The sequence below is a fragment of the Saccoglossus kowalevskii genome, chromosome 2, assembly GCF_978046115.1.
Source record: "Saccoglossus kowalevskii chromosome 2, keSacKowa6.1, whole genome shotgun sequence".
Taxonomy (NCBI): Eukaryota; Metazoa; Hemichordata; class Enteropneusta; family Harrimaniidae; genus Saccoglossus; species Saccoglossus kowalevskii.
This window is the reverse complement of record NC_140642.1, coordinates 23,229,335-23,351,293: the sequence shown is the minus strand read 5'-3', so window position 1 is coordinate 23,351,293 and position 121,959 is coordinate 23,229,335. Positions and strand designations below refer to the sequence as shown.

Below are 121,959 nucleotides of genomic sequence, written 5' to 3'. Positions count from 1 at the left end.
AAAAAAGTACAAACAAGCATTTATTGGGCTGATGGTCGCGTTTTAAAACGAGACTATGACAAATGAGGATATATCGCGAAAGGCTTATAGATGATGTGCTTATAGTACAGTGTTATGCCAAGGTCGTCACATTAGCAGTCTGCATCGTACCACCATAGCATTCTTCAAGTGCTAAGGATTCGACATTATCATCACCACGGTGTCGTTAGTCTGTACACCATGGCCACTATTCGTTGAAAAACAAAAGTTTTTTTTCTGCGTTTCGAGAATGAGATGGCGTACTTCCATGCAAACCAAATGTGTCCGGCTGGGTGAGTGTTAGCTTGCGTTGAACGCTGATAAAAAAAACATTGTTGAGAGGTCAATGGTTATTTCAATAATTGGTTTGGTTTGAAAAACAATAAGACTACTAATGATTTCTTGACTTCGATGGCAACATGAATAGATGTATTGTGAATCCAACATAACGTCAATCCGTGATATGATATTGCTTATTTGAACCACACACAGCTTTCAGTAAAAACGAGATAAATTACGTAGCCGACTGTCACCCAAAACTGTTTACATCTAAGCGTGCTTGTGCTTGTGCTTGTGGATGCAATAGGGTGATGAGCATTGACTCGATTGTGTTCAACAAGGACACGTGACTTAAATATATGTTACGTTCTTTCGGCAATTAGGTTCTTTCCAACATTACTGTGTCATTGGTTACGTGACTTTTTGTCATTGGGTACGTTTTTGTAGTCGCTGGGTATGTTATTAGTTGTCATTGGATCCGTGATTTTCTGCATTCGTTAAATGCTTTTATAACATTGACCAAAATGGTCTTGTTGGTATTGTTTATATATTGCTTGCACTATGATTGGTTCGTATTGGTTCAGTGATATCGTTTATTTAAATAATTACCATTCTTGTTGTCATTGGTTATATATATTGTTCAACAGATCTGAAAAAATAAACAACCTAGTTTGTAAATTGTAACTAAAATGTGACATATAGTCCAATTCTCCCTAAGAAGCAATTCTTTAAGATTACGTGAAATGAAAAAAGGTAATTGATCAATGAGAAGATCAATGAGATCATCGACTCCCAGTGAGCGGCTTTACATATATTCTGTATTGATGAATCCTGGCAATGATCTGATGAGTGTCCTTGCTCTGTGTCGTGTGTTGTTAAGAACAATTGAAAGAATAAAGGCATTGTCTTTTTTATTTGAAATCGACAAGTCCACGTTCAAATGCGGGAATTCAATTAGACCTTTGCTAATTGTTTGATCGTAGTGATTGGAGATACATCCTGAACGATTTGTAGATGATTTGTTTATAAGTACAGTCACATAATGGTAAATGTCGTCACAATGACATCATGGACATCATAGCTTTATCAAGGTACGGACCCGACGTAATCAACGCCACCTTTGGATTAGTCATGTACATCACCGGCCTACCAAGGCTACAATAACGCAGCATACCATCGCTGCTGAGATACATTTTGTATAAACCTGTATGATTACGAGTTTTGTTACGCGGGAAAATAAATCCACACATACAACAAAACCCAAACAAAAACAAAATCATTTGACAAATGTACAATATATTCAGTTCTGTGTGATTGGTCAAGTCAGTATTGTTGCGTAGTTCGCTCACATCTGCAAAGAAACATGTGCATTTGTGCGCATATCTAGCATTGCCAAGGCGACATCGTCGACGGTGGCATTGAAACGCACTTCACTTCAATTTAGCGTCCATTGCGGTAGATCGATTCTGTATTTGTCGCCTGGCTGACCCACGCCATATAGCATGGTGTGTATATATATCGATACACAATTCTTTGGCACACCTCATCAAATTTATAATACTAATAGTTCGGCTCAGCATGCCTGGGTGCATTTCTTCACTTTTCAAACACTTTATTGTAATCTCATCTAAACACTAACGCATTATTTCGAACAACAACAATGACAGGGAACGCATTGTGAAAAACGTGCCACTGAGACCAATGCGTATACGCCGCGGAATAAGATTAACATTTTTAGTCCATTGCGAGGGAAAATAATTCTTCTCATGCCCTGGACATTGTTATATGTATCCCAAATAGTTGTACTATGTTGTGAGAAAACCTCGGGTCTGAACCGTCAAGATAAGTTTCTCAATACAGTTTACAGTAATGATCCGAATCACAGTTGCGGGACCGTGTCCAAATCTTTGAAGCGTTTCACCGAGGATGACGTGCTGGGAGGTTTCGCTGCCCGTGGCTGTCCACGTATCATAGAGGGTAACACGACGCAAAACTTTTACAGCAATTAACCGGTATCACTAGCGGCCACTGTTTAATGGGCACCTCGAAAACATATCACACGCCATGGTGTTGAACAATAACGCTGTCCTGTTCTGTCAACCAAATCAATAACACCAGTATGGCAATTATCCGAATATCAATTGAAATTGATTTGTGATTTTAAGAATACTAATGAATGAAATAACAAGAACTTTCTTTAGCTTGTACTCGCGAATGACATATAATACCAACCGACCAACAATGTGTGAATTGGCAATGAACTAAGGAAACCTATTGTAAACCCCTTGCTCTCATTTGTCGTGTTCATAAACGCTAGAATATCGTTACCAGTCGGGGTTAATGGGCGCCCAGAGGAATAGCTTATATCCACTGATATGTTATAGTTATAATTGTTTCTCACGTAACCTAGGTGACCCAACATACCGGAAGACAACTTAGTCAAATATGGGGAACCTCGCGTAGACCTGTTGTGTAGATTCCTCCTCAGGGCCACATTGGGATTATACAGCACAACGAAATTCCACAGCGGTGAAACGGTGGTTGTGGCGCACTGGACTGATTTATGCGTAAAACCGGCGTGGACTATTACTGGTGGAATCGATTGGGCAATTCGCGTCACTGTACAGTATTCACACACTAGGAAGAGAACATATAAATCAACGAAGCCATCACGGGTTGGTGTGAAATTCAAATACGGGAGGATTTACAAATTAACTATTACATGACAGTCAAGGTGGTGTCGTAAATCTGTCAAAAAAATCGACGTCGCCACGACCGCCGCAATGGGACCCCCAAAAGACGACACCGGGAAAGAGGCGACGACGTACGAGAGAGTGAAAGACAATCCTAATTTTCTCCTCGGTAAACCTGACGTAAGAGGGTTCTTTGCGATCAGTGAGATGCTGCGAATTTACGGTGAGTATACCAAAGACTGTGGTGTCAACTTTAAAACGATGAACCAGTGCGGGTAGATTTAATTTCTATCGTTCATTTAATTGGAGATGAACGAACTCTTTTAATTAATACTTTTATTAATGTTAATATCATAAAGTGTAATTGCTCGTTGAGACATACAACTGGTTTAGCACTTTAACTCAAGGCCAGGTAACGACATATTTGTGAGCAAGAATCCTTGGTATCATTCAGGTAAACGTGTTGACAATTAGTATTGTTAGGCCAACCGTACCAAGTTCTTCACAAAATAAATAAAACAAAAACACATTGGAATCCACTCGCCCGATGTGCCAAAGAAATGTGTGCGAAATCCCTAAACCAAACATGTGCTCGAGAAAACCACGGTAGCCACTCCACAAGGCGTTTCTATGATTCCTTCACCTGCTGTCTAGCAAAGCAAATTTGTCGTCCAATGATTACTGACTCTGAAAACAAGCAGTAAATCCTACCCTATTGACCCATTACCTCCTTCTCAGTAAAAACAAACAAATGCGAGCTCGGACTTTTCGAGTATCTTTGTGTTGCATTCATTTACAATTGTTGACACAGAGATATGACGGTCACAACTGAAATATCTAGGTGGGGAAGAATGTACCTGCGTTTCCACGAGATAACCAATATACATAACGTGATGTGCGACGTAGACGTTTGTCATGCCCACCGATGACCCGCCTTATGCTGGACGAGTCACCGGTCACACGTACAACGCCCGGTGCCAGTAGTTCAATAGTCAATTAATACCTACCAATCTAATGATACAATGACGGTTTACAATTCATCGTTTCCGTGGTAACAGTTTATCATTTTCGCATCGTGTAAAAACTCCTTGAATATATGGCACAATACACAATATGCATTGCTATTTCGCTGACAACACGTCATTATAAGAACACTAAACGTAGCCAGTCTCGTTTCCACCTGTTCTCATCCTTTGGGAAATCACACGACCCAAATACTAACGTACACCGAAGTAATTTGCAAAGAGACAAGTCAGCCGTGTGTAGATGCTACGTATACCAGGTATTACATTACTTAGTAGTACCGAGAAGGGAGTCTTACACACTGTAGGCGGGATTTAAACATATAACACCGCTATGCCCCGCTGTATTTCAAAGTACGTCTAACAAGTGGTTGTTTAAACGACATTGTGTTTTACAAGAACTCATAACTTGTTATTTTTAAATTTAAACAACCTCTCTTCAAATTTAAAACACTGGTTGCTTTCAATAAGAGTGGGGGTACGGTATTTATTTGCGGTATGTTTGAGTGGGCGAATTATTTGAAACATGAAACATCACCTACACACTTTATTATTGTTTGTTTACAAGATCGAGCGTGTGGGAATGTAGAGAAAACTTAACTTAATGCACATAGCGATGTTTTAAAGGCAATGTCCAGCATTATAATAGCACGAACGAGCAAGTCATTCATTCATTCATTCATTCATTCATTACTGAACCTTAGATCAGTGCACCCCCGCCCCGATTCTCATCAACTGACTTTCCATCAAAGAACTATCATGATTTATATTTCAGTCAGTTTGACAGTGGTTGCCATGACATATACTGATAAAGGTTAATGACAAGACCAGATGGCGAGCTGGTCGAAATCAACCAAAAACATCTTATGACTCTGCAGTTTTTAAGATGATACAATACAGTAGCTGTAATCCTAAACCAATTTTGTTTGCGATTCTAACTAAGGCGGTATCTTTGTGGAATGTTAGTGCAAGACTATTACCCCATCAATATTAGTTAGTGTTGACAATATATAGTAGTGTTTTTTCTAGACAGCTTGACGAGTAATTAATTGATTATGATGTGTAAAACTTTCATGTGATTGGTTGTTTGTTTGAAGGCAAGGCCTTGGAGTCTCTTATACTGATTGTAATTGGTTAAGGAGTGACAAGAAATAAAGAGTGATTTAATGCTGTCTCGGGTGAAAACCAGGTACAAGGCAGAGAATCGTTTGGGAACATGAACGAAGCTTGTGTGTGTTTTTGTCAGCCTAGCGTGGAAACGACCGAATCCCGGTTACCTAAGTGAAAGGTTTTTAACCATCAAATATACCTATCACAGAACACAAAACATTGTTTTTCTGCCTGTCCCCGTTCATGACGTTAAACTCAAACATAAGCAAAATTCTCAATTTAATGGTGACAGAAAAACTAAAATTCCGTCTTCAATTACATCCAAACTATAAGTACTCTGCATTATGTGTGTTATAAATTGTAGAAGTCAAAGTCGATTTTAAAGTGGCATAGCAACTCGTAATTTCAGAGTTTGTGCACAATTAACGAGGGAATACCTATCATAGAATACCTGTAAACATATTCCCTCACAGCTGTGTTTATACAGAATGGTGTTGTTTGGTTTTGTAGGTTATTTTGGGGGTTGTGTGCACCTGACTTGGCAGAGAATTGCTTGTTCATAGTATTATAATGCTGGACATTGTCTTTAATTAAAGCGTCTTTTTATTAGCTTTCTTGGCAAAATGGGAGAAGTCGGAGTGAGCATGCGGCATCATAGCGAAGCCAACTGTAAAATTACGTACCATTCAATAGGATCTAAGATTTTTTAAAGTATATGGTTAAACCAACTGCACATGCCACCATTTACCAGTTACTCAGACAATTAAACGGGCGTTAGTATTTTCAAACGCAATTGGCGCAAAAATGAACTAATCATACATGTACTTAAAATATCGACGGTGCCACGATTACTGTGAGTAACTCTTGTATGTCGATACGTTGGTGTACACAGTTCATATTGTTATCAGCGTATTCAGCGCATCCAGCACGAATTGTGTTGTAGGGTGTAAACGTTTAAAACCAATAGTCCAGATACGTTCTATGGAATGACCCTTGACCCCTATATATAACCAAACACTACACATTGGGACGGCGCTTGTAGCCATCTTAGTTACTTCTGAATTATGACGCACGAATTGTGTTGTAGGGTGTAAACGTTTAAAACCAATAGTCCAGATACGTTCTATGGAATGACCCTTGACCCCTATATATAACCAAACACTACACATTGGGACGGCGCTTGTAGCCATCTTAGTTACTTCTGAATTATGACGCACGAATTGTGTTGTAGGGTGTAAACGTTTAAAACCAATAGTCCAGATACGTTCTATGGAATGACCCTTGACCCCTATATATAACCAAACACTACACATTGGGACGGCGCTTGTAGCCATCTTAGTTACTTCTGAATTATGACGTGATAATCAAGCAACTTGTAAACCTCGGAATCTAATATGACTACATATGTCGTTATTGTCGTACGGAACAGGTTTAACTTGAAAAACATGCACGGAGCTACTGTTGGTGTATTCGTTATAAAACCATTCCTTAACGTTTTCATCAGTACGTATAATACGTAGTCGTACACGTAATAGGCAACAGTACATGTACTATGCGGATGTAATAATGCGGACGTAGATGTAATTAATTATTCGGTTAAGTAGCTTGTATATTTTGTTTTATTTACACACATTGATGACGCATAACAACATCCGGGAGGGCTATTTTTTTTTAAAGATAATAACAAATATAACAGTTCTAAGATTGAAGAAAAAACATTTTTCAAACAATTTCGGATTAAGAAACATTATATTGTGTACTTTCTTTATCTCTGGTCCAAATTTACTGTGCGCGATGCATTCGGTGCGTAACAGTGAAAAGATCAGAAACATAGAAAAAAGGAACCCCCAAAAACGGCCAATCCCGCAAAAAAATTATATTTAGGAGGTTCACGGGAACGATCGTAACTTAATCCCTTGAACAAATATTAAGACAAAACATATATGATCGTATTCTGTTATATCCCAGCTTTCTGAAAACATATACATTGCCATAACTACATGCTTAGTAACTGGCGAGGAAAATCCTAATCTCAATTAAACTATAACTTGTGTTTCCCCTCTCGCTACCTTAAATGTCAAAACAAGGCCCAATCGCGCTGTCAATAAATTGTGTATATACCATTACCATCATCAGGGGTAGGCCTGAAATTCGGCGTAGCAGTACATCTTTATTTATAGTTGGTTCGTCAGGCTGTTCCGTCTAATCATCGTCAGACAATGTGTTATTGAGTAACTACTGTTTGTTTGTAGTGTACACACTAGGTGGCGCTGTTTGGAAACATGTTCATTTCAACTCGTTGAACCACAGTCCCTATTGAGGGACTGTGGTTGAACGAAGGTCTCATAAGGACGGTTTTCATCATGGACAGGCGACACAGAAGATTTAAAACAATGACCATTTTCAAATTGTTTAAAGGGCGGTGGTCTTGGCACAGCGCGTGTTCGAATTTCATGTAAACAAATAATGTATTTTACACGCGCTGTGTACGTCGCTATGAGTCCCATATCGAACAGGACGCGGCACGACAACCGCCGCCCTTTAACAAATTCATGGAACAATGAATCACTTGTGTTTCTGTTTGTTTTAGCTTTTTATTTTATTCACTAGCTGATAGTAAGTCAATGTTTGACCCCGGATGTGTGTCCTCAACAAGTCATCGCCTTCATTTTAATATTAGATTAGATTAGGTGTTTATTTTTTATCTTTGATATATAATGATAATTTCTACTGGTGGTATTTGTTGCATGACGTCATATATATTCGTTTAGCGTCACGTACAATTTTCTTAACATAATAACAACATTTTACAGTTGTTAGCCTATGTTGTGGTTTAAGGTGCCGGAAGAAGTATAAAAGTTAAAACATGTCTCTAACCATATAAATACTCACTAGTACTAAGTATTGTTATGGTGCTTCCACGCATACGGTGTGAGATATATAGGTTTCGACTAAATTATATCTCATCGGTCTCACAAAAAGGATACGCATACTGAATAGGTCTCTACGCATGCGTACATCGTTAACCTTTCTCAAAACTCTGGCTATGGCAAATAATAAAACCCATAATGAACTGTGTTAAAACTAACCGTACAGTGGTCATTTTTCTCTCGTTGTTTCATGATCTATGGTGGCTATATACAAATATTTATTTACCGGAACTAGAAGACATGCTAGAAAGTGTTAACCTGTATTTTTTTTCAAGTTATTCACACGTTTTTTAGTGGATAATAAAATAAATTTGGACGAGTTGGTCTTTCCATAAAACTCCGCATTTATCGTATATAACACGCCGATCTTAGTACTTTATTGCCATGGTAACATGATTATTTACCAAATCTCAATTATAGATATCCATGTTCAACTGGCGATGGCGTTCAGGTACGAACAAAATGCATTTTGCACAGAAATTTTAAAATAGCATTTGATCTAATTGTTGCCATGGTAACGATATTGCTATAACTCTTGTGAACAATATTGTTACAGTGTCATGTGGCAATATTATTGTGGATATGGTGTTTTAACCCGACAGCGCCCTCAAACATTTATTCTATAAACACTTTTGTTTTCCATTCTGAGATCACAAAAACATGGAGAGACTGCACAAAGTATGTTGCAACTCCTATATAACTGAACATGTTAAAATGGTTACCAAATTATTTTTAGTAATCGTGCCATCAGATCAGCATTAATAGTAATATCGCGTTGATATAGCTATATCAAATCCATGTTGCAGGTTCTTAAAGATAGCATTACATTCACTCCAATAAAAATGAATGCCACAAAGTAGTCGTTGGTCAGTTGGTGTTTTGTAAGGTTTTATAATGATTATATCTTTATATTCCTAGTAAAATACTTAAGGTAGAAGCCTACTCTTGATTTAAAATACCCATAATTTATTCATTTTCCATATTGATTTAAAAAAAGTTGGGGTCACCAGCTTAACTTTCGCGATACTTGCATTTTATAGTGTATAGTGGTCATTTCGTCAGTATTATAACGCTTTTACCACAAGTTACTATGGTTCCTATGTGACATAGGCTGATATATTATATATTGTGAATAATGGGGTACTTTTTATTGTTCCCAAAATCTGGGTCGCAAAAAATGAAATTTTTCTTTAACATTTCGCTCTATGGAATTGTTCTAAAAATAGCATTTTTTGAAAAATATTAGGACGAATTTCTCGAAATACTGTAACACACGAAAGATGCTATTCCATGGTTCCGTGAGATATTAGCTTCACGATTTTACACAATAAACCAATGAATATTGTCATGCGATTTATGACTAACTTTCTCAAAAATTATGAGTATGCTACTAGCCTAATTCAATTAAGCATAAACTAGTTCGGTGATTTGTGAGCAATGACATAAAGAAATCTGCTAGTGTTTTATTTCTGCATTCACTTGTTTATTTTTTCCGAATTTGAATTCGACGCGCGCCAACACCGGCATAGTCCGGATGGATGTGTGTATATTCGTTTATACACAGTCCCCCGGACAATCCTCCAAACATCGGGGACATACAATCAAAGTAGTGGTGGTCAGTATTTTGTTTTCGCTATCAAATGACTAATTTTCAACAAATTGCTAGTAAACATATGATAAGTAAATACATATGTTCATAGCATATCTGAGCTCAATGTAACAGCTAAGTTTCCTACAAGTCAAATCAAACGCTGACAAGACTGATGATATCTGCACGTCGTGCGTCAAGCATATGTCCTGTTACCATTGGCAACAGAACAGAAGCTATTCTTCGATAGGCCAACTAATCTCAGTGACATATTTACTATCCCTCCGCATGCAGGAAATAGATCCCGAGCACACACATGCACGTCATTTATTGATGATACATTATGTAAATTATTAGACTTAACATTTTTGTATGATTATAGTTATGTTTACATTTGTTGTAAAGGAGTTTAAATATGTCGTCTATGAAGCTTTGAAACGAGACTAGTGTATGAATACACTAATGTAAATAGAGTGATTTTCCCAAATGTAGTCCCACACAAAATAGGAAGTTATCAAACATGGCCGCCTAGGGAGACAGACAAGTTTACAAGTCGTGGTTCATTTCTGATATATGCTGTGTTCCGATATGTGGAGACTGTCTTTCCGAGATTCAATAGGATTTTATTTCACAATGGTCTAGTAGCAACAGGATCAGCCATGCAAAGTAATGATTTAGTTTTGATTTTATTTATGATGTTGCGTTTGCGGAATCCCCGAAATCAAATCAAGGCTTCGCATTTCATCGAGCGTAACTGCGAACAACAAACTAAGTAATTTGATTTAGACACGTCGAAAAACAGTCTTGGTCACCAATGGATGTTATTTTTATTTCAACAGAATATCGAATCCTGGGGAAGAAGGGCGAAGGCACGTTTTCTGAGGTATTGAAGTGTCAAAACATAAAAGACGGTCAGTACTATGCATGCAAGAAAATGAAACAGCATTACGACAGGTGAGAAAAATTCCCTCATAATTTACGATATATGTTCATGTGAGTTTGTATTTTTACTTTGCATGTTTCTAATATACGCTTTCATTTGTTATTTTAGCCTTGAGCATGTCAACAATTTACGGGAAATACAGGCTATGAGAAGACTAAGTCCCCATCAAAATATTCTTGAACTCCGAGAAGTAATTTTGTAAGTACAAAATCCAAGGTTACCTTTCGTGTTGTTTCTTTGCTATCAGCGAACCACCACCGCCAATTTGTCGTGCAACAGTCTCTCCAAAATGGACTGTGGTTGTGCCTATTTGTTTTTCCGTTTGTAACACGTCTTTTACGTCTCTCGATTTACAGTGACAAGAAGTCAGGTACACTGGCACTAATATGTGAATTGATGGATATGAATATATATGAACTAATTAGAGGTATGTAACTACGTTTAATTATCACATTATCAGATTTTTTATCACCCCCTACTAAACAGTATTTTATATTTTCCGTCTTTTTTTAGTAGAGAAATGTATATATGTGAAATATCTATTACCTGCACCAAATTAGTCTATTTAATTATTAAAAACACTATATTATTAAAGAGGAAAATAACTTTATGGATAATTATTTGAAAAATCTAAAAATGTATACAACCTGCACACTGACTAGCTTGATACTATCACCTGTTTTCTGCCCAGTTACTTCTTGACCTCCCAAATTCTTTAATTAATTTAAGGAAAATTTGTACCAACATTTGTTATTGGTTAGTGTTGGCAAGGTTGAAATAGAAATCTAAACACACGGCTGGTTAAACAGTACCGGGGAGCTGTCAATGGTCTCCATTGGTTTCATCAATAAAATTCTTTTACACACATGAGGCTATGTAGAATTGAAAATATGCAGTGAATAAAAAACAACACAATAACTGTCTTTTAGAAACATCACTTATTCAGTTAATCAATGAGTTCTGTACATAAACATACAAGTCACCATTAGCATAAATTGATTATCACTGTGAACGAGCATCGCGTTTTATTCTGTGTTATTTTTTAGTTTTGCTGACTAATCACATTTGTTTTCATGAAAAAATATTGTGATTCAAAAACATCAATAAATCGAAAGGTGGAATCTGTCCGTACGCTACATACATGACATTAAATACATTCGTGTAGTGTCGGCTTGTAAAACAAATTATTTTTGGCAGAAAATAAACCCTGCTATGGGTAGGTAGACTTTATTCCTAACGTTAAAACATTACATGATCATCTACAAAATTTCTATCTGATTTTTTTCACTCTGAAAGCGTGTTTACAATTACTGTTATATATTTATGACTGTCAAAATCTAGACAAACTAAATATGTAGTTTTTGAATGGTCGGTTCATGACCTAAATTTACATACCGGTTTGTGTGCAGTCTGTCTCTTGCTTTTATTATCATTTGTACCTGTTACGAGGATGCCCTTTCTTGAATTCTCAGATCAACAACAATGCCGCCAGTTTAAAACGCATCGTTTTTATATATTGGCTACCTTACTAGTATTAGATCGGTTTGTTTTTTATTACATTATTTATGTGAAGACCTTGATCAGTATGAGGCAGATGGCCATAAAGTGTTTATGGTTGATAGATATTTAAATTAAATCCTGGGTTCATTTAACTTTATAGCATTGATCCATACAACACATAACCACCATACACTCTGACTCACACAGTGTCCCAGTGTTCCCTTAAATTGGCAAATTGGCGCTGAGAAATGTTATGATTTGATCTTAAAAACCTCCTTGAATCAGATGAATTGAACACAATGTTTTTTTTTGCAATGTTTAAAATTAATAAGAATATTTCTCACGTCATCTTCATCTATCTTCACTTGAGCTCTTCATTGAGAGAATGCCCCAAAATAAAGCTTTGAAATGAACACAGTGTGACAGTATCTTCTTGTCCTTGTTTCATATTCAATCAAATCTTCAGTTTAAAAAGTTTTCCAACTGTGAAATTATTAATTAAATCATTAATAATTAAATCATCAATCCTTGCCTGTATTTGAATCTTGAATGGCTTATTATATGGGTTTTCTTTTGTATGAAATTTTATATGAAATACAAATTTCCTATTTTATACTAATAATATACCTGTCCTAGTTAAAAATAATTATCCCATGATGTAGCAGAAGGTAATTTTTATTGTCCAACGTATGTTGAATTTACAGATAATTTTGTTATGAAAGCATTATGAATATATTTTTCAACAAATAATTGCTCTTAACATGTTTCTGCATGATTAATTTGTAGTAGGTATTAATATAGATATCTAGTATTAAAATTTTGTTTTAAATTGGATCTGCCATAGTTTTATCTAGTGTAACTGCTTTTTAATATAATATCAATCTTGTACATAATTGTAAAATAATTTAATTGTATTTTTAGAAATCATTCCTTGATTAAACTCTTTGCTGCTTCACTCTCTTCACTGTACATGTAAATTAGAATAGTGAAAATTAAATATAAAAATGTAATAAAATATGTTCTCTTTATATTTAGCTCCGCTGTCGACTTTGTCGAGCGGAGCTTATCATATGAGTGATTGTCCGTCGTCGTCCGTCTCCGTCGTCCGTCGTCCGTGTCAATGTTTTACTTTTTCGACTTCTTCTTGAAAACTACAAGCCTGAATGCTTTGATACTTGGTGTATATGTACCTTGGGTAGACCTCTCTTAGATTTGTTCATTTCATGTTGATATCTTCAATTCTCTAATTTTGGTGAATATTTTTGTCATTTTTAGTAAAAAGTGATATTTTCGACTTCTTGTTGAAAACCGCAAGTGCAATTGCTTTGATATTACATATATAGGTACTACATGTGGACCTCTCTCAGATTTGTTCATTTCATGATGATATCTTCAATTCTCTAATTTTGGTGAATATTTTTGTCATTTTTAGTAAAAAGTGATATTTTCGACTTCTTGTTGAAAACCGCAAGTGCAATTGCTTTGATATTACATATATAGGTACTACATGTGGACCTCTCTCAGATTTGTTCATTTTGTAATGATATCTTTAATTCTCTAATTTTGGTGAATATTTTTGTCATTTTTGGTAAAAAGTGATATTTTCGACTTCTTGTTGAAAACCGCAAGTCCAATTGCTTTGATATTACATATATAAGTACTACATGTCGACCTCTCTCAGATTTGTTCATTTTGTAATGATATCTTCAATTCTCTAATTTTGGTGAATATTTTTGTAATTTTTGGTAAAAAGTGATATTTTCGACTTCTTGTTGAAAACCGCAAGTCCAATTGCTTTGATATTACATATATAGGTACTACATGTGACCCTCTCTCAGATTTGTTCATTTTGTAATGATATCTTTAATTCTCTAATTTTGGTGAATATTTTTGTAATTTTTGGTAAAAAGTGATATTTTTGACTTCTTGTTGAAAACCGCAAGTCCAATTGCTTTGATATTACATATATAGGTACTACATGTGACCCTCTCTCAGATTTGTTCATTTTGTAATGATATCTTTAATTCTCTAATTTCGGTGAATATTTTTGTAATTTTTGGTAAAAAGTGATATTTTCGACTTCTTGTTGAAAACCGCAAGTCCAATTGCTTTGATATTACATATATAGGTACTACATGTGGACCTCTCTCAGATTTGTTCATTTCATAATGATATCTTTAATTCTCTAATTTTGATGAATATTTTTGTAATTTTTGGTAAAAAGTGATATTTTCGACTTCTTGTTGAAAACCGCAAGTCCGATTGCTTTGATATATTATACATATAGGTACTACATGTGGACCTCTCTCAGATTTGTTCATTTTCTAATGATATCTTCTGTTCTTTAATTGCCATGTGCATTGCTAACAGCGGAGCTATCTCAGCCAAACAGGCTGCTTGTTTAAATAACTCTTTCTATGGTGAGTTGCGTATTTTGACTGTAATAACAAGATGAAAGAGTCAGAGCTATTTAAGCTTTTCGTACAGCCGCAATTTAATTAATAAATTAATTAACGTTGAAAATTTGTCAGTGACAGGAATTAATTGAATTAATTAATTACTGTCAGTGTAACTATTATATTTCAATGATATTTCAGTTCCATAGGGAGTAATAAATAAAGACACTGGCCATTACATTACATTTTTTATTAATAATGTTAGTCATTTCATTATTGTAACACATGATTGCGTATGAGGTAGCACCTATGCTAGCAACATGTTTTTTTTATAACACAAATCAAGTGAAGCAAGCACTACTGATGAAACAACACAAGCAATTTTAGACAAACAAATCAAATGGATAAAATTGAAATGTATGATGAGAAAATATTACTTATGTTTCAATTCAAATAATTAAATTGTCTTGCATTCCCAAAAGAAATTACAATGTAGGTAGGTAGCCATATACTTTCAACAGACTAACATACTAGTATTTAGCTGGCAGTAAATAGTCGAGTTGCTTTGTTGTAATGGATACACCTGGTGGAACAATAAGTACAGCAAACTCGTTTATTTTTATTTTAATAGGTTATTTACATATACCGCTTAAGCACATGTACTTCTAATGGACCAATTATGGTGTTTATACTATAGGTATACCGATTCCTTGTTGCATTGTAGTCACCCAAAAAACCCATACACAAAGGAACGGGCATGGGTGTGGAACTAAAAAAAATAGGTCACCTGTACATGTACATGAATGTGATTGGTTTTTTATAATGAAAATTTACTTGTTTTGAAAAATTAAATCATAATTTCCTTCTGGACAAATTTTCTGTTAGTCCTTTTGATGATTATTTTGTGAACAAAACTAAAATGATTTATTGTGCCACTCCATCATTATTACTTTGTATAACGAATGTTAATAATGACAGCTAGGTGTATAGAAAAAATACAGTATTGCACCCATTGCTCATTTGTGTCTGTAAATTGAATCAGGAAAGTCTTTATCGTTTGAACACAAGTGGTGAATATGTACTGTATGAATAAAAATCTACGTCAACTTATTGAAACTTGTGATAATCGGTATAATTTCCTTCATTGCGTTATTCAATCATGCACTGTTTTGTTTGTGCTAGACTCCATGATGCAAAGAGCATTATTTGATTTCATTGTTTACTTGTAATAAGACTGTCGGTAAAGACCTGTGACATTCTATAGATTCTCTATTATATGATTTTCGCAGGTCAAGAGCTCTGCCACCAGGGTCTACTTATAGGTCACTTCAATGTTCCTCGGGGGAGGGGGGGGGCTTGACATACAGAGGTGCTTATCTGGCACCATTGTGAAATTCAATTCTATTGATTTGAATTGCTAAGTCCTAAAGTGAGTAATATGCTGAGCTGGTGCAAGCTAACCTGTCAAAGATCATCTACCGCCTTTGTTGCCATGTGGGAAAGAGCATTATAAACATGGCTCATGTTGTCTTGGCAACTGGCAGGTGTCATGGTTGGTGCATTCAGCGAGATGTGATTTGTAGAAAAAAACACATATTGTGTCAACAAAGCAGTCTACATTTCTAGCTTTTACTTGTTTCTACTTCAGAGAGTCTATTCAAACTGAGCCTGTTCAGTTACATGGCGAGCATATCAAAAATGTTTGGTTTTTGGGGGGTTAAATTGTCTTCAGGAAAACATGACAAAATTGTAACATCTTTAATTTTACCTGATTTTGAATTCAATGTTCTCTTGTGGGAAATAAACGGTGTGTCATCACTTGAACAATACATGTAGGTATAAATTAGTGGAACGTGTCAAATGTACAATTTATAACAAAAGCTTATCAGTAAGTGGCTCCCTGCAACGTAATGGTTATCAGCTCTGTGAAGCTAATGAACAAAGTGTCTACCTTCTGAGTACTTTGGTCATCTAAAGAATGACGGACAAATGCTGTATGTAGCAGCCAGCCAGGTTTTCACCTCCTTTGCTTTTTGCGCTAATATACGAAGGAGTGTCTGTTTCATTTATTTGTTTGTGTCGGTATAATTATGTGTTAAATACAGGTGACTTATTTTGACAGATGGTTTGAACTTTCAAATGTTGCGTGCCGTTTAAGGTATAGTCTAAGTAGGAATTGAGATGTGTTAAATTTACCATGATCATGCTGACTTCACTATGCTAGGAGATTCTTTTCACAATGCGATTTTTAATTGGGTCAATATGCACTGTAACCATAACAACCACCTGTAGATTCTGCAGGGATTGACAATTGTTCATTTGTTCTTTTCCTGAGGAAAGGTCAGAAATGATTGTTGTTAAATATGTACTGATAATGCACGGCTTACCTATGTTATTCCTTAGTTCTTATATCATAGTGTTCAGAATCCATGGTAGGGGTATATTGGTGAAACTACAAAATCAATTGCATTTCATTATGATAAAATCTTTGATATAAGAGTAAATCAATATTTTATATTAGCAAAATTTGAACGGTGTGCTACATATGAATAAATTTATAGATTATCGAAGTGTACTATATTTACTTTCTAATTTAACTCAGAATTATCATAAGGTGTACTATTATATATATATTTTTTGTGTTTTAAAACATATATACAAAAAAAAAAAAAATAACTAGTGACTTTTAATGAGTTCTGTCATTAATGCATGTAATTGGTTCTGCCCACTCCTTTAAACAAGAGTCAACGTAGATTTCCTAATAGCATCTTGTTTTAGATGTATTCCCCCAGCGTTGTGCATTGCTATGTAGGTGTGTACCTTTCTGCTTGTAAAACTATTTATAAATATAGCCCAAGCAAATTAAAATTCAATGAAACTCATAACTAGTTATGGCAGCAGGTTTATTTTTATTTAATGCACCTTAGGCCGAAAGGAAATTTGTTAATGATGCAGATTTTTGTTTTAACAAGATCAACCACAAGAACCATGTAAACAGTTTTCTTCAACTCTGTCTAAAGTGCTGCCATCAAATTGTCATTATACGAGTTTAGAAAAAACAAAGGAACTTCTGTTTGTGGCATAGTAAAAAAGCTGTGACTCCCTGTTTACTAGGCTATGTACACGTTGACAGGAAACAAACCTATTTGCCTGGCAAAGCATTAGATGCCTTCAAGTTGTAATCCCACCGTGATTATGGTTAAGCCTTGTTTAATTTATGATGTGAATTTGAACTATCTTGCTCCATTGGCAAGTGAACTATATTGCCTTGGGGGGGGGGGGGGGAGCATGAAAACCACACCCATTAGATTCAATTGGATCTGATATATAGCTGCAGGTCATTGTGTATTTGACAGCTCACCTATGTTGATAACCGGGGGTGTTGTTTTTAGCTCGTCATATCTATCATCCACACCTATATATTTCTGTCTGTATGCACTATTCTTGTTCTATGTTACTCTGATAAAGTCAACTGTTATCATGAAGATAGATCACCCATGCTTCGACTTGACCTTAGATATGTGCATAATTGCTGCCTAAGTCTTAATTTTTCTTTGAAAATTCAGAATATTCAACCTCATGGGAAGGGGGAAATTTTAATATTAAAAAACATTAGTGGCAGCTTTCAACTTGGCGGTTATAGTGCATCAAAGAGAGACAGGCAACTGTTATCATTAAAATACTCCATGTTTCCCAGCACCGGACACAGGTGTATTACTAATACAATGCTTGAGTGTGAAGATTGGCAGCAATCTTAATCTGCGCTGAAAACTAGCAAACATATTAGTAGTTGACATACTTGCCTATATTGTAGCTAACAATTGTGATAGAAGACGGAATGTTTTGTCGATGTGCGTCGGCAAACTACATAGAGTATGTTTGTTTCTGAAATTCAATGCGTATACAAGTTATACACATAGACAATGTTTTCTTCTTCGTGTTCTCATGTAGTATACATATGATGAACAAATATAATAGGGAAACCTGAACAATAATGTGATGTATCTCAGCAAGATTTGGATGTTTGTATCTTGGTTTTGAACTCTCGGTCCAACTGGCGTATGACAATTGTGTTATCGGTATTTGCATCAAGGAGTATTTGTTTATTAAAGGTCGCCTTACCGTTCTATATATTACAGTAACCGGCCATCAATATTGGGATATCCAATATACCTGGCGATAAAACAACATCAAGGCTTGCATAACAAATGCCATATCTTGTTACACATTCAGGAGTCAAACAGTAAATAATGCCCATACCAATCAATTTGTGGTCAACACATCAATGCAAACTTATTTTTCTCCCCAGTTTTCATATTTCTCAAATTGTTTGATAATATAAAATAGAATATGGTGCATAATTTTTCCAATCCATATAGGTTAATTAAAAATAAATAGAATGCATAGAGGAATTTTCTACGAAAATGGCTCTTTGGTTTGGTTGATCAATTATTTATGTACGTTTCAAATAATATTATGTGGTTTGTTTCCATATGTTCCATTATGTTTTTTGCTTCAGTAGTATTTAAACAAATTTTTTTCTTCACAAAATCCTAATTGCAGCTTTCAAACCATTTGTTGCAGTTGGTGTCGTCTTGATGAGATAAAATGTGAACAGATTTTGAGAAAGACAACACCATGTTAATATTCTCTTTTATGTCATATCATATCATGACAATAATAAAGTATCATTGGTTATGTCATTTATTTGTTTCACGGTTAGTCACAAGATTAGATGTTGATTAACATCTAAGTAAATATAGCTCTGAACACTTTTATCGTTTATTAAATTTGTCTTCGGATAATTTTAAATTGGTATTTGACTTGATAAAAATTGTCGTTATTGTTACCTGCCTCACTGAATTTATGTTTTTTTAGTGTAAATTGTGAAATGCCTCCAAAATAAAGTAGGACATTGATAATCATGTTGAACCCAAAATGTCACAATGTCCTTGCATATAAATGTATGTATTCATAATCTCTAGCACCCTAACAATGGAAAGTTACTAGGGGATAGCAGTCCACCAAGGAAAGAATGAAGCAAACACAAAAGGCAGACGCAGAAATTCAATCTTCATAGTGAGTCGAGGCTCTTCAAGCTGGAGCATTGTTGTCCCCCATTTCCTTACAAATTGCCACAGCCTTACAGTGAATGCATTCATGTATTATTCTGACATATATGGCTGCTCACAGACTGCCATAAATGTCAACATGCTTCTTATCTATTTGGAGGATATATGAAAGTGATTAATGCGTGTATCTCAAGCTTAGTCGTTACTTATGTTCAGGTCTCGCGTACGTAACTCGTACATCACTACATGTATGTATGTATGCACTATTACAGGTAGATTACATGTAAGAATACAACCGGGGTAGATCACCGTTATTGGTTTTCAATCTTAATTTGTCAGTAGATGTGGACTTTGTCGAGCTGAGCTTATCATATGAGTGATTGTCAGTCATCTGTAGTCCGTCGTCCGTGTCAATGTTTTACTTTTTCGACCTCTTCTTGAAAACTACAAGCCTGAATGCTTTGATACTTAGTGTATATGTACCTTGGGTAGACCTCTCTCAGATTTGTTCATTTCATGATGATATCTTCAATTCATTTTTGGTAAAAAGTGATATTTTTTGACTTCTTGTTAAAAACCGCAAGTCCAATTGTTTTGATATTACATATATAGGTACTACATGTAGACCACTCTCAAATTTGCTCATTTTGTAATAATATCTTTAATTCTCTAATTTGGGTGAATATTTTTGTCATTTTTGGTAAAAAATGATATTTTCAACTTCTTGTTAAAAACCACAAGTCCAATTGCTTTGATATTACATATATAGATACTACATGTAGACCTTTCTCAGATTTGTTCATTTTGTGATGATATCGTCAGTTCTCTAAGTTTGGTGAATATTTTTGTCATTTTTGGTAAAAAGTGATATTTTCGACTTCTTGTTGAAAACTGTAAGTTCGATTGCTTTGATATTACATATATAGGTACTACATGTGGACCACTTTCAAATTTGTTCATTTCATGGTGATATCTTCAATTATTTAATTTTGATGATTATTTTTGTCTTTTTTGGAGAAAAGTGATATTTTTGAAGTCCCATTGCATTGGTACTATACATATTGTTCATTTTCTAATGATATCTTCTGTTCTTTAATTGAAATGTGCTTTACTAACAGTGGAGCTATTTCAGCCGACAGGCTGCTTGTTAAATTTTGCAAAATAAAATATGCATTTTTTTTAATGTGTACATGATGTATATTGGTAATATTACAAATAAAACCTGCATGGACTTTGAATATCGGCATGTACCGCTAAAACCTGTTACTATTTGCACTTGTCTCATATGGTGTATTTCAATTTGAAATTCATATAATAAAAGGAGAGTATCTAAAACATGTATTTTTTACATTCCCAATACAAGAACTGAATTGACCTTATTTGAATGTGAATGCGTTATTGTTGTTTCCATAGATTGATTTGTTCATTATTGAATGATTTGAATTAAATTAAAATGACTGCCTTCATGTGTAGAGCTCAAAACGCTATCTGCTAAAGTGCTATCTTGTTCCACTGATAACTCAAGAAGTATTTATTTTGATGAGATTCAGACAAGTCAAGTCAAGTCGAGATTACATGATTAAGCTCTTTGTAAAATGCGCTACTTGTAATGGTCATGAGAATCTTTAAACTTTAAAGCTTGTTGTATTTTTTTCTGTCAAAATAGACTAAATTTATTTAATATTTGTTCAATCAATTTTAGTTTTGGTCCAGGCAAGCAAAATGAGGAATTGGTTTTAGTTTTGAGAAAAAAAAATTAAATTTTTCGTCAACATTTTCTGTGGATAATAACAGACTATAAATAAAACTATTTTGTGGAAGTTGACTTTGGGGCTTAAATGAGTTTAACTAACGAAATGCTCTAAATTTGATTTGATTCTTTCGACTGAAAATTGTTTCATATTATTTTAAAAAAACAAATCTGAATTAAAAATTAGAGAATACATTGGACTAATCTAAAATTTCTTTATTTGCAAAATTTTATTTTTTTCCCAGCAATCCATGCAAATCAATAGCATCATTTGCATAATTAACATTATTACTGTCCTGCACTATATCCTCACAACAATCTATTCAGGTTTTTATTTATTTAAAACTCAATTGTAATGAAAGGCAAAGAACAAGTTTTAATTAGCAGGAGTGAGATCATTATTTCACTTATCGTTAATTGTGGGTATTAATTTCTGGTCTTTATATCGGTGACTGTTTTTACATTAAAGTGACTGTCATGGCATTGTGTGCCGTTCTTTTTGACCAGGTTCCATGTAACATATACAATGCATTTAAAATACATTGTCTGTTTAAACAAAAATCTGCATAACTACTGTGGTGATCTTACAATTGATATATGTTAATGAGTGATTTGAATAAAAGTTCACCAGTTTTAAAACTGTAGATACATCAATTTACGTCATCGGTATCAGTTAATCCCAGTTTCCCCAACAGCACCACTGCAGTGTATGTTTCTTTGTTATTTTTTTTATTATCAAAGACAACACACTTGCACCTTACAAATTGTGGCTGTTTTATAATCACGCTACAGGCGATTTTTTTTATCTATGCCATTTTCCATTTGTTGTTCTTCAGCAAACATTCATTCAGCCAATGGCTATATTTATTTCTGTGTCCAGGTCACTGGATTGTTCTTGATTGTAAAGTTTCAGTGAATGGTCAGTTGCTACAGTAGATCCCTTGCTATGTGTGTATGCATTGTTATCTGATTAATTTATGGTATATAGAAAATGCCAAAAATTGCAATTTAAAAGTGAACCGTTATTACCTAATTGTAATACTTGATTGTTATCATTTCCAAAAACAGTTTGATGCATAACATATGCATATTAATTTTTATTGTGTTCCTGATATGGTACTACATGTATATCTTAAATGACTTAGGGTATTTTCAGCGATTCCAAAAATACCTGTATGGCCTCAATGTACCTTTTTGCTTTAATTTTTTTTTTATAAATGTTTTTTTTTTCTTTTTTTTATTTTAAATGGACATAGCACAAAGCACCCAGAAATCACAGCAAGGTACAATTGACTTGTGTGTCATATACAGGATTTTTATAATTATTCTTATCTTATTAATTAATAATAATTTAAATTAACAGAAATCTGAAGTTTGACAAACTAACTATTTTACAGTTGTGTATTAACGTAACTCACAAATAGAATTTACCCCCGGTACTGTAATGTTATCAGGGCATAATTTTTCGTATTTTACAGGTACATAGTTTGGTCAAAAATTGATAATTATGATCAGTGTTCCCTATAAAGGTGTTTTTTCCACATCATTTGAGAAGTTTTACTGGACATTTTGTAATCAAATACTCCTGATTTATGGTGTATCTCAAGATAAAAATAAAATTGCAATATTGCTTACTGCCAAATTTACCTAGGGGGAACACTGGTTTGGATTTTCTATCATTTTGGTTTACAGTATAATGTGTTGAACCATTTGTGATTCAATGGTTGACAGACTGCCATTTAACTTTGGAACTGAACATCACTTTGATGTACAAATGTATGTGTTTGTATGATTTTTTTTTTCAAACTTCTTGTATCTTGTATGTATATAGTTGTATGGACATGTGGGACCTGTATGTAATCTCGGGGAAAATGTGTAACAGGGACATATGGCTTTTCTTTTGTTCAATGTCATGCTTGGAAAAACAATGTTATGATAGTACAGAGTACTTCACAAGTTCTGAATGTGAATTGTTATTCTTATTTACTTTCCTGCAAAAACACTTCTTTCCCTGCGATGAACCTTCTAAAACAAGTAGAAATGACACGTATAGTCATTATATTTATTTATCTTTCCTCAAGCTATATATAAAAAAATATTTATCCTAATATTATTTTATTTTTTCATTGCCAGGAAGAAGACATTACTTGCCAGAACAGAAAATAAAAAATTATATGTATCAATTATTGAAATCAGTTGATCACATGCATCGGTAAGTTTTTATTAGTGTTAGATCAAACCTAGATGCGCTGTGAATGTGAGTGTGTACAGATGATGTCAAAAGGTGACATAAATTCCCGCTTCACTGTGTTCGACAAGTTCCTTAGTTAGCATAAGTGCTGTTCCTCTGTACATTGTTTAATTGAATACTTGCCTATACCATGCCAATATGCTTCTTTTTTTAGTTTCCCCTTCCTGAGTTATTAATTTCCTGTGAATGTCCCTGGAAGCTTTATTTTCATACATACTTACTGTGTGGGGAAATTTTTAATATCTTCATTTTTTTATTTCAGGAATGGTATTTTTCATCGAGATGTTAAACCTGAGAATATTTTAATTAAAGTGAGTTGATGTGTTTGTTAGTCTGAGCATTGATTGTCAGTGACTCTTCAAGTAGTGTCTGGCTATACATAGGGGCGTTGAACGATTGATAGCAAATGTTGTATTGTGTAAATAACCTTTACATGCAGGAAAAAAAAGTATAGCTACTTGAATTCACACGGTTCTTACAATTGAGGAAACCTGTGTCATCTCTTGTAATTCTGATGGCAGAATATGAATAGTGTTGTACGGTACATGTATATTGATTTGTTCAATGTTAAATTACATTTTATTATATTTATTAATTTTTATTACCTTTACCCCTTTTTTTTTTTTTTTTTGCCACAAATAGGATGAAGTATTAAAGTTAGCTGATTTTGGTTCCTGTAGAAGTGTTTATTCGAAACCTCCTTACACAGAGTACATATCAACTAGGTGGTACCGTGCACCAGAGTGTCTACTTACAGATGGCTATTATTCTTATAAGATGGACCTTTGGAGCGTCGGCTGTGTTATATTTGAAGTAATGAGGTAAGACACTATTATGTGAATTGATAAGTTATACAAAATGTTTTAGGAAGAGATGTATACTGACCACATGTAGCGTGTAAGAATCTAGGTACTATCATTAATCATCTATCATCATTTGTCAGAGACTTGTTCGGAGAATCAGCTATGACCTCTTCTTATATATGTCTTATGTCATCTATACTTACTCATTACATGGTAATTGAACTCAATATTTAAAAGGCTCCCAATTTCAAGGCCAAAATTTCTAAAAAGTATATAAAGGAAATTTATCTAGGCAGTCATGATTTTTGAGTGCTGTTAATTTAATTTATTCTTCTTTAGAGTGAAAAAAAGTGTTGAAATTAAAAATTTAATTAAAATTATCAACCCTTTTACTATACTCAGTACATCAATACACATTCCTCCTTTCAGTTCTACAGTGATCATTGAGAAAATATGAATTTATTGAATATTTCATTTTTTTCTTATTTCAGTTTACATCCCTTGTTTCCGGGTTCTAATGAAGTAGATCAAATTGCCAAAATCCATGACATTATGGGCACACCTGACAACACTGTACTTAATAAACTTAGGAAGTAAGTCACTATACTTGTTTTCAGAGAAATTGGCAGTATTTCCTGTATTTATTTTTTCTTCTTAGCTTTTGGATGTCATCTTCGCTATGTTAATAATCGTGAATAAAGCAATGTGGACTAGGAGTGAATGGACAAAGCCCATATATCTTCTCCACACAGCATTACTAGTCTGCTGAGACTGTGTGGTAATTTCAACTTGAATTCATAATCTCTTCATGATGAAGAGCTCCATTTATAATTTTAAATCCCAACATGATCCATAGCATCTCTAAACTCCAGCACCTCTGAACATACTATCAATCAGTATCGCCATTCAAAAATGCTGTGTAAATCAAACCAGCACACATTATCTGACTAACAACTATGACCAAACTGAGAAGATTCTTGATTGTGGAAATATGAACTGCCCTGAATATTGATAATAAATTTAAATTTTAGATGAACAGTCTTATTTATTTTTTATAATCTATTTTTACTTTCTCATTTGCAGTAAAAACCGAGGAATGAATTTTAATTTTCCTCAGAAGAGTGGGTCTGGTATAGAAAGACTACTACCTCATGCGTCTAAGGAGTGTATGGATCTTATATATCAGCTTTGTACATATGATCCTGATGAGAGAATATCAGCTAAGCAAGCTATAAGGCATCCTTATTTTAAAGATTTAAGGTAAAACTTGCTGTATATCATTTATACATAAACATTTTCGCTTCTATGAATTTTTGCGATTTGATGATTTTCTGGCAAATCATAAAGACAGAAATTTGCCCAGAAAATATTCACAGTTACAAAATTCCTCATGAAATTCATGAAAATTCGTCTTAATTAAATCGGTATGCTACATGATATGTTCAACTCTGAGGCTACTGTGGAATACTTTATTTTCGCTGGAATTAATTTTTGCTGAAAAGGCTTTTTGGGCGTTTTGTGTGAAATTTATTTTCACTGATTTTTGATGAGTTTAATGTGAAATATGGGGAAAAAAGTATATTCGCTGGATTTTATTTTCACAGAATCATCCCTTCAGCGAAAAATAGCGAAAATAAATTCCAAGCGAAAATAAAGTATTCTTCAGTATTTACTGACTAATTTATCGATGTATATATCTTTCTTTTTTTTCGTTTTTGTTTTTATATACTTTTAAAATTTATGGCTAATGGAATTATTTTATAGTAGTGACTGATCGTTCCTGCTTGACAACTACCATTGCTGTTAAATATTTGTAAAATGTCTTGGTTAGGTCACCACTTCAAATGTCTAAAGGTTAAAGTGTTGTTCATATTTCGTCATTCTGAGCTTTGTTGAAATGTATTGTAGAAAAAAAAACCTAATGAGTGAATTCAAGCTGTAATCAGTCTAGGTTGACTTCACGTTCACTCAACCAATGTCACAAAATTCTCATTTTTACAGTACAAGGAACAATAAATCACTCGTACTGGTGTTAGTCTACTGCTATATGTTTGTGAGCTGAACAGGGTAGTGGGCGTGTTGCACCGTGTCTTGTTCGATGCAAGACCTATAGTGACGTTTACAGCGTTTAAGATCATTTGTATACACATAATTTACAACACACGCTGCACCATGACCATCGCCAGTTATGGCCAGGTGTTGTCGAGGGTCACATCGCAGAGTATTGACGTTAACGTCACGTTATTTATATAACACATATTGTCACCAATAACTTTAATACATTGTACAGATTCCTCTCATTCTTAGCAACCCAACAATTGCACTGAAGATGAAGTTCTGCAAGTTTTAACTCAAGTCTTTCATTGTAGGCAATATACATGTATACATAAACATTGTACCCAACCAACTTGTCAGTGATTTATCACCTGACCTTGCTTTACTACTCTCTTCAGCTAATTACTCTGTTTTTACTCTGTTGATTTACTCAAATCAAGATTAAATTGTCCTAAGTTGTATTAAAAGTGGTTTAAAAATATTAGTATTAAACCATTAACTTTTAAATTATCAATAAACTGTCAGAATTTGGCTTTTTGACCATGTGAGGGCGCTATGCACTCTAGAAAACTAATTGCAGTAGTTTTCTAATGTTTGACAGAGATTTGATAAAGTTGACATATCTGTATGTCCTATATTATGTTATTTTAATGTTATGTTGTATTATTATCTTTCAGAGATGCTGAAAAACGTGTTCAAGCTATGGCTAAACTGCCGTCCAAAGTAGATGAGTCAAACAAAGATAGGCCTAATTCCGCTAATACAGACATTCCCAAGTCACATATGTCAAAGGATTTACCATTAAATGCTAGGCATAGGAGACGGGTAAGTTTTTAGAATTATATTACCTGACTTGTTAAGTGATTCATTAAAGAACTTTTCATACTAAAAGTTGACACATTCTTTTGAACATTTAGTCTCAAAATTGAATAAAATTTGTTATTTAGGCAGTAGGTGATGTTAAAAAAAATGGTTTTCATGAAAAAGATAATAAAAAATTTGGTGGCTTTTAGAGTATACAGGCTTGTATAAAAAAAAGTGACCAGGTGTTGTATGACTTGGATTTCTTTCAAATTGGTTTGTAAATGGTGCTTGATGAATTTGTGTGATTGAACAGACAGACTGACAGACAGTTTTTCGACTGAAATAGATTTGTTGGTGACATTTACCACTTCAGTCAGCATAAGTTTGTCAGTTTTTTTAGAGGATATCTACACAATTACTTACATATAAATGTAATACTGTTTCATTTTTTCAGAGGAGACAAAAGAAATTATCTGACGTAGACAATGTCCAACACAGTAGTCTATTTCCTAAAGTGTCTCAGGCAGCAACTCTACACAGTACAACGTTTCCCATAGCGTCATTTCCTGCAACGTTTCCAAAATTACATCATCATCACATGTTACCTAGTATTGCAAATTCTCACTACAACAAGCATCATCACCATCATCATCACCATCATAAGAAGGTATGCATGTCCTTTTTTAGCCACGATTTTTCTGTGTAACTTGCAATTTCTTTTCCTATTTACACATTTCTGATGTTTTACCAGTAAAAAGTACAATGGAATTAGAAAATGGAAGCATTGTTTTTTTTAATGCCATATATAACATATAATATAATTTTGGAATGTGTTTATTTATTGTCTTTTATAATGGATAATTATGAAGTCAATAAAATTTATGAGTTACAAACAAAAGTAGTGGTGGTTTAGTTGAGAAACTGGAAAATTCAGTAAATTTTTGACAAATTTTCATCTTGTACAGGATTCATGCTAGATATATACTGTTGATGTTAAGTAGGCTCGTAGGATTATGGTTTAGTCATATCATATTTATATTTTATGTATCCCTCGGTATTTGAATTTTATTGGAAAAGAAATTTATTGCTGTGGGAGAAACACAACAATGCAGTCAAAAATTTTCATTTCAAGCTCATGAGTTTTTTTTTTTGCTTTCTTTCAGTCCACTTATGACAGTCATACTAAAAACATGTACGGACACTATCAACTGCCGTCCATTGATAGAAGTGGTAAAGGCGGATTCTAATAACCAAATCATACTTGGTGTTTTACAAGATTTATTTGTATTGAGTACAGCCACCTTAGTGTGGAGGTTAGACTGTGGCCACTTATCGTTACATGAATGCAGTGAAGCTTTATAAACAAACACATCTACTGTAGAAGCATATCGAGGGCAACCCCAGTATATGGTTTTGATGAATTTTCCATGGTTTTTACATTTACAATCATGTACCGTTCAAATTGTAGAATCTAGAGTTATCTATTTTTGTAATAGAATTGTTTTAAAAAAAAAATTGTTGGTATTGTAAATATTTTTAATAAAATTGACTATCGCATACATATATGTGCTATTACCTCTGTTGATAAATATAATATAGATACTGTATAATGATGTTTTGATTTTTTTTTTATAATTGGTATTGTCATTGCTGGCAAGGACTGCTTAATTTGTTTTTGTTTAAATTTTTTAGCATGACAGTGTCTCTTTCTCGTTATTGTAAACAAAATAGTCTGATTTAGTGATATCTAAGTAACAACTATCATCACAAATAATATATTCAAACAGTATTTCTCACTTTTTCCGTCCTTTCAATGAATTATGTCTGTGTTTTACAGGTTTCTATTAATTTGTTATTTACATATAAACCACTATATTTGCCAGTCTTTTGAGAATTTCTATCTTACTCAATGTATCTCAAGCAGAGCTCATCAGACTTGTCTTCAAGGTCAGTTATTGGGCAGAGTTTTTAAACTTGTCCTTCATTAGAAACACTAATTTCTGAGTTTGTAATGCGACGGTACTGAGAGTCAAATGTTTGATTCAGTGAATTGAGCTTGTGTACTTGCATTTGATTAAGTGTTTTGTTTTGTTTGCCAAGATGGCTGCTGATAATTCACATCATTTTCATGGTATTATATAAGCAAGCAAATACCGCAAAAGATCACAAACTATAAATAGGTTGCACTTTTATGGGAAGACCCTGAAGTCTTCCTTGTATCTTGAATTGCACTGTTTCTTCAGTTTCAAGAATTCAGTTATATATATTCAGTTAAGAACACAAATCATGGCTGAAGGTAAAAACGGTTGTATATAGAAGGTAAGCCAAAGATCAGAAAATGAAGTTCTGCTAAATATGTGCAGACCAGTAGTCTGGTATTGGAAAATATTTTTGTACAGATACAATAGCTGAAATATGGAAAATCTTGATCCGTCCTTAAAGTTTTAATCGTTTTTGTCAAAGAAAAAAACATTTACTAAACAATTAAAAGTTAACAATATTTTAGCTTCTGTGTACTGAAAGTGCAAAATTATGTTTCGGGCAATTCTATCTGTTCCATTGAGATCCAGAATTATTTATTGCATTTATTGTCACATTGAACAAATAAAATAAAAAAACTAGCATTTTTACAAAGTGTACAGGAGCTCTTCTGAGTTTTACTTTGGTATGGGTTTCAAGTTGACTGGTCCCAGAGATGAAGCGCCCTCTATCTGAGGTTGGAGGTGTACTTTTTCGCTCTGTGCCTTGCTACACTTTATTCATTATGTACATTTTGTTTTTAAAGTATACCATGACTATGCAACCATTGTATGGAATGTTGAAGTCATTAAATACATTTTTATTTGGAAACGTATGCGGTGTATAATGTTAGTTTTTTTTATTCTCTCACATTATTCCACAGTAATTGTCTAAACAGTTTGAAAATCATGGGCGTTATAGTGATCGCTTTGGTGATGTGATGTGATGTGGTGGTGGTGGCGGTGGCGGTGAACTTGCCTTTAATTTGATTTAGATTTTCTATATTGATCATCGTGCACACAAACATGTTACCGGTATGAATTGTTGAAAGTTAAATTGTCGCCTGTGGGAAATCAGTTAGCGGTCATACACAGTCACTAGTGTAGCTCGATTGTCTCACTTGTATGTTCATTTCAGAAATAAACACACTATTAGAAAACGTGTATATTTCTGAAAAGAACATATAACTGATGCAAATATTTTGCACAGTGCTACATGTGAGGAACTATCAAATTTCGCAGTCAAGGTTAATAATTTTCATTCACCTTTAGTGAAGTTCTTATCACTATTCAATTACTAAAACTGTGTTTGACAAATCTAGACTTGTATCACCGAGACTAGTCCTCAACAGAAAATGTTCCCATTAGCGCAACCCTTGATTTCCTAGAAACTCTTGCATTCTGCAACAAACATTTTGAACTAGTGAAGTAATATAGTTACCCTTTTCTAGGTACCATCTTCGGAGAAATCAAAGATACTGCCAACCCCGATTCTTGGATCAAGTTATCTGGGCAGGAAATCGGTAAATTGATTCACACCCAATGTCTGACTGATCCAGGTATGAAAATGGATATGCAGAATACAGTGTTTTGTCCATCTGACAAACACTGCGAAAGATTCGGACAGTGTACATCTGAATTGATGACGTAGACTACCACTCTACACTCTATCATGAGCATGGTTGGACATGATGTCATCGGTAATAGCTCTGAATCTACCTCATGCAACACTGCGCGTACACCATAACATTTCAATGCTTTCGAGACGTGAGAGGCATCCCTGAAATAACTATTTCTAGAAATGGATTATCCATCTTGGTTGTTGGAGTGCTCTTCAACCTCCGCCCTTGATACCAACCGCCAACATCTTATCAGGCGTTTAGAGACAGCCAGGTTGGGGAGCTCACATGGAGGACCAACAGACAGTTTGTGTAGGAATATCTCAAAATATAATTTCATTTAATAGACAGCTGATTAGAACACTTATCAAGGAGCTAACCCAATCACGATTAGTCATCCTTGTTCCCCTTATTGTCATTAGTGCTGGTGTTCCGATTACGCACTGCCACTACCTGAAATACCTTTCCCGTCAGTCCCACTATAGAGAGACTGTGCTCAGTGGAGGCTGCAATAGACTAAATTTCATTGTTGTGGGACAAACTTACACAAGCATTAGTGGGCCATTAGTTTGATTTACCTGGGCATCATGTAGGTTGGGACAATCCTACAGTATATTGTAAAACTATGTTAAGTAATCAGAAGTTTTTTATATTTTACTATATGCACTGTCGTCAATTAGATATGTCTAATGAGATATGATTTACACCGCACTGTGATAAGTTTGTTATGCACAAATTATTTTGAGAACCCCAAAAATACACCTTGTCTATAATTCGCGCCCTCTAGCGTCAGGTTCACTTAAATGTTTTCTAAGCAGGTTCACCACCGTACATGTATCACAATTTATAGTCAACTTAAAGCGCGGTGGTCGTCGCTTAGCGCGTGTTCGAATTTCATGTAAATAAACAATGTATTTTACACGCGTTGAGTCCCATATCGAACAGGACGCGGCACGACGACTGCCGCCCTTTAAGGTCCAACCAGTTGGAACTTATATCGTCGGTATATCATGGAGATATCATACAAATAGCTTTATGTACCATAACCTATATCATCTGAAACTACAATTAAAATAGTTCCTTATCGCAAATGACAAGACAGTCTGCGAAGTGTGTAAGCAGAAATGGAATCGGAATCTGGTGGTGTTCTGATCCCGGGGGTGGTGTTCTGATTCTGCTGTTACATTTTTTTTGTTATCTGCTTCACTGTGAATCCCGAATGTTTGACTTATAACTGTACGTTCTTTGATGGTGTCAGGAGTTATGACACTAACAAGTTATATGTCAACTTTCTGCCTCCGGGTTGATAGCAGAATCTCTTGTAAGTTAAATTCTGCTTTTTAAAGTGATTGTTATTTTATATACGTCATATACTAACGTATATGACAAGTAATAAGCCTATCACTATTGGCAACCAGTGTTTGTATGTGAACACTGACGTGCATATATACTAAATGTTTGACAATAAATGTGTTTGCGCGCTGAAATATTAAAATAACAATTAAAGGGCGGCAGTCGTCGCGCCGCGTCCTGTTCGATATGGAACTCATAGCGACGTATACAACGCGTGTAAAATACATTGTTTATTTACATGAACTTCGAACACGCGCTGCGCGACGACCACCGCGCTTTAAAGTAAGGTATAATTGTTCGTCGTCCGAATCACGCAATTTGGGATAGATGAGAAAATGTGTCCGAATAGACGTACTCTGGTCATTCGCGGAGATTATTTCTACTTATTTTTGTATTTGCTTAATTTATTGAGTACGGGGTCTTGAAGAAATCAGAGTGTTATTTTCACCATATTATGCATATCAGCGCGTGGATAATCGTAAATACCAACCCTCATCGGCATACGCTCATCACACTGACCGAGGTGGCGCTATTCTGTAATTACTGTACTTGTATTTCATTCTAGATATTAAAATGAGATTGCCACTCACTTCAGCTCATCTGATTGATCTAATTACGCAACATAAGAGATAATAACAAGCACGTATTGTTTAAATAATTAATGGGCAAAATAAATCAATAATTGTTGATGTCTTCGAAGAATTGTCATGGATTGTAAAGGTTACGACTTAAAAAAAAATACTAGTATATATACCCGTCCATTGTGAAAAATCTTATATAGATAAGAAGTATAATAGCATACATTCATTATTTATGATATTCGCATTTGATAGTATTATCATGTGAAACCTGACTGTAATACGAACAGATTGACTATATATGTCACTCGTCTTGCACTGGTGTGTGTGTGTCACGTGACACTGGTACATGCAAACCTATAAATTATGCTTCAAAATACACCTACTATATGTGCGTAAATTGAAAAGGATAAGTCATTGTCAAAGGACAGTCTCCGTTTGTACTATAAGCGAGAGATTTTAAACTTTTTTAGTCCAACCATGTATGAGATATAACTCCCATTGTCAGCAAGTGCATTCGTTTATTAAACAATAATAAACACGATTTTGGATTTGATTGTGACAAAAAAAATCATGTGTTTATCCGATATGATGTCCGATGCATATATGTGAATTTGATCACACCGTGCATGTCAGATGTGAATATTGAAAAACTCGATGCACGAACCCAATCAATTCAGTATCCGTATATGTACGATTTGAATAATATTGCTCTATGTGTGATGTTGAAAGATGATTTTGAAGAATGATGTACAGAAATATTTGTGTTTTTTTCCGATTTTTGTCAAAAACGCTCGTGGATAGACATTGAATTCCATCCACAATTTATTTGCGCTATTACATTCACATTCAAGTTGACCACAGTCCCTCCACCGAGGGACTGTGCATTGACTGAGCAACTGGCAATTGTATTTGAAAACTCTAATTAATTATTATATTAATTAATAATCTATTATTACTAGTCATAAGTTCAAAATAAGAGCCCTTATATAATTTTTCATTTTCTATTATACTTTTTTAATTGATGAACAATATTTTGATGGCCTAAAATCAATCAATAAACCACATCCATTCATTTGGACGATCGACCAATAATTCATGAGTTGCTGCATCGAATCATTATTTTTTATAACGTCTTTTACTATTCCAACATAATATTGAAGACTGAGTCGTAATTGTTATTACTTTTTCATATGTTATTGGGGGCGTTACTTGAATCCATGATTCTCAGAAACAGGATCACATATAATGTTCACTGAACAATAACGGTAGTGCCTAGAGCTCGTTAAACTGCCACAAATACATGACATATCTACCGATAACACAAAGTAAAATCGACTAGATGTATATATATATCTTTATTTCGTACTGGGGCCATTGGCCTTATGTACAGATACAAATAAATACATAATAAATTAGATTGGAATGGTCGCAGAAACAAGTAAAGAAAAACAAATATAAAATCATAATACATAACATTTGCATAATTAAGTGTTCTCTTCAAGCATAAGCTGACGTACTTGAAAACTATAAAATATAAATTTACCAAGGTTTAATTGTATATATGGGGTTTGATTCTGAAATAATGAAATAAACTTTATCTCTGTAGGTGGGGAGTAGTAATACTGTGCAATAAACTTCAACCTTAGGGAGTTATATTTGGGACAAACTAATGTAAAGTGGTATTCGTCCTCAATTACATTACAGCCAAAAGGACACAACCTCTGGTTACGTGGAGTACCACTGGCCCTACCCTTTTCAATTTGTAGTACATGGGACGAGATAAAGCATTTCTGTATATTGCATAAGACTGACCAATATTTGTAAGATATTTATCACATGTTAATTCATGTTTCACCTTACAATAAGTTACTAGTTTGAGACTTCTATTAATTTCAGAGCTCAAATCTTGTCTGGAAATATCAAAGCACCTCTGTTTAAATAGTTCCAGGAATGCAATATAATTACTTACATATTGGTCAATCCAAATATGTCCAAAACCATATTTATAGAGAAGATTTTTAACTGTCAAAGCCCAGCAGATAGTACCTGCTCCTGCCATATTAAGTTGAAATTGATACGATTCTTTTAAAATATGTGGAGAAACATCACGTATTAGTTTTAACCAAAAACGAATAATTTCAACATTTACATACACTCTAAGATAATGCCGTCCCAACCCTAACAGCGGAATTAGTGGCAACCAAACTAACACTTAGTAAAAATTTGCAAAATTTATTGTGTACTCTCTCCACATCATTAATATCAGAATGTGTGCCCCAAATAGCACTACCGTAGAGGAGAATTGGGAGGATTTTACAATCAAATATACGAAAAGCAACATCAGGCGGCACACCACCCAGATTCTGTATCTTTTTTTCCAAACAAAAAAGTGCTTTACTGGCCTGTTGAGAAACATATTTTTGTGCCTGGTACCACTTTCCAGAACTGGAAAGTATAACCCCCAAATAATTATATTTTGAAACAGTTTCAATGCTTTTACCCTTCCAAAACCATTTTTCACTGTTTTTTAAACGACCCCCTTTCCGAAAAACAATAATTTTAGTTTTCTTAAGGTTCACTGTAAGTCTCCACTTTGAACAATAGTCTGCCAAATTATTCAATAATCGTTGTAAACGAATAGGTGTACTACTAAACAGAGCCAGGTCATCTGCATACAATAGGTAACACAATTTCAAAGCACACAGGTAAACTACAGTTTCATGACCTCGTTGAAAAGCCCCATGAAGATCATTAATGTAGAAACAAAATAAAAGAGGTGAAATCACAGAGCCCTGTTGTAAACCCATACTAATATTAAAGTAGTTAGTTACCCCCAGGGAGTTTCACTGCTGCCTTTACATGCTGGTACATTGAATATAAGGAATTAAATAATTTGCCTTTGAGACCGGTCTTCGATAATTTGTAAAACAATGAGCAATGATGTACCCTATCGAAGGCCTTCTCATAGTCCACAAATGCACAATAGAAACGACCTTTTAACTGAAAGACATATTTTTCCACAAGAGTACGTAAAATGAAAACATTATCCAATGTGCTTCTATGTTTCTGGAAACCACTTTGTTCTTCTACAATTTCATTATAATGTTTTAACCAGGTATTTAATCTATTACTTAATATACTTGTATAAATTTTACTTATGACGTTTAATAACATAATACTCCTATAATTACCGGGGTCATCCTTATTTCCCTTCTTGTATACAGGCGATATTAATCCCCTACCCCATTCATCAGTAAAATCGACTAATCAATGTTCCATGTATTCATAAATAAGAATATATAGCAATATTCGCACAAGACATGTTGCAAACAGATACTTGAATCTGAAAGTATAATCGCAAAACCATTATGGATCGTGTCCACGTATTGATTGCAGCAGCCTCCCGAGCATCCTCAATAGTAGTCATGGTAACCAAGCAAAGTCGCACATAGTTGATGTTGTGTTGCATATTTCGATTCACGCCGGCATAACTATCATACAAGTATTTTATGTCACCAGTCGTATGCAGATTAGTTGGCCACGCCAGTTTTTTATGTGGTGTCTACCCGTTAAATATTCTTTTATCCTTACATTAATTTCAACAAAACCTGCCTCATTGACCACCGTCAGTGACCATTTCGTTTGTAAGATAAATTGCAATTTATTCAGTCTAGGGGTTCATAATTAAATTAGCAAATTTGTTTTCCAGAAATAAACAGAATGTGACAATGGACAAAAGCTCACACTTGTCAAATGAAATACCACCAAATATTTTATTTGCAATCATCCAGTGAAATAAACATGAATAATTCTATAGTTCCATCATCAGGCAACTAAAAGAAGAGAAAACAAGTAGGTGAAGAGATACCACCCTGTTTGACCCAATCTCGCATGAAAACGCCAAAAAACACGATAGTTATATACTTATATCAAAAAATTACCGTCACCACAAGCATGAAAAAAAGAAACGAACATCACGATTGCATTATGGGACACTGTTTTTTGCTAACAAAATAGATACATTGTACAAAGTGTTGCCATAACAAGCAATGGCTACACTATTGCTATATCATTAACAAAATAATGTCTTAAACTGCAATATTGTCGTACCATTCTTTGTTGCGGTCGCAGTAAATCTCTCATTAAAAAAGGTTTACCCCCCCCCCACAGGATTACCTTATCAACAAGAATATAACGAACATAATTCGAAGGGCCCAGAGGAATCGATAAACTTAACGAAAACATATGTGTTATTGCTCTAATAATAGATAAAAACAAAAATAGAAAAGTCAATGCCATGGTCTGGTTTGAAACTGAACTGGTTATTATCTTTAGAGAGACACTCGATACATCGAATAAGAAAAACTCTTTCTAAAATTTTGGATGAGGTAGTAGCAACAATAATTACACGATAATTATCCTTATCGCAGATATCCCCTTCCGGATCTTTAGCCGCTTTTAGTTATGGTGGGCCCGGGAACTAAAACATCCGACATAAACAGTGTGAGCACATAGATTCTACCAGGGTCTTTGGTGAGCATAAAACCGTGAATCAAAATTGATGAAAAACACACATTATTTATTCTGCTTACATTTCCCCATAAATTTTGATCAAATTAACAACTCAAAAAAACATTCACCGTTGTGCACCAACGACCAGTCACAGGTATGTTGGTTGAGTCAGTGATGCCCATAACTTTTCCATTGGATGACGCTTATTATTCAAAGGCCAATTTCAGGCTTTGGGCACACGTGACAGGCCTGTAGCCAGCACATTTGAATAGGGGGTTCGAAAACAACAATTATATATTTGATGTGAAATGTGTGAATTTTATAATATTTAAAAAGTGTGTAACAGATTACAGACATTTTTATATTATCGGTTTTAAATTCAATTGGTTTTCTTTGTGTTACGTAGGTAAGATATTTCACATAACATCTTTGAACTATTTTACCATTTTAGAGAAGGGGTCCTGAGCCATTCCTCACCTACAGACAAACACATCCACACCATTGATCCACTACGGCAAAATGTTGTACACAAAAAAGACAAGACTGTACTTATCTTAGCATTATTGTCTAAGTATTTTAAGGTAGAAGGCTACTTACGAGTTTTTTCGCTCTTCGCAGATGGTAGCGCACATAAAAGTGACACGATTTCATGTCGAAATCTGTCTACAATTATTCATTTTAGTATTAGTCAATGTTGTATTATGTAATTTTATTTCTGTACAGGGCCTCAGCCCATCGTATAAAATGTAATGGGTAGAAAAGTGCATAGCACGTTTTAAACACATTACAACATCCATGTAAACATACGGTACTAAGTTAAGCTGAATTCATATTCATCTCGTCGCTTTAAAACTTTTAAAAGATATAGAGCTATTTGAAATATGGTGTGGCAGTTTGTGTAGCGACGAAGTAAGCCCAGACTGTCAGTATTTGCATAATTGCATAGGGTTATTGACAAAAGATCAGCCCTTAGATCATTATAAAATGGACATATAAAAACAAAGTGAATTTCATTTTCTACCATGCTAAATTCGAACGTATCACTGCAAAAACTAAAAAAATATTGATCTAACTGTATTGCTACATTGTTTGTACAACTATTAATGCTAAGTACCGGGTAGATATCAGCAAAATGTTATCTGTACCCTCTCGATTTCCGAATTTCCGTACCCCCATATCGCTACCATAAGAAATAGTTGGCACAATGATTGTATCAAACAAATTAAATGCACTAACCAATGGCATACTACGTGTAAAACGTGTAAAAAAATATGTTTGCAATTCATGATTCATCGCATAGTTTCAGTGCTGAAGCAACACTGTGGGTTAAATTGTTGGCTGCAAGAAGCTCTTCGACCTATACAACTCGTGATGATAAATCGTCGGCATTTTTTTAATGATATGATCAACCCGTAGTTAACTACATTTGGCTGATACACTTGAAACAAAACCGTAGATATACCATCATTAACTTGAAGAATACAAAACTAATGAAGCAAACTAGGAAAGTACAGTGTGGTGTTGTGTAAATCCCGTTCGATCCCCACACTTTACTTTCTGAGCGAACATTAGCACAAGACAAACTGCCCTATTTAGGACCACCACATCATTCAGAGAGTGGCTACCATTACATTATTGTTTCAATGTTGTTTTAATATTTAACATCAGGTGCTTGAACGCGATCTTCATTACACCATCGCGGAAAAACCGAATAAAAGCATGCCTGTTTATAACAACCTGTTTTGGTTGGCTGCTGTTGAGCTGAGACGGCATAACTTCACGCTTGATATTTAAAGCTCGTTGCCACCTAAATGCTCATTACTATGCAATTTCGACCGAGTCTGATAGTTACCTCACTGAGTCAAGTGATTTAAACGATGATAATGATTTTAATTAATACTGTTTGTTTTATTATGTTCTAATCTACGATCATAAATATATTCACTTCCAAAATTTACGGGGTTCGAGCGACCCCCCCCCCCAAAAAAAAAAAAACTACGGGCCTGACGTGAAAGGAGAACAAACAGACGCGAGACCATACAGACATTTTAATTAAGCAGATGCTGTTTGTGACAGGTTCCCGGCGGCCATGCAATCGGCATTGAAAAGGTATGTTTTCTATTTGTTAAGGATAGAAAAGAAATAGCCTGACAAGGTCGCGCAAGTTACGCCCTCCGCGGTGTTCCAAACCCAACACATTGGGGTCTGATGCCGTTCGGGGGAGGGCGCCACTCACGCCTACATGTCAAGCTAGAAATCTCTGAAATCACTTGTCGGAATTCGCTAAGGGATTGAATGGTTGATAAACAACGATATATATCGAAGTGGGGTAATAACATGACAGTATCTTGAAAACATAATTCCGATAATCCAAATGAAGTGAAAATGCATCTAAAATAAAAAGTTTTGATATTGACTGCCACGGTCGCCATGAAGAGCGCCCCCATATTAACCTTTCAATCACAACATATGAAAATGAGGTAGGCATCGTTCAGACTGTTTTTTTAATGTCCGTGTTCGAATTTCATTTGCTAATGTGGGCCATAATGATTTTGAAACAAATGTGAATTCTCAAATATTTCCCGCAATTCACACATTTTTACCTCATCCATTATGTCACATGATAGCCGCAATACCCCCATTTAATATGTGCAAGGTTCTATACTATTTAAAAAACTAACTGTTCAAGTTACCGTCACTAAAACTTCCCGCCATACATAATGTTTTGTTTACTGGTAACTACTAGAAGACTGGTGACCCACACAATAACGATAGTTTTCAAATTTCCCATCGGTTTTGAAGAATCTGAAAGTACGTATATTATAAATTTTTAATATTATAATATAACAATATATATTGCAATACACGTGTGTCTACGGTTATTTCCAACCTACTGTCATATATGATTTCACAATGCAGTTTTCCAGTCATTTATAGCAACGATGTTTAAATCTTCGTTATATTTTGTCAGATATTTTCTCGGTATTTAAAACACACTTCACAGCGATTTTACTAATTTTTTCATCTGTGTCCTCGTTCTAAACCCATGTAATCAATCAATCACATGCAATGAACTTGTGTTTAACGCATTTAGACAAAAAAAAAAACAATGCCTTCCTATACCAGTACGGGTAATATGGGTTTATTTATCACATTGTGGTATGATTATCATATATGGTTCGTTTCAGGTTTCCCATATTTTATTAGAGTGATTTAAATTTAAAGTAGAATTTTCCCCGGATTTGCTTTAAACTTCCAACGTAATTGTTTGATTCTGAAAATAATAATAATAAAATAATACTTGTTTCATTTCAAGTTCACACATGCCGATTTGTGTCAGATCCGCTAGTATGAACTCAAACTATTTTTCTCATGTAAAATCATAGTTTTTTTATTGTGTTATGGTAAAGTTTCCATTGATGAGAATATGCATGCACCGTAACGTATTTTGTAACTGATTGGCAATCCTGAATTTGTTTCTGAAAGCACAATTTCACTTCAGGATTCATTTAGTTTATGATTTCCCCCTAACAAATTAATAAATTTTTTAATGTTTTTGGTGTTTTTGTTTTATACCGGTCAACGGTACGTCGTCTGAAACCCGCGGTTTCTGTACAGCCTCCAGCGAGTTGTGAAGTGGTGGTTAATTGAGTAAACAAACCTTGGTTGGCAACGATGCTCACAGGTATGACTCACTACAAAGATGCCCATCCTATACCTCAACGTTTCCCGCGGTTACGTAGTTGTGTGTTTGTTCGCACAGCATTCACATGTATACAACTCGTAAGCGAGTCAGTCACGAAGTCCTAGTGTCTATAAATACGTGTAAGTGTACTTGGAAACGTAACGCCACTCGCTTAGAGAGCTGACACAGAGCGAAACTTGCTGCGTGTTCAAAATAGTTATTGACGATGTGGACAGTGCCGTAACGTGGAAGAGTTTTTATTTCAGACAGACATCATGCTTATCAGTTGGATCTAACCCCCGGGGATCTGACGTTCTTGGAATCATTGTGGATACAAAGACGGAGAACGTACAATGTGGATGACAAGTGCTTTGAAGTTCATTTTCATGTTGTGGTGAATCGGCATACAATAAAGGTAATATTCGCTAAGTGTTGTTATTTGCTCTGTTTTTTTAAGATACAGCCACCCACAGTCACTTGAATATATATTTATGACTGTAAGGTGAATAAATTGAAACATTTTATTTTACACATAGACAATGTTAAACATTTTTCTATTTACTATTATTTACGTTTACAATTGTAAATATTCATTTAAGTGCCTGTGCCACCACCACGCGCTGTGATTACGTATTTATCGCTTTTGGTCTATACATCCATTTATCTAGAGTGGGGGTGGGGGTGGGGCTTCTAAAATCATATCGTGAACTTTTGATAACATTCATTAACAAAATAGATCAAACAATTAGTTGGGGGGGGGGGTCCTCAACTATATAAAATGGGTGTTATCAAAACTAAAATCATTTCTGTTTTTGGGCACATTTATATTTGTTTTAGAAGCTGATAGTTTTACCCACATTTTAGATTAGATTTGGGGAATATTTCTTGAATTCGTTTCCATGGAAACGATTCTGATGACAGCTTCATTGTTTTCCAAAACTAAAACTTAAAATATTGCTAGGTTCTTGGAAATGTTTTTAGGATTTTGTTTAATTTGTTTGCTACTGTCTCTCCTGATAACATCTCATTACACCTGAGTGCAGATACTAAAGTATTGAAATATAATATGCGTAGGTAGCTATATGATCTGAGTATATATATCACAAATGAACAGAGTGTCGTTTAAAACACAGCTCCTTAGGCAGCATGTAGGCAGCAAATAGAAACAATACCACTTCAGTCACTATGGTGTGTAACCATGGCAATAATCTTGTTTCAGGTGTTGCTCATGTAGATTTTGTCGTTTCTATGATTGCTTCCATCTTGTGGCAACAGTGCTTTCAAACGAAGGAATCAGGATTATATCGCATCCATCCAGAATGGGATGTAGTAGCAGTATAAAAAGCCGAGAGATGGCACGACAAGAAAAATATGCGAACGGTGAGACAGATGATAAAAAAGGCTGCAGTAAGATGAGGGAGGAGAATGGAAAAGACGAATTACGAGAAGATAATGTGACAGCTGATACTACTGTGGTGAAAAAGAAAGTTTCAATGACAGAAGAGGAGTTTATCAAAATATTTTCTGCTATTCGAGAGAAATTTCAAAAAGAAATCCAGATTTTAGACAAAATGAATGACTATGCCACAGAAAATGCTGTTTCTTCATTGCATAGAATATCAACATCTTTGTATGACATTCTGGAACAGAAGAGGAGACATTGCCTTGGAGATGAACTTGCAAAATTAGGATTTGATAGACTTTTTGTGAAGATTTGGAATTCCTTGCATGAGGTGGATTTGTTCTCTATTAAGGAAAGCTCCGATGCGATGAAGTGTCTGAAGAAACTGAAAGTGGTTGCATGGAACTATACTGACAAATCAGGAATGTTGGGAAAGGCTCTGGGAGAAAGCGGTGCTCTCAATTTATTGATGGGGGATTTTGTTGAACCTCATCTTGATTTGGCTCACCTTAAAAATAACGAGAGACGCTATCTAATAAAAGGAACACTAGGAATTCTTCATAACAGTATTCGAATGTGTCCGGATAACCGCAACTTGTTTCGAGAAGCAAATGCAGTTGAATTGTTACAGAAATATCTGGCATCCAGCTACCTAATAATAAAGTGCAAAGCGCTTCTATGTCTGTCGTATATTTTAGATGAAGAAGAAAACGAACATCTAAATTCCAGTTCTGGTAACATAAAATTCATCCTCGGACTCCTAGAAAGTGCTTTGAAAAGCCCCAGTCACATATCACAGAATTACCGTTTCTCTGCTTCGGAGGTCATAAATGGGTTGAATCGCATTGCTATTAACGATAACAATAAAGTGAGGATTGTGGAATGTGGAGGGTTGCCATTATATACACAGTTGTTGCAACCTGACTGCACAGATGAAGAACTCACCCTGACAGCGAAGGGAATATGGACTTTGGCATTTGCTCCTGAAAATCGTGAGCACATTCAGAATGAAGAGGGATTAGTAGAAGGTAGGTTACGTATCTTACCGCCTTTTTATTGACCTATACTGCGAGCTCTAAAAGCAATTTGTAAATTACCTCTGTATAATGGGAATATTATGTTATTGAGCATTTAGTATGACAGTGACTATTCGTACGATTTCAATTTTTGCAGTGACTGTTGAAAGTTGCCATTAATTTGAAATGTTCTAAATTTACAATTTTTATTTATTTATTTATTTATTTATTTATTTATTTATTTATTTATTTAGTTATTTATTTGTTTATTTGTTTATTTATTTATTTATTTATTTATTTATTTATTTATTTATTTATTTATTTATTTATTTATTTATTTATAAAAAAAACGCTCTCAAGAATGAGTTATAACCTCTATAGTTTGAATTGTAATCTATATATATAAAATTTTCACAAATTTACAGTTAACAACATGCTTAATTAATTTAGTAATATGTATTTATTTTCACAAATTTTTTTTAATTAAGCTTTAAGAAACTTGCAGAAAAATTCAGACAACCACGAGGTGAAGAAGGCATGTTCAGGTGCATTGTGGGTAATATTTAAGTCAGACGAACCTGTGAGTAAATTGGATGAAGAAGAGAAGAGACTGGAGGAAATAAATAACGAAAATGATGGACATATAATGATAAGTTATCAATGGGATGTACAAGATAGAATTATAAAACTAAAAGACAAATTAAAAGAAGCTGGCCATAATGTATGGATGGACATTGAAAGAATCGGTGAGAACTACATTGTATCAACAAAAAATTTGTGTTCACAGACAGTATTACGTCTTCTATCTTTGTTCCTCTTCAGGCAAGAAAACATTTACTACCAGGTAGTTATGTTTTTTTTTTAATAAAAGAAAGTAAGGATAAATTGTGCTTGTCATCTTCACGCTCTCAGGTGCACTGTGGGGTTATTGTATACAAGACAGATGTTATTGCTCTTATGTACGAGTACAGTGTCTTGCACCGACATACTTCAATAAACGCAATATGTTCAGTTCAATGCAACCTGCATTACAATTCACTCATTTCCTTTCCTTTCTGTGTAATTAATTCCTGTCAAACACTCTCTGAGAGTGACTGCTGTCTTATTAAGAGATACCGCAATTAAACGCTCTCACTAATCACTTATCAATCATTTTGATAGTGTAGGTCTTGTCAAAAAGTGTAGTGCTAAGATCAGAATCAATGCTTTGATTTTCATGGGTGTTCTCTGATATGATTGTTACAGGCAGCAAGGTCTTGAATCATGTCTCTATGTTTCCTATGGTTGCCTTTAGCTTATGATCTCAACAAAATAATCTGCCTGTATTAGAATCATGAACGAACTGCTGCTTTTACAAATCGTTTTGTTTTGGTTAGATCTAATTTCCATATATCCTTTAATCGGTTTATTGATTTGGGAATTATGTAAAGAAAAGAAGATTAAAGTATAATGTTGTATGTAACTGGGGATTGAATGATGTAGTCAGAGTGTGAATAGTCCAAATCTGAGGTCACTGTGCACCTAGCAACTAATTTGTTTGACTGAATCTACATCTAATCAAAAATGGTGTTTCACAGGGAAACCTTTTAAGACTTAATCAAATATTAGAATGTTATCCATTTATTGCCCCCCCCCTCCAAGGAGAAACTATTGGGTTGTCCCTTATCTCTTTTAAGCAATTGGTTAAGGGTTAAACCTTCAAAGCTGTTGAGTCATCCCTTAAACCTTCAAAGCTGTTGGGTCGTCCCTTAAACCTTCAAAGCTGTTGGGTAGTCCCTTAAACCTTCAAAGTTATTGGGTCGTCCCTTAAACCTTCAAAACTGTTGGGTCATCCCTTAAACCTTCAAAGCTGTTGGGTCATCCCTTAAACCTTCAAAGCTGTTGAGTCATCCCTTAAACCTTCAAAGCTGTTGGGTCGTCCCTTAAACCTTCAAAACTGTTGGGTCATCCCTTAAACCTTCAAAGCTGTTGGGTCGTCCCTTAAACCTTCAAAGCTGTTGGGTCATCCCTTAAACCTTCAAAGCTGTTGAGTCATCCCTTAAACCTTTAAAGCTGTTGGGTCTTCTCTTAACCCTTCAAAGCTATTGGGTCGTCCCTTAAACCTTCTAAGCTATTGAATCATCCCTTAAACCTTCAAAGCTATTGGATCATCCCTTAAACCTTCAAAGCTGTTTAGTCATCCCTTAAACCTTCAAAGCTGTTGGGTCGTCCCTTAAACCTTCAAAGCTGTTGGGTCGCCCCTTAAGCCTTCAAAGCTATTGGGTCATCCCTTAAACCTTCAAAGCTGTTGGATCATCCCTTAAACCTTCAAAGCTGTTGAGTCATCCCTTAAACCTTCAAAGCTGTTTGGTCGTCCCTTAAACCTTCATAGCTATTAGGTCATCCCTTAAACTTTCAAAGCTGTTGGGTCGTCCCTTAAACCTTCAAAGCTGTTGGATCATCCCTTAAACCTTCAAAGCTGTTGAGTCATCCCTTAAACCTTCAAAGCTGTTGGGTCGTCCCTTAAACCTTCAAAGCTATTAGGTCATCCCTTAAACTTTCAAAGCTGTTGGGTCGTCCCTTAAACCTTCAAAGCTGTTGGATCATCCCTTAAACCTTCAAAGCTGTTGAGTCATCCCTTAAACCTTGAAAGCTGTTGGGTCGTCCCTTAAACCTTCAAAGCTATTAGGTCATCCCTTAAACCTTCAAAGCTGTTGAGTCATCCCTTAAACCTTCAAAGCTGTTGGGTCGTCCCTTAAGCCTTCAAAGCTGTTTAGTCATCCCTTAAACCTTCAAAGCTGTTGGATCATCCCTTAAACTTTCAAAGCTGTTGGGTCGTCCCTTAAGCCTTCAAAGCTGTTGAGTCATCCCTTAAACCTTCAAAGCTGTTGGGTCGTCCCTTAAACCTTCAAAGCTGTTGGGTCGCCCCTTAAACCTTCAAAGCTGTTGGGTCATCCCTTAAACCTTCAAAGCTATTGGGTCATCCCTCAACCTTTTTTGGGTCTTCTCTTATTAACACTTAACTAATTTCTTCCATGTTTTTTTAACAATTTGTTTGAAAGGGAAATTGTGATGAATAGTGTAAAATGTATACGAAAAGTATGTAATATTATGTATTTATGAATGGCTTTGTGGAGTCCCCCCCCCAACAAATTGGAAAATTGTAGATTTTATCATTTTAAAAGTAGAATTCGTCATAATTGTTATGCTATTTGTTGCTTCAGATGGTGACATTCTTAGTGCGATGGCAGATGCAGTGGAGAAAGCAACGGTTGTCATTGTCTGCATGTCTCAGAAATATAAAGACAGTTCTATGTGCAGAACAGGTAATTCCATTTTCTAATTTTAATTTTTTTAAAAATCTATAATAATCAATATTATTCATATGACAATAATACTAAATATACCAAGTGCTAGTGTGAATATATATTCCATTCATCAGCTGCGTTTTCGTGTAAAACTAAAATCATTATTTAAATTAGTGTAAAAATAATAATGATAACAATAATCATTAAATATTGTTTCCATCAGTACTTAGATACATTTATCTGAATTTAATTTTCATGTCAGGGCACACGACAGCAATTATTTTAAGGAGTTTCGATCAAAATACACGCATGCTCACTACTTTAATCTAGTGCACATTTTACGTTGATTTCAGTTTTATATGACATATTTGTTTATTTATTAAAAGAGGAAGAGACACTTTCTTTGAGTGAAGACATCTAAGAGACTAAGTTTCTCAATTGAAATGCTGTAAATAGCAGTATGTATTTATTACAACATCCCGAGAGAGATGATAAGTTATTTTTAAGCCTCATATTAGCGCTCGTTTCGTGGAAACGGAAATGAATAAAAAGAAGTGAAATGGGCAGTACATTGAAGTATTGTTAATACATCACTATGGCAACATGCGTATGTATTTCGGGTGTGTTATTCCTTTTATTGTATACCATTTAAAGTATCCCCTTGTACGTTACTGAAACCAAGATAATTGTTTATTTATTAGACACTGCAGTAATAGTAGCCGTTAAAAGTGTCATTAATGCCACTTGTCTTGTGTCTTTGATGAATAGTTAGAGAGTCAAAATATTTTCAAAATACTAAAAGACAATGTTCATCTGAGATGTAAGTGAGATATTGTAGCATGGCTTGTATACAGGATTATGCAACATTAAGTCGCTGATGACAGAAAATGAGGTTCTCTCGTGCATACAAGGATACTCGATGACAGTGAACGGGTTTGAGTAGCCTCTGTAAAGCCTCTGTTTTTCTTCAAACGTTTGACAATGTTTTTATTTATGTCCTAAAACCTTGCAAAATTACAATAATTAAATTAAGTATATTATTTCTGACAAGTTGAAAATTCAAAAATATTTTCTGTGTATCCACAGTTTTTTGATTGTGCCAGTTTGGTGACTGTCTGATACTATTTTCAGTTTTAAAAACTGAGAGTAAAGCAAGTATATATTGATCACTGTAATTATGGTTGCACTTTCGGTTGAATGTGTGCGAATTACAAGAAATATCTACTAACTTTTATATTTTAGTGATTTTCAGTTTGTCAAAATGTTGGCTGTAATTTGAATTTTTGCTTGAATTGTATTTGCCAACTCGTTTTAAATTCACCGACATCAAAATTACTGTGGCCAAGCAGTAATCAGAAGATACTTACTGCAATTTTCACATCTTTATGCTAACAAACTCATCAACTCAATAAATTTATTTATAACCTATTTATTTTCAAAACAAAATAATCAATTACACATAGGTAAAAAGGAAACCAGAAATAGCTGTGGGCTAATCTAGTCTGAATGAGATCAATAAATTAGTAGAAATAACCTCAGAGTGTAACTTTGTGTCACTAACCCTTTGATTAATTTTGTTCATGCTTAGTGTAAATTTAATCACTTTTTCTGTAATTTTCACTGAATTCAGTCTTAAATTTCAGCCAAACAGACAAAATGTGACATTGCTTCTAGTTTTTTATCTAAAAATTTGAAAATTTTCGTCAACATGTCATGTTGTTAAGAGCAGACTACATAAATGAAGCTATTTCATAGATAGTGACTGAAGTTATTCAAAGGATTAAATTGAATGCAAATAAAAGATTGAATAAAACGTGGGTGTTACTCATCAAATTAAGAGAAAAAAAAGATTTTCAGACATCTGACATTTTATGTAATTTTGATTGAAAAATTAGGTCAAAGGTATATACATGTAATACAAAACAAAGTTTTAGATATAAAAAAAGATTAATCGAAATGTTTTTTTTGTTTTTGTTTTTTTTAAATTTTTTTTTGTGCCAGGTGACAGTTTCGGATATTAAGTGTCACTGTTGTCTCTCCTGACTTTTTTTATGTGAAAATTGCAAGTGCTAGCGACGACACATAGTGCATTTTGCCACAGAAGTCATATTCATGTTTGGGACTACATGACAGGGCTGTGTGGCCATCTCTCTGTCAAATGGCAATTTGTAATGCGCTATCCTGGCGTCAACCAGGCCCGGTCGAACACAAGCACCTGCGGACCTTAACCAAGGTTCCCCCAAAGTCGCATTCGTTAGTGAATGAATCTCGGCCAGTGGAATTGGCCTTCCCATTGAGTCTGTGGCACACTCACCCAGGGTAGGGGTCGACCATTTTGATGTTCAGCCTAAGGTAGGATTTGATCTTGAGTCTACCGATCATGAGTCTGGTGCGACAACCACTATGCTACCAGTGACCGGTCAAAATCAAAATGTTTATATAATTGCAAAACAAATAATTTGAAAGTTTTTCAAACTTCAGCACCAAAGTCATCTTTTGTTAGTATCACAAATTTTAAACCGAATAATTTTTTATGCAACCTTGCAGGTATATTCTCGCTACTTTATCGGGCCGAGTTTCTATTCTACATGTTGACTAACGTCAATGCATGTTCAATGTGACAGTATCCCTGCAAGCAGCGATGTTTAAACTCAAAATACAAGATGAATAGCTTACAGTACCCTAGTACAAATATTTTCGAATAAATGTTATCAGACACGTTCTTTTTTGCCAAAAAGATCTCATGTACTTACTGTATATACTGATGAATGGAGAGAATATCAAGACATATTGATATTTAAATAATGCTTCAGTGCTTTCTCATCTTTAGTCAATTTAGCCCCCAGTCATTTAATATGTTTCCCTTCGCTATGCTCTAAATCCTATTCTGATACTTTGTTGAATGTCATCATTGGTTACGGGTAATATATCGTCATGATTATTTTATGAGAAAATTTCAACCATAATTCTCTCTAGTTCAATGATGGTCATCTGTGGGGAATGAACTGACATTTTCAGAAGTATTTGTAGGTGTTTTTTTTAAGGGGATGGGGCTGTCTCTTTAACAGCGCAATATAATCACATCTCATCTGTGAATTGAACTGAAGGGAAGGTGTCTTTGCCGAACAATTGTTGTTTTTCATTTTTGACAACTTTCAGCTATCTTGATGTACTTTTTCTCATTGATGCCTAATCCCTGGAGGCAATGTGTGGTTAAAACTACAACTATATCGTATCTGTAAATAACTTAGAAGAAATTACGTTTTTAGTCATCATGTCTATCCACTGAATTACCAATTTGTTTATGACGAATGATAAGAAGTACATTGTCATGGCAACTTGTATGATTTCGTAATTTCTTATTCTCAAATGTCAATAACTGAAGGATGCCATTGTCAGTATATCCATGAGTTTATGCATTGATTTATATCTGCACTCAAATGCCGGCTTTTCTATCATTTTCCAGAAGCCACATACAGTTTTAAATTACAAAAAACGATTATTCCATTGATGGTGGAACCCAATTACTCCCCAGATGGTTGGCTGGGAGCACTACTTGGAACAACATTGTATTTCAATTTCTGTGCCGAAGATGACTTGGAAGTCGTAATATCCAAGATTCTAGAAAAAGTACAATTTATAATGCCTTCAAGTTTTCAAGGTCAGTCTTCCGTCCCAATTACATATAGTTTTTAAAAACTGAAAATTAATCTCCTGAAAAAGAATTTTAGATTAAGGATAGTTTACTTTTTCATTGTTTTAATTTTATCACAGAATATATTTCAATGTTTTTATCAAGATATGTATTTTTTGCCAATTCAATTATAGACCTTAGAGTCTATGATTAATTCTCCTGGGTTTGAAACAAATTTTTTAATGGAACAGATGTTTTTTGAACGAATGTTTATTTTACAGTTGTTGCACTTTTTTGAAATATTTGAATAGTTTTTAGTTGCTGACTTACGATTAGGGCTTGGTGGGTCTGTGTGACTATCTATTGTCACTTCTTGGACTTTGTACAACGACGAAACATAATGGTTATACAGTTGACCAAAATAATCAACTTTCTGTTTATAAAACTTTTAAATTTCCCTAATTCAAATTCATTCAATTTTGTTAAACTCAAATGTACAACATCTCATTATTTTTTGGGGGCTTGGATCCAAAAAAAGAGTAATTCAACTTGCATATAAAGACCACCTGTCTGTAAAGACCATTTTAATGAAGTGCCTTGGGTGGTCGCTATGCACAGGTTTGACTGAAAATATGTATTGGATTTGACAAATTTACAGCCATTTTTGCCCTAAAAAAACACAAAAAAACATTTCAACGTGTCATCAACAATTTCTTAAGCATGCCAGGGCTGATTTCATTCAAACTTGGGTAGGGAAAATAATAATAATTGGTTGTATGACTTTTATTATATGTCTTAATATTATTAGTAATCTTGTTAATCTTTTGTGCTGACCTTTATCCATAATCTGCAAAGCCAAAAAATGGTTTTAAGTCGTGCATGTTTGTATTCATGTTACTGAGTATAACAAATTAAATTAGCATAAATATGCAAACTGTCATCAGTTTTGATTAGCGATAATTTTTCTTATGTTTCCTCTCAAACAGTTACAAGTTTAAGTAATCCTTCAACAACCAAGCCTGAAGACGCACCGCAAGCTTTAGTCACATCATGGTCCTCCGACAACGTTCATGAGTGGTTGTGCCAAAACGATCTTGAAGACATGTCTAATCATTTTACTGTGTATAATGGTGAAATGTTGATACAGATGAAAAAGTTATCCCACCAAGCACCAGAGTTTTTTTACAAGTCACTGAAAACAGATGTTGGGTTTCAGGACCTGTATACAATATTAAAATTTGCGAAAGCTTTGGACAAATTAGTGATTTAATATTACACAAGGCACTACAATTCCATGCCTGATCTGTGGATTACTAAATTGTTTATTTAGTGGTCATCAGACCTCTGTGCTTAATCAAAATGAAACCAAAAAAGGGCAGCTTTTTGAAACCATATCATGAACAGTATTTTCTTCCTCTGAGAAGATCTATTACTGAAAATTACTTTTTACTCTCAAGTAAGAAAAGCTAGAGAATTTTGTACATAGCTGTACATACTGTCAAGTAATTGCTGAATACTCAATTTGGCCATAATAATAATTCTTATGTTTCCCTGTCTGTGAGCACACATTTTAGACAATATTATTACATCTTACCGGTATTTTATAGATTTGTAAAGTTGGTAAATTAAAATTTAAGATTTTTCACTTTCAATTAGGCCATAATAATAATCATGTTTTGATCCCTGTGAGCACACATTTTATACATTATTACATCTTTCAAAGCTTGGTAAATTAAAATTTAATTTTCTATGAAGGAGGATTTTTTGGTTTCATTTCATAAATAGAAATGAAGCTTTTCTTGTTTTTTTTTTATCCAACCTTTATTTTCAAATTATATCAGGACATACAACATAAAATTCAATTAGTGTGTCTTCACGACTTGTTTATTGCATTTCAGCAAAGTGTTTGCCTTCCAGCGAGCTGAGACTCTGCTGTTTACCCTATTTATCATCTAGCAGTCGTCTGTTCTTAGCATTGCAAAACATGAATATACTTTGTCTTATTCCATATAACCTTAACTTCATTACCTCTGTTGTTAGGCCATATTTTCAATCAAGATTTAGTAGTAAACTGCTATGTAGTAACAATGATTTGCTTGCTTTTCAGATTTATTTATGTATCTAGTCATGTGTATTTTATATTAATAGAAAACTTTTCAATGAATGGACTGAAAAAAAAAACAGGTGGTGATTGTAGCTTATGATTGATTTACACTTAGTAAAAATTTAGGTGTCTGGCATTTATATATATATGTGGGCTTTCTCTCCTTTTACACCCACCCACTCACCCACCACAACATTTATAACATTAGTCTAGATACCATATTTTTCCTAATGGAAACACATGTATAAACAAAAACAAAACAATTCATTGTGTTCTGAATCCCTAATATGACATACTTTGAACACTGGTCAGGTTTTGAAATGTAACTTTCAATTCTGTACAGTGGCTACAGTTATTATTTTTAATTTTTTCCTATTGTAAAACATTCCACACACATCCAACTGATTTTTAACCAACTTGCATTTTTTAAACAATATTTATTCCTTTTTTTTAAAAGATTTTTCTGAAACCAGATTAATATATATTAGTATATATACAAAATTAAAGTACCGTATATCTAGTACTTTATTTATTCAAAGCAGCTCTGTGTTGCTCACTCATTTATTCGAACATCAAAGAAATGATTTTAAAGATCAATAAATACAGCATTTACAAAGTATTGTCCCTTGTCATTTTATTCATAGCAACCTGACATTGGTATCAATATAAATATATAACAATATAATACAAAGGATGCATTTATAGTTCACTTGGAGTTCAAAAACAATTTTTGCTATTGTACTTACTGTCCTAATTTCCTATTCACATGAATGAAATGTACACAAAAGAAAAAAGCGTCTGGGTATCTGCATATAGATTAAAACGCTGTGTATAAAAAAAGACTGCATTAAATAATATCACTTCCTTAATCAGAAATACTCTGCCAATCTCGAGTCTGTTCTCAACTTTTGTTCTAATGCCATGTATTTATGCGGAGCAGTTTCTTTGTGCCTGAGAGGAAGATAAAAAAAAAATAGCATAAGAAAACCATGTATTCTTTTGCGTTGATTATATCAGTAGGTGGAAAATGAGAAATGATGTATACTCCCGCTGATTCAAATGCCAGCAGAGCATGAAATGTAGCCATAATTTGTTTGTTTTTTGTAAGAGTAATTGAGAGGTTTGTTTCAAAACAAATTGCTTTAATTCCTGTTGCGCAGATGAAAAATGAAACAGTATGGCATATGCAATTGCTGGTTTTTTGAAAAGTTAAGAACCGTCCATTCTGGGTAATGGGGGTGAAAGGTATAAAATAAAGAGGGTGTATATTTTTGAAATGTTATTTTTGTCAATTTGAGATGATAGGAGGAAAGGGCACAAAGTGGGAGGGCTGGCTTTTGGAAATTGTGTCCTTGAGGGGATTTGGAGGGGGGGGGGTTAAACAAGAGAGTTTCTAACCTATTAAGTCTAAGCTCCAGAATATGTATTCTAAACATGGCTTCACTGCAGTAGTTAAGATATTCCTCCTCATCTTCCTTGTTCATAGAAACCTGGTGCTGCTGATACCATTGTTGTTTCTTCTGTAATTCTGTGGTCTCCTATGTGCATTGCATGTAAAAGATTTTCATTAAAACGTGGCAAATTAATTCTGAGCCATGGCGAAAGATTTATGTGTAATCTTGTTCTTCTGTGTTATCAACCTAATGAATTTTAGCAAAGAAATAAAATCTCCTGGGAAATGCAACATAAATTCTGATATATTTGCATCAATGATTCCATGAGTAGAATTTCCATATAACAATCAACTGAAGTAGAAGCACCGACACATAAACACAAAGCCAAAGATAAAATATTTAAACTAAATTGCGGTAACTCCGTGAAACAATCCTTAATTCATGCATGCAATGCTTGAAGCAGATGTCATTTTTGAAAAACAAACAAAAACTTATTACTGTAAAATTCTTTATTTTAGCTGGAATTAATTTTTGCTGAAAAGATTTTTTGAGTGTTTTGTATGGAATTTATTTTAACTAATTTTTGGTGAGTTGAATATAAAATATAGGAAAAAAGGTATATTCGCTGGATTTTATTTTAACTGAATCACTCCTTCAGCAAAAATAAAGTATTCTACATTACTTATGACCCTTAAAAATGGCAATATAGAACATAATTTATAAAATTTGTTTGTGTTGGGATTAATTTGTCTTTACTCAAACCCTTAGGTGATAATGCATTATTAAGTAAATTTGAGAAGCCTGAACAGTTTTAATCACAGCTTGTTGGATTAAGATCTACCTGCATACTAAGTAATATTGACAGCATTACCTTTTCAAATCTAGCTTGGATGAGATTGGCCTTATCAATCAAGCGATGCTTGAGGTCTGCTAAGCAATCCTCTTTCAGAGTGAAGGCCTGTGCTTTGACTATCTTTTCAGGGTCCCCTATCTGAGCTAAGAACGGCGCTAAGTAATCAAGTTCCATTTCTTCACGTCTCATCTTTTCCTCCATCTGCAAACGCTCTAATTCCTTCCTATGCTGTTTGGCTTTCTCGTTTCTCTCTGTGTCATACACAGATATAGAAAGCTCGGACACGCTCTCTTCATGATCTCGGTCGCTCAAGATTTCACGAACCTATGAAAGACAATTTGATAACAATCATAAAAAATTTTAGAAACCTCAAAAGAGCAAAGGTCACGGCAACAAACCATGTAATTAACTATGGAGTAATTACTGTATTACAGAATACATGCAATCAAAAATATTTCTAGAATAACATGATACAGATAATTGAAGAGGGAGAAGAAAGGAGCATTGCTCTTCTTAAAAGAAAATTAGGTTCACAAAATGAAAAGGTACAATCAATATCAAATCGCACTCATGGGAAATGTAATTGCACAAACATATGGAAACACACCAGGAGAAGAATAACAACTGGTTTACATTCAATAATATCAAACGATTTTGTGCTACTTTTTTTTTGCTTCAATCAAAAACACTCAAAATGTCAATTCCAATTGAGGTCAATTTGTCATGAAAAATAAAGAAGTAAATTTCTCATTGCAAACTGCACACAACTGTTCATTGAAGCAGAGAAGCCACCATTATCGGTAATATCAGGGTTTTCCTCTTATTTTTTTCATCAACTTTACATCTTTACTATTGATTGTGTTTTTTTATGAGGTTGTTAACGCTTACATTTAAAGTTTCAATTCATCAGACTTTTAGTAGTGCATAGTAAATCCTGTTTTTATTGAAGTTGATAACATCACCGGGGTAATTATATTCCCAAAACTCAATACTCACTGCCAGTAATGTTCATTGAGCATTTTGCAACAATTTCCCTGACTCCCTACTTAAAGGAAGTCTGGTGAATTCTCACTGCATAAACATTTAAAAATTTTCACTGCACCGCCTCATGAGAATACATAGCTCATGATATTATCATGGTTTGCAGTATATAAATATGGTGGTGTCAACAAATTTAATTTGTTCAGAAATGAAGAAATATCAAATATAACAAAAAAAAACAAATCTTTTGCTGTTGTTGAATATGAATTGAACACCAAAGGAAGAAAACTGATCAGTATAACTATTTACTACATTTCCATATGCTACAGATAAAGGACCAATACAATAGTAAATTCAGTGTCTGTGAATTCATCTGTTTTTTCCACTCCAACAGTTCAACAAAAGTACTATGAGTATATTTTTGAATTATGCAGGCAAATTTTATTGATTCCCCATATGAATTGCAATTTTAGACAAGTTTCCATAACAACCATTAATTCAAGAAAGTACCATTTAGCTGGTTACCTTGGCAACAAGACATTTAAAAATTTGAGGAAATTGATTTCTGAGTCAATGTGCTAATATAGTGGATTACTGACCTCTTCTTCCGAATCTCTGACCATGTTCACTGTGGCCTCTTCCCTTTCTAAGAGATTTACCAACATCTGATAAATGATTAAGTCTTTTGGTTGCTTACTGTTAGGATCAACCTACAACAAAATATTGATGATGATAAACTGGGACTGCAGCAATATGTAAATGGGTAAATCATTTAATACAATAACAGTCAAATCATAGTTGACCTCTGTTATTACAGACTGATGATACACATGTGGGTTCAGTACATGCCCATGCTTATCTTTCTTGATTGATTGAATGTATTGCCATTTAATGCTGAATAAACTATTAAAAAGATCATGCTTCATTGACTTACAAATTAAGCACTATTGTTATTATAGTAGTATATTATATATACCAGTATGTAGTTTTAATGCTACAAATTAATAATGCTTCATGAACCCTCATGGAATTATCACAAACAGTATCACAGAGCTATGTAATTGGTAATCTACAATTACAATGCAAGTGTCTTTTCTGCGATACTTACTTAAAACAACAAAACTATGATACGATCAGCTCAAGATATGAAACTGTTCATATGGTACTTCTGTAGTCATATGAGTTGATTTATCGATAATGACTGTTATGTCAGCTCGAGAATCTAAATCTAATTTCCATGGCAACACTATAGGGACACACATCATGAAAACAAATCTCCACAGTATTGCAGCTGTGAGAATTCAGTTAAGATGTTATCAGTATAAGTATCGTACATAGAAGCAAGAAAACCACATCAATGAGACTCGTATATCAGTACCTGGAATGTTGATGTCATATCGGGAGACATCGTTAAAACAGATCCTTTATCGTTAGCATTTGGCGGCTTCAAGAATTCTCTGGTGGATGCCGATATTTTTGTGTCTTCGTGGTGAAACATTAATTGAATACGATCCTCTGACATCATGAAAATCAGTTCTGCAACATCATCATTGGCGGGCTTTGCTTTATTGCGGTGAAACCTATCAACTATTTTCTGTAGGCAAACATTGAAGATACATACAACCATGAATTTTAGAATCACCACAATCATAGCATATGCTTGAGAATAAATCAAACTATAACATTTGAAGTTACGTTTGTACCTTCCACTAACTGTGTGATTCTAAGAAAATAAATTAACTTCAAGAAGTTCTTTTTCATTTTTTCATATCATCTACCATAGTGTTGTTTTTTCATTACCTGTAATGTTATTTTTTCATCTCCAACATACCTATATGCCAATAGCGTTGGTGTGGTGAATTGATTTTTTTTATTAGTACAATACTTAGAAATATAAGGGATACATTTTGCTTGGCTATTGTAAAAAGACAATCACAGTGCTGATATACATGGGAGACCATACCATCAATAAATATACATTGGAAAATTATTACATAAAACTGATATGTTAATTAGATGCATTTCATATAAATTATCTTACCAGTATTGGCCTGGGGTTGGAGTTTGGATTTGAACCAGCTGGTTCTAGTTTTCTTGGTCTTTTGCCAAACACTACATGGCGATAATAGAGAAAGTCATCTCTATCAACGAAATATTCTGTCATTTCTGTGGCAGTTTCGTCTCGTTTCTTCAGACCATCTACGCGGGCATGATGATAGAATATCATGGTCCTTTCACTTTCTGGTCCTGGTGTTACTGCTTTATAAATATGTTCTGTAACATAAAATACATACATATTCAAAATTTTTTTTTTTTAACTGAATTTTACAAACTATTATCACGTGGTTAAGAGATTCTATATTGTCCTCAAATAACATCGAATGGGAAACTACACTGCATATATGTAATTTAGAAATGTACACTGCATATATGTAATTTAGAAATTGAGTCATTATCATACCCTTTAGATGACGTGATCTACCACTTGCATAGTACTCAGTTACGATTCCCTTTCTATGGTTATGAACTCGTAGTTGCAATTTGTCAAGTCTGTTGGAGTACCATTCTTTAATTCGAACCAACTGCTGTACTGAAATGTGAAACAGCAAACATTGAGAACTATACCTCAATTGGAAATACTAACAAGGCAAATCAAGCTAGTAATTCATGAATTCTATAAGATTACTCTTATGTATACACTGAAAGACTGAACTAATTTTAGGAAATTTATTAGAACATTTATTTGAGCCAATACAATAAATTTAATACTCATTAGAAGTATGCACATTAAATCTGTAGGGGAGAAAATACATTTGAACAAAAAAATTGATTTTTGCGTTTTGCGTCATTTTTTATTCCAGCATTGAGTTGGAAAATGTTTTTCCGAACATCAATGTAAAAACATAATATTTTAGGATATTCAGGATACAGTAAATAAAATTGTTGCTTTATGTATGACAGCAAACAGATGTAGAAAGTTGCATTCCATTCGATAGATGGGGAAATTTAGTCAAGTTCAAAGGCCAAGGTTACATTTTAGAAATTCAAATAAAAATTGCAATACAAAATATACTGTTGTAATATTATAGCACAATTCTCATGCTGAGCCTGCTGAAAATATTATTCATGAGAAGCAACTATACAAATCACCTGTATGAATTGTAATTCTAAATTGTTACACGTATCAATTGATATTCAAAAATTACAATGCAAATTATCTAATTAATATGCATACTGAAGATCCAACAAATCAAACTAGTGGATTGACTCACATTCTTTGTCTTCATAGACAGACAGCTTTGTTACAAGCCCATTTTTATTCAGATACTCAGCAAATTTCTCAAGTTTGGCTCTTTTGTAGAGCAGGGTCTTTTTGCCTGATGGACACCGTGTTTGGAATTCTCTCAAGGTTAAACAGAGTGTTTTTACCCATGAAGGAGGCAGATCTAAATGTTTTTCTTCCTCTTTTTCTTCATCCTGTTAGGAAAATAAATAATTGTTATTGTATTATATCAGACGTCTCAACGAAAGTTCTTTATCCTGTGGCACATCTCCAGCTATTCAGATGATTGGCTTTGAAATGGAGTTCATGAATTGAAAGTATGGTACTCGAAAATGACACTAGAGGCCACCCATAAGGGCAGGCTTGTCAGAATATATTATGATGTAACGTCTGAGGTAATAATAGGCACACTGCTGTGTGTACATTGATTGCATTTTATAGAATTTAATAAGATGAAATATTCAATGTTTTTTATATTCTATGCATAGAGAACACAGCGAATATAATATATTTGTCCATTTCACTGCATCAGGCTATTAAATTGGAGGTGATGAGAATTTAAAGTCTGTCTTTTTAATTCAAGGATGAATTCAAAATGGATACATAGTGATACAATTATAACGTATGAGTGAACCATTTAGAATATGGAATATTCACTGGTTTATATTTCTAAAACCATTATTGAGCAAAAAATCTAGCCACAATGACAGAATTACATATATAACCAGTTGAAACAGCAAACATATAATTTGTCTCATATGCCATTTTTCTTTCAAGATTTCAAATGATCCATTCCTATGTTATAATTTAAAATTCAAATTAAATTTGTTTTTAAAAATTTAAAAATAAAAAAGTGTTTCAAAGTTTAATGTTAAAATTTGTTTTTAAATTTTAAAGTTTTTGCACCAAGGAGTGATGATTGATTTCCTTCATGTACAATCAATCAATAAAAATAGGTGTAAATATTACCGCATTATTCAGTTTCAAAATTGCTATGTTGAAAGTGTGATCATTTTTTTTTTTAAATTTCTTATAATAAAATATAATAAAATATTACTGGGCTATTTCCTACTAAAAAACATAGTATGATCGAATAAGATTTCTGATGTTTTACTTTAATAAATGTAGCAGCCAACCATACATTTTTAATGAAGGACAATAAGAGATATAAAGCTAAAGAATAATTATAATGCAGCATTTATTTACATATCTCATATGTATAAGAGAAAGCACCATATCATCATCAACTCCTACCTCATCATCATCAAAATCCAGAGCATCTTCCTCCACTTCGGGTATCTGTAACTGTGGCTTCTCAATGTGCGGGAACATGTACTCCCATTTCGAGCAGTCTCCTAAATCAAATATCAAGTCCTGTGAGATAAAAAGAGTCGCTGATGAACTAATGCAATTAGTCGAGATAAAACAACTCTAAAATGTCAGCTCTCTCATGACCTATTTTCATGTCATTGTGATTAATAATACTCAAAAATACAATCACGTTTTTTTCTTCTCTAATACTAGAAATGCATATAAATCTAATTTCCACCAAAACTCATCAATTACCTGGCTTATTAGTTAACTTTGTATCACCCCTATTTAACTCAGTAATTACAGAGAATATAGGCAATGCTAGCACAGTAGATCAAATAACAAATTGAACCACACAGAGGTATGGAGAATCTTCACATGTATTATTATGATACTGATTTATTATCATATTACTTTCATGACAAATTAGATAAGCTTGTCACGTCTGTCAAGCAGGCAAAAGTTTTTTCCTAACTTATAAAAACTTATCATTTGGGAAATGGTTTTACAGTATTTTAAATAGCATAAAATGATACATTTGAATGTGTAGTTTTGATTTATTCACACTCATTCATATATGATGTGCTCACCTGTAACACACCTCGACCAAACAAAATTATTTAGTGATCAAATATAAACCAGGAAACATAAACAAAATTATGCTTTACAGCTGCAACTTCATTCATTCCCTGATAATTGAATAAATTTAATTTGCTTGTGTTTTTGTTCTAGAGATTGCTGTTGTGGAGTGGAGAAGCACTAAGTCAATAAAAATAACAAATATTTCTACCAACCTTGCATCCATTAGAGCAATCCTGCATACACACCCAGTAGTTTGTGTTATTCCACAGCGATTCTATACCAAGGAAATTATCATCATCTGTTGGGAAGGAACCGCCCGACAATGGTTCAATGAAGAAGTTCTCTGGGACTTCACGTTTTCCTGAGAGAACCAACACCCAGCTGTGGATACGCAAACCAAACAGATCATCAGGTGGAGGCTTCTCTAATTCCTGCAAAGATGGATGTAATAATGATACATCACTTGTATTCTATAGAGCATAACTCATGACAATGATTCATTGCAACACCATGCAATTCAATCCCATGCTGTAGCTGGATGGAGTATTAATTTTAAATGTAAGGGAAGTAATTGGGGACACAAATCAACACTGTTGGGATCGGAAGTTGCTTATATTTATGCGTTTACAGACCTCTAATTCAGCAAGTATCCTCTGTAATGTAAGTAATGTAATAAAGTAAAAAGAAGAGCAATTTTAATAGAAAAAATTAATGCTACTTGTCTGACTTTCAAAAGTAATTATCTATTACATGTTGTAACTAATTATCTCTCACAACCCATGCTTAAAACTCACAGCTTGTTTTTCTTCTTCCTCTTTCCGGATCTTCTCCCTTTCTTTCTCCTGCTCTTCTATTTTTCTCTGTTCTTGTTTCATAATAAACTTACTCCTTAGATCTTTGGCCGGTTTCACAGTGTATTTCTTGGATTCTTTTGTTTCCTCTTCTTTTTTAACCTAAGAGCATATAAAGCAATTAAAAAAATAACAAGCGATGCATGACATAGTCCCTGTTAGTTGTCAAATTTAAGATATATAGTTTTGTTTATAGTAATATAGTTTGAACATAAACATGTCAGACATATGGATCCAGAAGATGATGCCTGATTAATACAGTGATTATGATGATTTATTGACATTAAAATGATTGACATTTAGTCTTCTTGTCCATATTGAGAGATCTTGCTCTAAAACAGCATTAATTTTAACAAAATGGCCATCAGTCAGCCATTTTGAATTGGATCGTCGAACCAATACAAGTTTGAACGTAATCCATTCATAAACGACCGAGATCCGGTTCCAGAAAGACAGAAATGCTTGATTTTTGATGATTTTTAGCACAAAAAAAGCTACCATTCGGCAGTTTGAATTGGATTATCAAACAAATACATCAGTATATCTATGACATGATGTATAATGAATATTTAAAATTTTAACATAATCAGCATTTCAGAGATATGGCACTAGAACCAGCTTCATTTAAACAAAATGACCGCCAGTCAGCCATTTTGAATCAGATCTGAAAAATAAAATGTCAAGGTCCTATAATGTCTAATGTATGTACCAAGTTTGAACAAAATCCAACTGTGAACAGCAGAGATCCAGTTCTAGAATGCCAGAAATGCTTGATTTTCATTATTTTCCAGCACAAAATGGCCGCCAACAAATTGATATGTATATAATATTATGTATAATGTATGTGTAAAGTTTGAATGTAATGGGTCCAGTTTAAGATATAGATCCGGCTGCACGCACAGACACTTTTTGCATGGACACACAGAAGCTTTAGGGAGCTGAAAGTCATTTTGCATCAGAACAAATGCATGTTAATTAATTAATATGTGTAACATAATGCACAATGTTGTTGTAATGTTTGATTGCCAGAAACAAGGTTTCGAACAGCATTCTTTAACAAGTTTTACTGATGCTGTTATGTACCATTCATATTGGCTGTCCTGTCCAACTTGGCTTTCACCAGGTGATGTGTTAATACAAATTTTTTGTCATTTGGAATCCAATCTGAAAAAAATTATGTTCAATGAACAGCTGTACATGTATGATGAAGATGATGGCAAAAATTCTTGATTTTGAGAAATTTTTTGTAAAAACAATGGCCACCACAAATGTAAATATGTGTGACATGATGTACCTATGACATATATGTACAGAATTTTAGAACAAGATTGGTCAAACCATGTCAGAGACTCTGAAACAACAAATTTTAAGCACAAAAATGACCACTATTTTGCCATCTTAAATTGGATTGTGAAACGAATTAGCGAATATATGTATCCCATGACGTATGTGTGATGTTTGAATGTCAGTCCAGGCATGTTTAGGATACACGTGAGGGATGCACTGATGCACAGACACCCACAGAGGTCAGTTCATAAGTAACAAATCATGTCATGACATGAGAGTTCACGAGGCTCAATAATAAACAACAATGAAAAGAGTCAGCCTTTGATTTCATTGAACTAATAAAAATAATTTCATTTCATCTTTCATTATGTTCATCAAGCTTTTAAAGTTCTTGAAAATATTATGGGAATGACGAGTTGAAGTTGTCTGTTGTCAAACTATGAGAAGAATGTGTGAATAATTTTTTTTCATTTACCTCTTTCTTTTTCTGCATTAGGGGGCATATTTCTCTAGTTTCATCACAAAGACACATTTCTTTAGTGGCATATCCAGATACTACATACGCATCATATCCAGCTCCCAATAAAAGCGAACACAGCAAAGTACTCATTTCTAAACAGTGGCCTTTTTGTTTGGCTAACACAGTGGCAGGGGAAAACAAAGTCTTGGGCTGAAAATAAAGTGTAAATTAACATTTTTATTTGCAAATATAGTTAGCATATCAAGGTAACAGAAATGTAGGTAATTATTTTTGACTGATGATTACAATCAGAGAATAGACGTTATTGACTTATAAGATCTGTGCATATTTGTAGCCAGACATTATACCGGCTTTTATTTATTTTCATCATTGTTGTTTTGATAAGTCAGTATTTCGCTAAGAAATGTATGAATCTGATGAGACCTCAATCAAAATATAGTTTTTGTTGAATTGAATATTGAATTCATATGAATATCCTAACAATAATAAATATACTTGAATAAGAACAATAATTTATTATTAATACACTATCCTGGTGTCAACAAGGCATCAACAGACCTAACCCAATATTGGCCAAAAAAATTACAGGAGGGGCTTTGGCATCCGTACTGAGTGCGTGGCATGCTTATAGTTTTTCAAATTTTGTTGTGGGTTTGAGGTGTTCCCACGTCCACCAAATACATACTGTGGGACTGTTTAGAAATTGACTTACCAATTCAATGGGAGGAGCAAGAGGCACAAAGGTTATGTAATCAGCAACAAATTCTGCAGCTCCATCATAATCGTACATTTCCTGGTACGGCAATAATGTTGGTCTGATTGTTGTACAGACAAATTTCTCAACTCCACACTCATTCAATGGGTTCAACAATAACGGTTTGCGATCTCTGTACAGATGAACAAACTGTCGCCTAAAGTTTTCGGCATACTGTAGTACTAATGTTTCTTTGTTGTCATTTTCCTTATATGATAGTGGATAGGCATCTAAGTTTTCAAATACGGGTCTGAGTACAAAAAATAAATATATGTTAGATGTAATGTTTCCGGAGGGATGAAGTATACTACATGAATAAAAAAATTTCACATATGTTAAAAATGTTCACATATTTTAAAGTCCCTGTGACGTCCTGTCTTACAGCAAGTCTCAGAAGTATTGGGGCAGCCAATTTGCAAACTGGCTAGCGAATTGGCTAACTGCTTGGGTTTTGACTATACAATTGGCTTTCAAACCTCGCTGGCTCCGACTCGTGGTCGCGTCCACTCACATGTGAAAGTAGTTTCCCTGGTCAGCCTGAGAATGGCCACAATCATCTGTCGTACAAGTGATAATATGATCAATGCGATTAATCTGCCAATATTTACTATATGGAGGTAATGGTAGCTATCTTGAATATTGATTGAAACTAAATAAAGAGACAAGTTGAGAAACAGTTGCCTACGAATCAGGGAGAAAATAAATTTTAACATCCAAACGATTTGTTGGGGTAACATTAAACCAACCGCTAATAAAATTCGCCTCATTCCTCGTTTTTGCGTGGTCAATCCCTTGTATACGAACATCTCATTACACAAAGAATATAGAACACTTTCCTTGGTATATTTGAAAGCGAAATAGCCATCCAACTATAGTATGACAGTCCCTAATGTTACATAGATTCACCCAGAGTGGGCGTGACCACAGGACAGCACCAGTGAGATTCGAAAGCCAACCATTCAGTCAAAACCAAAGCAGTTAGCCAATTCGCTAGCGAGTTTGCAAATTGGCTGCCCCAATACTTCTGAGACTTGCTGTAAAGGGCTGCAATCATTGCACAGTGTACATTGAAATTTCATGTCACCGAACATTGTATTTTACGTTGCATGGAACCATATCAAACATGATGTGTTGTGAGGACGACCTTTTTCAGCTACAAAATATCCTGATTTTCCCTGACTCATGCAAATTTGTCTCTACCTAAATTAAAGCAGGTACAGTACTCTTGGTACAACAAAGGCATTCCTTAGTTATAAATTTCACAATTCAAACTGGCCAATTGAATCACAGTGGAACATTTTCAAATGATGACATTGCACACTGTGCTTGTCGATTGGCTGGTTTGATTCAACTAACTTTAAAATTTATAAATATTTATAAAGATGAAGGAATGCCTTGGTAGCACCGAGAGTATGCATAGACAGCCCTTTCAGAAAAGCTGCTCAAATATTTTATTTCTCCTTTTACCAAAAGTTTCATACAAATCCTATTGAGTCAACTGTATTGGCTATAGTAATTGTGCCACAAAGCCAATCAGATGATACTTAATAAATAAACACTGCTTGGATTGATAAAAATGATATATAGTAGATAATATTTGGTAATTGTTGTCCTAAGTAACTATTAAAAATACCTAGACATTTCGAGCAATGGCTCTTTATCAATAGCATAGAAGTAAAATAGTTTACGTCTAGCTATTTTGAATATTTACTTAGGACTACCAAATATTATCTGCTATATATCAATCAGATGATACGCCTACTATGTACATGCAACCGTGTCATCTCCCTTTCAGAAGGATGCATTTATCCGCTGTGATATTGATCCTGACTGGTCAACAGCAGTTTTAAAATTTATAAATGTAATAAACTTTGGAAACAGATTTTCTGAAAGCACTGTAATACAGATTATATATTACAAACCGAAAAATATATTAAAGTAGCATATGTAGAACCAATTAAAGACATTAATTAACACTTTCTTCTATGCTATCGATAAAGAGCCATTGCTCGAAACGTCTAGCTATTTTTAATAGTTATTTAGGACTACGATTACCAAATATTATCTTCTATATATCAATTAAAGACATAATGTGCAAGCTGCCCGATCTGTGCAAATATTTTCTGAATAATTCCAACAATATTCCAACCAGTTTATAGTGACATTGTGATTCTCCCAGTGATTAACATACCCATGCGTAGCATGAGAAAACAATTGACCGACGTTGCATTTTGTACTATTTGTCACTGAATCTAATTCAGCTAACTTAAACACTCACAAATCTATCTTTGGGGGCTCTATTTTTATCTTGTCCAGCTCCTCTCTCATGGCTTGCACATCTTCTGATTCTTCCAGTTCGGCCTCTGTCTCCTCCTCAATCGTCGGTGTTTGGTCAACGTCAGCAGTTGATTTCGATTCACTCGAATCTTCTTTCGTTTCCTCAAGTAGGCCGTCTTCGACTGGTGTGTGATTTTCTTCGGACATGGTGAAAAAGAGGCAAAATAGGACAATTTATCTTCACACAAATTTCAAAACACAAACTTCTGGAGCCTTGCAACGTCTTTGGGTAACTGTGTACACCTTCACTTAGTTACTGTTCCGTTAAATAGTACCACAGTTTTTTGCGTTTTTAACGATTGTTTGAAATATTGTATATTCTACATGGTTATCTGGGTTAAAATAATTATTTTTCTAGTAACAAAATGATGATTTGATTACCGTGTGATAATTTTGATTGTTTTTGTATAACGTATGAGCTGGCGGATGGATATAAAATGTAAACACTGCACGCACTTAGCAACGGGTATATTACCTGGTTCGTCACTTCCTGTCTCGGAAACATGACGAAAAACAAAATGGCTGCGCACATGTGTTAAGCAAGTGGATTTTGCACCGCTCAAACTTGCGACTCGTAATAGCTGTAGCTGAGTGTCATTACATTCTAGTCATTTATCTACATTGGTTGAGTGTTAAATTAACTAAAAAGGCGGATTTTAACATGGCAGAATTTGCTCGATCGCTGGAGCGATCATTGTTGACACATGCACGTGTCTCTGTTGATATCGAGAAGGGAGATTCTGCACTTCGAATTGGAGGTAGTAGCCTAGTTTTGTTATTGCCTAGTGTTCTTCTCGTTATTTAAATTCAGTAGGAAAATTTGAAACTAATCGAGACATGTTGATAAAACGCTTACTATTTTATTGCTTTGCCTGTAATTATGTAGGCAAGGTGTAGTTGTGTACCCAATCACTTGAGGTTTTCCTGTCTGTCCGTCGGTGACGACTATGTCGTCGACGTTTTTGTTAGCATTTTCTCGTGTCTTTGAGGTAATCACGATTGTGAAGACAGCGTTCGGCTCGATTCGCGTTCGATTGAGGTACGTTTCGCGTTCGATTGATGTACAAATTGAAATATCTATAATTTACACAAAAGTTTATATATAGCATATTTTGTGTAGGAAAAGGGAAAGGAAAAATAATGATCAACTTATTTTTTCTGGAGAAAATCATGGTTATAAATAGTCCCACAGTCTCGCTCACATCGGCAGTCATGTGGGCTCAAACAAGTATGAAATAGCCCTAGAAACAGAAGAGAAATGTCTAAATATGTTTAAAAGAAAATGAATCTTATGTAAAAAATTATATAGTCTCGAATTATCACCACTCAATTTAAAAAACAAATAAAATCTTTGAAATAAGAACGTTGATGATGTTTTTATTTATAATTATTGTCCTTTGACCTTCCGCGCATTCGCAGACGCGTCAAGGAACTGTCATGCGCACTATAAAATTATTTATAACCTTGATTTCCACTGAAAATACTAAATTGATTATTTTTCCCCGCACAAAAATATTGTTAGATAAGCTGAAATTGCTATATATCAACATTTGAGTGAATTGTAGGTATTTCAGTGGACTTGCAATTGTATGTGAATTGAACGCAAATCTAACACGAGTCTTCACACTCATGAGGTAATCACTAATTTTTCTTTTGCCCAAACTTGGTTATATTATGATCAATTAATCTATAATCTAACAGTTTGTAAACACTGAGAAAACAAAATCATGGTTTTCAATAAAAATTGTACTGGGTTAAACAATAATACTATCTTCTTCAAGGGAAAAGACAAACAATTTTGGTGACCAAAAATTAAAATTATTTTTAACTTTTCTCACTAATAGATACATGTGTTATGCATGTGACAATGAATGATAACACTTTTATAGAAATTTAAAAGAAATTTCAACAGCATAGCACCATTATTAGTATAAAATGATAAGTGTTCATGCGTTCGATTACATTCATACTTAACAAACAGACCATGTATGATGACTTACATATGCACATCAATTTTCATTACCATTTGATGTATGGCTGTCTGGCAGCCACTTCGATCCTCAAAATTGCTAAATTCTAATACTTAAACATGTATAGATCCGTTTTACGCAGATAAACAGGGCAATTTTATTCAAATTATGTATCATGATCATGCATATTGGGTTACAGATGTATGTCATATTTTTTTCGAGATTTGAACAAAAATGGCTGACTGGTGGCCATTTTGTTTTTATTTATGTCCATGCCAATTCCTCACTAATATAATGCCTGATTCAGTTGAAAGTTTGCATACAAGTGCAATGTACTATACTCTTAGGTAATGTCGTAAGTTGTGTTGTTCTGTGATTTGATCATGCTCATTTGTTGAATTTATGGCCATTTTGCTTGAAATCGCAGTTTATAAACATGTCTAGAACCATTTGGGTTACAAGTGCATGCCATTTTAACATCTGTTTTTGTGAAATGGCTTGCATGATTTCATTCAAACTCAGTGCAAGGATTCTGCATACTGGATTTTGGTTTCATAGTACATGCCAGCAATGCCTGATAGTATGACAACAATATTTAGGGACGACGTCAAAAGATCGATGTCGGATTAATAACTTATTTGCTTTAGTTTGGGGGGGGGGGGTTTGACCTCAAAAAGTTTCCATCCTACAAAAATGATTTTATTTTTTAATAAAGTCAAAAAAATCTTGGAGTATTTGTAGTTCGTTTTATTTTTCTATCCAATCATGGACAGAAATAACAAAAATTGAAAAAAAAAAACTTGAACACATCCAAGACGAGAAAATGGTTTGGTTCGAGTGAAAATATGTGCGTCAAATGAGATGCATTTATTTGTAAAGTCTTTTTACACCCACCCGACAACCAACTGCTATGCCATACTACCGGTACTGTCCGATTATTAATTGGTATTTAATGGTGAATGTAGTCTGGCGCCATGATCAATATTTATCAATTAAGTTTCAGTGGGAATAAAGCTTTTTATCCTACTTGAACTTTTGATGTTGTCCCTTAATAGAATGTATACCCACACTACTGGATCACTGCTAGTGATGGAATTTGGCATTAAATACAGAACACCAACTGAACATTGCCAGAGAGAATATAGTGCCTTTTGTCCTTTCTGTTTTGATTTTTCACTACGGCTCAGTATTCTGAGATACAGGTTTTTATTATGTCACACACCAAAACTACTTTTATAACTCACTTTATAACAAACAACAGAATGTTATATGCTATATGGTCTTACTTAAACATTCAGTACACAACAGAGACTGTGCATTGCTAAATGCTTTTTATTCACAGGGTTTATATTTTGCTGTTCAGTGATCAGTGAAATCGGCTAAATTAAATTTACACAAACATGTAACAGAACACATTGTTGCCCTGGAAAATGCATGGTTAAAACTCAGTTCAGTGAATACGCTTCAAATATCAAAACAGTGGGTGAAAATAAATGTTTTTATAGTTTCAATCATTACATTACATATACATTCAGGGACTTTTATACAGAATTATTTATTGAGGCACTTTGATATTAATTGTGTCTAGATTTTATTTTTCCTGTTTCCAATTTTAATGCTTCTTATTTTTCTCTTCCATCATTCTGTAAAAACTATATACATGCCACATTTGATCAGAGTAGAGGAAACACTATGGGTCAAATACCTTAAAAATGAACAATGCGCCCAGATGGGTTTTGTAATTTACAGTTATGCAGCATGTGTTTGTGTGTGTTTAGTGAAATAAAGCATGTATTTCCATACATTAAGGTTCCCAATACAAGATTAACTCATAAAACTGCCTATAAAACTGGTTAAAACTGGTTAATAATAATATCTTCTTTCAGTTTGTGAAGTGACTAAACTAGTTTGTAATAAAAACACTGTACATTATCCTCCATAGCAAAAACTATTTTATCATATTAGCAGACACCCAGTTTTAATATTAACTTATATAATGCTGTTTGATATTCTTGACGGGAAACGCAAATAATGGCTAAGATTTGTTTCACACATTTAAAACATAGCTCCCATCACAAATCGAATTCAATATACATGTACAGGCAAAATAATGTTTAAATGTGTTGAGTATGGATGTGGAATGAACTAGTATTTTTTTTTTGGGTGGAGAAGATATTCTAAATTGTTTCCCATGTGTTAATGTCTCATATAACCATTTCATTTCACCTGCTGAAATCTTTTTACCATTGCCTATGAAATTGACACACCTCTTCTCCATGATGATGAGTGTGATGGTGTTGAGTGGTTATTTTTCGTAACATTGAGACTGGTGGGGTGGGGTGGGGTGGGGTTGGCGATATAGGTTTTCATATATTAATAGTCCAAGTATGATTTATCAGGGGTGGGGAGCTCCAAATTACCACTCAGTGGTCATAGACCAGTATGCTGTGTATTTTTGTATCAATAATTATAGCAATTATTTGTTTTTAATTTTCATAAATTACATACTATATTTATAGCAAATGTACCTACATGTTCTTGCAGGTGTTGCCAAGCAACTAACAGCCATTATAACTGAAGCTATCGATGGCGAGTATGGGAAAATACTTGAAAGTGAAAATACTAAACAATTATTTGGTTATGGGAGAACTGAACAACTTGACGTACCATTCCAGGATTTTTTAAAACATAATGTAAAAATATTTCTGAATGACAGTGAGTCGGATTCAGAGGCACTGAGGTGAGTTTCATATATTATACATATTTTTTTCTATTTTTACTTCAAAACTTGACCAAAACTTGTAGCCAATAGGGAATGATTATTAAAATTATGTAAAAAAAAATGTTCCTAAATATGTGCAAAATATGTCATCAATATAATAACTCCTACTCTTTGTTGGATTTGGCAAATGAAGGCGTTTAAAGAATATATCTGTCATCATGTGATATATTTGTGATTATGCAAATGAGATCATTGGTGTGATGTAGTCTGTGCGTTTATTTCCGGAGTGTTTCAGTTGCCAAGCGTCATTTACAAGATGCTGACCATAAGTATTTAGTGTTACACTGAAACATCTTGGCTACTCGTGCAAAGAACCATACATATACATGTTTCACTGTACTTGGATATACAATGAATAGTCTATGATGTCATACACTTGTGTTTTACAGACAGTTGTCTGTTCTCAGTACTGGTGTGGCATGTTTACAACTCTTCATCCAGACTAACTGGACGGGTCCTCCTCACAGTTATGATCCTACTCAACAAATTCCTCTGCACTATCAGCAACAAGTAAGTTTACAAATTTACCATCTCTCTATGCATCAAACTCCCAAACTTATTTTTACTTTTATCAATCACAACCGATTCAAATTTACATATTTTATACACAGTATATTTATTGCATGAGAATCTCATAAGATTATGGTGTTTGGTGATATAAACTATTTTTTTTCAGGGTAACGATTTTCAAGAGTATATTTTTAACAGTCTGTGTTGTGATGAAGGCTCTATTTACTCTCTGGTTGGCAAGCCATTGTATTTATTAATAGCTCAGACATTATTAATTGATTGCCGAAAACTGCTGCCATCTTGCCAGGTAAATTGTCATTTCTTATGCAATTCCATTGTAAATTAATTTATATATTTTTTGAAAGCAGAATTTGGATATGAACACAAATAAATTCTGTTTTTCCATTCTAGACTGTTGACTGGTGGGCACTGAGATGCTTATTTGTGAAGCAGAGGCTTTTAGACGAAAGATCTCCCACATGTCATGATGAAATTATGCATCTAATTCAGCAAGGTATGTGTAGAATTTTGACTTCTGGCATATTCTGTCTTAGTCATGCATGACTATATAAAAGATCTCTATCATGAAGTAAATATCAAAGAAATTTGACACACTTATTTTCATTTATTTACAATTCCCTGTCCCATGGATTGTCTTTTTATTTTTAAAATTGATTTTATCCATTGGAGAAATACAGTACAATTTGTGATCTCAATAAATCATATATTATTAAGGTATTAAATCCTTACTAGGACTGTGTCATACATTTACTCTTAGACTAATGTTTTGTAACCAAGCACATTAAAGCCATGTAGCTGTTCTCATTTGAATCTTATTTCATAATTTAAAAGTCAATTAAATGTATTTTCACACCATTTTTCAGTGCAAACCAGTGACTTGCTCAGTAGCAGTGTTCAAAGTTTTACCAAAATCCAGTTTCATCTGGAATTATGTTACATTTATGGTTACTATTATGAATATCAGAAAGCTAAAGGAGAACTTACAAATGCAACAAAAGCAGCAGAATTAGAAGTGACGCTAGCAGGTATGTATTTGAGGTCACCCAAGGTCACCCGTGGATTGAGTTGTGTGATTACAATGTTGAATTTACATTTTTCACTTGAACTCATTTTCATTTTTTCTGGTTGGAGGATTTGAATTACAATTGCATATTCAGCATGAATGAATTCACATAAAAATACATTTACACTTCTCAGAAATTGTACATTGTAACTTACTGATGGTCATGAGCATTACAAATATATTTCATGACACCACAGTGTTATTTTCAATGAAAATGATTTTTAAAATGAAGTCATCCACAACTGTAACACAAGATTTTGTTTTGTTCATCCTGCAATCTTGACTGCTAAGTAGAGTTAGATGCAAGACGGTAATTGGTTCTATTGATGCATCGCAAATTGGACAATAGTATTTTAATTTAGCATACATTCTCATTGTCATCAAATATGCTGTACAAATTAAATCTAAATGAACAATGAACACATGTAGGCATGTATAATGAGAAACTGACACGCCCCTTTTCCATTTCCCTTAATATTTCTTATTTGATCATATTGTTTTTACAGGTGCTTTAGGGAAGAGAACTAAATTCCAGCATAATGACATAGCTCAGCTGTGTTTACAAGTGATTAAACCAGAAAGCAAAGCTCCAATAGAAGATTCAATCAAATTGGATGTAGATAGGCTTCCAAAGGTGTGATTATGTTAATAGTGTATGACAGGGTTCTCCCCAGAAAAAATGCATAGCGCCGGGGCTAATTTGCATAATAATTTGCATATCATTTACATATCTTTCCTTCATTGATTAACAGAACTTATTTACAATTATGAATATTAGTGAGCTCAGTCACAGGGCAAATATTTTTTTTAATGGAATCAACACATTATGTTTCACAATTTAGAAGAGTTTGAAACATTCTCGAAATACAAATGCTACAGACTAAAAACAAACACAAAAACATTATTGTTGCAATTTAATTGTTTTGTAAAACGTTGAAGGAAACTCATTCAAAACGTTAAGCCAGATTTATGTTCACGAATCTCATAATTTTATTCACTCCAAAAACATTCTCTTTCAAAAAATCGATCACGTAATTAATTGACGTATTGTTGTAATTTATTATTCGTACCATCAACTTCTAAAACGTTTACAATTACAGTAATGAGCGAACAAATGAAGCTTCAAAACGATCATCAAAGTTACGACGTGACATAACTTACTTGGCCATGTTATACACCAGTTATAGCAATAATTCCTCAACAAATTTTACTTCTTTTTTTTTTTTGATATGAAATGTCAGTAAAATCCGACTTATTTTTATCGGGAGCGATTATTTTTGATCACTTGATCGCTTCGGTCAAAAAAAAACAGACCCGCCATGTTTGTGAAACATTAGCATGTGTCCTTTGACCCGATGGATCAAGAATTCCATTAACCAATCAAAATGCCGCATGGTAATGCCGGTAGAACCCGAAGTTTTCCGAATGGTAGTGATCATAAAAATTACATTGCGGAAGCAAAGCGATGTCGTAGCACGATGTGTTGGCATCGATTTCAATTGAAAACTGCATGACAGCTTTCGAAAGAGGTGATTTGCAATTTTTAAAAGGTAAATTAGGTCTTGAAAGAAGAGTTTTTACATGATTCGCAATGATAACAGTTCAAATGTATTTTACCAAATCACGCAATAAACACGTTGTTTTTTTCTTGAGTAGCGTGAACTGATCGTGAACTCCGATTTGACCATGTTATATCGAGGTGGAATTGATTTTGAAATAATTTTAGCTTTCAATCCACAGTCCTGTGTTCAATCTAAAGACTGTGTCTATCGCAGAAAGTATTTACTTACAAACAAAGAGGTGCTAATTCCACAAATTTGACTAGCCGCTACGTATCGTGCGACTAGGTCTATTGTTTATAAATTATAATCCACGACTGGCAGGATGCGTGTCGGTCGGTATGTAATTATACCAACAATCAGACAATAGTCCTCGTCGGAAGCATTTCCGTGGTGGTCACTAATTTTGAGTGACGGTCGGGGCCGACCGGCGTGGCGAACAAAGCTTTTTCACATCTGATATTGGCATGTCAAATATGAAATCAAGCGCCGAGGTCCCAAGTGAAGCGCCGAGATTCACAGGTATAGCGCCGCGGACCTCGGCGCTAAAAAGCCCTGGGGAGAACCCTGTATGATAACTTGGTAATAATAATGCCATAGTCAAATGTTGTTACTCCTTCACTAAATAAATCATCATAATAATTCTCATATCCGTTAAAAAATATTGAGTTGGTATGGTAAGTAATGTCCAGTATGAATGAATAAATGAAAATGTGTGAAATTTTGTGACAAATTCAAGGCAAGTACAATTATGGCATTTAAACCTATTTCAAAGCAAATTTAATTTGGAATATCCAAACTATACATTTTTTAAATTAATTAATATATTTCGATTTTTTTTTCATTTTCGGCAATTTTCAGTATCTGTTTTAAGTCAATATGTTATTTTTTTTAGGATCTTCTTTTGAATGATGAAACCTTGTTGAATAAAGTGCAATATGCTGATCCAGAGCATAATAAAATACCTAATTTGAGTGGCTTGGAACAAGCACTGCTATTGGCTATGTGGTGAGTATTCTGAGTGGCCTGAAACAAGCACTCTTATTGGCTATGTGGTGAGTATTCTGAGTGGCTTGAAACATGCACTGCTATTGGCTCAGTAGGGAGTATTCTCAGGGTGGCTTTGAACAAGCACTCTTATTGGCTAAGTTACTTAAAATTAAGTGATTTTAACTCAGTTTTACTGACAGTGCAATTTTAATGTTTGACTATTGGGAATGTCAATGTCAATTTTTTCTTTCTTCATCTTCAGCATTGAACACAAGAGAGTTCAACCCAAACAAGAATTACTAGTGGAAGAACTTCAAAGCTATATTCAGGTAATGATTTATGTGTTCTTTTGATGATTTATGTGTGTTCTGAGGATGATTTTATGCTTTATGTTTGTTTTTTTGCAGAATTTCACTGTTGTGAATCCATGTCAAGTCAAATGTTCATTCACTGCTCCAAAAATATGTGATTTTCACTGACTTGCAAAAACTTGTCTCTCATGAAGTTGAAGTGTTTTACAGAATTTCATATCTTGTACATTTCATTTGCAGGTGATTCTGGAACAGCCAAGAGTATGGTGCATTCAGACAGTAGCACTGATGATGAGGAGTCTTTTAGAAGACAATAGAAGGAAAACTGTAGAAAGATCCATGATGCAGTTGGAGGTAACTGAATTCAATCAATTGTTCTCTGATCATTATAACTAAATTAAAACAGCATTGTGCTGCGTTTTTTTGCCATTTCAATCCCCGTTCGAAGACAATCAAGAAACAGAGTGATGTCTGTGAGTGCATCTGTGTGTGCATGCATGTTTCCGTTCATAAGTATCCGGCCATATCTCATACATGCTTGAATGGATCAAGTTAAAATTTCATTCGTACATCCTACATCTGCATTTGTTTCATGATTCAATTTAAGATGGCTGAAAAGCAGCCATTTTAATGCCTAAATGCATAAAAATCATGCATTTTCACCATTCCGGAATTGAATTACAGTCATGTGTGGACGGAATACGTTTAAACTTGCTACATACAGTGAACATAATGGGACCATGATGTACTCCATTTTATTTTTCAGATTGGGTTTAAAGTGGTCGACTGGCAGTCATTTAAAAAAAAAAATACATCTTTGACATGCCAGGACCGATCGAGTTAAAACTTCATGCATACATCAGACGTCATATCGGGCAAATGCATATTTTAATTACCATCAAATCCAAAATGGCTGACTGGCAGCCATCTTGTTTAAATGATTGCAGTTCTATGGAGCCATATCTCGTACATGTTGGTCAATGTTATGAATAAAGCATCAGTAGTCATGCAATATTTCATGTTCGTAATACAAACAGGGACTATGTCATTGACAATGACTCGTTTTCATATGTTTTTACCTTGCCCGTACCATCAAAGATGGAAGGGAAAGGTATATTAAGGGAAAAATTTTGTCCGGCGTTGTCGTTGTTGTTGTTATTCTAAAATATATGTATTCTGTATTTGACAAACAGTTCATTCGACAAATGAAAACTCACAGGAATATGTTTCAGCTATTAGAACAGAATGATAGAGTTTTTATAATACTAGTTTAAAAACGCACTTCAAAGATTGCAGTGTTTGAAGATGTAGATTCTCAGGAGGCAACAGTACTGTTGACTTCTCCCTCCACTGGACATCAACTAACTATTTAAGTTGATTTGCATACAAAGCAGAGCTTGCAACATGATAGCTATTCATAAAGGTTTTTTTTTTTTACTTTTCGTATAATACAGTAGTCACACAATGAGGCAGTTCATATTTGTCTCAGTGAATCATTAATTTTTGACAGACACCTGTACAAAATACTTGGACTAAAGCCAACTAAAATTTTCTGTTATCTTGCATGTTTTATGAATCTATTCACATCTAAATGCAGCACTTTTTTTTTGCAATGAGACATTTGTTTTTATACTAAAATATCTGAATTACTTTGAATAAAGCTGGAAATTATGTCCCTTAAAATAATTAAACAAATAAGGCACCAATGTTTTTCTAACATATTTACATCTTTTAAGGACATTTGGTAGACTGATTCTCCACTGTTGGTTCAACCCCAAAACTTGTTTGTATTCAAAATTAATTATGACAATGCATATTTATATTGAAACAAACTATGGTAAAGGGAATTATATTATATAACAAAGGGCAAGGTCACCAGAGTTCAACTATGTTTAATTTCTGTAGTAGGTACTTGTGTAAGTGGTGTCTGTTGAGAGGACTCTTTTCTTCTATTATTTTGTTATTGCTATTGCTGCTTTAATAACATTTGATGAGGGTCAATTTAGATGAAGTGAGGGTATCTCAATGACATATCCCTCTCCGAAAGATCAACATTTTTCGACATAGAACTATAAAAAAAAGAAATTCATGTTTAAAATCAAATCATTCAGTTTTTGTGGCAGATGTTCAATCTACATTTTTTTTTTACGCAATATATGAGCTTAGGTGAGTTTCAGGTCAACTTGAGTCAAGGGACACTGGTACATGGGTTCTTTTCACAGATATGTTTATGTTTCATTCCAGGTTTTAGTTAATCAGTTTAATAACAATATTCCTGAAGGTCCAGATAGGTTATATTTATTTTATGCATCAAATATGCCAGCCAGATGGAAAATTGAGGTAAGAATTTATGTCTAGAGCCTGTATTCATTATACTTACACTGAACATATTCATTGTGTTATGATGTTTATAACAGTTACACCTCAGGCTCTGTAAGCAATGGCATGACTTTTATACTACAATGTAGGTGATTTGCCATGTGAATAATTAATGACAACATAAAATATATATTGGTAGTCATTTTGCCAAAAGTGCCATTAAAATTGTATGTTGAAATTCTAATGGGGTGGATACCTGGTGATTTGAGTCTATACAATGTAAATCATTACTAATCACTTCAATTTAGTGTTGTCCATCTTAATTTTAAGCATTATTTAAATGACCAGCTATTATTAACAGGAACTGTAAATATATTCATCATCTAAATAGACAAAGTCAGGTTCATTTTCACCCTATGTGATCACAGTCAACATTTTTGTATGAATGCTTAATGCTTCCTTTTATACTTTAAAATAACGACCAAAACTGATTATTTTGGCAAATTAGTTTTGTACACGTAGCTAGCAATATACTTGGCTTATTGGGTGACAGTACAGCTGTGTTGTAATCAATGTTGCTCAAACGTGTAATAATGATTTACTGGCTTCCTGATATATTGCCTTGCAACCCAGCTGTACTATCATCCAATTAGCTGACAAAATTACTGACTACGTGTACAAAACATATTCGTGGCCACAGTAATTGCATGCAGGTTTTAAGTCTCTGTATGCTTGAGGAGTTCATTCAATCTGTGGAAGGTTAATTTAATTGTTTTTTGTTTCAGCAAAATTTTGCAAAGCTTTTAATAAGCCTTGGTGCTATAAGTACTGCATTGGAAGTTTACCTGAGATTGCATCTATGGGAAGAAGCCATTGAATGTTATCAGGCGTTAGGGAGATATGAGAAGGTATGTGTAACTATTGTAATCTATGGGAAGAATCCATTGAATGTTATCAGGCGTTAGGGAGATATGAGAAGGTATGTGTAACCATTGTAATCTATGGGAAGAAGCCATTAAATGTTATCAAGTGTTTGGGAGATATGAGAAGGTATGTGTAACCATTGTAATCTATGGGAAGAAGCCATTAAATGTTATCAAGTGTTTGGGAGATATGAGAAGGTATGTGTAACCATTGTAATCTATGGGTAGAAGTCATTGAATGTTATCAGGCATTAGTGAGATATGAGAATGTATGTGTAACCATTGTAATCTATGGGTATAAGTCATTGAATGTTATCAGGCATTAGTGAGATATGAGAATGTATGTGTAACCATTGTAACCTATGGGTAGAAGTCATTGAATGTTATCAGGTGTTTGGGAGATATGAGAAGGTATGTGTAACCATTGTAATCTATGGGTAGAAGTCATTGAATGTTATCAGGCATTAGGGAGATATGAGAAGGTATGTGTAACCATTGTAACCTATGGGTAGAAGTCATTGAATGTTATCAGACATTAGGGAGATATGAGAATGTATGTGTAACCATTGTAATCTATGGGTAGAACCCATATATCCGTCACTATATATGTCAACCCTATGGTATTGGTCTCTAATCCCACATTACTACTGCACCCCACCAACTGTAAATAAATTTCTTGAATTACCCAAAACCCAAAATGATGTACTTCTCCTGCGTTTAGCTGTGTTTGTATTCAATACTATAAAACTTAGGAGGGAAGCCGCTGAAATATTGTAAATTATTTAAATGTTTTGTATTTACTGTTTTGGGCCGATGGCCATGTATCAGTTAATAAAGATCCAATACTGGTACTATAATATTACACGTGTATAACTATATCCTTATGTTTTCTACAATACAGGCTGAAAATCTTATACGAGAACAATTGCAAGTCAAAGAAACCGCCAAGCTGTGGTGCATTCTGGGAGACGTGACAAAGGTTTGTTTTTAGAGTCAACTAGTATGTTTTTCTGTAAAATTATTGCAATGACAAAAAAAAGAACTTGACAGTTAATTGTTTTTCTTCATTGGATGATAGGACAAAGAGTGTTATGATAAAGCGTGGGAATTCTCGAAGCATCGAAGTGCACGGGCGCAGCGGTCACTGGGAAACTATTATTATTTCAAAGATGACTTTGACACAGCTATTAAACATTTCCAAGTTTCTTTAACTTGTAATGCATTGCAAGTGAGTATCAGACAGTGTGCGTTGTTCGTTGTACTGTGTGCGTTGTTTGTTGTACAGTGTGCGTTGTTTGTTGTACTGTGTGCGTTGTTCGTTGTACTGTGTGCGTTGTTTGTTGTACTGTGTGTGTTGTTCGTTTTACAGTGTGCGTTGTTTGTTGTACTGTGTGCGTTGTTCGTTGTACTGTGTGCGTTGTTCGTTGTACTGTTTGCGTTGTTTGTTGTACTGTGTGCGTTGTTCGTTGTACTGTGTGCGTTGTTCGTTGTACTGTGTGCGTTGTTCGTTGTACTGTGTGCGTTGTTTGTTGTACTGTGTGCGTTGTTCATTGTACTGTGTGCGTTGTTTGTTGTACAGTTTGCGTTGTTCGTTGTACTGTGTGCATTGTTTGTTGTACTGTGTGCGTTGTTTGTTGTACTGTGTGCGTTGTTTGTTGTACTGTGTGCGTTGTTTGTTGTACTGTGTGCGTTGTTTGTTGTACAGTGTGCGTTGTTTGTTGTACAGTGTGCGTTGTTCATTGTACTGTGTGCGTTGTTCGTTGTACTGTGTGCGTTGTTTGTTGTACTGTGTGCGTTGTTCATTGTACTGTGTGCGTTGTTTGTTGTACAGTGTGCGTTGTTCGTTGTACTGTGTGCATTGTTTGTTGTACTGTGTGCGTTGTTTGTTGTACTGTGTGCGTTGTTTGTTGTACTGTGTGCGTTGTTTATTGTACTGTGTGCGTTGTTCGTTGTACTGTGTGCGTTGTTTGTTGTACTGTGTGCGTTGTTCGTTGTACTGTGGAATAATATATTTGCTGCAATCATCATTTTGGTGTAGTTAATTTTTACTGATTTTAACAATTTTTTAGCAGAATTTTACTTCAGCTGACAAATTTCACTTGTAAAGATAAATTTTAATGAAAAATAGTGAATTCTACTGTATTATGACCTACAAGCTCATGCATCAGAGAGGTAATATTACTGAAAATTGAATTGACGTATCGTAGTCGTAATTTTATTTTTCGTATGAATAGTCAGTTGATTGATCATTTAGTATATTACAATCGATTTAATTTTTCCAATAAATTCTGGACAGCTGTGTATACAGGATAATCTGATAGTTGAACTACAAGCCAATCAACTTTGCAAATGATGACTTTTTGAAATAACCGATTGTCTTGTATATTTTCTTCTCTTTGTTAGTATGACGTGTGGTTCAGGATGGGTTATGCTGCCATGCAAGCTGAAAGATACGACATAGTTGTCAAGGCCTATTATAGATGTGTAATCCTTGATAATGAAGTAGGTGTATTTTTAGTTGACAATATTTAAAGACTCATTTGTCATTCTTTGGGATTACACTATGTCTTCATGGGAGGTATTACTAGTACATTTATATCGGAATGAGCCAGTATCTTAGTTTTTGTATTACAGTATATTGTTATTCATTTGGCAAAAATTATAGTTAACTCTGCTGATCCAGACAAGAGACTTTTAGTGCCAGTTTCTCCTAAATTAAGGGATAACAGCCAATCCCTGGGATTGCACCATGGCATTCTGGGACATAATTTTTACTGGAATAATTAATCACTTGTTTCTCCAAATTTTTTTCAAAAATACATGAATATATTAAATCAAAATCTTATCGCATTAAATCATTCCCATTTTCATTTTAGTATTTAAAAACAATGATTCCATCAAAGATGTATCCATCTCCTTCCATATTCAATGCAATAAATCCTGACCTGAAAATAATGCAGTTGTAGCCGACGGCACAAAAGCATGCACTGTGTCTTGAAATTACCTGCTGCGGTACTTTCCTAGTCTACTGATTTTGCTGTACATCTCCATATGTGGTTTTGTGTATACTTTTGAAACTATTAGAGAGTAATGACGTCTAGGGTAGTGCAATTACAGCGATAAATCAAGCAGTGCATGAAATCACCTCTCTTGTTTCTGTCATGCTTTCCCTGCAAATGACGGCTCATTTCAAACAACCGACTACATTTAATTATACTGGGAGAGTATAGAATTGAATTCTGTAAAGACTGGTATTAACTTGTTTTCATCTGTGTCTGTCCCGACATCATTTCATAATTATTGTCTATTCCAATATTGCAATGGTTTTATTTGATTTAGTCACTTCGCTAAATCTCAATGGCTGTTGTATTCAATACTTCATATTACCTACTGCCTCATGCCTGCCTATACACCAGAAATCTCAATTTCTTGGTCAGTGGCTAATATTTGATTGAAATTTGAAAATGTTGCTTTTAGTTGGACCAAGTTTTGAAATTGATTATTAATTAAATATATTTACAGTTTCTTAGTAACTGTTGTATTCTGTAAATACTAAAAAATTGAAAATTGAAAAATTGTTTGTCTCAGTCTCTGCCTAGGGTATGACTATAGTCACTGTAATTAAAGTCTTATACTTTAATAGTCCACTATAGAATACATGTAATTTTGGGTTAATGTATTCTCCCATTAGAGGTCAGTTGTACTTTTAATATTGATTTTAATACATTGAAAGAATTAATATGCTAATTAGGGTAGTGTTGTGCTGTTTATTTCAAACTATAAATGATGATTTGATATTAGTGAGAAGATTCATAAATTTACAATTAAGCTCATTAATTAGTTCCTGGAGTTTATTGTATTTTTTTTCTAAATTTTATGCTGACAATAAGATGATTCATCAATAAATTAGCATTGCATCTGATAAACACTTTTACTAGATATGTATAAATACAGTTTATTTTTGCAAAATAGGAATTTGCTGGATTAAAATAAAATTACCATTGCACTTATATCACTAAGGTATAATCACTAGTACTGATGTAAATCTGATGTTGGCTACATACCCTTTTGTAATGTGTCTTACCAATCATAGTATAAGCTTATTAACAAAATACAAGAATTTCCGTCAAACAGGTTGCATTCAGATAATAACAAAGCATACACTGTACGGGGACAGATTGCATATAACATAATTTCACTGATTTGTGATTAAAACTACATTCAAAATACATATTATTACGAAATTTTAGTTTTCCATCTGGTAAATTTTCAAAAGAAACTGATGATTAAGAAATAACAATATTCCTACATTTCTTTTTAAATTTATATTTTTAATGATAAATGAACTTGAAAAATGTTTGCAGTAAATAAATGTCAAATGAATCCACAAAATTCATAAATTTCTGTTGATTATTCTTATTTGAAAATTAAAAAAATGTACATACAGGTAATAAAATTTGATCAATCAGAATAGATATTAATTTACAAAATTAATTAGCTTTATGTTAATAGTAATTGGTAAGATTGGATTTCCTACAACATACTAATAGTTTATTACCGTTGATATCAACTGAGAGTTCCCTTTTTTTTCAACTAAATACCAAAACGCGCATCTCTTATCAGATGATTTGATACGCACTCTTAAAAACAGTTTTGCCCCGAGGCCAATGATTGAGTTTCCTGTGCCGCATACTGTTCTATAGAGTAACTAGAAAGACAACAAATTTGTATAATTCATTGCTTATTAGATACCCAGTTTGAGTTCTTTTAAGTTTAATCAGTGAGTGTTTCATAGCAAGGCCTGCAGGCAGAAAGACATTCATGTTTGACATGACATGCTACACTGATATATTTGAACCTTTGTGAGTGCGTAATGGCAGCTGTATGTCGTATATTTGTTTGATTACTGACGTCGTATTTCCATGCTGTTCGTCAGATATTTGTTCAAATTACTGAAGTTGTACGTCACCCCGTATGTGTCAGATATTTCTTCGAATATTCCATGAAATATCCAATTTTTACTGTTAATTCTTATTTTTACTCTTATTTTTCATTTGTCTAAAAAAAATCCTTGGGGTTAATGACGAAAACTAATATCAAATGCTTTTGGTTTTTGGCTGGTGGGATTGTTAGTGCTTTTGACATTCAGTCCTTTGACATCACGTTCACTTCAGTGAACATTCTACGACTAATTAGCGTTCTGCACTGTCATTGAAATGTTCCATGTTTTACTACAGTCAGTAGAAGATGATAGTCATGATATCGGGCTGCTGCAAAATATACGATTAAATAACAATTTAATTGCTTACTGCGTATTATGTAATATGTAAAATTGCATGATTCAACTACAATCTTCTACTAGGACTGAATCACAAACCCCATTTTGTGAAAGATAACACATCTCTAAGCATACTTAGCAGTGGAGTGGAGATATTCATATAAGTGAATGCCTGTCAAATTTTAATACAAATGACTTGAAAATACCATCTTGATTACTTTAATAGTATGTGCAAACCTTAGATGGACCTCTATCAGATCTTGTGATGATAGCTTCTAGTTTTAGTTTTTTTTGATAAAAAATGATATTATTGCATTCTTCAAAAAATTTACCAGCCTAATTGCATTGATACTTGGATCTCTGTTGGATTTGTAACTCGGTGAGAAAAATTGCCATGGCAACAACCAAATAAACTGTCACAGTTGTGATATAGCAAGAATATTGTGATAACAATGGCTATTAACCTTTATCCAATATCTAATCGTACAGAACATTAATTCTGTTTTGAGGAAAACAATCTAATAAGACAGGAGGTATTTTAACTGTAAGGTCGTTTGTAACTTTATTCAGGGGTAGACAATATTAAATAAGCGGTGAGTGGAAAGAACGATAATATAATTTGTATATACTTACTATGAATTATATTTGCTTTGATTTTATTTGTCAACAACTGAATATGTGCAAGTCCTTTCTTTCCGGGAAAGACAATCCTCCCTAATTCTCCCTAATTCAGTCTTCCACATCACCATGTTTCCAATAAATCCTTCCTATAGCATCCCGGCAGGAATTCAGTCTTCCACATCACCATGTTTCCAATAAATCCTCCCTATAGCATCCCTACAGGAATTCAGTCTTCCACATCACCATGTTTCCAATAAATCCTCCCTATAGCATCCCTACAGGAATTCAGTCTTCCACATCACCATGTTTCCAATAAATCATCCTTATAGCATCCCTACAGGAATTCAGTCTTCCACATCACCTTGTTTCCAATGAATCCTCCCTATAGCATCCCTACAGGAATTCAGTCTTCCACTTCACCATGTTTCCAATGAATCCTTCCTATAGCATCCCTACAGGAATTCAGTCTTCCACTTCACCATGTTTCCAATGAATCCTCCCTATAGCATCCCTACAGGAATTCAGTCTTCCACATCACCTTGTTTCCAATGAATCCTCCCTATAGCATCCCTACAGGAATTCAGTCTTCCACTTCACCATGTTTCCAATGAATCCTCCCTATAGCATCCCTACAGGAATTCAGTCTTCCACATCACCATGTTTCCAATAAATCCTCCCTATAGCATCCCTACAGGAATTCAGTCTTCCACATCACCATGTTTCCAATGAATCCTCCCTATAGCATCCCTACAGGAATTCAGTCTTCCACTTCACCATGTTTCCAATGAATCCTCCCTATAGCATCCCTACAGGAATTCAGTCTTCCACATCACCATGTTTCCAATAAATCCTCCCTATAGCATCCCTACAGGAATTCAGTCTTCCACATCACCATGTTTCCAATAAATCATCCCTATAGCATCCCTGCAGGAATTTAGTCTTCCACATCACCATGTTTCCAATAAATCCTCCCTATAGCATCCCTGCAGGAATTTAGTCTTCCACACCACCATGTTTCCAATAAATCCTCCCTATAGCATCCCTGCAGGAATTCAGTCTTCCACATCACCATGTTTCCAATGAATCCTCTCTATAGCATCCCTACAGGAATTCAGTCTTCCACATCACCATGTTTCCAATAAATCCTCCCTATAGCATCCCTACAGGAATTCAGTCTTCCACATCACCATGTTTCCAATAAATCATCCCTATAGCATCCCTGCAGGAATTTAGTCTTCCACATCACCATGTTTCCAATAAATCATCCCTATAGCATCCCTGCAGGAATTCAGTCTTCCACATCTCCATGTTTCCAATAAATCATCCCTATAGCATCCCTACAGGAATTCAGTCTTCCACATCACCATGTTTCCAATGAATCCTCCCTATAGCATCCCTACAGGAATTCAGTCTTCCACATCACCATGTTTCCAATAAATCATCCCTATAGCATCCCTGCAGGAATTTAGTCTTCCACACCACCATGTTTCCAATAAATCCTCCCTATAGCATCCCTACAGGAATTCAGTCTTCCACATCACCATGTTTCCAATGAATCCTCTCTATAGCATCCCTGCAGGAATTCAGTCTTCCACATCACCATGTTTCCAATAAATCTTTCCTATAGCATCCCTGCAGGAATTCAGTCTTCCACATCACCATGTTTCCAATGAATCCTCCCTATAGCATCCCTACAGGAATTCAGTCTTCCACATCACCATGTTTTCAATAAATCCTCCCTATAGCATCCCTACAGGAATTCAGTCTTCCACATCACCATGTTTCCAATGAATCCTACCTATAGCATTCCTACAGGAATTTAGTCTTCCACATCACCATGTTTCCAATAAATCCTCCCTATAGCATCCCTACAGGAATTCAGTCTTCCACATCACCATGTTTCCAATAAATCATCCCTATAGCATCCCTGCAGGAATTTAGTCTTCCACATCACCATGTTTCCAATGAATCATCCCTGTAGCATCCCTGCAGGAATTTAGTCTTCCACACCACCATGTTTCCAATGAATCCTCTCTATAGCATCCCTACAGGAATTCAGTCTTCCACATCACCATGTTTCCAATAAATCCTCCCTATAGCATCCCTACAGGAATTCAGTCTTCCACATCACCATGTTTCCAAAAAATCCTCCCTATAGCATCCCTACAGGAATTTAGTCTTCCACACCACCATGTTTCCAATGAATCCTCTCTATAGCATCCCTACAGGAATTCAGTCTTCCACATCACCATGTTTCCAATAAATCCTCCCTATAGCATCCCTACAGGAATTCAGTCTTCCACATCACCATGTTTCCAATATATCCTCCCTATAGCATCCCTACAGGAATTCAGTCTTCCACATCACCATGTTTCCAATAAATCCTCCCTATAGCATCCCTACAGGAATTCAGTCTTCCACATCACCATGTTTCCAAAAAATCCTCCCTATAGCATCCCTGCAGGAATTTAGTCTTCCACACCACCATGTTTGCAATGAATCCTCCCTATAGCATCCCTGTAGGAATTCAGTCTTCCACATCACCATGTTTCCAATAAATCATCCCTATAGCATCCCTGCAGGAATTTAGTCTTCCACACCACCATGTTTCCAATGAATCCTCTCTATAGCATCCCTGCAGGAATTTAGTCTTCCACACCACCATGTTTCCAATGAATCCTCTCTATAGCATCCCTACAGGAATTCAGTCTTCCACATCACCATGTTTCCAATAAATCCTCCCTATAGCATCCCTACAGGAATTCAGTCTTCCACATCACCATGTTTCCAATAAATCATCCCTATAGCATCCCTGTAGGAATTTAGTCTTCCACATCACCATGTTTCCAATAAATCCTCTCTATAGCATCCCTACAGGAATTCAGTCTTCCACATCACCATGTTTCCAATAAATCCTCCCTATAGCATCCCTACAGGAATTCAGTCTTCCACATCACCATGTTTCCAATAAATCATCCCTATAGCATCCCTGCAGGAATTTAGTCTTCCACACCACCATGTTTGCAATGAATCCTCCCTATAGCATCCCTGTAGGAATTCAGTCTTCCACATCACCATGTTTCCAATAAATCATCCCTATAGCATCCCTGCAGGAATTTAGTCTTCCACACCACCATGTTTCCAATGAATCCTCTCTATAGCATCCCTGCAGGAATTTAGTCTTCCACACCACCATGTTTCCAATGAATCCTCTCTATAGCATCCCTACAGGAATTCAGTCTTCCACATCACCATGTTTCCAATAAATCCTCCCTATAGCATCCCTACAGGAATTCAGTCTTCCACATCACCATGTTTCCAATAAATCCTCCCTATAGCATCCCTGTAGGAATTTAGTCTTCCACATCACCATGTTTCCAATAAATCCTCTCTATAGCATCCCTACAGGAATTCAGTCTTCCACATCACCATGTTTCCAATAAATCCTCCCTATAGCATCCCTACAGGAATTCAGTCTTCCACATCACCATGTTTCCAATAAATCATCCCTATAGCATCCCTGCAGGAATTTAGTCTTCCACACCACCATGTTTCCAATGAATCCTCTCTATAGCATCCCTACAGGAATTCAGTCTTCCACATCACCATGTTTCCAATAAATCCTCCCTATAGCATCCCTGTAGGAATTTAGTCTTCCACATCACCATGTTTCCAATAAATCCTCCCTATAGCATCCCTACAGGAATTCAGTCTTCCACATCACCATGTTTCCAATAAATCTTTCCTATAGCATCCCTGCAGGAATTCAGTCTTCCACATCACCATGTTTCCAATAAATCCTCCCTATAGCATCCCTGTAGGAATTTAGTCTTCCACATCACCATGTTTCCAATAAATCCTCTCTATAGCATCCCTACAGGAATTCAGTCTTCCACATCACCATGTTTCCAATAAATCTTTCCTATAGCATCCCTGCAGGAATTTAGTCTTCCACATCACCATGTTTCCAATAAATCCTCTCTATAGCATCCCTACAGGAATTCAGTCTTCCACATCACCATGTTTCCAATAAATCTTTCCTATAGCATCCCTGCAGGAATTCAGTCTTCCACATCACCATGTTTCCAATGAATCCTCTCTATAGCATCCCTACAGGAATTCAGTCTTCCACATCACCATGTTTCCAATAAATCCTCCCTATAGCATCCCTACAGGAATTCAGTCTTCCACATCACCATGTTTCCAATAAATCATCCCTATAGCATCCCTGTAGGAATTTAGTCTTCCACATCACCATGTTTCCAATAAATCCTCTCTATAGCATCCCTACAGGAATTCAGTCTTCCACATCACCATGTTTCCAATAAATCCTCCCTATAGCATCCCTACAGGAATTCAGTCTTCCACATCACCATGTTTCCAATAAATCATCCCTATAGCATCCCTGCAGGAATTTAGTCTTCCACACCACCATGTTTGCAATGAATCCTCCCTATAGCATCCCTGTAGGAATTCAGTCTTCCACATCACCATGTTTCCAATAAATCATCCCTATAGCATCCCTGCAGGAATTTAGTCTTCCACACCACCATGTTTCCAATGAATCCTCTCTATAGCATCCCTGCAGGAATTTAGTCTTCCACACCACCATGTTTCCAATGAATCCTCTCTATAGCATCCCTACAGGAATTCAGTCTTCCACATCACCATGTTTCCAATAAATCCTCCCTATAGCATCCCTACAGGAATTCAGTCTTCCACATCACCATGTTTCCAATAAATCCTCCCTATAGCATCCCTGTAGGAATTTAGTCTTCCACATCACCATGTTTCCAATAAATCCTCTCTATAGCATCCCTACAGGAATTCAGTCTTCCACATCACCATGTTTCCAATAAATCCTCCCTATAGCATCCCTACAGGAATTCAGTCTTCCACATCACCATGTTTCCAATAAATCATCCCTATAGCATCCCTGCAGGAATTTAGTCTTCCACACCACCATGTTTCCAATGAATCCTCTCTATAGCATCCCTACAGGAATTCAGTCTTCCACATCACCATGTTTCCAATAAATCCTCCCTATAGCATCCCTGTAGGAATTTAGTCTTCCACATCACCATGTTTCCAATAAATCCTCCCTATAGCATCCCTACAGGAATTCAGTCTTCCACATCACCATGTTTCCAATAAATCTTTCCTATAGCATCCCTGCAGGAATTCAGTCTTCCACATCACCATGTTTCCAATAAATCCTCCCTATAGCATCCCTGTAGGAATTTAGTCTTCCACATCACCATGTTTCCAATAAATCCTCTCTATAGCATCCCTACAGGAATTCAGTCTTCCACATCACCATGTTTCCAATAAATCTTTCCTATAGCATCCCTGCAGGAATTTAGTCTTCCACATCACCATGTTTCCAATAAATCCTCTCTATAGCATCCCTACAGGAATTCAGTCTTCCACATCACCATGTTTCCAATAAATCCTCCCTATAGCATCCCTGTAGGAATTTAGTCTTCCACATCACCATGTTTCCAATGAATCCTCCCTATAGCATCCCTACAGGAATTCAGTCTTCCACATCGCCATGTTTCCAATAAATCTTTCCTATAGCATCCCTACAGGAATTCAGTCTTCCACTTCACCATGTTTCCAATGAATCCTCCCTATAGCATCCCTGCAGGAATTCAGTCTTCCACATCACCATGTTTCCAATAAATCTTTCCTATAGCATCCCTGCAGGAATTCAGTCTTCCACATCACCATGTTTCCAATGAATCCTCCCTATAGCATCCCTACAGGAATTCAGTCTTCCACATCGCCATGTTTCCAATAAATCTTTCCTATAGCATCCCTGCAGGAATTCAGTCTTCCACATCATCATGTTTCCAATAAATCCTCTCTATAGCATCCCTGCAGGAATTTAGTCTTCCATACCACCATGTTTCCAATGAATCCTCTCTATAGCATCCCTACAGGAATTCAGTCTTCCACATCACCATGTTTCCAATAAATCCTCCCTATAGCATCCCTACAGGAATTCAGTCTTCCACTTCACCATGTTTCCAATAAATCCTCCCTATAGCATCCCTACAGGAATTCAGTCTTCCACATCACCATGTTTCCAATAAATCCTCCCTATAGCATCCCTGCAGGAATTTAGTCTTCCACACCACCATGTTTGCAATGAATCCTCCCTATAGCATCCCTGTAGGAATTCAGTCTTCCACATCACCATGTTTCCAATAAATCATCCCTATAGCATCCCTGCAGGAATTTAGTCTTCCACATCACCATGTTTTCAATAAATCATCCCTATAGCATCCCTGCAGGAATTTAGTCTTCCGCACCACCATGTTTCCAATGAATCCTCTCTATAGCATCCCTACAGGAATTCAGTCTTCCACATCTCCATGTTTCCAATAAATCATCCCTATAGCATCCCTGCAGGAATTTAGTCTTCCACATCACCATGTTTCCAATAAATCATCCCTATAGCATCCCTGCAGGAATTCAGTCTTCCACATCTCCATGTTTCCAATAAATCATCCCTATAGCATCCCTACAGGAATTCAGTCTTCCACATCACCATGTTTCCAATGAATCCTCCCTATAGCATCCCTGCAGGAATTCAGTCTTCCACATCTCCATGTTTCCAATAAATCATCCCTATAGCATCCCTACAGGAATTCAGTCTTCCACATCACCATGTTTCCAATGAATCCTCCCTATAGCATCCCTACAGGAATTCAGTCTTCCACATCACCATGTTTCCAATAAATCATCCCTATAGCATCCCTGCAGGAATTTAGTCTTCCACACCACCATGTTTCCAATGAATCCTCTCTATAGCATCCCTACAGGAATTCAGTCTTCCACATCACCATGTTTCCAATAAATCCTCCCTATAGCATCCCTACAGGAATTCAGTCTTCCACATCACCATGTTTCCAATATATCCTCCCTATAGCATCCCTACAGGAATTCAGTCTTCCACATCACCATGTTTCCAATAAATCCTCCCTATAGCATCCCTACAGGAATTCAGTCTTCCACATCACCATGTTTCCAAAAAATCCTCCCTATAGCATCCCTGCAGGAATTTAGTCTTCCACACCACCATGTTTGCAATGAATCCTCCCTATAGCATCCCTGTAGGAATTCAGTCTTCCACATCACCATGTTTCCAATAAATCATCCCTATAGCATCCCTGCAGGAATTTAGTCTTCCACACCACCATGTTTCCAATGAATCCTCTCTATAGCATCCCTGCAGGAATTTAGTCTTCCACACCACCATGTTTCCAATGAATCCTCTCTATAGCATCCCTACAGGAATTCAGTCTTCCACATCACCATGTTTCCAATAAATCCTCCCTATAGCATCCCTACAGGAATTCAGTCTTCCACATCACCATGTTTCCAATAAATCATCCCTATAGCATCCCTGTAGGAATTTAGTCTTCCACATCACCATGTTTCCAATAAATCCTCTCTATAGCATCCCTACAGGAATTCAGTCTTCCACATCACCATGTTTCCAATAAATCCTCCCTATAGCATCCCTACAGGAATTCAGTCTTCCACATCACCATGTTTCCAATAAATCATCCCTATAGCATCCCTGCAGGAATTTAGTCTTCCACACCACCATGTTTGCAATGAATCCTCCCTATAGCATCCCTGTAGGAATTCAGTCTTCCACATCACCATGTTTCCAATAAATCATCCCTATAGCATCCCTGCAGGAATTTAGTCTTCCACACCACCATGTTTCCAATGAATCCTCTCTATAGCATCCCTGCAGGAATTTAGTCTTCCACACCACCATGTTTCCAATGAATCCTCTCTATAGCATCCCTACAGGAATTCAGTCTTCCACATCACCATGTTTCCAATAAATCCTCCCTATAGCATCCCTACAGGAATTCAGTCTTCCACATCACCATGTTTCCAATAAATCCTCCCTATAGCATCCCTGTAGGAATTTAGTCTTCCACATCACCATGTTTCCAATAAATCCTCTCTATAGCATCCCTACAGGAATTCAGTCTTCCACATCACCATGTTTCCAATAAATCCTCCCTATAGCATCCCTACAGGAATTCAGTCTTCCACATCACCATGTTTCCAATAAATCATCCCTATAGCATCCCTGCAGGAATTTAGTCTTCCACACCACCATGTTTCCAATGAATCCTCTCTATAGCATCCCTACAGGAATTCAGTCTTCCACATCACCATGTTTCCAATAAATCCTCCCTATAGCATCCCTGTAGGAATTTAGTCTTCCACATCACCATGTTTCCAATAAATCCTCCCTATAGCATCCCTACAGGAATTCAGTCTTCCACATCACCATGTTTCCAATAAATCTTTCCTATAGCATCCCTGCAGGAATTCAGTCTTCCACATCACCATGTTTCCAATAAATCCTCCCTATAGCATCCCTGTAGGAATTTAGTCTTCCACATCACCATGTTTCCAATAAATCCTCTCTATAGCATCCCTACAGGAATTCAGTCTTCCACATCACCATGTTTCCAATAAATCTTTCCTATAGCATCCCTGCAGGAATTTAGTCTTCCACATCACCATGTTTCCAATAAATCCTCTCTATAGCATCCCTACAGGAATTCAGTCTTCCACATCACCATGTTTCCAATAAATCCTCCCTATAGCATCCCTGTAGGAATTTAGTCTTCCACATCACCATGTTTCCAATGAATCCTCCCTATAGCATCCCTACAGGAATTCAGTCTTCCACATCGCCATGTTTCCAATAAATCTTTCCTATAGCATCCCTACAGGAATTCAGTCTTCCACTTCACCATGTTTCCAATGAATCCTCCCTATAGCATCCCTGCAGGAATTCAGTCTTCCACATCACCATGTTTCCAATAAATCTTTCCTATAGCATCCCTGCAGGAATTCAGTCTTCCACATCACCATGTTTCCAATGAATCCTCCCTATAGCATCCCTACAGGAATTCAGTCTTCCACATCGCCATGTTTCCAATAAATCTTTCCTATAGCATCCCTGCAGGAATTCAGTCTTCCACATCATCATGTTTCCAATAAATCCTCTCTATAGCATCCCTGCAGGAATTTAGTCTTCCATACCACCATGTTTCCAATGAATCCTCTCTATAGCATCCCTACAGGAATTCAGTCTTCCACATCACCATGTTTCCAATAAATCCTCCCTATAGCATCCCTACAGGAATTCAGTCTTCCACTTCACCATGTTTCCAATAAATCCTCCCTATAGCATCCCTACAGGAATTCAGTCTTCCACATCACCATGTTTCCAATAAATCCTCCCTATAGCATCCCTGCAGGAATTTAGTCTTCCACACCACCATGTTTGCAATGAATCCTCCCTATAGCATCCCTGTAGGAATTCAGTCTTCCACATCACCATGTTTCCAATAAATCATCCCTATAGCATCCCTGCAGGAATTTAGTCTTCCACATCACCATGTTTTCAATAAATCATCCCTATAGCATCCCTGCAGGAATTTAGTCTTCCGCACCACCATGTTTCCAATGAATCCTCTCTATAGCATCCCTACAGGAATTCAGTCTTCCACATCTCCATGTTTCCAATAAATCATCCCTATAGCATCCCTGCAGGAATTTAGTCTTCCACATCACCATGTTTCCAATAAATCATCCCTATAGCATCCCTGCAGGAATTCAGTCTTCCACATCTCCATGTTTCCAATAAATCATCCCTATAGCATCCCTACAGGAATTCAGTCTTCCACATCACCATGTTTCCAATGAATCCTCCCTATAGCATCCCTACAGGAATTCAGTCTTCCACATCACCATGTTTCCAATGAATCATCCCTGTAGCATCCCTGCAGGAATTTAGTCTTCCACACCACCATGTTTCCAATAAATCCTCCCTATAGCATCCCTACAGGAATTCAGTCTTCCACATCACCATGTTTCCAATAAATCATCCCTATAGCATCCCTGCAGGAATTTAGTCTTCCACATCACCATGTTTCCAATGAATCATCCCTGTAGCATCCCTGCAGGAATTTAGTCTTCCACACCACCATGTTTCCAATGAATCCTCTCTATAGCATCCCTACAGGAATTCAGTCTTCCACATCACCATGTTTCCAATAAATCCTCCCTATAGCATCCCTACAGGAATTCAGTCTTCCACATCACCATGTTTCCAAAAAATCCTCCCTATAGCATCCCTACAGGAATTTAGTCTTCCACACCACCATGTTTCCAATGAATCCTCTCTATAGCATCCCTACAGGAATTCAGTCTTCCACATCACCATGTTTCCAATAAATCCTCCCTATAGCATCCCTACAGGAATTCAGTCTTCCACATCACCATGTTTCCAATAAATCCTCCCTATAGCATCCCTACAGGAATTCAGTCTTCCACATCACCATGTTTCCAATAAATCCTCCCTATAGCATCCCTACAGGAATTCAGTCTTCCACATCACCATGTTTCCAATAAATCCTCCCTATAGCATCCCTACAGGAATTCAGTCTTCCACATCACCATGTTTCCAAAAAATCCTCCCTATAGCATCCCTGCAGGAATTTAGTCTTCCACACCACCATGTTTGCAATGAATCCTCCCTATAGCATCCCTGTAGGAATTCAGTCTTCCACATCACCATGTTTCCAATAAATCATCCCTATAGCATCCCTGTAGGAATTTAGTCTTCCACACCACCATGTTTCCAATGAATCCTCTCTATAGCATCCCTGCAGGAATTTAGTCTTCCACACCACCATGTTTCCAATGAATCCTCTCTATAGCATCCCTGCAGGAATTCAGTCTTCCACATCACCATGTTTCCAATAAATCCTCCCTATAGCATCCCTGTAGGAATTTAGTCTTCCACATCACCATGTTTCCAATAAATCCTCTCTATAGCATCCCTACAGGAATTCAGTCTTCCACATCACCATGTTTCCAATAAATCCTCCCTATAGCATCCCTACAGGAATTCAGTCTTCCACATCACCATGTTTCCAATAAATCATCCCTATAGCATCCCTGCAGGAATTTAGTCTTCCACACCACCATGTTTCCAATGAATCCTCTCTATAGCATCCCTACAGGAATTCAGTCTTCCACATCACCATGTTTCCAATAAATCCTCCCTATAGCATCCCTGTAGGAATTTAGTCTTCCACATCACCATGTTTCCAATAAATCCTCTCTATAGCATCCCTACAGGAATTCAGTCTTCCACATCACCATGTTTCCAATAAATCCTCCCTATAGCATCCCTACAGGAATTCAGTCTTCCACATCACCATGTTTCCAATAAATCATCCCTATAGCATCCCTGCAGGAATTTAGTCTTCCACACCACCATGTTTCCAATGAATCTTCTCTATAGCATCCCTACAGGAATTCAGTCTTCCACATCACCATGTTTCCAATAAATCCTCCCTATAGCATCCCTGTAGGAATTCAGTCTTCCACATCACCATGTTTCCAATGAATCCTCTCTATAGCATCCCTACAGGAATTCAGTCTTCCACATCACCATGTTTCCAATAAATCCTCCCTATAGCATCCCTGTAGGAATTTAGTCTTCCACATCACCATGTTTCCAATAAATCCTCTCTATAGCATCCCTACAGGAATTCAGTCTTCCACATCACCATGTTTCCAATAAATCTTTCCTATAGCATCCCTGCAGGAATTCAGTCTTCCACATCACCATGTTTCCAATAAATCCTCCCTATAGCATCCCTGTAGGAATTTAGTCTTCCACATCACCATGTTTCCAATAAATCCTCTCTATAGCATCCCTACAGGAATTCAGTCTTCCACATCACCATGTTTCCAATAAATCTTTCCTATAGCATCCCTGCAGGAATTTAGTCTTCCACATCACCATGTTTCCAATAAATCCTCTCTATAGCATCCCTACAGGAATTCAGTCTTCCACATCACCATGTTTCCAATAAATCCTCCCTATAGCATCCCTGTAGGAATTTAGTCTTCCACATCACCATGTTTCCAATGAATCCTCCCTATAGCATCCCTACAGGAATTCAGTCTTCCACATCACCATGTTTCCAATAAATCCTCCCTATAGCATCCCTACAGGAATTCAGTCTTCCACATCACCATGTTTCCAATGAATCCTCCCTATAGCATCCCTACAGGAATTCAGTCTTCCACATCGCCATGTTTCCAATAAATCTTTCCTATAGCATCCCTGCAGGAATTCAGTCTTCCACATCACCATGTTTCTAATAAATCCTCCCTATAGCATCCCTACAGGAATTCAGTCTTCCACATCACCTTGTTTCCAATGAATCCTCCCTATAGCATCCCTACAGGAATTCAGTCTTCCACATCACCATGTTTCCAAAAAATCCTCCCTATAGCATCCCTGCAGGAATTTAGTCTTCCACACCACCATGTTTGCAATGAATCCTCCCTATAGCATCCCTGTAGGAATTCAGTCTTCCACATCACCATGTTTCCAATAAATCATCCCTATAGCATCCCTGTAGGAATTTAGTCTTCCACACCACCATGTTTCCAATGAATCCTCTCTATAGCATCCCTGCAGGAATTTAGTCTTCCACACCACCATGTTTCCAATGAATCCTCTCTATAGCATCCCTGCAGGAATTCAGTCTTCCACATCACCATGTTTCCAATAAATCCTCCCTATAGCATCCCTGTAGGAATTTAGTCTTCCACATCACCATGTTTCCAATAAATCCTCTCTATAGCATCCCTACAGGAATTCAGTCTTCCACATCACCATGTTTCCAATAAATCCTCCCTATAGCATCCCTACAGGAATTCAGTCTTCCACATCACCATGTTTCCAATAAATCATCCCTATAGCATCCCTGCAGGAATTTAGTCTTCCACACCACCATGTTTCCAATAAATCCTCTCTATAGCATCCCTACAGGAATTCAGTCTTCCACATCACCATGTTTCCAATAAATCCTCCCTATAGCATCCCTACAGGAATTCAGTCTTCCACATCACCATGTTTCCAATAAATCATCCCTATAGCATCCCTGCAGGAATTTAGTCTTCCACACCACCATGTTTCCAATGAATCTTCTCTATAGCATCCCTACAGGAATTCAGTCTTCCACATCACCATGTTTCCAATAAATCCTCCCTATAGCATCCCTGTAGGAATTTAGTCTTCCTCATCACCATGTTTCCAATAAATCCTCTCTATAGCATCCCTACAGGAATTCAGTCTTCCACATCACCATGTTTCCAATAAATCTTTCCTATAGCATCCCTGCAGGAATTCAGTCTTCCACATCACCATGTTTCCAATAAATCCTCCCTATAGCATCCCTGTAGGAATTTAGTCTTCCACATCACCATGTTTCCAATAAATCCTCTCTATAGCATCCCTACAGGAATTCAGTCTTCCACATCACCATGTTTCCAATAAATCTTTCCTATAGCATCCCTGCAGGAATTTAGTCTTCCACATCACCATGTTTCCAATAAATCCTCTCTATAGCATCCCTACAGGAATTCAGTCTTCCACATCACCATGTTTCCAATAAATCCTCCCTATAGCATCCCTGTAGGAATTTAGTCTTCCACATCACCATGTTTCCAATGAATCCTCCCTATAGCATCCCTACAGGAATTCAGTCTTCCACATCGCCATGTTTCCAATAAATCTTTCCTATAGCATCCCTGCAGGAATTCAGTCTTCCACATCACCATGTTTCCAATGAATCCTCCCTATAGCATCCCTACAGGAATTCAGTCTTCCACATCACCATGTTTTCAATAAATCCTCCCTATAGCATCCCTACAGGAATTCAGTCTTCCACATCACCATGTTTCCAATAAATCCTCCCTATAGCATCCCTACAGGAATTCAGTCTTCCACATCACCATGTTTCCAATGAATCCTCCCTATAGCATCCCTACAGGAATTCAGTCTTCCACATCGCCATGTTTCCAATAAATCTTTCCTATAGCATCCCTGCAGGAATTCAGTCTTCCACATCACCATGTTTCTAATAAATCCTCCCTATAGCATCCCTACAGGAATTCAGTCTTCCACATCACCTTGTTTCCAATGAATCCTCCCTATAGCATCCCTACAGGAATTCAGTCTTCCACATCACCATGTTTCCAATGAATCCTCCCTATAGCATCCCTACAGGAATTCAGTCTTCCACATCACCATGTTTTCAATAAATCCTCCCTATAGCATCCCTACAGGAATTCAGTCTTCCACATCACCATGTTTCCAATAAATCCTCCCTATAGCATCCCTACAGGAATTCAGTCTTCCACATCACCATGTTTCCAATGAATCCTCCCTATAGCATCCCTACAGGAATTCAGTCTTCCACATCACCATGTTTCCAATAAATCTTTCCTATAGCATCCCTGCAGGAATTCAGTCTTCCACATCACCATGTTTCCAATAAATCTTTCCTATAGCATCCCTGCAGGAATTCAGTCTTCCACATCATCATGTTTCCAATAAATCCTCTCTATAGCATCCCTGCAGGAATATAGTCTTCCACACCACCATGTTTCCAATGAATCCTCTCTATAGCATCCCTACAGGAATTCAGTCTTCCACATCACCATGTTTCCAATAAATCCTCCCTATAGCATCCCTACAGGAATTCAGTCTTCCACTTCACCATGTTTCCAATAAATCCTCCCTATAGCATCCCTACAGGAATTCAGTCTTCCACATCACCATGTTTCCAATAAATCCTCCCTATAGCATCCCTGCAGGAATTTAGTCTTCCACACCACCATGTTTGCAATGAATCCTCCCTATAGCATCCCTGTAGGAATTCAGTCTTCCACATCACCATGTTTCCAATAAATCATCCCTATAGCATCCCTGCAGGAATTTAGTCTTCCACATCACCATGTTTTCAATAAATCATCCCTATAGCATCCCTGCAGGAATTTAGTCTTCCGCACCACCATGTTTCCAATGAATCCTCTCTATAGCATCCCTACAGGAATTCAGTCTTCCACATCACCATGTTTCCAATAAATCCTCCCTATAGCATCCCTGCGGGAATTTAGTCTTCCACACCACCATGTTTGCAATGAATCCTCCCTATAGCATCCCTGTAGGAATTCAGTCTTCCACATCACCATGTTTCCAATAAATCAGCCCTATAGCATCCCTGCAGGAATTTAGTCTTCCACACCACCATGTTTCCAATGAATCCTCTCTATAGCATCTCTACAGGAATTCAGTCTTCCACATCACCATGTTTCCAATAAATCCTCCCTATAGCATCCCTACAGGAATTCAGTCTTCCACATCACCTTGTTTCCAATAAATCCTCCCTATAGCATCCCTACAGGAATTTAGTCTTCCATACCACCATGTTTCCAATAAATCCTCTCTATAGCATCCCTACAGGAATTCAGTCTTCCACATCAACATGTTTCCAATAAATCCTCCCTATAGCATCCCTGCATGAATTTAGTCTTCCACATCACCATGTTTCCAATAAATCATCCCTATAGCATCCCTGCAGGAATTCAGTCTTCCACATCACCATGTTTCCAATAAATCCTCCCTATAGCATCCCTGCATGAATTTAGTCTTCCACATCACCATGTTTCCAATAAATCATCCCTATAGCATCCCTGCAGGAATTCAGTCTTCCACATCACCATGTTTCCAATAAATCATCCCTATAGCATCCCTGCAGGAATTCAGTCTTCCACATCACCATGTTTCCAATAAATCCTCCCTATAGCATCCCTGTAGGAATTTAGTCTTCCACATCACCATGTTTCCAATGAATCCTCCCTATAGCATCCCTACAGGAATTCAGTCTTCCACATCGCCATGTTTCCAATAAATCTTTCCTATAGCATCCCTGCAGGAATTCAGTCTTCCACATCACCATGTTTCCAATGAATCCTCCCTATAGCATCCCTACAGGAATTCAGTCTTCCACATCACCATGTTTTCAATAAATCCTCCCTATAGCATCCCTACAGGAATTCAGTCTTCCACATCACCATGTTTCCAATAAATCCTCCCTATAGCATCCCTACAGGAATTCAGTCTTCCACATCACCATGTTTCCAATGAATCCTCCCTATAGCATCCCTAAAGGAATTCAGTCTTCCACATCGCCATGTTTCCAATAAATCTTTCCTATAGCATCCCTGCAGGAATTCAGTCTTCCACATCACCATGTTTCTAATAAATCCTCCCTATAGCATCCCTACAGGAATTCAGTCTTCCACATCACCTTGTTTCCAATGAATCCTCCCTATAGCATCCCTACAGGAATTCAGTCTTCCACATCACCATGTTTCCAATGAATCCTCCCTATAGCATCCCTACAGGAATTCAGTCTTCCACATCACCATGTTTTCAATAAATCCTCCCTATAGCATCCCTACAGGAATTCAGTCTTCCACATCACCATGTTTCCAATAAATCCTCCCTATAGCATCCCTACAGGAATTCAGTCTTCCACATCACCATGTTTCCAATGAATCCTCCCTATAGCATCCCTACAGGAATTCAGTCTTCCACATCGCCATGTTTCCAATAAATCTTTCCTATAGCATCCCTGCAGGAATTCAGTCTTCCACATCATCATGTTTCCAATAAATCCTCTCTATAGCATCCCTGCAGGAATATAGTCTTCCACACCACCATGTTTCCAATGAATCCTCTCTATAGCATCCCTACAGGAATTCAGTCTTCCACATCACCATGTTTCCAATAAATCCTCCCTATAGCATCCCTACAGGAATTCAGTCTTCCACTTCACCATGTTTCCAATAAATCCTCCCTATAGCATCCCTACAGGAATTCAGTCTTCCACATCACCATGTTTCCAATAAATCCTCCCTATAGCATCCCTGCAGGAATTTAGTCTTCCACACCACCATGTTTGCAATGAATCCTCCCTATAGCATCCCTGTAGGAATTCAGTCTTCCACATCACCATGTTTCCAATAAATCATCCCTATAGCATCCCTGCAGGAATTTAGTCTTCCACATCACCATGTTTTCAATAAATCATCCCTATAGCATCCCTGCAGGAATTTAGTCTTCCGCACCACCATGTTTCCAATGAATCCTCTCTATAGCATCCCTACAGGAATTCAGTCTTCCACATCACCATGTTTCCAATAAATCCTCCCTATAGCATCCCTGCGGGAATTTAGTCTTCCACACCACCATGTTTGCAATGAATCCTCCCTATAGCATCCCTGTAGGAATTCAGTCTTCCACATCACCATGTTTCCAATAAATCAGCCCTATAGCATCCCTGCAGGAATTTAGTCTTCCACACCACCATGTTTCCAATGAATCCTCTCTATAGCATCTCTACAGGAATTCAGTCTTCCACATCACCATGTTTCCAATAAATCCTCCCTATAGCATCCCTACAGGAATTCAGTCTTCCACATCACCTTGTTTCCAATAAATCCTCCCTATAGCATCCCTACAGGAATTTAGTCTTCCATACCACCATGTTTCCAATAAATCCTCTCTATAGCATCCCTACAGGAATTCAGTCTTCCACATCAACATGTTTCCAATAAATCCTCCCTATAGCATCCCTGCATGAATTTAGTCTTCCACATCACCATGTTTCCAATAAATCATCCCTATAGCATCCCTGCAGGAATTCAGTCTTCCACATCACCATGTTTCCAATAAATCCTCCCTATAGCATCCCTGCATGAATTTAGTCTTCCACATCACCATGTTTCCAATAAATCATCCCTATAGCATCCCTGCAGGAATTCAGTCTTCCACATCACCATGTTTCCAATAAATCATCCCTATAGCATCCCTGCAGGAATTCAGTCTTCCACATCACCATGTTTCCAATAAATCCTCCCTATAGCATCCCTGCAGGAATTTAGTCTTCCATACCACCATGTTTCCAATAAATCCTCTCTATAGCATCCCTACAGGAATTCAGTCTTCCACATCAACATGTTTCCAATAAATCCTCCCTATAGCATCCCTGCATGAATTTAGTCTTCCACATCACCATGTTTCCAATGAATCCTTCCTATAGCATCCCTTCAGGAATTTAGTCTACCACATCACCATGTTTCCAATAAATCCTCCCTATAGCATCCCTGTAGGAATTTAGTCTTCCACATCACCATGTTTCCAATAAATCCTTCCTATAGCATCTTTGTAGGAATTCAGTCTTCCACATCACCATGTTTCCAATAAATCCTCCCTATAGCATCCCTACAGGAATTCAGTCTTCCACATCACCATGTTTCCAATGAATCCTCCCTATAGCATCCCTACAGGAATTCAGTCTTCCTCATCACCATGTTTCCAATAAATCCTCCCTATAGCATCCCTTCAGGAATTTAGTCTTCCACATCACCATGTTTCCAATAAATCCTCCCTATAGCATCCCTGTAGGAATTTAGTCTTCCACATCACCATGTTTCCAATGAATCTTCGCTATAGCATCCCTGCAGGAATTCAGTCTTCCACATCAACATGTTTCCAATAAATCCTCTCCATTGCATCCCTGCATGAATTTAGTCTTCCACATCACCATGTTTCCAATGAATCCTCTCTATAGCATCCCTGCATGAATTTAGTCTTCCACATCACCATGTTTCCAATGAATCCTCCCTATAACATCCCTGCAGGAATTTAGTCTTCCACATCACCATGTTTCCAATGAATCTTCGCTATAGCATCCCTGCAGGAATTCAGTCTTCCACATCAACATGTTTCCAATAAATCCTCCCTATAGCATCCCTGCATGAATTTAGTCTTCCACATCACCATGTTTCCAATGAATCCTCCCTATAGCATCCCTTCAGGAATTTAGTCTACCACATCACCATGTTTCCAATAAATCCTCCCTATAGCATCCCTGTAGGAATTTAGTCTTCCATATCACCATGTTTCCAATAAATCCTTCCTATAGCATCCCTGTAGGAATTCAGTCTTCCACATCACCATGTTTCCAATAAATCATCCCTATAGCATCCCTGCAGGAATTTAGTCTTCCATACCACCATGTTTCCAATAAATCCTCTCTATAGCATCCCTACAGGAATTCAGTCTTCCACATCAACATGTTTCCAATAAATCCTCCCTATAGCATCCCTGCATGAATTTAGTCTTCCACATCACCATGTTTCCAATGAGTCCTTCCTATAGCATCCCTTCAGGAATTTAGTCTACCACATCACCATGTTTCCAATAAATCCTCCCTATAGCATCCCTGTAGGAATTTAGTCTTCCACATCACCATGTTTCCAATAAATCCTTCCTATAGCATCCCTGTAGGAATTCAGTCTTCCACATCACCATGTTTCCAATAAATCCTCCCTATAGCATCCCTACAGGAATTCAGTCTTCCACATCACCATGTTTCCAATGAATCCTCCCTATAGCATCCCTACAGGAATTCAGTCTTCCACATCACCATGTGTCCAATAAATCCTCCCTATAGCATCCCTTCAGGAATTTAGTCTTCCACATCACCATGTTTCCAATAAATCCTCCCTATAGCATCCCTGTAGGAATTTAGTCTTCCACATCACCATGTTTCCAATGAATCTTCGCTATAGCATCCCTGCAGGAATTCAGTCTTCCACATCAACATGTTTCCAATAAATCCTCTCCATAGCATCCCTGCATGAATTTAGTCTTCCACATCACCATGTTTCCAATGAATCCTCTCTATAGCATCCCTGCATGAATTTAGTCTTCCACATCACCATGTTTCCAATGAATCCTCCCTATAACATCCCTGCAGGAATTTAGTCTTCCACATCACCATGTTTCCAATGAATCTTCGCTATAGCATCCCTGCAGGAATTCAGTCTTCCACATCAACATGTTTCCAATAAATCCTCCCTATAGCATCCCTGCATGAATTTAGTCTTCCACATCACCATGTTTCCAATGAATCCTCCCTATAGCATCCCTTCAGGAATTTAGTCTACCACATCACCATGTTTCCAATAAATCCTCCCTATAGCATCCCTGTAGGAATTTAGTCTTCCACATCACCATGTTTCCAATAAATCCTTCCTATAGCATCCCTGTAGGAATTCAGTCTTCCACATCACCATGTTTCCAATAAATCCTCCCTATAGCATCCCTACAGGAATTCAGTCTTCCACATCACCATGTTTCCAATAAATCTTCCTGATAGCATCCCTGCAGGAATTTAGTCTTCCACATCACCATGTTTCCAATAAATCCTCCCTATAGCATCCCTGAAATGTATCAGTTGATTTTATTTTTATTTTTTCTGTATTTTTAGAGGCATTTGCTGATTCTCAATTAAATTAATTAACAGTTTTATGTATGCGTGTAGAAATTAGTTTTGTATTTTATTTACCTTTCCATCAAAAAAATCATCAAATAATTGCAATTAACTTTATTCCTGTACAATATACAATTTGAGGTGCACTAGTATCTCTAATAGTGTGTATGGCTGTTTTCGCTAAATCAGAATGATAAGGAATTTGTTTTGAATTTGTGGGTGGGGTGGGGGGGGGGCAATAAAAAGAAATACACATTACTCCATCGTGTTTAACATTTTATTTTAACCTTGCATATTGTCTGTTTCTTTTATAGAACTTTGAAGCCTGGAATAATTTGTCAACTGCTTATATTAAAACTGACCAAAAGTAAGTTATATATTCTCATGGGCATTTGACTGTAATTCCTCGCTTCGTGCCATATCTGAACCTAGAGGTTGAGATTTGTGTTTGTAAAACTTGAAATTCAATACAATGCAAGTAGGATTTATCAGTAGATTTCTGTGCATACTAATGAGCAAATTAGCATAATCAAAGTTAACATCTTTGTTAAATGCCAAGATTTGATGTTGGTTTACAGTCTGGGTTTTTCGTAACATCTTAATCAGAAGGCTTGAAGTTCAATCCACATCTCTGTATGCAATTATAACAGTAATTACATGTACAATGCATATTAATCAAAAAATTAATTATTATGTCCACATGCTTTTTTTTCAATTTCATAGTTTTGTCCCTAAACTCTCATTGGATGTGTGAATTGTTACCATTCGTTGCATTCATGATATGCCTAATAATACAGATTTGAGGTCATCGACATTGAAAAAAAATCATATTTTAATAATATTAATATGTAGCAATATTTTATGCTCTCCACAATGAGAACAGTAGAATGATTGAGATGCTAAACTGATTTGATTTATGATAACATGAATATCTGTCATAATTCACTCAGGATGAAGGCTTACAGAACACTTCAAGAAGCACTCAGGTGTAATTATGAAAGCTGGAAAGTATGGGAGAACTTTTTATGGGTGAGTTAAGATAACATAAACATGATTGTCAGAGAAAGAAAGAGAGAGTAATATGCTATGATGAACTCATCAAGGCTATAGGGTGCTCAATGTTTTTTTCTGGTTTTCTTTTGTTGTAGAGGATAATAAATACAATGTTGGTTTGTTTGTTTTACTCCATTGATTTTTACGACGGTATTAATCTTGAATAACCAAGGCAACCATAAAAGTTTCATTTTTGCTGGTACATGTTATAAATACATGTGCCAACAGTGATACTCCCTTTTTTCCCAGAATCACCATGAAATAATTTTTCTTTCTCCAAGCAAATCAAATTACATATAATAATAATTTTTGCCCTCCAAAAAATATATAAAATTACAATTATGAAGATTACTGAATTGCATTTTACTGGACAAATTAGAAGGTTGCGCAAAAATCAAGCATAGTGGCAAGACTGCCTGCCAGAACACACAAATCATAAAAGGTTTCAAATTTCATTATTTTGTAATCAATTTATAAACAATTTGTATAATAACGAACTTAAGATAATGAAACGTGCGAGTTTATGGGTTAGTGGGACGATTTAGTAATTCTGTCTCCATTGAATCAAATCATTCATCATGGCAGCTAATAAATCTTTGAACGTCACAGTCTGCTTTTATCGTTTTTCCCGATAATAAACAAAAAAAGTGCATAATTGTTTCTGTATTATTTCAAGAATTTTAATTTAGACATGGCATAACCAATGAGAATATATATTCACTTGATCCAAAAATAACAAAGTATTTATAAAATACGTTTATAAGCAAAATGATGACGTTACTTGGATAATGCACCATTTATCGTAAACTGTTATTTTCCCCCTATCTCGCATTATAGTGTAGCCGACACAAACATAGCAGCATGTGTTTTGTAGTAACCGTATGGGCCACTGCAGGACGCTTTATTCAAGTCGTGCATGATGACCACCTGCCGACAGGAATATAGATTTCTCTTTTCACTAGTTTAATTGGCGTGTCTACTCTCGCACTCGGATATAATGTTAAACTCAGTGATGGATAGTGATTCACTGCAATTGTCGTCAGCATTTATTTTGAATTCACTAGAAGACTTGTAGTGTATGACATATTTGTGGAACACTTTCACTTGCAATCTTCTCCATTACTAGATCGTCTTTGCTTTATTAGAAAAGTGCATAGACTCTGTAAATGTCTGCTAGGAGAATTAGATTAGCATTAGTGTTAGGTTTAGCTTATATTTTTCTGTCCATTTTATGCATATGAAACGTAAATCTTTCCAACCAAGATTATTGTTGCAACAAGTATTTTTCTATAATTTGTTTGACAATTTTGGGCCAAATGAATATAATATTCTAATTGTTTACAGGTTTTGACGAAAATTGTTGAAAATAATATGGAAAACTTTATACTTTTGTTAGAAGTGACCAATGTTAACTTGGGCATGCAGAGAATTAATATTTAATGTACATTGCTATAAATATTTCCCCAGACATGCACCGATGTTGGTCAGTTTGAAGACACCATTCGTGCGTATCATCGTTTGTTAGATCTGAAGTCCCATTATGTCGATGCTGAAGTACTACAAATATTGGCTGATGCGGTTGTCAAGGGAATAACAGATACAGAAGGACGGTCAGGTATGATAAATATACAAACTTTTTAATCACTGGAGACAAAAATTTAACATGATGAAACTAGCCAATTAGATGGTTTGGTATGATTCAAAAACTCTGTGCAGCATGACTTATAAACTACATGGAAATTGTGTATTTGACTGATGAAAAGAGTACATAGCAGAAAGGTTTGCTATTAGGATTATGACTGTTGGCTTTTTTTCTGTGGTCAAATTAAGAGTAATATTAATATAAAGCCAAAGCAATTTTTAGCACTTATGCTATTACAGATGCACTTCTATTAGAGTGATTATGGTATACCGAATAAGTAATGTTATAAGCTATTTTCCCAAGTTTTATTGAAATGTAACACTTTACTGTGAGGGCGCTATATAACACATTGAGGTTATTCATCAGTTAGTTCAATTCAGTTGTGATTTTTGAATATTATGCTGGGATCAATAGTGTTCTGCAATATAAAATACATACATGTTGTTTTGCTGGAATGGCATTCTGAAAATGCAAATAAAATAATTATCATGTTTTTTTTATCGCCGGTAAATGTAAAAGTCACAGTTTCAAGTTTGGTGTTTTGTATTGACTTTTCCCATGATTCAATGTGCATCAGTTAAAATGATTCAAAGTTGTGCAATAAACAAGGTTTTTTTCTTCGTCATTTCCAGCTTCAAGGTTGAAAAGAAAAGCACTGGAATTATTTGGGAAACAGACTTCACAGGTGACAAATAATTCTGATGTTTGGATGGCTTACGCTACATTGCTTGGAAGGTGCCAATCAGATAACGAAACTGATAACGACAAGGTAAGCTGGACGCCAACGTAAGCTACAGTGTAAACACTGATTGGATGAATTCTGTCTGGAGACGCTTACTTCAAAGTAAGATGTTCTCCAATTGACTTTTTGGAGATTTCCTTCTATGCAAGCTGTACATTGATTGACTCCATCTTTTCTGGAGACTTACTCTAATGTAATCTATACACGGATTGGTTTAATTCTTTCTGGTAACTTGCCATACTTCATTATAAGCTACACTCTGATTGGTTTAATTTTTACCTCAGTCCAGCAGGTTTTTATAAAATGCTTTTATGCCTATAATCCGAGTTTCTGTTCAATCAGCTCATATTGGGCTAGATAACTTAAGGTGTGACATTGTTTTCCCCCTAACCTTCTTCTCCCAACTTATATTTTCCATTCACTCACCAGGCACTTCAGTGTTTACAGAAAGCCCATAGAGTGAGAACACAGGCTGGACACTGGTTTAATGAGTTCAAGTCTTGTAAAGAAACCTTACAAGAATCAATTCAACTTGCACAAGGTATAGATTATATATGTGTGTAACCAGGCGGCTAGAATATATATTAGAATAAAATTGAATTCTATTCCACCATGGTACCACAGTAGTATATGTTCCTATTCATTATCCCATACAGCAGGAGAGAGAATGTGTCACTCCTGAAAATATGCACGTGGTTACTTTCTTGGAAGGCTAGTACAAAATTACATCTATAGACATAAATTTTCTTTTGTTCCATTTGTACTATGGATTGAGCATGTCTGCTATAATTCCCATTGTATATCTCATCATAGGTACCACCTTTTAAGCTGCACATCTACATTTTCTAATATCTGTCACTGTTCTATTGTGTCACAGCCTATATCAGCTGCAGTTCAAAGAAAACCAATTCAGGGGAATCAGTACAGTTACTATCATCGGCAAAATTAATGTTGAAGCCAGTCTTGAGCAAGGTGAAGGTAAGAGAAATGTATGTGTATAGTTGAAGTGTGTAAAGTGATTTTTTGATTGTAAAGACAAAATCATGCGTGTTATTGGCACAAACTCAATATACAATGGCGCCCTCTAGAGAAAAACAACACATTGACATTGTTTTTTTCAATCCACAGCAAACACACGAGGATGTGGTTAGCGGAGACATTCATCCAGACCTCGCTGAAACCTACAAGGCAGCAGAGCAACAACTTCAAGCCATAGTAGAGCTAATACAACAACAAAAGTAAACCAGCCTGCACAAAGACAATTGGATTAAAATTATTTTAATTCTGTGGACTGATATGTATATTTACAATTATTGTTCTCTTGTCCAATCATGTTGTACGATACATACAATATAGTAAATATCTACTGGAAATTAAACATGTCTTTGTGGTTTTTTAATAAGCACCATAGTATTCTACATTCTCAGACCAACTTAGACTTGTACTACCGGTATGATAAATTAAGGTTTCAGCAAGAGGAAATGAATCATTTGAAAATTAGCTGAGGAAATGTACACTAAATCTTTGTATCTTAAAAGGAAAGTCAATGTGGTAATGGTCTGTATGATCACAATTTGGAAATCCGTCAATGGGTGTCCAAGATATAGCTCCGGATGGACAGAACGAAGCCAAATTAATAGTCGCTGTTTTCGGACTTTGTCTGAAAGAAGACTAAAAATGGCAGCAAGTTGGCTGAATTAGACCAGACTACTTAAAGAAATCAAGTGCTTATGTATCATGACTAAGTGCCTGTGTAGTAACTTAGAACATGTCTTGTTATAGAGAAACAGTAAAAACAATGATTCTGAACACAAGGAAACTAAATTAATAAATAAATCCATTAGGGATTTGAAAATTAGTTGTGCATTTTTCTATCGCTGCTTACCTTTAAAAAAAAAAATACTGCTTCAACTTCTATCTTGAGAATCAATCTACATTCAATTGAGTTGTGTTTTATGCAAATTAGCTCCTAATATGCATAGATTTGTACCCAAAAAAAAACTATTTACAATACACCTTTCCTATAAATCATGTCTGGTTAAAAAAAAATTACCATGTCACTGCTCACAACATCTAAAAAATCTAGGTACGGTAGAGTGTGGCACATGTCTTGATTACAACAAAATACAAATCGTATTTACTCTATAACAAAATTGTGTTTATATAGCCCAGAATGTGTTAGACTATATGCAACTAATGCCTAGAATTTACATGTGTATGAAGTGTTCCACTTGCTATAAGACTCCACAAAAACATAGAATGTTTGAAGGTGATAAAAAGATGACTAGGTATCAGCATACTCGGTATCACAACTCATAACACTGTTACAATGGTTTTAGTTTTGCATAGTTGATTGCACCAACAAGACATGATCAAAAATGATATCTAGATCATCATTAAGTTATACTTTTCAATAAAATCTCTACATTGTCAGTGCATGTTGGTACCCCTATGATGCATCAGACTAGTGTGAATAATAGTGAAATTAGCTCCCTTTGACAACTTACAAAGAGTTGTTTATACATGATGGACGTTATTTTGTCCAAGACATTTTTCATGAATACCAACCATGCACACAGCCTCCTTATGTTGGCCTATCAATAATTCTTGTAGTTCTCCTTCAGTTACATTTCATAATGCAATCATACACACACTAAAACCACTGCAGCATTGACTTTTATCCACAATTACAAATAGTTGCCTTACATTATTAATTCTGACCAAAACCTATCACAAGTCTGATGACGCATCACATATATGGTTTTTTGGAGAAGTTTTTGTTTTTAAAAAGGATAACATAAATAAATATATTGTAGTGTTTATCCAAAACAACAACACTCTTTTAAACTAATAAAAGTAATTTTGAAAAAGACTAAAGAATACCGCTTACATGAAATGTACAAAATCCAGGCATCTATCTGGTCACTCCCACTCATCTGATGACAACGAAACAAAAAATGTACCAACTATTCATCTTTCATTTTTAAATACTAACTTTTCTCTCACACTACAATAAACTTCATATCTACCAAATCCACCTCAAAATATAACTGCTCACTTTCAAGAGGTTCTGACCCCACTATCCGTAAAGTTCTGACTACATTTGAATCAAGCCCCATTCTCGGTAAAAATGTACAGCTTCGAGCATGCAGGTGAACAGATTCATGTAATGTGCTTGATGACACAAGTTCAGGTAAAGGCATACATTTCCTTAAATTACACGGGTTTAGGACAGAAGGAGGTCATAACCTTTTACATCATATTGTTCCACTGTGACCACATCTCATCTAAAATGTCTACTGTTCACCCAAAATTATGATGCTCTACCCTTGTTGCTGTACAACTGTATTGGCATTTTTCTAGGCCCTGGGGTACTGTAGCTTAAACTCAAATGCTGTAGAACTATCTAGTGTTACAGAGTTTCAAAAAATGACTTCTCTGATACAGAGTATATTCCCTATTTACTAACTTCTCTACCGGTGTATTAAAATCTAGTTAAAAAGTATTCCATTCGGTTAAAACGAGTACTAAGTCCAGCAAAAGTAGCATTCTTGATTAATAAAAACATAGACAGGCCACTATGTATTTTCAAAAACAACTTGTTGAAGCAACTGGTTTTGTTTTCATCTGTAATCCCTTGATAGAACATGGCGACTGATACCATATCAAGTTACTGTCTTCATTATGGCCACCTTCTTTAGAATTGAATTCTGAGCATGTTGAGAAGTGTATTTCAAAACGTTTTCCTCGAATTGGTAATTTATATGTTACTTTGGGTCGAAACCATGACAAGGCGCTATCACGGTGAGCTTCCAGTAGAACAATAGTACTGGTTGGTACAAGGGTGTCTACTTCCGACAGAGGTCCGTTGGTAATCAGGGTTCTCATGAGACTTTGTACACCTGTCTTTGTGTTAACGCGACTAACAGCATCATGGTGATGTAATCTATTCAAGTTGAGTATATAGATTTCTTTGGGACTCACAGCAGTCGATCCAAATAGAATCAGAATTCTCGTAACTTGAGCAATCTCAAAGACTCTCTCAAGATTTTTAAAAAGTTCATCAATATTTGACAATGTTTGTAAACATTTCTTGGTCTCCAGTGAAAGTCTCTTCCTTTCTTTTTGTTCCTGCAATACAAAAATATTAGTTCATATTAAATTTATCAATGTATTTATTGAGTTTATCAAGTACCCAATCACACAAATTCTTGATCCCAGAACATCCAGGTATTGCACAATGAACAACAAAATGTTAATGATGATACTCTCACTTAAATTGTGTTCATTTTGGATCACAACATTGTTGAACAAATGTACGTGTTCAAATACATGTACAAAGATTTTAATATACAAACTTAGTTTATAGAAATGTAAATTAGCAACTTATTCTTCATTGATGGGTTTCACCACATGTTACTGTTAAAATTATAGTACATGATCACCCTACAGACTTCCACAGGGAAGTTGAAAAGTGTGACAAGAGCCTGATCAAGAAAGTTAGAAATGAAATTTATAACTATCTTGGTATACACACGTACTGTGATGTACCATATTTGTTCTACAGTTATATTACTAGCTAAACTACAGAAGTATTTCTGTGGTCAAAATTAGTAATACCGGTATTTGAATGACTTCATATTCAATACATGTGTAAATGCAAATTTTAGTTTATATGTGCTCCTATTGGAGATGCACTTCCCATGGAGCAAGCACAGTATGCCTGTTTGTCCGAGAATTTTTCGTCATACATGTACACAGCTTTGTTATACAATCCATTAGAAAATGTGGATGAAAACACATGAAAATATACTCTAAATTTCTGGGAAATAACCCCTGAATTGAAATTTCAAGTATAGTAGTTCTGAAAAAAAAATTCTCCCTTCTCCTTGAAAACAGAAACGTGATAGGTACTCATTTGCTGCATTTGTACATGCTTCGTAATTCCATGGTCTTCAAGTTGTTACAAGTAATATACAATTGACTGGGGTATTATTTTATAGTCTAGTTCATACCCAATAAACAAAGACTCAACATGTTTTTTCATGAGAAAACCAATATCATTTAAACTTTAAATTTGCAAACAATATTCAACATTATTTTAAAAAGAAAATGTTTTTAAATGACAGTTGTAACAATAAATTATGGAAAAGTCATTATTATAGAAAATCCATAATTCTCTAATTACCGTGAGTCAATATGATTTCTAGACGATCCGGCCCTGGTTTGTTGCGGCCCTGGTAAAAAAAAGACGTTCCGGCCCTGGTTTGGACGTTCCGGCCCCAAAACAGTTTGGTCGATCCGGCCCTGGTTTAAATTATATTCGATACGTGTTCATATCTAATGTTAATATATTAAATGCACAACGAATGCTTGACTATCTTGTTTAACAACTATTTTTCGTCTTTTGCAGGGCATTTTCACGATTTCACACCGTGTTTGACAGATGTATGTTCATTTATTCGCCACCAGCACATGAACGGCAGACATTAGATTACACATCTAAAACAATCTGTTTTAGTCAGGGTTCGAATGCACATTCGTAGTTTGTCGCGTAATGAACGTCAATATATTAAATGTGTGACTATCTTATCCACAATTTTTTTTTACATCTTTTGTAGGACTTATCAGAGTTCATGGAAAGATTGCAGCCAATTTTAACACTTACGTTTTAGCACAATGCAAGGGTCGTACACATCTTCCGGTCGGGCGGTACAACGTCAAAGTACACACAATCATTGTAATGGAAATGAGGAGTGTAGCAAACAAGCTCCAGAGACAATGTGTCAAAGTACTTACGAATATTTAAAGTGTATGGAACCAATTTTCTAATCAACATGATTAGTTTTCTGCATACGTAATATAGCATTAAATCTGCTGATTTCAATATATTTCATTTGAAACATTTGCTATACATCATATAGAAAATCACTCCGGCACTAGGTCCCACATTACCAGTACATGCGGTGTAGTGTGGTATCATCAGGCGCCACCTGACTCATTGTTGCCTAGTTTGAGTTTTTTTTTTATAATCAGTGGGAGTGATCAATCTGATTAAAATCTGATGTAGTGTACGGGCTTTAATTATTTTGGCTATAAACTTATTTTAATTTTATTTTTTATTACTTTTGTTATTAATGCCCTTTTATTTTATTTTATTTTATTTTATTATTTTACTTTGATTTCGATTTTGTGATTTTTTTTTAATTCCGCCCTACCTACATCTGATCCGACGCCTATATAACATGATTTCAACGAGACCCACTATCGACGATTTTAGTCAACGAATCACATACCTCCTTTTATAGCGCACATGATGACGTCACCGGGTGGCAAACACACTCAAATAAAATGGCGAATTATACCGACGTTAGCGACCGTGAATAACACGGCTTTTCGGTAAGTTTATCATTGTCAAATGCAACGAAAGTCATTTTTATGTTAATATTGTGACTCGAATGGTTCGACTTTAGATCGTTATTCCGCATAGTTATTCTGGGAGTGTTGATTTTGTTTCCACCGGTTCGACCGAACACCAGTGTCTTTTTCCAGTCGCCTGCCCTGGAGACGGGTGATGTTTTGTTGACGATCGGGCCAAAATTGTCTACGGTATTGAAGCTGTAAATATTCATCAAATTGTATCAACATTTTGTACATTATACAATAACTCTTTATTAAAGTAATTGAGCTGATTTGGACTGGAATAAAATATTTTTTATTTGGAACACATCGCAATTGATCAGGAAATATTTGTTTGCTTCAATTTTCTGCGTCGATGCCGTGGGCCGGTGACCGTTATACAATTTAAAATCAGTTTGCATTGTTTACTATAGCTGTTTACAGTGTTCTAATCATTACGATTTACTTATTTTTGTTGCTTCCATTCTAGATAATTATGCTCAGTGATGTAAAATTGAAGCGATGACTGAATGAACGAACCTTGGCTGGCGAAGATGTATCTGGAAGTGTACACATTTGTTGGAAGTGAAAAAATATTCAATGTAATGAGAAAAATTGTAAAATGCTGTGGAATTTCTTTTGCAAATAAAAATATACTAGCAATTTTCTATTAATGGTTTATTCAAGTGGGCAAAATATAATGTACAGAAAGATTGCCCGTATACACTGAAAAGTAAGCAACCGACAGCCTGTATAAAAGGGGGGCTGTGATTGGCTGTTACTTACACGAGACTTGAACGGGACCTTACATAGGCGTCGGACCAGATGTAGGTAGGGCGGAATTAAAAAAAAAATCTCAAAATCAAAGTAAAATAATAAAATAAAAGGGCATTAATAACAAATATAATAAAACATAAAATTAAAATAAGTTTATAGTCAAAATAATTAAAGCCCGTACACTACATCAGATTTTAATCAGATTGTGGGAGTGATACAATGCGACCGTGACATGGGACGATTTATTTATTATCAGTGGGACTGATATAATGCAACGTACCGTAACATGGGACGATTTATTTATTATCAGTGGGACTGATATAATGCGACGTACCGCAACATGGGACGATTTATTTATTATTCTTTTCCTCTGTTGATTAACGTTCTTAATTCATTATGTGACAAACCACAAATGTGTATTCGAACCCTGACTAATACGGATTGTATTAGATATGTATTCAAGTTATCTGTCTGCGGGCCACACATGTCCACGTGCACAGTGTCAATCACTTGGGCCATATGGTGCTTAGTACAAAGGTGGCGGCGAGTAAATGAAAAAAAAACATCTGTTGCATTGTGTAAAATATGGTGTGAAATCGGGAAAATGACATGCAAAAGACGAAAAATAGTTGTTAAACAAGATAGTCAAGCATTCGTTATGCATTTAATATATTAACATTAGATATGAACACGTATCGAATATAATTTATACCAGGGCCGGATCGACCAAACTGTTTTGGGGCCGGAACGTCCAAACCAGGGCCGGAACGTCTTTTTTTTACCAGGGCCGCAACAAACCAGGGCCGGATCGTCCTGATACCGTCAATATCAAGACAATGGAGAATACAGGAAACCAAGTAAAATCTGTCAATCCGCAAACACGAACGATTTACTTCTTTACTGAGCTTTACTTTACACCATATAAATGGTCTAGAACGAGCAGATTTCATGATTTTAGGATGGACACTGCCACTTTCTAGTTAGAGACTTTAGAGTACATCGGTTACGACAATAAAATGACAAATCGAAACGAAAGTTTTAAAATTTACTAACCTGTAAAGCGATCTGCTGTTTTAAATGTTCATATGGCATTGGAATCTGTTCTCTTTGGTACATTAAAAACTTGACAGTTTCTGTAACCAGTCTGCACTGCAAATGGGGAGGCACATGACCATTTAATCCCACTTCACAAGTTTCTGTGGGAATACATTGCGTGCAGCTTCGCAGAGAGGCCTCCATTTTGAATTCACCGGTTGGTCTGTGTGTTTGTTTGCGCACTTAAAAGATCTTTCCTCGAGGGGACTTCTTCTGTGAACTTGAACCTTAGCGTGAGTTGGGCAGTTTTAAAAAATATATTTAATGTGCTCTAATAGCTCTGTGGAATCTTGTTACGACGTCATACTTACGAGATATTGCTATCTTTTAAAAACATATTCGGACTTTAACTTTACTCTCCCCCCCCCCCCCCCTGTAAACAAACGTAAGAGCTGCTGCTGGTCGCCCGAGGTTTGAAAAATTGGCTGAGATCACATAAATGCTTTTAAAATTACAAAATTTTAAAAGTACAAAATTAAAATATCATATGTATTTAAAAATTGTGTTTCTGTGCCAGGCAGGAAACATGAGTGTTTCTACATTCAGATTTACTCATTTACGCGTAGGTGGTGTGCTTAGCAGAAAGATTTCGACAAATTATATATAAAATAGTGCATAAACACGATTAAAATCTATGAAAAATAATTATATATTCTTAATGTAAAAATATAATTTTTCAATAACAACGACGGCTTTCTTCTGCATTCAGATTTAACATTTTCCGACGTTGGTGGCGTAATCAGCAAAAAAATGTCAGACAAATTTGCCAGAAGATATACAAAATTAAAATCTATAAGAAAATATTCTCTGATATATTCTATTTTCAAAAATGTAATTGGTGTGTATCCGTGTGTCTATGTTTTGCAGTAACAGCGACCTTTCTCCCGCATTCAATCAATTCATGTACAGGCAGGCCTGTGTTTGCCCTTTCACTTCAGCAGCATTTTTTTTCGACAGGCATGCAGACAGACAGATACAAACGAACCAATTTCATTTTTGAAAAATAAATTATATTAAGGAATGTTTTTTTTTTTCACACAAATTTAATTTGTATGTCTACACAAAAAGAGTAACATACTCACATATAAATGTCCTGGATCTATATAGGGGATAGTTTATTACTAAACACTACTAATTAAGAAACCAGTGTTTTCACCAGGAATATTCAAATTTATCCAAATGTGAACATGCTGACTTTGAAAACACTTGTAACGTACATATCCGGGTGACATTAGTCCATAAGTTTGGTCTGTAGTTTGTTTTTTTTACTGCCTCCAAGCTGCCTTTCCATATTGCTGCAGTACAGTGCCCTCACAGGCCGTACCTGGATGTAAGGCAAAGTTCATATTTTATTTTATTTGGAGCGAATACAAACAAAAGTAAGGTAATGTAAAAAATAACAAAAAACATTACTACAAGACTAAAACAGATCTGAAATACAAAAAAAAAAAAAAAGCAAAATTGAAAAAGATAAACTTGTCACGACTGGAGAGAATTTCAATGACTAGATAAATTAAATTTAAATTAAATCAATACTTAAATTATGAAAAAGTAGCTCAATTTATAAAGAGAGCTGAGAGAAATGCCTGTCTACATTCTTTGATAATGCTATTTTGACAATGAAAAAGGTAATGTTGTCCATCTTCAATCTTGTTACAATCATTGATTGTATACAGTCTTTCTTCTCTCGTAATCCAGGAATGTCTCCCAGATTCAATTGGTAAGAAATTGGTGAGAAATGTGCCGATACTCTAAACCTTGTCAGAGCAATCCTGTGTTTGTTTTTTTATTTGTAATGTCATCTAAACACTTTTCAAATAAATTTCTATCATTCTTAATTTTTTATAAGTCTAATTGTTTTGTTACCCTGTATATCGTTTTGCCACTTATTTTGGTACACATTCATTTTTAATTTTTAATAATTTACTAATAATACTAACCCAGATACCATTCTGACTCAAATTATTTTCTACAAAGGCAGCAATAATATTATTAGTTTGTTGACAATAAATATGTTAACGAGTTTTAAATACAGGGGAGCTTGTGACCAATCATATTGACTATGCTTCCCTATTAGAATAAATATATAAATTGTGTTTTGCGGGCCTTTTTAATTCAGTACTCAGTTCACATTGCCAAGCCAACCACATATGTGTGTCTTTCTCTACCACCCACCCCACCCTAGGCCTCTTCCACGACAGGTAAATTTACATTGCCAAGCCAACCACAGATGTCGTGTTTTTTTCTCTCTCACTAACTTTGCATTTAGTGTTGAGCAGGTGATTTGATAAGAGTGGACGCGCAGACGGCCATTATTGAATCCGGGCTCTGAATCAGACCATGTCTTATGAATGTGCACATATTCAGTTATTTCGTGCAAACAAACAATGTATTTTACACACAGACCATGACGTGGTGCGACGACCATCGCTCTTTTAATCACAATCACAAATTCGACATATATAATCTTTCGCAATTTGAAATTCACTACACAATACGGTTTGTGTTGCGCCATACCAATCGTCTTACTATAGTATCAGTATACAGATTACATTTGTATACAGGAGAGCATTTTGTTGATCTTCGTCCACAGTACAAATGTATCAAATCACTGTAAAGTACGTTATTTTTCATTTGATGGTGATTTGGAATCAGTGAAAATAAAATCTAGTGAATATACCTTTTTTCATATATTTTACATTTTACACTCATCAAAAACCAGTGAAAATAAACTCCATACAAAAAGTATTTTCATTGAAAAGTAATTCTAGCTAAAATAAAGTCTTTTACAATGTATTGATATCTATAACGTCACTATACACGTTATCGTAGTGCATCTTCGCTAGACAAGGTCGAAGTTTATTCGGCCAAGCCTCTAGAGACCTATAAGTCCGTCGAAGACACGGGACCGTGCGATTCGGACGATGTCGTAGTGTCGCCCTGAGAGGTCAACACATGACACGAGCACTGTTTCATATGCACATAATCCGTCAGAATGCTGTGCACATTTCAAAGCCAGGGGTTAGATTTGCCAAGTTAGTTGATTGTGAATACGTACTACTAGATGAATTCGATTTCCTGGAAATATTCCGCCTTACAGTCTGTGTATGATGCCCCCAACGGCAGTGTTGTACTCGCCGCAAGGAGTGCGCTGAACCTCAGACCACACATTCTTTTAGTGGTCTGAGACTGAACGGACACTGGCACACCTTATCAAAGTTTTATCTCGGCCATATACCGCTAAAAGAATCTCACTTTATACTGGCAAACAGTGAAAAAACTTACATAAAATGTGAATGGAATATATGAATATGGAAGTCATTTACATGTGAATAGAGTCGTTAAAACAGTCGTCATAGCAACATAGGTAGATTGTACCGCTCGATATTCCCCATTTTCTGAAAATACGACCAAATGACCTGACGAACAGTACCCATTGTTCGACTGTATTTCTGCTCATTGTTAGTTTTATTGATTTCTATAGAAAATGCATTATATTTACATAATTAGTTCCATGATTTCAATGAAATTTGCGTAAATATCGACTAATTATGTACGCAATACAGGGCGTGGTACATATGATTGTAAAGCACATTGCCATAGTATATTAATAGTGCACTATAGTGTACCCATGGAGCTTTATAGCTTATGTCACGAGTGAGTACACTCAGCTTCACTGAATTGATGCGTGTACAAAATCTGCTATTTTACTATTTCACGCGATGAACACATGTTGTGAAATATACCTACAGTCCCATACTGTGTCGTGTATACATTTTCATAAATCAAAATAATTGACACTTCTAGTAACAGACTCCTCTTGCTCACAACAAAATCGGATATTTTTAGCATGGACGTGCCGTCACGTACACCATCCTGTTTTTTTCTCTATCATAACAATAATCTGAGTAAAAGTAAAATGAAGTTAAATCCAGGCTAACTGTCAAATTCATCGTTGTAATGGTTCTAGTTTATGAGTGTGTAAAATTACACTGTAAACACATATTGAAAGACAATTAAAAACATAATTTACACTACAGTCCGGGAGAAGCTACCGTCGACCAATGACAAATATGCGACATTATACATCGACCAAGTGATTGACAGTTCGAGTAGCCAATCAGCGATAGCGTTACAGATGTTATTGATCCTAGTTCTCCGCGGAAAACTTTAAAGCAGCTGGCCCAGAAGTTGCAGTTTGTTGTGGTGGAGAAGATACATTTGTGTACAATTATTTCAAGAAGTGACTCGTAAGGCATGTGTGGTCCTGGCTCATGACTGGTCAATGTCAACAGTATTTATAGATAAGACACTACGAGGGCGTTCAATAAGTATAGCCCCTGACCCACTTCCCGTTGTCTGATCTAGATGAAATGTTGTATGTGTAATGATTTACATCTCTATGGGTTATGTTGCAAAAAACAGCTCTGAACTAATTGCGGTTTCTGATTTACAGGTGTTTGAACTGAGTCAGGTGTGAAATGGAGTCAGTTGAGTGTCGCAGTGATCCGGTTTTTGTATTTGAAAGGACGCACACCAAAGGAGACTGTTGATGAAATGAAAGAAACTTATGGTGATGAGGCCCCATCATATGACCTTCAAACATGGCCGGACGTCTGTGGAAACAGCTCCCAGACCTGGTCCCTCTTCTGCCATTGATGAGGCATCTGTCAGTCAAGTTGAGGCAGCCATTTTGGAAGATCGACGTATTACTGTTCACCAAATAGCCCAAGAGGTCAAGCTAAGTACAGAGTCTGTGGAAACTATCATTTATGACCATTTGCATATGCATAAGGTGCCTGCCAGATGGATTCCCAGGTTGCTCACACCTTTCCATAAGCAAGATCGCGTCGAGGGCTTGAGGATGTATTTGGAGATGTGCCAAGAGATGTGTCAAAGTTTTTCAAAAGACTGATTACACAGGATGAAACTTGGGTCCATCACTATGATCCAGAGACCAAAGACCAGTCAAATGAGTGGAAGCACTTGGACTCACCACCTCCAAAGAAGGCAAGGGTGCAGCCTTCCGCTGGCACTTGGTCATACTCACAGTCTTCTGGGACCAGGGCAGAGTAGTGATGACAGATTTCCTGGCAAA

The 121,959-nt window shown here is 35.5% G+C and overlaps 5 protein-coding genes and 1 long non-coding RNA gene across 6 annotated transcripts; 4 read left to right on the top strand and 2 right to left on the bottom strand.

Annotated features, from left to right (window-relative positions):
- Positions 1-10,136: 10,136 nt before the first annotated feature.
- LOC100377851 (MAPK/MAK/MRK overlapping kinase-like) lies at positions 10,137-30,068 on the top strand. The gene is made up of 12 exons (XM_006824778.3): positions 10,137-10,306; positions 10,480-10,594; positions 10,692-10,781; positions 10,940-11,010; positions 23,435-23,513; positions 23,815-23,863; positions 24,195-24,373; positions 24,847-24,948; positions 25,439-25,615; positions 27,088-27,235; positions 27,669-27,881; positions 28,378-30,068. The coding sequence occupies exons 1-12, from the start codon at positions 10,300-10,302 to the stop codon at positions 28,459-28,461; spliced, it is 1,314 nt and encodes a 437-aa protein (XP_006824841.2). The 5' UTR covers positions 10,137-10,299; the 3' UTR covers positions 28,462-30,068.
- Positions 30,069-41,044: 10,976 nt separating this feature from the next.
- Positions 41,045-51,885, top strand: LOC100377997 (uncharacterized). The gene is made up of 6 exons (XM_006824779.3): positions 41,045-41,397; positions 42,202-43,412; positions 43,889-44,146; positions 46,604-46,705; positions 50,154-50,348; positions 51,308-51,885. The coding sequence occupies exons 2-6, from the start codon at positions 42,302-42,304 to the stop codon at positions 51,589-51,591; spliced, it is 1,950 nt and encodes a 649-aa protein (XP_006824842.2). The 5' UTR covers positions 41,045-41,397; positions 42,202-42,301; the 3' UTR covers positions 51,592-51,885.
- A 1,157-nt stretch (positions 51,886-53,042) lies between these two features.
- Positions 53,043-66,764, bottom strand: LOC100366728 (dynein regulatory complex subunit 7-like). Its single transcript, XM_002741310.3, has 14 exons — positions 66,481-66,764; positions 64,161-64,452; positions 63,443-63,637; positions 61,624-61,782; positions 61,042-61,260; positions 60,191-60,310; positions 58,926-59,130; positions 58,115-58,243; positions 57,695-57,927; positions 57,032-57,247; positions 56,253-56,363; positions 54,691-54,996; positions 53,824-53,963; positions 53,043-53,376 (listed from the first exon to the last, which is right to left on the bottom strand). Exons 1-14 carry the CDS (start codon positions 66,684-66,686, stop codon positions 53,295-53,297), a joined length of 2,613 nt encoding a protein of 870 aa, XP_002741356.1. The 5' UTR covers positions 66,687-66,764; the 3' UTR covers positions 53,043-53,294.
- A 275-nt stretch (positions 66,765-67,039) lies between these two features.
- Positions 67,040-109,968, top strand: LOC100378145 (tetratricopeptide repeat protein 27-like). Its single transcript, XM_085493045.1, has 22 exons — positions 67,040-67,297; positions 71,054-71,249; positions 71,681-71,801; positions 71,968-72,108; positions 72,213-72,315; positions 72,686-72,847; positions 73,392-73,519; positions 75,340-75,452; positions 75,697-75,763; positions 75,986-76,099; positions 77,990-78,085; positions 78,850-78,972; positions 79,889-79,966; positions 80,066-80,215; positions 81,391-81,489; positions 105,468-105,520; positions 106,104-106,182; positions 107,674-107,821; positions 108,481-108,617; positions 109,020-109,131; positions 109,468-109,568; positions 109,719-109,968. Exons 1-22 carry the CDS (start codon positions 67,201-67,203, stop codon positions 109,830-109,832), a joined length of 2,532 nt encoding a protein of 843 aa, XP_085349171.1. The 5' UTR covers positions 67,040-67,200; the 3' UTR covers positions 109,833-109,968.
- Positions 109,969-111,550: 1,582 nt separating this feature from the next.
- LOC100378297 (MAD2L1-binding protein-like) lies at positions 111,551-117,041 on the bottom strand. Its single transcript, XM_002741301.4, has 2 exons — positions 116,820-117,041; positions 111,551-112,721 (listed from the first exon to the last, which is right to left on the bottom strand). The coding sequence occupies exons 1-2, from the start codon at positions 117,003-117,005 to the stop codon at positions 112,179-112,181; spliced, it is 729 nt and encodes a 242-aa protein (XP_002741347.2). The 5' UTR covers positions 117,006-117,041; the 3' UTR covers positions 111,551-112,178.
- On the top strand, positions 114,842-115,657 carry LOC146748604 (uncharacterized). Its single transcript, XR_014927010.1, has 2 exons — positions 114,842-114,989; positions 115,480-115,657. It is a non-coding gene; the product is annotated as an uncharacterized LOC146748604 (long non-coding RNA).
- Positions 117,042-121,959: the final 4,918 nt, after the last annotated feature.

Bases quoted from the DNA above. Each gene is read 5' to 3' on its own strand.
- LOC100378145 (XM_085493045.1), top strand. From the start codon at position 67,201: ATGGCAGAATTTGCTCGATCGCTGGAGCGATCATTGTTGACACATGCA. The intron at 67,298-71,053 runs GTAGTAGCCTAG...ATGTTCTTGCAG, and splicing joins TTCTGCACTTCGAATTGGAG to GTGTTGCCAAGCAACTAACA. The intron at 71,250-71,680 runs GTGAGTTTCATA...TGTGTTTTACAG, and splicing joins TCGGATTCAGAGGCACTGAG to ACAGTTGTCTGTTCTCAGTA.
- LOC100377851 (XM_006824778.3), top strand. The intron at 10,782-10,939 runs GTAAGTACAAAA...CTCGATTTACAG, and splicing joins GAACTCCGAGAAGTAATTTT to TGACAAGAAGTCAGGTACAC. The intron at 24,949-25,438 runs GTAAGTCACTAT...TCTCATTTGCAG, and splicing joins GTACTTAATAAACTTAGGAA to TAAAAACCGAGGAATGAATT.
- LOC100377997 (XM_006824779.3), top strand. From the start codon at position 42,302: ATGGGATGTAGTAGCAGTATAAAAAGCCGAGAGATGGCACGACAAGAA. The intron at 44,147-46,603 runs GTGAGAACTACA...TTGTTGCTTCAG, and splicing joins GATGGACATTGAAAGAATCG to ATGGTGACATTCTTAGTGCG. The intron at 46,706-50,153 runs GTAATTCCATTT...ATCATTTTCCAG, and splicing joins CAGTTCTATGTGCAGAACAG to AAGCCACATACAGTTTTAAA.
- LOC100378297 (XM_002741301.4), bottom strand. From the start codon at position 117,005: ATGGAGGCCTCTCTGCGAAGCTGCACGCAATGTATTCCCACAGAAACT. The intron at 112,722-116,819 runs GTTAGTAAATTT...TTTGTATTGCAG, and splicing joins AACAGCAGATCGCTTTACAG to GAACAAAAAGAAAGGAAGAG.
- LOC100366728 (XM_002741310.3), bottom strand. From the start codon at position 66,686: ATGTCCGAAGAAAATCACACACCAGTCGAAGACGGCCTACTTGAGGAA. The intron at 64,453-66,480 runs GTGAGTGTTTAA...TTTTGTACTCAG, and splicing joins GAGCCCCCAAAGATAGATTT to ACCCGTATTTGAAAACTTAG. The intron at 63,638-64,160 runs GTAAGTCAATTT...CTTTATTTTCAG, and splicing joins TTGCTCCTCCCATTGAATTG to CCCAAGACTTTGTTTTCCCC.